The 144,179-nt window shown below is 42.6% G+C and overlaps 2 protein-coding genes and 1 pseudogene across 6 annotated transcripts in view; 1 reads left to right on the forward strand and 2 right to left on the reverse strand.

The window, feature by feature from the left end:
* Window positions 1–21,829: 21,829 nt before the first annotated feature.
* Window positions 21,830–88,506, reverse strand: CLIC4 (CLIC family member 4). The gene is made up of 6 exons (XM_087446553.1): window positions 88,302–88,506; window positions 53,905–54,014; window positions 44,150–44,275; window positions 36,477–36,583; window positions 26,136–26,317; window positions 21,830–25,388 (listed from the first exon to the last, which is right to left on the reverse strand). The coding sequence occupies exons 1-6, from the start codon at window positions 88,371–88,373 to the stop codon at window positions 25,224–25,226; spliced, it is 762 nt and encodes a 253-aa protein (XP_087302679.1). The 5' UTR covers window positions 88,374–88,506; the 3' UTR covers window positions 21,830–25,223.
* A 19,416-nt stretch (window positions 88,507–107,922) lies between these two features.
* On the forward strand, window positions 107,923–110,900 carry LOC147914126 (uncharacterized; annotated as a pseudogene).
* A 19,225-nt stretch (window positions 110,901–130,125) lies between these two features.
* SRRM1 (serine and arginine repetitive matrix 1) overlaps window positions 130,126–144,179 on the reverse strand; it is a 31,347-nt gene continuing 17,293 nt past the window's right edge. For 4 of the 5 annotated variants that reach the window (XM_004425742.3, XM_087446555.1, XM_087446554.1 and 1 more), the window contains 7 exons: window positions 142,285–142,429; window positions 141,860–141,901; window positions 136,909–137,019; window positions 134,347–134,808; window positions 133,641–133,836; window positions 131,574–131,783; window positions 130,126–131,185 (listed from right to left, as the gene is read on the reverse strand). In XM_004425742.3, coding sequence (XP_004425799.1) covers window positions 131,081–131,185; window positions 131,574–131,783; window positions 133,641–133,836; window positions 134,347–134,808; window positions 136,909–137,019; window positions 141,860–141,901; window positions 142,285–142,429 — 1,271 coding nt within the window. In that variant the 3' untranslated portion in view covers window positions 130,126–131,080. The remainder of the gene's footprint in view (window positions 131,186–131,573; window positions 131,784–133,640; window positions 133,837–134,346; window positions 134,809–136,908; window positions 137,020–141,859; window positions 141,902–142,284; window positions 142,430–144,179) is intronic. The other variant, XM_004425743.3, reaches the window with a different exon arrangement.

The following is a 144,179-nucleotide window of genomic DNA, read 5'->3' on the forward strand; positions in this document are numbered from 1 at the left end:
CCGCTGATCTCCCGTCCCACAGATGGAGAGAGCTCAGGGAGCCGGTCCTGTCCGACTCCATACTGCGGGGCACGAATGACCCTCCAGAGATGCGCCCCAGTCAGCAAGGGCCTGCTCTGACGCACCCACCCCACTCCCCTGCCTCTCCCTCCCCCACCCCAAGGGGACACTGCCAGTCTGTCTGTTCTGTCTGCATCCTTATAAAACGCATGTTGCCTTACATTTGCACAAGTTCATTGTGCTGAATTTTTTAGTATTCTATTTTACTTTAACTTTGAAAAAAATATTAAGCTCTCAAAAAAGTGACAAGAAAAACAATAACCCTCCATAACCCTCTCACCTAGATTCACCAGTTGTTAACACTTGGCGACATTTGCTCTGTCTCCACGTGTCTATATAGTTTTTTTTTGGCTGCGCCTTATGGAAGTCTCGGGCATCAGGACCCCTCACCCCCTGATGTTCCGGAGGCCTCTGAGGACAGGGACGTTCTCTTATAGGACCTGGAACAGTGACCGCATTCGGGAGAGGTCCCCTGACACAATACTGTTCCCTGAGGGATAGTCCACGTTCCACCCCCTCCAACTGCCCCAAAGCTGTCCTTCAGGTCACTTTCCCACGTGCATGTTCCTAGTATGTGGAAACGGCTTCGTACTGGGTTCTCATTCCCATTTCTCCTTCGTCCTCTCAGCCTTGCGATGTGGTCCCTGTGTGTCCCCGTGGCACACGGCTGCCTCGCCCCCCACTGCGGCACACCCTCCTCATTTCCCAGCCGGCTCCCCCAGTGAGGGACCCCCGCCACGGACAAGGCTGTGACGGACATCACCCCACCCCCACCCCCCGTCCCCTAGACCAGCGCTGCTCAGACTGTGCTCTGCGTACGATCACCTGGGGCTCTTGTGAAAATGCAAATTCCAACTCAGTAGCACAGCAGCGGGGCCTGGAAATCTGCACTTCTGACCCACTCCTGATGCTGCTGGTCCACCGACCGTCCCTGGAGCCCTGAGTGCCCTGGGCATGGACTTGTGTGTGCGTTTTGGGGGGTGGGAGGTGGGGGTTGGACCCAGGAGCACGATTGCTGTGTCTCTGAGATTGTGGAACCTAACGTCACAGAGCATGGCTCCGGTCTGAGGGCCACGGTGGCTGCCCTGCATGTCCACACTCCCATGAAGGCCTCAGCTCTTTGCTGCTTCCCTTGCACACCCCAGACGCCCCTTCCTCCCCCACATGGAGACGAAGGCTGGTGATTGAAGCAGCAGCTTCCGTGGTGGACACGGATCCCTCTGTCCTCCCAGCCTTGAGCAGCAACTGCAGGGCTGACCGGACCCGCAGCCCAGCCCCCTGGGTGAGTCCCACACACCACTCGGAGAAAGGGATCCCATGTGTGAACGACTGTTCCCGGAACTGAGCATCAGTCTTCACCATGGTCACAGACCTCATCCAGCTGCCCTGCCTTTAGCTCTCCTCTGCTTTACAGCTGAGAAACAGAGGTACAGAGAGGTGGAGCGACTGGCCCAGTGCTGCACAGCCAGAAAGACTAGAGCTGACTCCACCCAGGAATGGATAATAAGGACAAAGCCAACTATCTAGGGAGCTTAAGAAGTGAGAATTCCTCCAGTTGAACCAATTGCACTGGGAGAAAAAGACATTTCCAGAAAGACCCGTCTTGCTAAGGATCATGAATGGTGGATGGGCACCAGATGTTTGGGGTGTTTTGAGGGTGTGAGACCCCTAGGTCGACCAGTCTGAACCCCTGCCTCTGCTGAGGGTGCTCTCAAACCTGCCCTGGAAATGCGTTCCTGAGCGTCTGAGGAACCAGGTCCCTGGTCCTGCCATCTCAGCCCCTCTCTGGGCTTGCCCACATCTCCCCAAACTGTGAACATTGGGCTCCTCCTGCCCCCTTGCTTCCCAGGCCCCATTCCTGCCCTTTAATCCTGTCCCTCTGCCTGTGACACTTCCCCTGAAGAGCTTCACACACTGACCTCCCACCTCTCGGCCTCTGTCACCTCCCCGGAGGGCCTCAGCTGGCCACCCACTCAGCAGCCCAGCCTCCGAGGCGGGCTCCATCTCGCTGGACCACATCCGTCCTCACCCTCATCGCTGGTTTCCCAGTTGACTATCTGGCTCGGATCACTGGAAAGTCACCTCTGGGGACCAGGACCTCGTCTGTCCTGTCCTTCTGTATCTCCAGAGCCTAGAGAAGGGCCTGGCATAAAGCAGGTACGTTATATACGCTTGTTTCAGGAACAAACAAGCAGCATTTTACTGTTTACACGGTGTTTTCATGTCCTCAATCTCCACAAGCCTGTAAGGTATGTGGTTTCTCGCCCCTTTTGAAGATGAGCAAACTGAGGCCCAGAGAGGTGAAGGGACTTGCCTGAGGTCACAAAGCCAGGAAGTGGCAGAGCTGGGACACGAGCCCATGTCCTTCTGATGCCAATCTCCTTGTTCTTCGACACGAGGTCACACATTCTGTCCCTGGTAACACGTGCTTTGGGCTGTTTCTCCCCTTGTGCGAGGAGGCCGCCCTCAATCCCGGCCCTGCCCTGCCTGTCGCCCAGCGGCTGCTGTGATCAGTGTCCATTTAGGGATTAACCATCTCCCATCGGAGTCAGCCACACTTGAGTTCAGAATCCGCGCAGCCTTTCCAGGCCGCGTGAGCCTGGGCAGCCGCTCATCTCTCGGGCTTCCGTTTCCTCATCTGTAAAATGGGCACCATAATAATCTTCTCCCAAGCGGCCCCAAGCAAGTGGAGATATTATTAATGTTATTTATTTACATACATATACACTAAAATATTTCCAACACAAAAGTAGAACCTCAGTACATTCCTGTTACAAAAAAATTAAAACATTGCAAATAAAGCAAAAGAGCTTCTGGCAACCACTGTTGGTTTGGTGAGTAATTTCCAGAACTTTTGCTCCTCATCTAGAGAGATAAAGGGGGCTTTAAACTAATAAGCATCACCAGCCCGTGTGGCTCAGTCCTAACAAGATTTTCCCACTCAGAGATGTCCCCGTCTTCATTTTCCATGGACCGTTTTCCCTCCTGCCATCCACTCTGACCTTCACAGGTCTGTGACGGGAGCCGGGCAGGCAATATCCCCATTTTGCAGATGGAAAAACTGAAGTTCCAAACAGTAAATGGCACCGGCCCAAGGTCACACAGGAGGAGGGTGTGGGGCCGCGTCCCCAAGCAGGATCTTCTGTCTCCAGGTTGGCTGAGCACGTGGCTTCTGGGATCAACCAACCACTCTGGGACAGACTGCTTGGCACAGCTTCATTTTTTCATCCATTCATTCATTCAGCCTTTGCCAAGGGCCTGCCATAAGCCAGGCATGCTGCCTGGGGTAGAGATTCCAACAGCGGCCCCAAGCAATTTACATTCCAGAAAGAGGGATGAGAAATCTACAGCTGCTCCCAAGACAGTGCAGGTGGGGAGAGAGGTTCTGACAAGAAGAGGAGAGGATCTTGGTGTCTATACTGTTTATAGTTTTAGAGACAGACATCTATTTCTTTTGTCACTATAAAGAAATAAAAACACAAAGCCAGCGGAAGTCCGCAGACAGAGGTACAGCCGGGGAAAGCCAGCTGAGACAGTGGGCGACTGCGGGGAATCACGAGGGGCCCGAAACGCCCCAGATCTAAGACGCCCGGCTGGCAGACGAAGGATCGGATGGTCACCCCGTAAATCGGGGGAAGCAGGGGCCTGTCAGCAGCACTCAGGCCCCGTTAAAAAGGCCTCCAAACCCGAAGGTCATTTCCTCCCGCGCAGCGCATGTGTTTATTTTGTATATCTGGCCAAACGCAGGGAGAGACCCAGGCTGTGGAGCGGAGGGGCAAGAGAGAAAGGGAAAAAAGAAAACAAGGAGAAGTGTTGTCTTACGAGCGGCATTAAATCCCTCACAGGAGGAATCCTGCGGGCCCCTAATGAGGACAACTCCGGAACGTCTCGGGGATGGAGGCAGTGTGGATGCGGGAAATCAGGTAAAGGTGGATAGAAATGCACGTGTGCTTGCACACAGACACACACACACACACACGCAGAAGGAGAGCTGCGCCGAGAAAAAAAAAAAAAGGTGGCGGGAGAAGCAAGGTTAGAGCTCTGGAACCGTCCCTAGAGGAGTCCCTTTGGTAGAACCTTCCACCGTCGGGGGCTGTGGCCAGCGAGCGGGAGACGCCTCTGTCGGATGCTTGGCTCAGCTCTCCAAACTCCCCAGGGTCACGGTCACCTGCAGGGAGCACCGGGTCTCCCCTCCTTGTCCCCCACTGCCCCCTCCCATGGGCATAGGAGTCGGTGCAAGACGTCCCACACTCACGCACACTCATTCACGCACACACCACTTCCGTTTCTCTTCCTGTGGGAGAACGTCTCGACCACCATCAAAACCACCAAAAGGCCCTCCGTGTTTTCCAAAATTGCCAGCCCGCACCCGCTGGGCCGCAGGGGGAGCCGGTGCTTCCCACACGTGGGGACGTGGGGGGCCCGACGCCGCTTGCAAGCGCTGAGCGCAGCGCCTGGTCGGGAGTCCCGGTCCACGGGAGGTGTTACTGTTCTCGTCGTGTGGTTGTCATCAGCGGGGACCCGGGAGAGCCTGTGTCGGGGGGGGAGGGGAAAAAGGGCCGAGGAAGCCGAGCAGGAGTGGCCAGGGAGGGAGAGCGGAGCAGGGTCCCAGCAGAGACGCACGACTGTCCCCGCGGGCCTGGAGGGGGCGTCCGCTGTGGGGTCACGGCCTCACACCATTGAGGGAGCTGTGCGGGGCCTGAAGTCACTACAGGTCCCCCAGAGAGGCAGTCAGAAAGGAAAAGTGGACGTGGACGAGAACGAGGACAGCGGGGACGGCATGTCCACCTCCGAGCGTGGGGGAGGGGAATCCGGGTTCAGGAGGAGGGGCAGGTGGCCTGGAAAGATGCCCACTGTCCACTCAGTTGTGCATAGGAGCTTTGCCTCCAACTGTGTGACTCTGGGCTCACCACTGACCACTCCGAGCCTCAGTTTCCTCTCCTGGAGTCTGGGGGTCTCATCTCCCCTCAGATCTACGGCTCAATCTGACGCTACCCACTGTCCCTACCAACCGTGTCCCCTTCATCCAGGGCCACCCCCTCCTCCCCTCGGAGCTTTATAGCTAGGGGCAACAGCCAAGAATTTCTGCTAATTGCCTCTCCCTCCAAAACAAACCAACCAGAAAGAGTCACATCTAAGTGTCTTTTGGGTCTGCTGCCTGATCTGCTTTAAGCCCTGCCTGATTTCTTTTAGGCCCAGTTACACAAAACATCAGCTTATCTGACAGTCGAGAAACAGCCCTGAGTTCTGATGCAGGCCACAGTGAGGTGTTTGTTCTGGAGAACAGGTAACCTGGCGAATCCGAGACTGCTGAGTGCAGATTTGAAATTATCGAAGGCCACCCCCCAGCCTCTTAAGCGCCTCTCCGACCTGCAGGGCCTCTGTGGTGAATCTGTCAAAGTTGACACGGGGTTCCGTCAGAGGGAGGGCTGGTCCGAGCCATCGGCCCATGAGCCAGCGTCCGGGCAGAGATGCGGTAAATTGCCCATTGTCTGAAGGGCGGGCCGTGGGCTGGCATCAAGTGGCTCCTGACGGCCTCAGAATCTGCCACCAGTTCACACTCACGTGCTCCTTCAGGGAACATGAGCTGGAAGCTTCAGGACCCCCAACGTCGGCTGCGAACCCCCACAGCACCCCCAGGGCTTCCCAGGCCCAGGCTGACCGTCATGGTCAGGGCAGGGCGAGCCAGCCACATCACTCCGTTCTCTGGGGGAGCCCAGGGCAAGACGTGCTCCTCAGCCCGCCCAGAGCCATGCGGCTGGCAGGGTAGCCAGGATGGCTGCGTGCCCCCATGGGCCATACCCCACCTCGCCTCCCCCCTGCCGGCCCTACCTCATGTCTGATACCGCAGCAAGGAGGGTGACGAGACGGGCCCTGTGTGGCCCAAGTCACAGAATTCCTGATACTTTCTTGACCCCTCTGTCACCTCCAGGTGACTTGGCTTCCACCTTGGGGACTTACAGTCAGCGAACAGCCACTGACAGGGACAGTGGCTGAGAAAGGGCTGGGCCTGAATTCCCACGTGTCCTTGCCACCCCGTGGTTCTTACCTAGGGGGTGCATCAGGCCCCCCCGGCGTGGGGTGGAGGGCTTGTTGGAAATCGACTGCTGAGACCCCACCCCAGACCCACTAAACGGGATCCCTGATGCTCTGGCTCTGACTGGGCTCTGGGCCCCCTAACAAGCGAGATGGGGGGCGTGATTCTTCAGGCACGATCCCAAGAGCCAACAGACCAGGACAGAGCCCTGATTCAGCCCCTTATGGGCTGTGCAGCCTGAGCAAATAACTAAGCCTTTCTGAGCCTGAGTTCTCATCCCTAAAGTGAGGATAATCCTGGCACTGAGCCCACAGAGTCGTGAAGGGAACACAAGAGAATTCAGGACAGCAGTGAGCTGTAAACGCTCAGTAAACACCAACTGTTTTTGTTACTGTTGCTGTGGCAGCGCCCGCTGTTGATGACCACCTGGCTGCTTTCAGACCGGAATCTCTCTGCCCTGCCTTGCTGGCCAAATCACCCCTCCCAGTCAGGGTTGCCACGTGCGGTTGCATAGCTTGTGCACTGCACAAAGTGCTGTCACCGAGCTGGGGCTGAAATCCAGCCTGACTCCACTAAGCCAGGTCCACTGGCATGTGAGCTGTGCCCACAAGGAGCACATTTTCTAATCTGCCCAAAAGCACTGCACGGGCGGTAACTGGGGTGGTGGAGCCCCAGCCACTGCCAGTCACAGGACCGGATTCAGGGTTTGCCAAGTACTGTCCTCCAGCCCCAGCTCAGATACCCTGAGAAGGTGGCAGCCAACGTCTGGCTCCCGGTCCCTCCCTGACAGAAAATATCTGTCCCCAGCCCCACTCCACGCCTCCACCTCCACAGCTCATGAGGCTGCGGAGACTCTGGTGTCTCTACCTGCCGTAGCCACTGTCATCGAGGGATTGAGGTGCAGGCCCAGGTGGAGGAGAAGAGGACGGTGATCCACTGGGGCCTGGCTTGTGAAACTATCATATGTTTGGAGGACAACTTGAGAAATTTGGAAATCAGTTTATTGTTAGATGAGAGTAAGAAATGATCGTTAATTTTCTTTTGTAGTGAGTTATGTAGGAGAATGTCCATATTCTTAGGAGATGAATGTGGAATTACTTAGGGGGGAAGTGTCATGATGTTTACAACTTACTGTGAAATGTTTCAGCCAAAACATACAAACAGGGATCCCGAGAGAATTAATATAGGTAGGTAAAACCAACATGGCCAGTGTCAATAGCTATGACACCTGGGCAGTGGTATATAGACACGTGTTGAACTATGTTTGCATCTTTTCTGTATGTTTGAAATTTTTCATAATGAAAACATTTACATAATAATAATAATTTTAAAGAAAGAAATGGTGAGAAAGGGGCTCCAGGGTCATCTGAACGCTCTTTGTGCTTTCCCCAAGCTGCACTGCTGTCTTCGCCTTGGGAAGGGACCCTCCTGGGTGTCGGGGCTCCTCCCAGGGTGACACGTTAGAGCCACTGAGAACCCAGTGCCCTGAGAAGGGCGGACCATCACCATCTCTGACTAGGCCCCCCCAGAGTATTGACAACGCGCCGCTCACGTCCTCTCACCCCCACACCGTTGGGACACTCCTTTTGGAGTGAGAAACTCTAGAGAAGGATGTCCCCTGCTGTATTTTGCACCATCAAAAACAAAAATGGAAATAGTCTAACTGTCCATCGTAGGGGATTGGTGACAGTAACAGCTGTTTATCTGCACGTCGTGACATGAAAGTGTGTCCATGGTGTTCTAAGTGAAAAAGCAAGTTGCAGAATAATATGTATAGATGCTTTGAAAAGAAAACACTAGATATATATGATCCTTGTGTATGTCTAGAGAAAGATCTGGAAGGTGGCCCACAGAACTGTTCACAGTGGTTATTCTGGAGGGTGAGAGTAGGTAGAAGAGGAGAAACGTTCACTTTTCATGTCAGACACGTCTGCATTTTTGGAATCTGTTCACAATCGTAAACAGCACACGTCTCAGAGTGCTTACTACATTTCAGACAAGGTAATAACACTAACACTCACATAGCACTTACTATGGGCCAAGCCCTGTTCTAAGGGCTTCATGCATATTAACTCATTTAATTCACACATTATTACCATCATCTTTCCCAGTTAGAGATGAGTGAGGCACAGAGCAGTTAAGTAACTTGCCCAAGATCACACAGCCAGGAAGTGGCGGAGCTGGGATTTGAACCTGAGCGGCCCCTCTCTACAGATGGTGCCAGAACAATTCTACTATATCACCTCGGAGGCCTCTACACGCGTTGTTTCATTTAATCCTCACAAAACTCTCAGCGGGGCCCCTTGGCTGACTCAAGTACTCCCAGAGAAGCTAAGGAGGCTGATGAGAGATGGTCCAGGTACTGCCGTGATCTGAGGCTGGTGGGAGGTCCGTCCTCTTCTTTTCTGAGAAGGAGAAGGTCAGGGCACCAGAGAAATAAAGAAGATGGACACGTGTGCACTGACTCCTCTGGTCCACGCACTGTTAGTCCTGGAAGTAGAGGCCCAGCTGCTCACTCGACGTGAGGAAACTGAGGCCCAGAGAGAGGAAGTGCCCACGTCTGGATGTGTTTGCCCAGGGCCTTGCAGGGGAGGAGAAGAACAAACGCCAGCCCTGCCCTCCTCGGGTCCCTGGTCTGCTCTCTGCGGGAGGTGCCGACCGAACCTTGAAATCCTGCCTGCTTCACACGTGCAGCGAGAGGAGGGGACCCCTGTCCTGGCTGGGAGCCAATGGAGGCTCAGGCGCTCACCCCATCCCCAGCACCATGGGGGCCTGGACAGAAGTGTCACACTGCCCTGAGCCACACCTTAAAGTTCTGAGAATAAGAAGTGGCCCGACACCCCGAGGAGACACACCCAATGTACGCAGTGGCAGAGCCAGGGCGTGAAATTGCGGGTAATTTTTATTTCCTTCTTTGTACTTTCCCACAGTTTCCAAATTTTTATTCGGTGAACGTGTATCATTGTTATCATTAGAAAAAAACACTGTACTTCTTTTTTCTCCAGGAGAAACCAAGGATATATCACAGGAAGTATTTCAGCCAGTGAGTGCACAGTGTGTGACCCTTGTTAAACCAGGAAGAAGAAAGGGGAGATGGAGAGGGGCAGAGAACCAGCATTCATCCGGGGCCTACTGTGTTGCAACCGATTTGCTAGAAACACACCATCCATTGTCTCTTTAATCCTCACAACTTCCCTGGGAATTTGGTGTTATGACCCCATTTCAGAGATGGGGATACCGAGGCACGCAGAGGGAAAGCAGCTTGCTCTTCCCTCCTCACCGTGCTGCCTTTCCATGAGGCGGCAGAAAATGCAATTTCAAAACCAATTTGGTCTGAAAACATCCAGAGGACCTGTTATCTGGTGCCTGTTAGAGAAAAGTCACCAGTTCTTCATGATACGGGTGCCCTCCAGGCATCACTGTCTTGTAGCCCAAAACACTGACTGATGTCTATTATTTGTCATTTTCTTGATGACGGGATCATTTTATGTCCCGTGTACAGTGTTTTGTCTGGTGACATTGATGCCTAATGTAGATAGAGCTGAAGTGGACTCCATCTAGCATTTGGGTGCCAGTAGCCCTGAAGATTGGTACAATCCTTTTGGGAGCAGTAGGTGCCAGTGGAGCGAGAGCTATAAACAGATTAAGATCCTTTGACTCAGGAATCCCATTCCCAGGGATGTATTTCTAAGAACTACTTCAGCAGAAATAGAAAACTGCGTGCATACGGATGTTCATGTCGGTACTAACCGCAATAGCAAATAATGGGTAATACAACAATGATGGGCGATGCTATAAAGTGATCTTTTACAATGGAGAAATAGTTTATCCATATGTGGTAGCTGGCCTCCAAGGGGCCCCCCGATGATCCTTGCCTCCTTAGTCACAGGTTTGTGAAGTCCCCTCACGCACTGAATAGAGCCGACTTGGTGGTCAGTAGGATATTGTAGAAGTGACCACGTGTGACTTTCAAGGAGAAGTCATAAAAGATGTTGAGCTTCCGTCTTGGTCTCTGGATCACTCAGTCTGGGGGAAACCAGCCACCATGTCATGAAGAGACTCAAGCCACACCACAGAATGGCCCCCGTGGAGAGGCACTGAGGCCTCCTGCCAACAGCCATGTGAGTGTGCCATCTTGGGAACAGATATCCTCCAGCCCCAGTCAGGCCTTCAGATGATGGCAGCCCTCCCTGACAGCCCAAGTGCAAACTCACGACAGAGCTGAGCCGGAACCGCCCAGCTAAGCTGCTCCTGAAATTCTTAATCCATAGAAACTATGAGAGAGAATCAATGTTATTGTTTAAGTCACTAGGTTTTGGGGTAATTTATGCCACAGCAACAGATAACCAATGCCCCATACAACGGAATCCCATATAGCAATGAAAGTGTTGTGTTACACACAACAAATGGTGAATTTCACACATGTGATGTTAAGCAAAAGAATCCAGACACCAAAGAGGACGTTCTTTGTGACTTTATTGATACAAAGGCCAAAAACAGTCAAAATTCATCCATGCTGCCAGGGCAGTGGTTCCCTTTGGGAGCAGGAGGTTAGTGACTGGGACCATCGGGGGGCCTCCAGGTGCTGATAATTTCTCCTTCTTGATCTGGGGGCTGTTTAGTTCAGATCATGGTTGTGTTTAGTTGGCAAAAATTCATCAAGCTGTACATTCATGATGTGTGCGCTAGTCCATATGGACATTGTATTTCAATACGAACTGTTTTCAAATGATCATTTATAGGCACTGTATAAAATCCAGGCACCTATGATCAGGCTGTGGTCAGTGAAAAGGGCAGACCCTCAGGAGAGCCTGGACAACGATCTGCAGCCCTGTAAAATGCACACGCATCTGGAAAGCAGGATGGAAAAAAATGAAATGTTTGTGTTGGGAGGCAGGGATTCTGGGTAATTTAAAAATCTTTAAGTATTTTCATTTAAGAATGTATCATAGTGTCTTGTCAAAGAGAATGAAGAAAGGCCCAGGGTGTAATACATTTCCCCAGGCTGTCGAACCAGAAACTAAAATACAGTCCTTTAAGGAGTAAGCTTTTCATTCACCAAAAATTTGGCCACTCAGAATAACTCCTTCCCAGAGATTTTACAAGTTGTTCAAGTGCAGTTTCTCTAGCAGAATTGGTTATTGAAACTCTCGTTTTCATTAAGGCAGAGAAGTGGAGGCCTCCGCTCAAGGTTCGCGGTCCGGCTGGGGTTGGAGGGAAGCCACGCCAAGCAGAGAGTGAAGGTGTCGGCGACATGGTGGGCAAACGGCAGTAAGCATGAATTTGCTGTGAAGTAAGATGGAACTTTGTGGGCATGGAGGATCCTTCCTGGTGCTGATAGGAACAGAATCAGAGCAGAAACATCACCCTCAAACCCCAAACAGCTGCTGACTCAGAAGAAAGCAGGGAGAATTCTCAGGTTTCCCTGAGCTATGAACTTTGGACTTTGCATAATAGCTTTCCAGAATAGGTTCCACACTGTCCTCAGTAGAAATCAAATTCTCCAATATTCAGGTATCATCCGGAAGATGCGGAATCTGTTTTGCAGCCCCTCCCATATGCCATCTCCCAGCTCAAAAACCCTCAGTGGCTGCCCTGCCTGTAACCCTTAAAAGATGTCCCTAATCTGGCTCCAAACTACAAGTCCACTCCATGCTCCCCAGACTGTGTCGCCTCTGGCCTCCAGGCCAAAGCCCCATGGTCTCCCTCACCTGGGAACTCCCCTCACCAACTGATCTTTACACAGGGAAGGGCTTTCTAAGCTTCAAAGCCATGGAAGAAACCACAAAGGAAATGTTTGACAGATCCGTGCTACATAAAAATAAAAAATTCCAGTGTGATTAAAAAATACAAGCAAAATTAAATGACAAACAACTGGAAAAAACGTTTGCAGTAAATACCACAGACAGATGGTTAGAACCCTTAATTTATAAGGAACCCACATCAATCAATTAAAAAACACAAAGATGAGGCTGGCCCAGTGGCGTAGTGGTTAAGTTTGCCTGCTCAGCTTCGGCAGCCCAGTTTGCAGGTTCGGATCCCAGGTGTGGACCTACGCACAGCTCATCAAGCCATGCTGTGGTGGCATCCCACATACAAAATAGAGGAAGATGGGCACAGATGGTAGCTCAGGGCCAATCTTCCTCAGCAAAAAAAAAAAAAAAAACCCCACAAAGTTGCCCAAGGATAAAGGAGCAAAAGACATAATAAAAAAACGGGCCGGCCCTGTGGCTTGGTGGTTAAGTGCGCGCGCTGCGATGCTGGCGGCCCGGGTTTGGATCCCGGGTGCGCATCGAGGCACCGCTTCTCCGTTCATCCTGAGGCCGAGTCCCACATGCAGCAACTAGAAGGATGTGCAGCTACGACACACAACTATCCACTGGGGCTTTGGGGGGAAAAAATAAAATAAATAAAATCTTTAAAAAAAAAAAAAAAGACATAATAAAAAAACAAATGTAAGTGGCCAATAAACATTTGGGGGGTAAAAAGAATGTTCAGTCTCTCTAAAGGGCCAAAGCAATGCAAATAGCAATAAGATAACATTAAGTTAGCAGACTGCTCCCTGGAGCTGGAGCACAGAGCTGGCATCCACACACGCCCCAGGGGTGTGTACACTGGTGATATTTATCAACAGCCTCATGTTCCTGTGTTTTGTCTACTTATTTTTTTTAACCATTTCCTTAGAAACTTTCCAGCAAATAATTTGGTGATATTTATCAATCTTCTTAAGATGTTCATACTTCTGGGTCAAATTTCTGATGAAACCTAGAAGTGGAAATACGCTGAAGACGTGTGTACAGAGACAGCCACTGCAACGTACATGTGTAATGATGAAAAGCTGGAAACAACCTAAGCGCCTACACTCGGGGAAGGGGTGATTCAATTGTGAAGCGTCCATGTGACTGACAGCATCGGACACACAGCCTTGTAATCAGAGTTCCAGAGGACGTGGGAGAATGCTCACGATCTAACTGATTTGTAATGGAAAGTAAGCTCTAAAAGTCTTAAAGAAAAAAAAAATTCCTAGCAGATAGGCAGGAGAACACACACCATTGGGTTGCCTCCAGGTGGTGAATTTGGGGGAAATTTGTGTATGTGCTTCTTTACTCTTTTCTGTACTTTCCAAAATGTCTACAATGAGCAGAATTACTTTGATCATCATACCAACAGTGAAAAACCTTTCATGAGAGTATTCTCCTTGATGCACTGTTGATTTTCCTAGTGAAAAGCCATTGCTCCCTTTATGAATCGGCACCAGGTAGACTCAATAAATCTTTGTTAGTGAGTGAATGAATAGTGCTTTTAAGTCTCTTGAGAATCGTTTCACACTTTCTGCTTTTATTGCCTGGTTATTTGTGTTCGTCTTTTCTCCCTTGTGATCCCGGAAGCTCCTAGAAGGCAGAAATCACGTGTCTCCATTTATTCAGATCCAGCCAGTGCCTTGTACCCAGGAGGCACTCAATAGTGTTATTTTTTAATGAATGGAGCATCTCATATAGTTAAGTGTGTTTTAACACGAGATAAGGATTATTTTTAAACCCATTCCTTATAAAGTCAGGGAACTCCCTGAGAGCCAGGGAGAGGGGATCAAGATGTGGTTCCAGTGGCAACTCTGCCCCTACTTGGTTTGTGCCAAATCCGCTGTCTAGTCCTGAGAACACTGTCCTAGGAGTGCCCATTCTGCAACTGACTACCTACCAGGCCTTGGGCAAGTCACTCACCCTTAGTTCGTTCATTGATGAAAAGCGTCTGATAAGGAAAGTGGGTTTAGAATATCATGTTGAAAGGTATCTTTAAAACATTGCAAAATTTTTCTTTGAAAAAAAACTCTAAGGGCCGGCCCAGTGGCCTAGTGGTTAAGTTTGTGCACTCCGCTTCAGCCGGCCAGGGTTTGCCGGTTTGGATCCTGGGACCTACTCACCACTCATCAAGTCATGCGGCGGCGGCGTCACACATAGAAGAACTAGAAGGACCTACAACTACATGCTGGGGTTTGGGGGAGAAAAAAGAAAAAAGAGGAAGATGGGCAACAGATGTTAGCTCAGGGCCAATCTTCCTCAAAAAAAAAAACAACCCAAAACTCTATTGATAATCAAATCAATACTGCCCTCCAGTGAGTCGGACGCCACTTGACTTTATTTACGTTTTTGTCTTTATCTCTGATTTTAAAAATAATTACATTAAAAATAGGCAACCTTAAGATTGTGGCAAGGACCACAGGATTCGTGGAGCATCCGTAGAAATTAGGAACAATTCCTCTGCAGTAAACCATTCAAGAGAATGAGAGAACATCATTGAAATAACAGTGTTTCCAATGAAGGGAATGGAGAGGGACCTGGGCTTTTCTTCTCCTGCCCCTTCCTTGATCTGGAAACCTCCGGTGAGGCCACAGCAGGACGGTTTTGCTGGTTTACAGTGACCTCTGCAGACAGTAGGGAGTTGCTCAGCTCTCTGAGCCAAGGAGGTGGAGAGGTCCCTTCTGCTCTCCCTGGTCTCCCAGGGTCCCCTCTCACCAAACAGGACCCTCCCTTTCACACAGACAATGGAGCGCCAGTGCACTTGGTATGCCATATTGGAACCGTTGAGTCCCGCGTGCACTGCCCCGACTTGACTGCCGGCTGCAGAGGCCGGAGCTGGGCATTGTCCAGCCATGAACCTCCGGAACATCCCACCAGAAAAGTCCACGTGGGGAGCCAGGCTGCTCTGCTGCTGGGCCAAGAAATCAGCTTTCCTGAGTCCCCAGCTGAGGCCCTCCCAACACAGAGGAGAGGTGACAGCATGGAACCCAGTGCTGGTTAAGCTCTGGGGCCAAATGACCTCTATCAGTTCCTGAGTGTGACCTTGGGCAAATTACTCAATCTCTCTATGCTTAAGTTTCCTTATTTTTAAAAAATGGCGGTAATAGATTGTTGACAAAATCAAAAGACTCGAAACATTTTATTTATATACAAATAAATATATTTTATCTATATGTTATATATATAAACTTAGTATAGTAACTGGCACATAATGTCTAATGAAAATTATTTATTCTTATTTGACTGAGAGATCAGAGAAACAAGGAAGGCTCGAAGAAACTGAAGTGCATCCACGTCTTGTTGTATAAGCAGTGGAATCAGAAATGTGTCCCTGGCTTTCCCCATTTTTCCCCCGAAGGATGCCCCGAGCCAGCTCCGCTCATTGACGCCACGGCTCCTCCCAGGGGAGTATTTTCTGCGGGGTCTGCAGACGGGGGTCGGACCTGTGGACCCTTTTCCTAGAGACAACGTCGTCGCTCAGCTCAGCGCGGAGGCCTCCTCCGAGGGGCGTTCCCTGCCTGTCCTTCCCCGGGTGGCACGGATGTCGCTCGCGGGCCCCGCTCGGCGTCCGCGTGTCCACGTGCGCGGGCTCCGGGGCAGCCGCGTCCCACAGCCGGGGCAGTGGCGACACACAGGCCCTCGGCAAACAGCGTTTGGTCGCAGGGACGTTAAGGGGCCTCTGCGCCCGCTGGGCAGGGGAGGAGCGGGGAGGAGCCCCCGGGCTAACCGCAGCGAGCCCCTCGCCCTCCCTCGACCCAACTGCCGCCCAGCCCTGTTAGTTTTGCTCCCGAAGCGCTTCCTCCAGCCGCCTGGTTGGCCGGCCGAGAACGGAGCGTGTGCAGAGGCGCTCAAGGTCTGCAGGAGTCCGGCGCGCTCCTGGCTCTGGGTCTGATGGAAGCCCAAGCCTAGGGGCGTCCCGACCTCAAACAGGGCCCCGCCCCGCAAAAAGGGTGCGAGCGGGGCCCGGGCCCTGCCTCCGGCGGGCGGCGGGCGGCGGGCGCGGATGTGCAGATAGTGGCTGCGCCGCCGAGCGTCCGTTCGACACAGGAAGGAGGGCAGGAGGCCGGAGGTGCCTTCACAACGCGCAGCAGCCCTGACAGATCTGATAAAGAGGAAGGAAGCCCACGACGCTGCTGAACCGAGCTGACAGCTCCCCAAACCGACGAGGTCCTGCAGCTGTCACGGCGCTGTTTGCAGCCTCGGGGCCCAAAGGAGGGGAGCCCGCGCCCCCTGCTGGTCAAATGAAAGCGCGCAAGGGCGCGGCCAATACCTCCTCCGGCAGAAGGCGGTAAGCCGTCCTGGGGGAGAGTGGGCTAGACTGGGCCTGGGCCCTCTACCTTCTGCTCCTTGCAAGAGACCTGCCCCAGAGAACAAACACAAGAATAGAGTTGCTCCAGCCAGAGCTCTGCTTACCTGGCAACCCAATTACCTTGGCTGTCATGGGTCGGGGAACTAAGTCCAGCTTGAGAAATGCAGAAGCACTTCTAAAGATTGCAGAGCATGATCTGCATATTGCTGCATTCCTTGGGGCTCTAATTTTGGCTCTGTCACTTACCAGCTATGTGACCTTGAGCAAGTTTCTTAACCTCCCGGTACCTCAGTTTCCTCATCCATAGAATGGGAAACAGTCTCTTTCTCATAGGATGGTTAGGGAGACTAAGTGAGTTAATATATGGAAAGTGCTTAGAATAGTTCCTGGCTTATTGCACATGTTTGGTAAATTAAAATTTTTAAATTTCAGTGTAGGTTGTAGACTTGTCACAGTTGCTGTAACTGGTTCTTTATTCTGGGGGTTTTCTGGCTGTCTTTCCATCACTGATTTCTAGTGTAATTCCACTGTGGTCAGAAAACATGCTTTGTATGATTTCATTCCTTGAAAATTTGTTGAGGCTTGCTTAACGGGCCAGCATATGGTCTACTCTGCTAAAAGTTCCATGTGCACTTGAAAAGCATGCGCATTCTGCAGTTGTTGGTTATAGTATTCCAATGTCAATTAGGTCAGATTGGTTAATTGAGTTACTCAAATCTGCTATTCCTTACTAGGTTTGTGTGTGTGGTTTTTTTTTCCTGCTTGTTCTCTCAGTCACCAAGAGAGCTATGTTAAAAATCTCCAATTATGATGGTGTATCTGTCTATTTCTCCTTTTAGCTTAGTTAACTTTTGCTGTATGTATCAAGGATGTGTTATTAGATGCATATAAATTTAGGACTGTTGTATCTTCCCAGTGAATAAACCTCTCACCATTATAAAAGGACATTACCAATGTCTTGTATTATAAAATATCCTTCTTCATCTTTAGTAATACTTCTTGCCTGAAAGCCCACTTTGTATGATAAATGGTTACATCCGCTTTCTTTTGTTTACTGTGTCAATGGATTGACTATTCTATCTTTTAACTTCCACCTTTCTGTGTCCTTATAAAGTTTGTTTCTTATGAATGTCTTATACTGGGTTTTGATGTTTTTCAATCTAGTCTGACACTCTTTTAATTGGATTGTTTAGCCTGCTTACATTTAATATAATTACTAATGGTGTAGGGTTTGTAGCTAACCTTTTGCTGTTTTTCCAGTGTGTCCTTTGTTCCTTTAGACCTCTTGTCCTGCTTTCTTTTGGAGTCATTGGATTTTCTATTAATTCCGTTTTCCCCTTGAATCTTTGTTTTTTTTTTTTGCTGGGAAAGATTTGCCCTAACATCTGTTGCCAATCTTCCTCTTTTTTTTTTTTTTCCTCCTCAAAGCCCCAGTATATAGTTGTATATCCTAGTTGTAGTCCTTCTATTTCTTCCATGTGAGCCATGGTCACAGCATGGCTACTGACTTACTCGTGGTGTGCTTCTGTGCCTGGAAACCAAACCTGGGCTGCTGATGCAGAGCATGCCGAACTTTAACCACTAGGCCATCAGGGCTGGCTTGAATCTTAGATTTTTAAGTTATTTATTCTGTAATTATCTCACTAGTTACCCCAGAGATTACGATATTTAGCTATGATTTTATAGTTTTCTTAAATTAGTACTTTTACCACTTGCCAAATAATTTAAGGATCACAGAAGTACTATGCCACTTACGTTCCTTCCACCCTTCCACCACTATTATGTATTTATGATATACAACCATTTTATATATTCCACATTATATAATTCATAGCAGTTTATATATTCAAGAATTCTAGGTTGGCAGATTTGTTTTCAGCACTGTAAAGATTGCCCTGTCTTCTGGCTTCCAAAGAAGACTTTGAAAAGTCAGCCATTGGTTTTATTGTTGCTCCTTCAAGGGTTATGTGTCATTTCTATATGGCTGTCTTTAGGAATTTCTCTATCTCTGGTTTTCATAAGTTTGACTATGCTAGTCTTAGACGTGGTTTGTTTTAATTCCATATGGAGTTTGCTGAGTTTTATGAATCTGTGGGTTGATGTCTGTCAACAGTTTCAGAAAATTCTCAGCCATTATTGCATCAAATATTGCTTCTGCCCCATTCCCTTTCTGTCTGGGACATCAATTACATGTATTTTAGATTGTGTTCCATGTGTCTCTTATGCTCTTTTCTTGTTTTGTTTTTTGTTACTGTTTTATTTTTGCATTCTTTTTACTCTCTTTGCTTCAGTTTGGATTTTTTCTACCAACCTACCTTCAAGCGCTAATCCTATCTTCTGCTGTGTCTATTCTGCTGTTAAACTCATACAATGAATTCTTAATTTCAGATTTTGTGCTTTTTAGTTTCTTTAAAAAAAAAGCTTTATTGAGGTATAATTTACAAACTGTAGAATTCACTCATTTTAGGTGAACAAAATTGAATGCTTTTTAGTAAATTTATAGAGTTGAGCAAAAATTAGCACAATTCTTTTTTTCCTTTTTCCCTTTTAAGTATATATTTTGGATCACATTTAAATTGAACTTGAATTCAAACACAAAGGAAATCCACATCACTGACTTGGCCAATCAACCTGTCAATACATTGGTTATTCAGAACTTTAGCAAGGCAGAATTGCCTCCTTGCAATTTTTATATATTGAGATATAATTTACATACCATAAAGTTCACCTTTTTAAAATATACAATTCAGTAGTTTTTAGTATATTCACAAAGTTGTGCAATCATCACCATTATCCAATTCTATTTTCATCACTCCAAAAACAAACCCTGTACTCACTAGTAGTCACTCCCGATTCTCTCTTCCCCCAGCTCCTGGAAACCACTAATCTGCTGTCTCTATACATTTGCCTATTCTGGATATTGCCTATAAATAGTCATACAGTATGTGGCTTTTTGTGTCTGGCTTCTTTCCCTGAGCATGTTTTCAAGGTTCATTCATGTTGTAGCTTGTATTGGTACTGTTTTATGGCTGAATAGTACTCCATTACATGGATATATCATATTTTGTTGACCCATTCATCAGTTGGTGGACGTTTGGGTTGCTTCCATTTTTTCGCGACTATGAATAACGCCATGAGCATCCATGTACAAGATGTGTAAACTTAAGTTTTCGATTCTCCTGATTATAAACCTAGGAGTGGAATTCCTCTGTCATATGGTAGCTCTCTGTTTAACTTTTTGAGAAACTGCCAAACCGTTTTCCAAAGAGGCTGCACCATTTTGCATTCCCACCAGCAGCGTGAGTTCTAATTTCTCCACATCATTGCCAACACTTATCAACTGTCTGTCTTCTTGATTACAGCCATCCTAGAGGGTGTATTTTGTGGTTTTGACTTACATTTCCCTAATGACTAATAATGTTAAGCTTCTTTTATGTGTTTATTAGTCATTTGTATATCTTCTTTGGAGAAATGTCTATTCAAATCCTTGCTCATTTTTTAATTGGGTTGTCTTTTTATTATTGTTGTAAGAATTAATATATTCTGGATACTAGACCCTTAACTACAATCCATATTTAGTTCCATTATCCCAAAAAGATCCCTCATGTCTGTTTGCAGTCAATTCCCACTCCCACCCCTAGTTTCAGGCAACAACTAAGCTGCTTTCTGTGTGTTTCGGGTGAGCCCCTCCCTCTAGTGAAATTTTGGCTCCTAAAAACCGTGAGATTGTGGGAGATTTACTATGCCTTTTGGAGGCCCTGGGCTTAGCTTCTAGCATGCCACGTGCAGCTCTGGAGTCCAGCAAATGTCCTATGAGGAAACCAGCCATGTATTTGGGGTCTCAGGTTTCCAGTGTGCTCTATAACCACGAACCTTCTGATGTCCTTTTCTCTGGTAGAGGCCGTTCTGGCTGGGCCAAACCCAATCCTCAATTCCAGGCCCAGAACCAGGAAATGTCCCCAGGGGAGAAAATGGCCAGATCATCAGTTCACTTCAGAAAGGCTTCCTCCTCTGAAATCCCAATTCACTTAGTCCTTATTAATTCCAGTTTTCTGAGGTTTAAAAATATTATTTTGGTGGGTTTTTTTTTTTTTTGAGGAAGATTGGCCCTGAGCTAACATCTATTGCCAATCTTCCTCCTTTTTTCCTTTTTTCTTCGCAAAGCCCCAGCAGATGGTTGTATGTCATAGTTTTACGTCCTTGTAGTTGCTCTACATGGGATGCCGCCTCAGCATGGCTTGATGAGTGGCGCATAGCTCCACACCCAGGATCCGAACCAGCGAACCCCGGACGACCCAAGTGGAGCGCACAAACTTAACTGCTATGCCACCCGGCCAGCCCCTATTTTGATGTTTTAAACCAGTGTTTTCTGGTAGTTGCAGCAGGAGTGTTGTGCTGCTATTCCCTACTATCCTACCCATCAATTCCCATAAGCTTTTAAGTCTTTATATCTTATCGGGCAAGTTTCCTTTCTTTCTGTCCCCCCTCCTGATATGTGTTGGCTATTTGGGGGGCATAATTCTTCCTTAAATCCATTTATCTAGTTCCCAAAAGAACCTATTGGGATTTTGTTGGAAAATATATTGAATTTATAAACGACTTGAAACAATTGAAATTCTTATGCTTTTAATTTCTCCAACCATGAACATGGTATACCTATCCATTGAGCAGATTTCTATCAGGTCCTTTGATAATATTTTGTACTTTTCTCCATAAAGAAATTGCACTTTATTAGATTGATCCTAAATAGCTTGTAGTTTATCTTTTAAAGCACTGTTTATTTTCTAGGATAATATATTACAAATTTCAAAAAACTCAAAAAATATACATTGACCATTTTCCTCAGTTTTTCTCCAGAAGAAACCAATGTACCAGTTTATCTATTCATTTTTAATGTGGTTTTTTTTTTTTAAGATTTTATTTATTTTTCCCCCCAAAGCCCCAGTGGATAGCTGTGTGTCGTAGCTGCACATCCTTCTAGTTGCTGTATGTGGGACTCGGCCTCAGGATGAACGGAGAAGTGGTGCCTCGATGCGCACCTGGGATCCGAACCCGGGCCACCAGCATCGCAGCGCACGCACTTAACCACCAAGCCACAGGGCCGGCCCATTTAATGTGGTTAATATTAGTATATAGTAATTATATTGATTTTTGTTCCTCAATCTTGTATCTAGTAATCTGGTTGAATTTTCTTAACTATTTCTAATAGTAGGTTAGTTTGGATTTCTTCTAGGTATATGCATCATCTGCAAAGAGCAGTCATTTGATCACTTCTTTTCCATTCTTTATTCTTTTTACTGACTTTACTGCATTGGCTAGGATGCCTCTAATAAAGCAGCTATGGAAAGGAGCTGGATAATACCTGTGATAGAGGGCATTCCTGTCTTATTCCTGACTTTAATGAGAGGGGTTCTGGTTCATATTTATACATGAAATTTGCTGTTGGTTCATGGCAGATGTCTTATCAGGTTAAAAAAAAATTACCTCTGGTCCTATTTTGCTAAGAATGGGTATCATGAAAGTTTTTATAAATTATTTTATGTACCTATTGAGGTGATCATCGTTTTTCTCCTACTAAATGTGCTGAATCACCCACTCGTGGAAAAAAAGTAGTCTCAAATAAAACACTTTTACCCCAAGTTGTAATTTATTTTCATGAGAAGGGGAAAAAAGAACCTTTTATGATAGTGAAAATATACTTTATTTTTTTAATACAATAGCTGCCAGCAATATACTGGTTCCACAGAGAGAAAAGAAAATACAAGCATTCTATAATAAGCTTTCATTTGCCTTTTCAAGTAATTCTAAAGAAAATACTCCAATGCTGTTCAACGTTATGACTTAGGGAGTTGAAATTTTTTTCCACGATAAAAAATATAATTTTGATGGCCCCAACCTTGACAATTTGTAAAGGACGGAATAAAAAAGCCCACACAGTATATCAATAACGAATGCTTTTCTCTCTTTGAATCAAATACTGATTATAACCAGTGTAAGAAATGGGTTAATCAATAAACTTGATGAAATGTGTATCAAATGTTCATGAAAAAATACATTTCTATTTCTTCTCATTTTTACCTTATATTTTCTAAAGAATATTTTAAATGCACAGAAATAAAGGCTATCTACATGCAACTCTGGAGAAATTCAAAACTCAACAGAAGTAAAAATGCCTAAATTCTAGAGCTGTTCAACTTAGTGTAAGAATAAATGTTAGAAATCTCTTAATTGTATACAGATTTCTCAAGAGTTTAAAGATAAGTTGTGTAAGGCAAAGTTACCAAGAAATAAGATCTTACATGAATTTTATCACAAAAGTCAACAATCCTAGTAAAAGATAACAGAACTGTATAGAAAATCCCCATCTGCATTAAAAAAAAAAAAAAAAAGGAAGTTATATCAACTGAAATAGCAGAGAGCCTTCCAACTGTTGAACACAAAAATTTCTCAGAACCCCCTGGAAAATAGTGAGAGCTTCCATTCAGACTCTAATCTCCTTGTTGAAGTGGAACAGAAGGGGTTTAAACAAAGGCGGAAATGATTCAGTAGTTGTAGAAATAATATCAGATGATTTCCATTATGTCAACCCATACGCTACATGAATTGCCATGAAAACTTTTATGTCCCAAATCTCTCAAGGTTTTAAGCTATGATCTTTCCACAAATAGAAGATGGGGTAAAAAGCGTGTTCTAGAATCATCCTTTCTACTAGCTTTTGTCCATTTGCCAATCTCAATTTCATTTGACTAACTTCTCTGATAAAGTAATAAGATCTGTCTTTCTACTCAGAGAAAAATAATTCCGCCTTCATCAAAATTATAGCCGACAGATTTGCCTTCCTTGGACATCCAGAGAGACAGCAAAGTGTAATCAATAGGGTAAATTAAAAAAACAATAAAAGAGAATAAATATCCCAAGGGAAAACACCTCACAACTGAGCTTCAGAATGTTTTTCATGACTCTTTTTTGAGGAATGCAGCTCTTTCCTCATCAGCCCTCCACCCTGCACCACTTGGTCCGCCGCTCACTTGAAAGAACAGACACCCCTCCTCTTGAATCTTGCTCATACTTTACGCTATGAGGCAAGGTTCAATATCACCTGAATGCCGAATTACACTATTCGAAAAACAGGTGAAAAGTGATGATGGCTGCCTGTGTACTGGTGCAGACGTGACAGTTTCACCCACTGAAGCTACTGCTATAGGACTTCTCAACAGATAACCTGATAGTGCTTCTTCCTGGAACTAGATAAATCATCATCCAATATTTAATTATGAAAAGGTGGGTGCTTAAACTTTAGATCACCAATAAGGAGTTCAAAGAAAGGTAAAGCAAAGCAATCTCCCTGAGCCGAATGGATACAATTTGAAGCTTTTAAAAATCTTTCTATACTAAGCTAATTACTGATAGGTTAAAAATGCCGCATGCTTATAAAAATCGGTGCTTCCGTAAAGCCAGTGCTTACTACATGTTAGCGCATCAAAAGGGGAAAACATGGCCGTTTTAAAGCAATATACTTAAAATTTCCAAAAACAGCCTATGAGAAATAGCACTTCTTAAACAAGTTAGGTATAAAAAATTACCAAAAATGTATTATAATCACAACCACCGTCTTTGGAGTAGTACTTGCAAAGTCCATTTTTTAAAAAATAAATAAATACATAGCAAACTTTTGTTTTATTTTCACCAAGTTCCTCCTCTCTTGTTAGAGCACAAATAATTCCTGGTTTAAGACTCCAATTTACAAAACAAACATGCAGCGTGCTATTCCTCAGTGTGGCTGCAGAAAAATTTAATTGAAGGAAGTGCAATGATTGAGATTAGGCAAAACTGTGGTTAATACCTACTCACCATAACAACTATAATTTAGTCCAAACAGAGTGAACCTTCCTGTACCCAAGTCTAAGAGTAAATGGGTGTGGAATGGCAAAGCTGGTAACTGGTGTATTTTATCTTATTTTCAGTATAGGAAGGATAATGCGTTCTTTAGATTACCCACATTAAATATGCTTTAGAAACAAAATTCTACTTGATATTTTGACAAATCCACCCTACATTCCTTAGGTTAATTTCTGTGCTAATTTTTACATTACTAATCATTGCACTGCTATAGTTAAATTAATTAAATATCAGTTTATGTAGTGTTGGTTGAAAGATTAACAAATAGCAAAGTCTATTCTTACCTAAAAAGGAGCTTTTTAAAATAAAGGAAGAAAGCAATAATGTTCCAAATGAATGGCTCTGGGCAAAATATATATGAAAAACCCCACAAGCAGACAGTGTCAGGTGCCCACTGGTTTCTCTTACATGGGTAAAATGCTTGAGGAAGATCTGGAGAATATCACCCCTCCCTCTAAAACTTATAGCTTCTACATAGTGTGAGATGTTATAATTGGTATGAAGGATAAATGCTTTTAGGCAAAAGTAAAAATCCATGTACAAAGTAAAATCTGTAGTGACTTTCTGTAGAAGGCTCTCTTCTCTGGTGGTAACAGCCTTTAGCACATATCCAGGATAGACTAAATTGATACAGAATATTTTGATACAGTAGCAATCCTTTCATATACTCTAAGTATTATAAAATTCCAAAAATACATAAATATTCCTTGTACCATGCATTCTGCACTAGAGTTTGGGGCTGACTCTGATGAAGTCAGGGTTACTGATGAAGTCAAAAGTTGTGCCATCTATACACAGTGAATGGACACAACGGTGAGGGCTCTAGAGACATGGCCAACTACGTGTAAAGCGAAAAGTTTGTGCCAGAGTGTCTCCAAATTAGAGGAGACGAGGACATGGGGCAGGGGAGGTAGGCAGGGTAAAAGAATTTTAAAATAATACTGCTTAGGAGTGTATATTTAAAGATAGCTACTATACCTTGTCTATCCTTTATCCTAATCTTGAGTAACTGCATGTTCATGCAAAATAAAATTTCTACTTTATAGGAAGAAGAGCAGTCTGTTAGGAAAGCATATTCTTAGGGGAAGATGTGAAGACATCTCTCTCGTTAAGTGCTGTTTTACTTGGTAAGTCTTTTGGCTACGTCACTGTATGCTATTTCAACCTCCTTATCACTGGGACAGGTATTGGTGAACTCATCCCTGCTATAAGCATTAGTTAAGTATCTCCAGATGCCAGTCATTCCTTTCGGAATATCAAAGTTGCGATATTTTTTGGCCACCACCTGAAATACAAAGAGAACAAAAGTTAACATTTATTTTCCATGTCTTGGAAACCAGACATATCTCTGATTTTAGGGCAAATTAATTCTGTGACTCTCTGAGAACTGCTTCTATTTGAAAAGAAGTCTGTCACCTTATTCCAACTAGAGTTTTAAATAATGATAAGGACTATAAACTGCACCAGAGACTTGGGAGTGTGACAGCAACTACAAATGCCTGCCTTGGTCACCCAGAGAGACAGCCAAGTGTAATCACTGGATAACCACTTTAAAACACACAGACTATTTTAGATCTCTGTTTTTCTTGATCTTGATTTTTATTTTAATAAACACAACTAGTGTTTATTACTATTCTATTTAGCACAGTGTCTCACACAATAAATGCTCAATAAATATTTTTTGCCTTGAGTAGAAAAAGTCAGGTGATCACAGAATTTGATGACATAAGTTGGTGTAGCCAACTCCAATTCAGTCACCCATTACATCTTTGAATTTTTATGCAGTCTTAGAAAAAAATAAATAATATTCCTTTCTCATAAGCCTCAATTTTAAGACATAATTTTCCATTTAATTAACTATAAGGTGTTTCAACTATCACCTAAACAGCATTAAGTTACACTATCTGGGGGGGAGGTTCCTAGTCGTATGTCAGAAGATCAGGAAAGTTCTGTGCACCAAGCAAGTGCTATCTTAGTAAATGAAATATTAGGTCTCCCGGTGGCAATGAGACACCATGTCCAACAGGCCTACCTTGACGATGTGCAGTTTGGGCAGCAGGTTGCAATCAGCTAATGTCATTTCATTGCCATCCAGAAATTTACGTGTGGAAAACTTAATGTCCTCCATACTATTCTCGTCAATTTCATCAGGAAGGGGAGAATTCAGATATTCATCCAGTTTCTGCAGTGTTTTCAAGAGCCCCCTCTCCAGTGCTGCAAGAAAGATGGGAATTTTATAAGGAAAACCACCCACGCCCCAGAGTAGAAGCCTTGCTCTTTCAGTCCATCACTGTGTGTCAAACGCCCACTCGGACACTAAGCACCACAGAACAAATCAGACAAGCTTCCTGCCCTCCTGGAGCTTGTTTACACGGGGCAGGGGTGAGACAGACAACCTTGTTCAGATAAATATGAAGACAAGCATGACAGGTTCAGATAGTGCGATCTGTAAAAACTTATTAATACCTAAATGCCCCACGTACCAACACAGTAAGGCCCAACACAGTTTATGTTTAAACTGGAAAAATGAGGGCCCAACACAGTTTATGTTTAAACTGGAAAAATGAGTGAGAAAAGGCAAACCTATTATTTCAAATCTAGGGAAGAAAAACTTGCTGAGTCAGAGATTCTTGCTCTCAATTTTTAATCCTGCTCCCCTATAAATATGTGGATTTATCACCATGAAATGTGTTAAGAAACTCCAATACAAACAATCCAAGCAGAAAGCCTGGAGTTTTTGCACTGTCTTATAACACACAAGAAGCCAAGAACAGCACTATCTTATAATAACATGAAAAACACAGAGGTCATATTAGAGTTCAATTTACGATACTGAATTGGGGGCCTCTTCAGCCAAACACATTAAGATGCTATAATTGTTATGATGCAGAAAAGTGGGACAGAGCTACCCCTGTATATCCGGAAAGTCAAGGTTAGTGACCCTCAGCAGAGAAGGGGTGGGAACATCATTAAAAGGGAATATGAAATAACAATAGACAGATCTTCTATCATCCCTCTTATCTTTTACCTTCCCCATCCACCATCACCTCCCACTCTCAGAACAGAAGAGCTCACACCAATGATCATAGCACTTGGCCATAAAAGAAAGTTAAATATCACGAGGTGACAATCCATATAGTTATAAGTTTGAATAAAGCTGGATTTACAGAAAAAGGCAGTTTTATATGCTGCCTCTTAGATATTTCACCAGCAACATAAATATATCCTAACCCAATACCTCTTCTTCCAAATTGCTCCCACCCACACATCCGTTGGTCCCTTCATAGTAGTCCAGACAACAGATGGTAGTCTTAGCCAGGGAAGGGGCTGTAGGCATAAAAAAGGATGAATGGATTTTAGAGATGCTTAGGAGACAAAAACCAACAGAGCTTGGAAACCAAATGAATTTGAAAAGGAGGACAGATGTATTCAACAAAATATAAATTGAGCCCCTACTGTGGGCCAAGTCGTGTTCTAAGCATCGTTAAACTCACTGTTGAATAAAATACAGAAGGGTCCTACTCTGAGTTTACATTTTGAGGAATGAAGTACTACAGACAAGCTGGCCAACAAACAAACGATTGCCAGGGTGAAGGCTGGTGCATGAGACGCGCTTCATTACCTCTAGTGATGCTTCTTTCTTTCAAGTCTACTTGGTCCAATATCGGTACAGCTTTGTTAACTTTCTTTTGGTTAGCATTTACACTATCTTACTTTCAACTTTCCTACATCTATTTATATATATATGTATGTGTGTGTGTTTCATATATGGGCGGGCAGTGTGTACCCATTCTTGTACATAAGCAACATTTTTAATCCAGTTGGCAAACTTTGTCTTTGATTTGGAGTATTTAAATCATTTAAATTTAATGTAATTACTATAAACTTTGGTTTAAATCTGCCATCGTACATTCATTTTTTATTTGTCTAACCTGTTCTGTGTTCTTTTCTTCTTTCTTGCCTTCTTTTGGATTTTTTAAAAATTATTATTCATTTCCCCCTCTATTAGCATGTTATACATTCTTTTACTAGACTTTGTTTCCTTGACTTACTAAAGTTTAACTTTAACTTTTACCACTTCCAGGATAATGCAAGAATCTTAGAACACTCTAACTCCAATAACTAACTTCTCTCCTGTCCTGCATGCTACTATTGTCATGTGTATTAATTTGACATATATTTTAAATTCCACAAGGCATTACTGTTTTACACAGACAGTATTCATTTATATTTTACAATATATTTATACTACCTTTTGCTTTCCCTTCCTTCTTGTATTTCTGGGTGTTCATCTGAAATCATTTTCCTTCTGCCTAAAAAACTACTTTTAGTATTTCATTTAGCGTGGGTCTGCTGAGATGAATGCTGTTTTTGTTTGTTTGAAAATGCCTAGTTTGCCTTCACTTTTTTTTTTTTTTTTGGTGAGGAAGACTGTGCCTAAGCTAACACCTGTGCCACTCTTGCTCTATTTTTCTTGTATATGGGACACCGCCACAGTATGGCTTGACGAGCAGTGCATGTGTCCACGCCCAGGATCCAAACCCGTGAACCCCGGGGCTGCCAAAGTGGAGTACGCAAACTTAACTACTACAACACCGGGCTGGCCCCTGCCATCACTTTTTAAAGTTCATAAATAAAAAACTAATGTCTTAGTCATTACATTATTATGGTATTTTTTAGCTGAAAAACTTGGTGAACATATGTTAAGAGAATTCATTCTCAGAGCAGCCATGGGACTACGAAGAGCGCATATTCTCCTACTTGATAGATAAAGAATAAAGGAGCAGAGAATTTGCCTTATTCCCAACATCAAAAAGAGACCTGACAACTTGGAATCTGACTTGTTGTAACTACTTGGAATCAGAAATTGAATGGTGAATTTTATTTATTTATTTTTTTTGAGGAAGATCAGCCCTGAGCTAACATCCATGCCAATCCTCCTCTTTTTGCTGAGGAAGACTGGCCCTGGGCTAACACCCATGCCCATCTTCCTCCACTTTATATGGGACGCCACCACAGCGTGGCTCGACAAGCAGTGCATCAGTGCACGCCCAGGATCCGAACCTGTGAACCCCAGGCCACCGCAGCGGAGCGCGCGCACTTAACCGCTTGCACCACCGGGCCGGCTCCAGAATGGTGAGTTTTAGAGGTTCACAGAAAAGGCAATAAAAAAAACCTGACTGGTTTCACAAGTATATGGATCCAGAGCTGTAAATATAAATGTCACATCTTGAGGCAATAATAAAATATTTGGATGTGCTTGCTTTCACTTTTGGAGAATATTTCGCTGCTTATGGAATTCTAATTCACTTTCTTTTAGCTCTTTGAAGATCTCATAACATTGTCTTCTGGATTCTATTGTGTCTGTTAGAATCAATCCTCAGTCTTACTGCTTTTATCTTGAAGAGCTTTCTCTCTGCCACTTTTAAGATTCTATCTCTGGTTTTCAGCAATTTGACTATGATGTATACAGGTGTAGTTTTCTTTATTTTTGTCCTGCTTGGGTTTTGTAATGCTTGGCTCCAGGGCTCTTTATCTTCCATCGGTCTTGGAAAATTCTTGGCAATTATCTCTTTAACTAGAGCTTCGACTCCATTTTCTCCTCTCCTTCTGGGACTCCAGTTACACATATGTCAAACTTCTTCATTGTACTCCACGTCTTACACTCTTTTCTGTGTTTTTCTGTCCTTTTGTCTCTCTGTGCTTTCATTAGATATTCCCTTCTGACCTACCTTCCAGTTCACTAATTCTTTCTTCATCATTACCTAATCTGTTAAATTCATCTATTGAGTTCATAATTTCAGATATATTTTTAAATTCTAAAACTTCCATTTGATTCTTTTTTATATATCTAGTTCTTTACTGAAGTTGTCTGGTTTGTTCTTTTACTTTTGAATATATATGTTAAAGTTATTTAAAAGTCAGTATCTGATAACTGAATACCTTGCAGTGTTTAACAGGCTTTTAAAAATGTATTAGTTATGTTCAGTCCTTGATTTGGGTACTTTCTATTACTGTTAGATTTTTAAAGCTGTTAAATTTTTAAACTCAGGGCTGGTTTATCATAAACTAATAGTCTACTAAATCATAAATTTCTTCCTTCTAATTCTTGTTATTAAATTAATGCATCAGTCTTGCTTCCCCAATCATACTATATGTTCCTTGAAGGTGAAGTCTGTGTCTTGTGCTTCTTCTGTATATCCCCTAAAATTCATGGCACTCTACCTAAGCACATATTGGACACTTGGTCAACATCTGGCCCAGACTGAGAAAGGCCAATAATTAAGCATAAAAGCTTTGAGTTTCTTAAACATATGGAGAAAGTTCAAAAGGAAATTAGGTGAAACTGCAGAATAGACACTTTTAAAGTCAGATGAGTGAAGATATTTGTACTTGAAAATTATATCTTTGTGGGAAGCTAAGAATGAGGCAGGTACTGCATACTGTTATAGAACACAATAGCCATTTTAAAAAGTAAAGAACTGGTAATATTTTTTACTTAGGTAAATATCAAACAATTGGAATGTTTTATGTCAAGTGATAGACAACAACATCAAGACCAAAGAACTACCAATTTTACTAATAAAAGGTCACGCTAGCCATAGCCAGGATCAGCTTCGTTTATTCCTTAGAGAAAACAGTATAGCAGTAGGGCACTGGAAACCAGTAAAATAAAGTTGAGGAGTTAGGAGAGCTCAATTGCAACTGGAGAAGTGACAGGGAATCAAGCCATTTAAAAATAAAAAATATAAAAGCAAGAAATATAACCTTTTATTAATTACATACAAGCTATTGATAATACACATAGTCAGCTGAAATGTAAAGTTTAGAAATTAGCAAGAGCAATGTGAGAAACAGCTAGGTTAGTAAGGAGTCCAGGGCATGATGAAAAACTTTTCATGGTTGTATTAAAAAGGAAAAAAGGAGGTAGTGGAATCTCAGGACTGTCAAAGAACAAAGATTCAATATGCTTCCTATCAAAAGCAGTGAATACAGAATAAATACATATTAGTATAAAGACTTGTACCTTGATCAAATAACAATGTACAGCATCACAGTCTATAAAGAAGATAATATTGCCTGAATTCAAACACTGAAATAATGTCTCAAATGGCACTTGAGTTGTGGTATGGCAAGTTTGAGCAAGTTGATGATCTTCAATCTGCTCTAAATTAGTCCTTTTCCTGAATTAATTCTCACATGTATCCAATAGACAAATAAAATATCCTAAATTTACAAAGTTTATAACATACAACGCTTATAATCCTAGATGTAAGACACAGACTAAAATTAAGAAGCTAGCAAAACATTATAATTACTGTTCTTTCCATAATTTTGGACTTAGCAAAGCACCTGTAATGAAGTTGAATTGCTGTACCTGACTAGAATGTTAGTGTTTTTTCATAGTTAAGAATATCAGAATAAAGAGTATATTAACGAAAACAAAGAATGCTGCATTAGCTGGATACAATTTTTATGTATCAACATAAGGAAAAGCCAACAATAGAAAGAAAAACAAAGGTACCAAGAGGTACTAAAGAGCATCATTCAAGGGGCCGGCCCGTGGCGTAGCAGTTAAGTGCTCGTGCTCTGCTGCTGGCTGCCCGGGTTCGGATCCCAGGTGCACACCGATGCACCACTTGTCAGGCCATGCTGTGGCGGCATCCCATATAAAGTGGAGGAAGATGGGCACAGATGTTAGCCCAGGGCCAGTCTTCCTCAGCAAAAAGAGGAGGATTGGCATGGATGTTAGCTCAGAGCTGATCTTCCTCACAAAAGAAAAAAAAAAAAAAGAGCATCATTCAATAAACATAATAAAGTTTTGAAGACAAACCATCATAAAGGAATTTGAAGTTCTTTAAAATAAAGAAAATGTCAGGATTAACCACTAGAAGGCAGCAGCAGGCCATCAGAAAGTAGCTCCTCGTCTTTTGTAATTAACGAACAGCGCTATTATTCTCTAATGCCCCCGCTGTAGTAATGCTGGTATCTCCAAGAAAGTATTTCAAAAGATCTCAAACAAATTAGTAACTGCAATAGAGGTCATACAATCAGTTTTAAATTATGAAAATCAAAACACTCTTTTTTGCCTATGAGAACATAGCAAAATTAAAAACAGTAACACACACACAGCCTCCACGGTCAGAAGTGCGGGGAAGTGAATGCTTTCACGGTAGTGGGAATATAAACCGGTGCAGACATTGGAGACCAAAATTTTTTGACCTAATTGGAATCTAGCACAATGACATTCACTGGCAGCATTGTTTGTCATAATAAAAAAATTTGAGACAGTCTAGAAGTCTATCAACAGCGAAACAGTTAAATAAAAATCCATATTAAGGAATATTAAGCAGCATTTCTAAAAAATGAGGTAGATCTATAGTTTGATATAGAAGGATTTCTACCACATAATACATGAAAAAGACAAGCGTAGAATGTAAACATACATAAAGGCACATTTACGCACAATGTTTGCAAAATTACATAGAAAAAAGAAGGATACATACTAACTGTTGAGGAAGAGGTTCATGTATCATGTGCTTAAGAAGGGGCATTGAAATTGTATTATATTTATTTCTATACTATTTTAATTTTTTCAATAAGCATGCATTACTCTTTTTTTTAACACTTTATTATTTTTTTTAATTTTTTTTATTTATCTATTTTTCCCCCAAAGCCCCAGTAGATAGTTGTATGTCATAGCTGCACATCCTTCTAGTTGCTGTATGTGGGACTCGGCCTCAGCATGGCCGGAGAAGCAGTGCGTCGGTGCGCGCCCAGGATCCGAACCCAGGCCGCCAGCAGCGGAGTGTGCGCACTTAACCGCTAAGCCACAGGGCCGGCCCAAAGCATGCATTACTCATTAATTGTATAATCTAAATGAGTAAATGCAAGGCAGAAAGCATTCAATGTAACACGTATGTATCTGTTGTAGAAAAACAACACAATTCACAATGAAAAAAAATTATAAGAACTTACATGGATAAAGCTACATCTTAAAGCTACTGCTAGTTTTAATAAAGGGTAATCTTACATAAACAATTTTTTTTTTTTTTGAGGAAGATCAGCCCTGAGCTAACATCCTGCTAATCCTCCTCTTTTTGCTGAGGAAGACTGGCTCTGAGCTAACATCTATTGCCAAACCTCCTCCTTTTTTGTTTTTTTCCCCCAAAGCCCCAGTAGATAGTTGTATGTCATAGCTGCACATCCTTCTAGTTGCTGTATGTGGGATGCGGCCTCAGCATGACTGGAGAAGCGGTGCGGCGGTGCGTGCCCAGGATCCAAACCCGGGCCGCCAGTAGCGGAGCGCTCGCACTCAACCGCTAAGCCACAGGGCCAGCCCTAAACAATTTTTAAAGGCCAGTAACACATCAGTGGAAAACAAGGAGAGGTAATGAGTATTTAAAGATGATTAAATATACAATTCAATAATACAATAATGAACAATGATGAACAACCATCCTCTAATTCCAAATACTTTTCCAGGGAAAGAGATGGAGGGAAGGAGAGGTGGAGACAGGGAGAGAGGGAGAATGAATCTTGAATAAAAAGGAACTAGTCAGAACCTATAGATACCTTGCCTCCATTCAAAAATAACAATTTAGACATTATGGAATATGCCTTAGAGCATATAATGGCAGATTTCATCACTGCTAAATTCATGGATCTCTTAAGAATATTATAAATACCAGTAGACTAATAAATTATCTATTAGTTACATTTGGGAGCTTAATAAATTATGTAAATTAATGAAATCACAGAATTGGAAAAAACTTACAAGATCTGGGACAGGTCATACCTAACCCATCTCCATAAAAGGAATTACCCACTAATTTCTCTTTTAATGCTTCAAAAGAGTACACAAACTCTTACTCCCAATCAACTTAGACATGTTACCAAAAGAATTATATATTTATCTATCCATCTATCTCTCTATCATCAGTGTTTCCCTTTATTTTATTCTTTAAATCTTGTTTGTTTACTTTGTACCCCAATCTAAGCATTGGCCCTTCTGTTTCACTTTCACTAACCCAATACCATAGCATCTAGGCATCTACTCTCTTACTTAGAATTAGGTCTTAAAAAGTCTTAAAAGTGTCCAAACATATTGGTTTTGCAAAATATTTAATAGGCTGGTAAAAGTAATCAAAGACTTGCCCACTCTGATGTGTCATTATGTAAAATGACAAATCCATCTCCAGGTAAATTGTTTATTGTTTGGGTGAATGAGGTGGATCGCTAATTTCCTAGGCTTATTTAGGGCATTTAATTGCACTAAACAGACAGATAAGACACCTGCAACAAATGTACATAAGGGAGACCCATTAAGCCCCAACCTGATTTGGAATATAGTCATAAGTTGCTTAATGACAGGTATACATTCTCAAAAATGCTTCGTTAGGCGATTCTGTCATTGTGTGAACATCACAGAGTGCACTTATGCAAACCTAGATGGTGTAGCCTACTACACACCTGTGCCAGTCCGTGTCAACCTAACCAACTTTTAAGCACATGAGTGTATTGTTTTCTAAAGTCTCATGGCAGTGATGGAGGGAAGTTGCTTGGCAACTGGAATTCTTATTTACTAATAGGTAATTTAATATAAAGCCTTCTAAGTTATGCACTGTGTAATCCATTATGTTGTTTGTTCTTATTGGTTACAGCATTCTAAGAAGAGTAAGCGTAGGTGGCTACTTAAGACAGTACAAATTGATTGGAAAAAATAGAATACAAAGTTATACTTAAATGAGTCACTTTCTCCCCTATTCTCTCCCCGCTACCCCATCCCCCAAAGCAACTGTTTTTTTAAAGCAAAGGCATTTTATTCCCCTCTCCTCCCCACCATGTGTCAAAAGAAATTCAACCACCCTCCAGCTTCCAAAAGCCACAGGGAAAAATAAAAACATACTGTCTCTAACTAAGAGAGTTCAAAGAACTATGCAGCAAGGGCATCTGGGTATAAAAGGATAGTTTTATGAAAAGAATAGTCACCTGCGTGACGGAAGGGTAGAACAGAAAAGATACTGTCTGTGGACAGGAGGGGTTCCCATAGAACTGTTTACTTAATGCATAAAATGCTGAGACAGAAACATTAGTCAGAAAAAAAGCCAATGACTAAGGAAAACTGCTCCCAAACCAAGGCAGCTACTGGAACACATTTAATAGACGTAAGCCAGGCCTGGGCACTACAGCTTTTCCTTTCTTTCCCTTCACCGTAGAAAAACATTTCATGCAGTGAATATTATTCCAGAAACCATTGAAATTCAATACTAAATTATAAAGTGCTGCAATTTTAAAATTTAATAATCAAAATATAGTAGCCCGAATAGCTTGGAAATTTGCCTACTGAAATAACAGAAGGAAATCAGCAAGTGTTTCAATTTTTTAAAAGATGTTTCTTCTTGCTTAACCAGCACTGATATTTTTTCCCTTTGGTATTCTTGTTCATTTGCTGCCAATACACTTCTACCCAAAGGAACCCCACCCAAGCTACCAAACTGTCTAAAACTATGATGGATTAACGTGTCTTTAGGAACTGGCTTTTTGGTTATTGTTGTTATTTTTAATTAAACACTAATGCTCTCACTATACAGTTTTCCCTAGAGAGAACAAAGCTTAACACCCCAAAGAGAAGAAAAACGGAAATTACTGAATGGTACAGTTAAGACAAGGTTCACTAAATAGCATCTCTTTCCAAGAGGTTTCCTTTCACTATACATAAGTTTGGTAAATGCAATAATAAGATAGTGTCCTTTAAAAAGTAAAAGAAGGAAATTGCATCTGTACTACCTAAACAATTTTCACCATGAAAATATGACTTGAAATTAAAATCCTAGTTTTAGGATACAGAGATTCAGAAGGCTGGTGAGTCTAAATGCCCTCTTAGAGCAACTCCAAAACTTGCTCTTTAAGGGTAAGTAGCACATAATCCACCCAGGCTGATTTTAGGCTGCTGGCACCCAACAATAAACAAAAGACTTTGTAATAGTTTAAATTAAGCTATATCAATCTATTCCAAACCACCACAACCACCCAATCCATCCTTTTTGATGCACCGTTAATTCTTTGCCTAGCTCCCTTCAGAGTAATTTCTAAGAATATGAGAACAAATTCATTCAATAAACATTTTATCACAGACCTAATATATGCGAGGCACTGTTCCACTAGCTAGAAACATAGAAAAACAGCAACTTAAGGACTTACCCTGATTTATCATCAAATCCCTGATCAACTCTGACAGGCAGTTTTTAATACTTACGAAACGTCTGGCCTCCAAAGTATTCATTTATAATCACTGTCATAATAGGGTTTTTGGGGATTGTTTTTTGTTTGTTTGTTCTTTGCAATGGTAATTCAATCATTTGTGTTTTACCTTCATTAGCCTCTGGCCTTGAATTCTTGATATATGCAGAGAATTTGGCAAAGATGTCCATTCCAGCAGTATTTGATTCTGGGTGTTTTGGTGAAAGTTTTAAGTACCTAAATGGAAAAAGTGACAATAGATTATATATCCTCCAGAAATACATTAGCATAAGTTCTCTCAATCAACAAATCATTGTGCTAGCAGTTACTAGACATCTTTTAACAGTTACTACTCTAAGAAATGCCATCATCTGTTTTCTATGATATTTTTAAGATGTGTTTTTTCCTTAGGAAACAAAGCTCTGCACAGTGCTTTTGTTCACATATTAATATTCTTGGCAACCAAAGGCATCCGCAGTCCACCTCCATTTTATAAATTAGAATGTGGGGAAACAGTCTACTTGTTCAGAGACTTGTGCCAAACCCAGGGGCGTCTTTTAAAAAGAAGTCTAGGGCAGCACCATCCAAGAGAACCTTCTGTGATGATGGAAATATTCTCTATCTGAATTGTCCAATACAGTCACCACTAGTGACATGGTTATCTGACTATGAATTTAAATTAACCACAATTGAATAAAGTTAAAAATTCACTCCCTCTGGGGCCAGCCTGGTGGCGCAAGCGGTTAAGTGTGCGTGCTCCGCTGTGGCGGCCTGGGGTTCACCGGTTTGGATCCTGGGCGCGCACCGACGCACCGCTGTCAAGCCATGCTGTGGCGGCGTTCCATATAAAAAAAAATAAATAAATAAAGTGGAGGAAGATGGGCATGGATGTCAGCCCAGAGCCAGTCTTCCTCAGCAAAAAAAGAGGATTCGCAGATGTTAGCTCAGGGCCGATCTTAGACACACACACACACACACACACAAATAAATAAAAGAATTTCTTCAAAAAAAAAAAAATTCACTTCCTCAGTTGTACTAGTCACATTTCAGCTGTAGAGCTTTCTCAAATAGGAATGCCAACAAGATCCTTGGTATGCCATGCACTGAAGCAGCCCTGTGCAGCAACACCCAAGAACCTGACAGCAGAAAGAGCCTAGGCTGGTCAAGTTATCTTGATCATCCACAGTAACTGAAGGACGGAAACAGCAGGAGGCAGATCGCTCATTTCAGCCCAACACTCAGGATTTTCCAACATCGCCCTTAATAGTAAGGGTGGCACTGAGCAACAGATAAATAAGAGGTCAGGAATTTTGCTATCAAGTGCTCTGTTGTGTTGTTACAAAGTTTTTCTACTTTGAAAAGAGACATTCATGACACGACAGCTTTAAAAACACACACACACACAAATATGTATTTTACATATTTAAATTTCAAACACACGTACTCAGTGTATATCTTTTCCTCAAATTGGAAGATACACGTGAACAAGCTCGGCTCTTGACTTCTCCCTTCAGCAGAGCTTGCACCCGCTCCAGGGAGCCGGGCTGGAGCAGTTCACACTCTCAGCACCGTTTTAGGGAAGATTCTTCAGCTTAAAGGCCCTGCAAAATTTCACTGGACGATGGACTTAAGGGCAGTAAGACTTTGGAAAAAATTCTTACATTAGACTAGTTATTTAGATTTATTCAAATATTTTAAGATGCTGTCTTGCCATTTTTCTTTAAATCAAAAATGAAAGTGATGTATTTTTAGAAAGAAATATAGTTCAGTTGCAAGCTGTAGTTTCAGGTTAGTTTTTATATTCATATATTTTAAATTTACTATTTCAAATTCATGAGGAGATATATTTTCTAAATTGGACATAGTACTATTGGTAAGTAGAATATAAAATATCTATTGCGGGGGCCAGCCCAGTGGCCTAGTGGTTAAGTTTGGCTCGCTCCGCTTTGGTGGCCTGGGTTAGGTTCCCCGGCGCCGACCTACACCACTCATCAGCAGCCATGCTGTGGCCATAACCCACATACAAAATAGAGGAAGACTGGCAACAGATATTAGCTCAGGGCGAATCTTCCTCAAGCAAAAAGAGGAAGATTGGTGACAGATGTTAGCTCAGGGCAAATCTTCCTTTTTAACATCTCTCAATTTTTAAGCTTAAAGATTTCTCTTATAAACGAAATTATTTACATAACGAATTTTTCAGTGAACAATTATAGTAAACGAATTTTACCTGAGTTTATATATATGTAATATACAGGTATATATTTTTTCCTCTTAACTATAGAAAACTTTACCCTCTCTCTCTCTATCTTTTTCTGCCTGAGCTGAAACAGTTAATCCCAGGTTCAACATCCCTGGATTTCCCTTGACTATAAAAACAACCAGCCTCCAGTTTAAATGTTTTCACCGCTTGTAATACAGTACCTTCATTGACTCAACCCAAACAAAAAATAGTGCAAGGAACATAAGTGCCTCTTCAATACATCTATGTCTTCCTCTAGCCTAGTTTCCAAAATTATTATTCTTTCCGCAACCAATATTTAGCTGTACCAACTTTTCCTAATGAAGTAAACTTTGTAATTCTCAAAATAACTTACATTCCTGTATGCTTGAATTACAGATCATTTATATATTCATTAGTCATGCATATATTCATTTATCTAATTATTAACTACTATGTGTCAGGCATTGTACTAAGTGCTGGGGATATAATGACGAGCATATAGAAGCATACTTACTGGTGACCTATTTTAATGAACAGGTAAGAATGAAGCAAGATTTGCAATCAGCCTATCCTTATTCATATGGAAATAGATGCTATTAGAATTCTTAAAAAACACTGTTCTCTAAAGTAGATTAAACATGCCCTATTCTTCCCCTCCAAGACAAACCATTAAATTTGTACTATTAATTTAATGCATACAATACTATAGCTACAAGAGATCACTCACCTCAATCTCTCATTTTGCCTAAAAGGAAATGATATTACAGAAAGCTTATAGACTTGGTCCCAAAGTCACTGAACTATTTAAAAGTATCATCAAACTAAAACTCAGATTTCTGTCCCCAGGTCCAGTATTGTTTTTGTTCTATTACAGACCAGGTTCTCGCTAAAAGATAAATCAAATTCGAAACCAGTAGGTCCAAAATCAGCTGCCAGGTTTTTTTGCATTCCCCCCAAACACTGGATTTTAATAATTCATCCATTATTATTAGTTTTAGCAAATAGCTTGATAAAGCAATAATTTTCAATTGTTGTGAGCATTCATTTCAACATCTAACAAAAAGAAGGCAAATGATTAATAAAAGGCTGTGTGTCAACAAGAGAAGAGACATGAGCATCCAGGGTATTTAGACTTTCAAATCAGTGCTTTATTCTGTATTATATCACAGGCTATTAATGGTAGACTAGCTAAGAATATTTCCACCCTTTTTGGAAAGATCTCAGACATTTTCTCCTTTCTCGGGTTTATAAGTATAAAGGCTGGTTATACAGCCTACTAAATTATCCTCGTAAATGCAGCTTCATCTGTATTTCTCATTTTTTAAAAAAAGCTTAATAAAACTTTCTAGATCTCTCTTCCAAAATTACCCAGTTTCCTTCTATCCTTGTATCAGTAAAGTTAGCCAAGTATACAGGCCTGCTTCAGTTAAAAATCCAAGTTTCAAAGCTCTTTTGAAAAAAACTTTTTATTTATTTAAAGTAGTTCCTTCATTCAAGCAAGGGGAACTAAAAAAAAAATACACAAATACTTTCCCCAGAGGAGAAGAAACAGAAGGTTTCTTCTTTAAAACCTATTTCTTCTTCTTTGGGCCGGCCCTGTGGCTTAGCGGTTAAGTGCTCGCGCTCCGCTGCTGGCAGCCCGGGTTCGGATCCCGGGCGTGCACCGACGCACCGCTTGTCCGGCCATGCTGAGGCCGCGTCCCACATACAGCAACTAGAAGGATGTGCAACTACGACATACAACTATCTACTGGGGCTTTGAGGAAAAAATAAATAAATAAATAAAATTATTAAAAAATAAAAAAAATAAATAATAAAAAAATAAAACCTATTTCTTCTTTAAAACCTAGAGTTAGATAGGCCAGCAAAAGTTCCTTGATTTAAGCTTTTCATTAGTCTCTAAATTCTAAACAACTCCAGAGAACAGTTGCCTGTGTTTATATTTGTCATGATTAAATCAGGAAGTGCTCACATAAAAACACTTTGTTCTCAGTATCATCAAATGCCAAAAATATGTTATTAGAAATGCCAGGTTCTAGTCTACAGCTTGTACAACTCGCTGCCTTTTCTCCTCATCCTATCTGGAAACAAGAAGGCTTACACTCACTGTGAGGAGGAGCAACAACAGCTAAGGACCTGAAGACCTTCTTGTCCTAGAGGGGAAAGGCTGTGAGCCAGGATGGTCCCTGAATGCCCTAAAACAACAGAGGAAAGGAAAAGGAACGCATGTGGTGGTCCCAGAAACACTTCCTCCTCCCACTCATCCTCCAGGAACCATTCTGCACGACAGAGACTGTGCTGTGTGATCAGCATTTCACATTACGGGTTGCAGAGCCCACCAGGGGGAAGGCACTCCCAACACAAACATGCTGTTCCAATGCATATAAATAAAAATTCACCAGAAGTTAACCCCCACCTACTTTTTATAAAAGATTCATCGAATTAAGTTTGACAACCACATTCAGTCCCACTTGCTCATCACAGTCAAGTAAACTACCTTTGATTTCTCGCCTACCCTTCAATTTTGTTCTCATTAAAGGACAATCCCAATTAAAGACTTACAGTTTACCTCTTCTATAAAATCCAAATGCAATGAAATGAGAAAAACAAAGAAGAGAATAGAGGAAACAGGTTTTTTAAGTCATATAGACCTGGCTTTGAAAGTAAGTATGCCAGCTCTGCCACCATTAACTGTGAAACCCTGGACAATTATTTGGATTACCCATCTTCTATTTCTTCATAAAGTCTTTGAGAAGATTAACTGAGATAACCCATAAAATAATCCACAATGCACCGTGCATGGCACCTAACTGGCACTTGAATGTTAGTTAATAACGGCAGAGGTATTAGCAACATTAAAAACACGCCCTTCTGTATAAAGTGAAATTTTAAAACTGTATTTAGAAACTCTCTTCAAAATATAAATTACAAAATAAAAACAAGGAAAATACCCCTAGAGAGAATTTAGCACACTGTAAACCCTTTATAACAGAAAGATCTCCAGGTTTTAAATTATTTAAAGTGAAACAAAAGACCATCTCTGATTAGACTATCTCTGTGAATACACCCAAACAAAATGGGGCTGAAATTTCTCTATATAAGAAGCAAAGTGAAAATGTATATTTTGAAGGTCCAATTCAAAAAGCTATGTCCTACAGAGCACTGGATGCCAAGAAACCAGAATATTTTGATATTAGCTCTATTTCTCTTAATGTCTATTCCCTCTGAAAAATATAACAAGGAGGAATAATGAAAATTCTTTATTTTTGTTGTTGTTGCTCCTTGTCATTGAAGAAGGCTAGAAGAGAATACGAAAAAAATGTCCATTAGACTAAAATGGTATATATGTTATCAGCACACTGATTTCAAAAACTTAAATATCCTTGGAAGGATTTACCCAATAAACACTTCAGACAATGCTTTAAAACAAGATACAGTTTTCTTCATAGAGAATGAAAGTCATTCAGACTGCTTCTCAATTTATAATTTAATGTTGATACAATGATCTACAGTTACACGAGAGGAAGATCACTTTCATCAGTGTCTGAGGACAAGTTGGCACATATTGAACTTTCCTCAGAGCTGATGTACTTTTAAGAATAAAAAGGGATTGGGCCGGCCCTGTGGCTTAGTGGTTAAGTGCGTGCTCCGCTATTGGCAGCCCGGGTTCGGATCCCGGGCGCGCACCGACAGCACCCCTTCTCCGGCCATGCTGAGGCCGCGTCCCACATACAGCAACTAGAAGGATGTGCAACTATGACATACAGCTATCTACTGGGGCTTTGGGGGGGAAAAAAAAAAGGAGGAGGATTGGCAATAGATGTTAGCTCAGAGCCAGCCTTTCTCAGCAAAAAAGAGGAGGACTCAGCATGGATGTTAGCTCAGGGCTGATGTTCCTCACAAAAAAAAAAAAAAAAAAAAGAATAAAAAAGGATCTAGTTGGTTCTATGGTGCAACAATCTTTCAAAAGTTATTTCCACTAAGTTGAATGCATGTTCATAATAGTTCCTTACGGATGTGTATAAAGCTTCAATTTATATTTTACAAAGATCCCAGTTTTGGTTCACTGATAATCTAATTATATATCTGGTCTGGAGGAAAAGTCAAGATATAGTTTATTAATGTTTATTTTATATATATATTTATTATATTTTATTAATGTTGGTCTGCAGAAACTTTACTAGGGATAGGAGGAAGGTTTGGACTCCTGGAAAGCAGAGATAAAAAAATTTGAGACTCTTAGAACAGGAAAGAAAGCAGAGGAGAAGTTTTTAGAATAAAGGATTAAGAAAACAAAATTTTAGGCTTAGTACAAGATTGCTAAGGAAAAGGCAATAACAGACGGGCTAGCTGTAGACAGAGGCATCATTATTCATACTTCTAGCAGCCTTCCTGCTACCAACCCCAATCCTGCATGCTAAGCTCCAGCCATACCTCAGGCCCCCAAAAGGAACACTACTTATTCAAAATTATCCTTCGGCCTGGAATCCCTGTCACTCTTCGTTCACTTGCCGAACGCCATTTTTCTTTTTTAATTAAAGCTTAATTCAAGTGTCATCTCTTCTCTAAAGCCTTTCCTGATCCCACTCACTTCCCCACACCACCACCACCTCTCCCTCCATGTGTGACTGTGCTTCTTGAAGGCAGGAACTGTTTTTCACTATTGTATCCACAGGGCTTTGTTGCACAGGAACGGTTTGCAGAATGAATGAATGAATATTGAGTAACTAATTATTTTAGAAGCCTCGGACCCAAAATCCCATTCTTGGGAAATTTATCTGGATATGGAGGGTAAAAGTCAAGTTAACTAGCAAGAAAGCCTTGGGCCAGAGGAAAAGAAATACTTCAGGACAATGAAACTGGAAAAGCCTAAAAGAAACCAATAATGCTTTGAACCTATTCCAAAATTACAGTATGATGCAAAACTGCATATTTGCAATTTAGGTAACTCTCATTACAGTACATCTATTCCTCAGTTGTATCCCACATTATAGGAAATAGTTGAGTACTTTAAAGTCATTAACCATGTGGGTTAATATGCAGAACCTGGGACACTAAAACAACTCAAAGAAATACATAAATAAAAACTGAATTCCAGGACACAGTTTAAAGCGTCAACTCCCTTGAGTGGTAGCTTCAGAAAGTTACCTTTAAAATGGTCTGGCAGGAAATCCCCCAGAAACTTGCATCACACTCCTGCTTGGACATTCTGGCTAGGTTCAGTTTGAATCTTTCTTTCCCTACCTCTTCTCCTCCCTAATCTTCTCTCTCGGTTTGGGACCATATCCCTGAAATAACCAGTCTTTCCTAACCTATCTCATATGTCCCAAACTACTTTTACCATGTACTCTATAGCTTAATCAGATTCCTACCTTTCTTAGTATGGCTTATTGGCCTAATCGGAAGCCAATTCTGACATCTGCGTAGCATTATTATAATGAATGAAGAGAAGTCCTAGTCATTCCAACTTCATGCTGTGAGAATTTAACTCGTGTACCATCAAGAGAAAGATCTCTAAGGACAGTAAGACAAAGCTTTAAAGAGATGGCGATATTTCCATGCATATTTTCTTTGATACTCACTTGGGAGGGCATAAGACTTCTTCAAGAAATTCTTCAATCTTATTTACATCCGTTTTGACTTCATTGTTGAACGTTATAAATGGTGGATGAGTTCCGGGAGCCAAGTTCTGCAGGTCTGCAGGCTTCCTGTTAGGCAAAATAGTGATCAAAACGGGATCATTTTTTATTCTCACTGAGAAAACAATACTTTAAATTCTCAGAGTGGTTCTAAATTTTAAAGTATGTAAAAATGAATAAGAAATAGTATTTTTTCCACTAAGTATAACAGCAGCAATAGCACTCTAATAAGCAGCAAACCTCCACAAAGCACATAACTTATGGCGAGAAAATTGGGAGTCTTTGACTTTAACCAAAAGAGAAAGTCCTTCATTCTCATTCCAAATTTAACTCAGGTGCTTATTAGAAATGATGGTAGAATGAGGGGAAAAAAGATCTGGAAAGTCAGTCTCTAGTCTCAACTCTGGCACCAGCTCATTGTGTAAAGTTGGGTAAATCATAACTAAGCTAGGCCTTCCTTTTTTTTTTTTGTAAAATAAGGGAGAAGAGAGAAGCTGATCCCTACAGTCCTTTTCGACTGTAAGACTCCAAATTCAGGTGCTACTCCTTTTCCATTTCCTAGAAGTCCAGACTTAACAAGAAAAAAGATCACCAGATTTGACTATCTCACATCAAAATTACTTCAATATATAAAAGATAGCATAATCAAAGGCAAGAGGCAACACAGAATGGACAAAACATTATAGTGAATAAGAAAGGCTAAAAATAGGGGCCGGCCCCACGGCATAGTGGTTAAGTGCTCCCACTCCACTTCTGGTGGCCCAGGTTCGGATCCCGGGCAGGCACCAATGCACCGCTTGTCAGGCCATGCTGTGGCGGCGTCCCATATAAAGTGGAGGAAGATAAGCACAGATGTTAGCCCAGGGCCAGTCTTCCTCAGCAAAAAGAGGAGGATTGGCATGGACGTCAGCTCAGGGCTGATCTTCCTCACAAAAAAAAAAAAGAGAAAAAGAAAGGCTAAAAATATATATTAAGAATTTTGTCCAAATTCATTTAAAAAGTCATCAAAAAATCAAATAAGTCAAAAGAAATTGATAAGCAATAGATAAAATAAGTGACCACACAGAAAAATGTCAAAGAAAAGAATTATCAAAGAAATTCAAAACTAAACAATGAAGACATTTTCCTCCTATTAATTAGGAAAAACTGAAAATACACAACACTGATAAATATGCTCAAACTGGTATGCTTACAACTACAAATAGCAAGGAATGTTGGTACTGCCCTAATAAAAAGCAAAATGGCTCACCTAGGCCCACCAATGAATCCTAGAATCAATAATATGACCAGATATAGTGTGCTGCCTAATGATAAAATATGAAGCATAAATCACCACAAAGTATTCTTACCAAAAATGCTGAACCTGAATCTCGAATCAAGCCTCTTAAGGCAGCTGTCTCTCCAAGTGTGATCCAGGGGACCCTTTCCCCAGGTGGTCCATGAGGTCAAAACCATTCTCAGAATACTAAGACATCATTTACCTTTCTCACTCTCATTCTTTCATGCCCATATAGTGGAGTTTTCCGTAGGCTACTTGGTGTGTGATATCAAAGGCAATGTATACAGAAGTAAACAGGAGCATCTGTCTTCTATTAAGGCAGACATTAGAGATGTGCAAAAATGTAAAACAACAACACTCTTCTCATTAATTTTGTTTTGGAAAATATAGTTATCTTTAATTAAAAATGTTTTTTGTGAGGCCGGCCCAGTGGCGTAACAGTTACGTTCGCGTGTTCTACTTTGGCGGCCTGGGGTTCGCCAGTTTGGATCCCAGGCACGGACCTACTCACTGCTCATCAAGCCATGCTGAGGCGGCATCCCACACAGAACTACAACTCTACAACTATGTACTGAGGCTTTGGGGAGAAAAAAGAAAAAGAGGAAGATTGGCAACAGATGTTAGCACAGGGCCAATACTCCTCACACACACAAAAAAGAATTTTTAAAATAAAGTGTACCCCAAAATCTATACTCAGCCCAGCTTATCAATGGCTCCTGGTCTTATTCATATTCATTCTCTCTCTCTCTCTCTCCCCCTTTCTCTCTCTCTGGCTCTCTCAATTTACGTTTGGAGAGTGCCTCATCTTTCTGTGACTATACTCCAATCAAAGATACAAAGACTTATTAATTCATTATCCAATTAGTAGAAATTTTCTAACTCAGAGCCTCGCTCTACTGAAGTTCTAGAGCCTAGCTCCCTCCCAATCCAAAGAAAAATTAACACATGTTTTCTATCAACTTTTGTAAGGACCTAAACTCCAAAAGAGGACTTTTAAAAGTCAAATCTGATTTGATTTTCAACTCTGATTCTTTTACTGAGCACTCTTTGGTCTGATAAGGTAAAGCTGAGCACAAAACAACTGGAATCCATCTTACTGAAACCTCAGTAAGTCTTCTGGATCCACATTTATCTAAATAGTGAGGTACGCTTATAAGATTCCAGTAACTTTTACAAGAACTCAACTCCAAATTAGAACTAATTCTTTTCTACTTTTCATTTCATTGGTTTCTTTTGGTTATTCCTTTTGACTCATCATCCTGACCACCTGTTCTTCTTTGATCACTAAAGGATCCAGCATGTCCAAGATCAGTCATCTTTAGTCTTCAAGTCACCCACTCACATTCTCATTCACAAATTCACATTTGTTCCCACTTATAATTTATTTCCTCCTCAACTCAGGAAGACCTTGAACATAATCACGAGTCCAGAAACACTAAGAGTTTAGGGTTTATGTATTTATTTTCAAATCTTAACATTTTAAAGTAAAAAAAAAAAAAAAAAAGGCAGCAGAGGTAAGAAAGAACAACAGTATCTCATCAAAGCAAGTAGGGCTAATAAAATTTGCATAAAATACACAAGAGAAAGGGAACATACACATCTCCCACAAATGATGCCAGTGATGGGTAAGAATGTTCTTTAATCTTGTTAGATACAAACTGTCATCACCTGGAAAACATTTTTCTCATTCTTTGTGTGTGTGTGTGTGTGTGTGTGTGTGTGTGGAAGATCAGCCCTGAGCTAACATCTGTTGCCAATCCTCCTCTTTTTTGCTGAGGAAGACTGGCCCTGGGCTAACATCCGTGTCCATCTTTCTGTACTTTATATGGGACGCTGCCACAGCATGGCTTAACAAGCAGTGCGTCAGTGTGCACCCGGGATTGGAACCCGCGAACCCTGAGCCACCGAAGTGCAGCGCGCGCACTTAACCACTGCGCCACCGGGCCGGCCCCCATTCTTCTCATTCTAAAGTTATAAAACATATCCATCAACATTTTTGTGACTAACAAACAGTCCACTAAATGCCTAAGTGTAAGGTAATAACCTATGTCTGTGTTTTTTACAAATAATTTTTTCATGATTAGGGTGGAGTTAGGTAAAGGGGAATAAAGGGACTAATGCTTAAAAATAACCAATGGCGGGGAGGGGGCAGCAAAATAAATAACTGCTATTACTTCTCTAATAAATTATGACAGCTTTTAAGCTCTCCTAACAAAAATATTTATTAGAAGAGGGATAAAGTTAGCATAGCAGAGAAGAAAGAACCAGAGACTGAATAAAAAGGACCTGGTTCAAGTCCCAGATTGAATGGTTCTGCCGTTTACCAGCTATGCGACTAAGTAAATCACAACCTCTTTGGGTCTGGATTTTCTCATCTGTACTATGGATATAAGACCTGCTTTGCCTATAAAAATCAAATCAAATGATGCACGTGAAAGTGAACTAAACCAAAGTATGCAAATGCAAGTCCTTACTGCTTTCAGTATCATATTAACAAAGCCTTATGCAGGAGATGAGATTGGCAGTTTTAAATTCTAATTGAGACTGATGGTTCAAAACTGGTTATCTAGCATTAACTAATTGGTAATAAGAAATCTGTTGAAAGGCTATATAGATTTTAAAAAAACAAAGGTGATAAAACTATTTTCTGGGATTAACTGTTGAGATGAAGGACAACCATGTTAGGTCCTTACTCCAAGTGAAAGTAGACTTGAGAAGAAACTTCAATGCCGCTCAACAGATTAGCAGACTTCAAATAAATGGACAAGTTGTTAAGCAGTGAGTTGACTCACTTAGAAGCTATATCAAGTCATCGACCAAACAGAATCTAAGATTCTTCAACTTCTAGTCCTTACCTGGCACTCGGTGGCCTCAGGTGCTTTGTTTGACCCACAATGGCTCATTTTACAGATGCTTCAAAGAAACTTAACATTTCAGGGACTGCAGTGTGAAATAAATGAAACTGAACCAACAGGCAATGGCTAAAAGTTTCAGGACATTTTTGGTTTGTTAAAAAGCCTTCCATAAATATTCAACAATTCATTCAAACTCATTCAAATGTTTCCCTTAAGTGCTATCTACAAAAAGCAAATTGCATAGAATTCATGCCTTGAGATAACAGCACAAATATTCTTCAATGTTTGGAGTATTTTTTAATTTTTAACATTACTTATCAAAGTAGTCCTTTTTTTATAGTAGTCTTTTAAATGAAAAAGATTATGTTCTCTCTTATTTTGTTTCTAGGTGAAGAAAAGGAAATAAAAAGAAACAAAGTAAAACAAGAATAGAAAGAGAGGGAAAGAAAGGAATAAAAATGAGGAACCTTATAGGAGCTAATACTTTAAGCAACTTAAGCGGCTTAACTTCAATTAAAATTTAATTCAGTACACTTGCAACAATTGGAGGACGTCCAGCTTGTGGCTCAGTTCCAGATTCTTGGTATAAAATGAGTACAGCACAGCATATAAATGACTGTATAATAAAACGTACTCATATAAAATGAGTACAGTCATAGCATACTGGAGCTAGTTCTTAAAAATGACCTATCTGTAACTAGTTGACTCACTAGAGATAAAAAATACTAAGTATGTAGATCTTTTAAATTGAGTTCCCTTTTGAAGGCGTTCATTTTCAAGGCATAAAATTAATTCACAAATCAAGAAAATACTGGACACTATATAGCAAATAAGCAAAAAATAAGTTAACACCACAAATCCTTGTTTCAGGATTCACTTTACTCCTATTAATTATTCTTCACCACTAAGTGAATGAATGAATCGTGGACTCACCAAAACACACACACCAAGATTCCAGTTACTAAGCATTTGTCTACTTGTCCTAATTCAACCAGTTAAAGGATTTTATTTATTTTGATTAAATGTGGTATACTGCTAATCTTTGTCTACTTTAATGTCAATTTGTGGAGCAATCATTTTAAAACAAAATAGCATCCATGAAAAGGTTTCACATACAGCTTCTATAATTCTTAACAGATTTTATTAACACAGCTTATAAGTAGAGTTTATACTGATGGGTTTAGAAAAACATTCACTAACAATCCATTTTTCTAATTCAGCTCTTTGTGGCCTAACAGGATTTATCATCTTTGAAATCATCTCGAAAAAGAACAGAAAGACACGTGGCAGCGAAGCTCTCCCTGTCCGTCTCTCTCTCACACACACATGGATGTCCATGTGATTCAGAACACATTCGTGAGACACATATCTTGAATTGCAGGACTGTTCTAACAAGGGCTTCACGTAGCTCAACTTTACAAAGAGGAATAACGGAGCCTATACCGTCCTGACTGGCCAGCAGCAGGAAACAGATGATTTCTCTAACAGACTGGCCTGTCCCACTCCACTTAGTCTCTCTGTTTCATTCACACTGCTGTTACTGAGGATCCACCTGGAAATCACACTGATCTCTCAACCTGCTGAAGACTGTTTTCAGAAGGGTGGAACCACAGAAACATGATAATGAAAGCAAACTATCCAAAGAATCTATTTTCTTCTGAGTTTATAATTGCCTTTTAAAACATGCAGAACTATCAGTTTTATAGTTCCATTGCAACATTTTAAACTATTACAAAAATTTTAAAGTTTAAACTATCATAATAACCTTCCAAAGCTTCATGCCATTATTATGGCAACTTACAGTGGCTCTGACTCACACAATACATTACAAATGGGATGCTGACATTAGAAAGAAATCATTAGTGACAATACAAAGGATGAGACAGTTTCGGTGTTTAAGGTGGGAATGGAAAAATAGAAACATATTTTCCAGACTTTTTATTTTTTTATTTTTTTAATTTTATTTATTTATTTTTTCCCCCAAAGCCCCAGTAGATAGTTGTATGTCATAGCTGCACATCCCTCTAGTTGCGGTATGTGGGAGGTGGCCTCAGCATGGCCAGAGAAGCGGTGTGTCGGTGCGCGCCTGGGATCCGAACCCGGGCTGCCAGCTGCGGAGCGCGTGCACTCAACCGCCAAGCCACGGGGCCGGCCCTTTCCAGACTTTTTAAAAGTGGTCTTCTCCAATTTATTTCCTCAGAGAATACCATGGAGGAGAGATTTTATTCACTGGTAATACAGCAGATATCACTGCTTTTACAATAAAAAAGCTAATTTCTTAAAGTTATCATTTCTACTCTCATTTCTCAAAACCAGAAAAGTGTACCCCAACAAGTTTGTGGCAAAATATGGCCATACTCAGTTATATGCCAGTCAGCATTTCAGTGTGTGTGCATGTGTGCGTGTCTGTCCCCCACTCCCCACCACCTCCCCCAGACACTACTGTTCTCATCCTTTCTCCGTCCTCTTGCCCTGGCCTACCTCTCAGGCTTATCTATGCTCTAAGGATGCTGATCTTCGATTTAGGAACTTCTGGGCATAATGAAGATAGTGGAAGTCTTCAAATAAAGATCTTGATCACTGCCACGAACCTGTCAGCCAGAAAGGCCCTATCATACCAGTGTGATAAAACAATGAATTCTATTCAATAACAGGTCTGAAAATGGTTTGATAAGAGTAGTAGAAAGTACGCTGAACAAGATTTAGCATGCAGCAGACAGTGAAGAAATGTTAGTTTATTTTTTCCTTCCTCTTTCCTGAATTAAACATGAGGTAACTGACCTCCAAGAAGATGAGGCGGCTTGCCCAAGGTTCCAGGAAACCGGTGCCAGGGGTCTCTCCACACAGAACCTGGTCTCTGCCCCCAACACTTTCTACTATGCCATGGTTGCAACCCATTTGATGACATGTGATAACATCTTTGAATATACCAATTTTAATATTTTCACTAATATTTATCTGAAGCTTTTGTTCAAATGGCAGTTGACACAAACCTAAATTCCTTCTGCGGCCTGGGCACATTTTTTATCTAAAAGTTCTGTAATACCATTGCAGCATGGGGAGAAAATTAGGTTTAGAAATGACTCCCACTAAAGCATTAAGGCAGCACTGGCAGGCAAGCAACAGGAGACTGTTCCAAGCCTCACAGGGGCACATGAATACCACCAGCATAGTCATTAATGCCAACTGAGATTCAAAAAGAATGTGTCGCACAATGCCAGAACTAGAAACTGGCTCGTTCTTATGGATGAAATGTCATATAACAGTAATTTTTTCAGAGCACAGAGTGGGCTTCTAAACAGCTCTCAGGAGAGTTCTATCGCTCGTCACCGGTTTGTTCTGGGATCAGTACTTTTCACTGAGGAACTAGGCAATTATCAGGAAAATAAGCACTATAGGCATTTTCTCCCCCACAGCTTTCTAAAAACCGTCATATTTAAAGGTTTAAAGAATATATTATGAAAGGTACTTTTTACTACAGATGTTTTATTCCTCTGTGACTTTATTTTACACTGGTTTTTTAAGCCAATGTTCACTCTCTTGGGGTATCTTCTCTTTGAAATCGTACTCAAGACTATAAGTGTGTAAACTCATAGAAAAGGTCTGGAAGGATAAAAACCAAACCTAAATGCACTGACATCTGTGAAGAGGAAGTGATGACCAGAAACTAGGGGTGGAGAGGACTCATTATCATGCACTACTGATATACTTTTAACTGCCCTTAAAAATCATTTCTTAGATGTACTGTAGACCTAAGATTTCTAAAGAAAACCAAAAAATATAGGCTCCAATTTTAAGTGCTTTCTACTGTTGATTTTATACAAAGCCCTAGGAAATAAACATACATGTTCTCCAAATGGTAATATTTTCTAATTAGGAAGCCCTGAAGCCTTCCTCCTACTTCCCATGTGTCACTTTTTACATGTAGGGTACATTACTCTTAAATATATACAAATCTTCAAATATCAACTTACAGGAATAATGGCTTACAGGAAATGAAAAGTGAAACAGATGACTCTGAAATAGCCATCATGCGTTCCCTTTCTTGTCTGAACCAGTCACCCATCGTTTATGGCACTATTACTGCTATACACCACAACCAAGCACTGTATAGAGCTGTTCAAAGAAGGCTTTTTCAAAGCATGGCAGTCAACTTACTTGCTCCAAGCCAAAAATGGAATAGGAGAAATCCATGTATTTTAAGACACAGTAAGGGTGTGTGCCTGGCGGCATGGTTTATTTTTAGGAGTTATATTGGGAAACTTCCTTTGTGAACGCATGTAGGAAAAAAACAGTAATAGAAGAGTAATAACTATATGAATTATTTCATTCTTATAATAGCTCTGTCCAATATGAGGTACGTACATCTTCGAAAGAGCCTGTAGTTTTAACTCTTACTATCCCCAAGGCTTCTCTCTACATTCAAATACGTAACTAAAGGGGTTCCTGGAAAACTTCATGGCTTGTTTTCAATAAATAAGTTTTAAGTCTGCAAAATCTCAAGTAACTGCACTAGCAGCAAGGAAAGAATAAATCTGAAGGAACTGACAGAGATCCCAGAGTATGCTAACTTAGAACTGGGGATGGGATTACAGCTCTCAGATAACTCGCACTTTGTGACGTCCAGAGGGATAACATACATGAATTCTGCTACCCATCAAGTGATAGCCTGTCACTATTTTTTCTTGGACACTGTTCATGGCTGATACGCTTTAAAAAATAAGCAGCAAACCATGTTGTGGCATTTCTGTCAATAGGAATACATTTCCACTGCCGAACCCTAAACTTTCTATTGGTATAACTGTTCTTAACCCTTGATTTAAAACTTTTTTTTTTTTAAAGTATAAATGTTCTTTACCTCAGACCCGTTTGCTAAGGAAGAATAGAAGTTCCTGAGTAAAAAGAGCTTACTACTTCTCAGCCCTCCCTATTTTGGTCTACGGAGAGAAAGTTAGAAATGATCCTTCAGCTAGCAAGAAAAATCACAGGGCCGTGAACAACTGCTCTTATTTTACAATTATTTTTATATGATTTAACATAATTACAACTATTATAGTACAATTATATTGAAAATTGTATTATAGAAAATTCCTATTATTCCCTGAAAAGTAGATTAAATGAAATAGACCACAGCAGTGTTCAGCCTCCTAAAATCCCATTCGTGTCTCTAAGGATCCAGATAAGACAGGCCATGTGTTTCACACATTTGAGACCAAGAAGTTTTCTGCTTAGAAAGTTCTTCATAGCTCCACGTTCACACTGGTAAGTCAAAGATTTCACTGCATCCACACTAAAACTTAGCGCCTGGTGCTGCTCTTGAAATCTAAGGTAAACAAACCATAAGTTCCCAACAAGACAGAGCGGCCACATGCAATTTACTGACATTGTGAGTTATCCACAATACTTACACAAGTCAAATTTGTCCATAAATCAGCTAACTTGAATACAATCTACTGCCTCTGGAGAATACATGCAAACAAAGTGAGGGATGGGGAGAAAAATCAAACTGAAAACAGTGATGTATATACTCAACTTAAGTCATCCCAACTGCAACCAAGTCTTACCTTTTCAGGTCAACGGTTGTGACACTAAAGACAACTCCTTTGAGCCAAAGAATCATGAAGAGCCTCTGGGAAAAGGGGCAGTTTCCTATGCTTTCACCATCACTGCCAGCCTGGGAAACAGAAAGAAACATTAAAAAACAAGGTTAAAGTGATGATACTCAAAATGATAGACCTTTTTCTGAATTTTAATCAAGGGTACAAGAAGACAGGAAAAGCTGGATTGTGGAAAGAAGGGTGGAGATTCAGGTCTTTATTATTTTGCTCTTTCATTTGCCTCTTCCTCTTCTTAAAAATGGCCAGTCTAGGGCTGGCCCTGTGGCCTAGCAGTTAAGTTAAGTGCAGTCCACTTTGGCAGCCCAGGTTTGGCTCCTGGGCATGGACCTATACCACTTGCCAGTGGCCACGCTGTGGCAGCGACCCACATACAAAATAGAGGAAGATTGGCAGAGATGTTAGCTCAGGGCAAATCTACCTTAAGCAAAAAGAGGAAGACTGGCAACAGATGTTAGCTCAGGGTGAATATTCCTCAGCAAAACAAAAAAGGCCAGTCTAGTACAGCACTGTCCAAGAGAACTGCAATGATAGAAATTATCTATGTTACCACTGTCCAATACGGCAGTCAATTGTGACAAGTAGCTAATGAATACTTAAAACGTAGCTAGTTCAACGGAACTGGATTTTTTATTTACTTTTAATTAATTTAAATTTAAATAGCCACACATGGCTAATGGCTACCATACAAGACAGCACAGGTCTACTCAGTCTCCAGGGGGTACATACAGCCTTGTCTCAGGGCAAAGGCAAAGTAGGTTTCATGAAATGTAAGCCATTTCTTGTTCTGTGAGACAGTATTTTTTATAAGGTAAGATAAAAAGGGAAACTTATAGGTGTGCCTGTCTCCAAAGAGTTAAATAATTGCCAACTTCTCCACTATTTTAAAAAATAGTCACTATAAAATCTTATCTCTTGTTTTACACATTCCTTCAGGGAGCAAGAAAATAACAAAAGATATCTTGGTTATAAGCTATTTGTAATCCTACTTAATGAATGGAGCAGTTGACTTCCCCAAGCTCAAGGATGAGATAGAATTTTCCTAAAATCACAGTGGGACAAATCTTGAATTCCATCGTGTATGCCCCAAGTTTAAAAAGTGGGAGGGGTAAGCGGAAAACAGGACGGGGAAAGAGAAAGAGCCAGCACACTGGAAGAGAACATTCTGACACTTGCTAGGAATCCACACAGCCCTCTTCACCACAAAGTCTGTGGAGAGAGCCAGAAATAACTTTCAACAAGTTACTCAAAGATGTTGCTACAAGTACCATTTATTATCCTAAAGTAACCCAAAAAATTCAGAAGCCATTTCAGCAAAATGCTACATTAGTAAAGTCATTAATTCCTAAACTAAGGGTTCGAAATGGGGGGGGGGGGTAAAAAAATAAAAGCAGTTACCTGGTTAAACATAATACAACCAACAAAAAACATGGGCATATAAGGAGGATCCCAGAGCCCCACCCTAATCAGACAAGATGGGATAGTTACAACTGAGCTTGGTAAAAAAAAAATTGATCGTTCTTTATCAGTAATAAAAACATACACATAATTGTAGCCAGAGTGAATCATATTAATTTCCAATACTCCAACTTGTACAAAATTTTACTTTCTAAAGAAGGTGTAATAAGAATAACCTAAAGAAAACATTTAAAATGAGGACTTCTGGGCCTTACATTCAGAGATTCTGATTCAGAAGGATTGCTGGGTAGGGCCCAGGAATAATCATTTTGTTATAAGCACCCAAGGAGATCACAAGTAAGGCACCTGCTGGACACCCTGAGAAACACTGGTGCAGGAAGGTTAGGACAGCAGTCCTTGCTCAGAGCACAAGCCAGGTTACAGTACTAAGTCATCTACTATATAACATAACAACCTGGGACCCAAAGTTGCTTTTCGGAAGATGCTGACCATCCAAATACGTATGAAACACTGAAAACATACAAGTGAGTTTATTACAAATAAAAAAGTTAACACATTACCTTTCTATATAGCTTGATGATTAATATTTTCACACAAGGTTGTGGCCTTAGATATTCAAATTTTATCAGTTTCACTTTTTTCCCCTCCCGGTTTTATCATATTTAACAGCAGAGGTATAAATACAAGAAAAAGCATACCAAATTTGGGACCTACTGAAAAAGGAGTCAAGTTGGGTAGACAAAGAGTAAGTCTGACTCAAGGTCGTCTTCCTATTCCATTTATTTAATCTATAAAATTAACTATAATTTCCCAAGATGCCTGTCATAGCAGTGTTAAAATAATTGAACTGCTAAAGAAGATGTAATAAAGATGTTACATGCAGGCACTTGAAAACACATTCAACTAAAGCCAAGTGGCAGATAAACATCGATTGGCTACAGATCAAAAACACCACCCCACAATTTCCTACAATAGTCTGCAGAGCATACTGTAGTCTGGACAGAAGAATCTCGATCCATGGACTGCTTCAAGAAGACCTGGTCAGGACGCAAATGCCCCTTTGCTTTCACCTCCTTTGTCTATAATTTTCTAGCAAATTTTACCAATTCACTTCTCTTTCAGGAATATCAGGAGCTTGTTACACATCTCACACTCCTTATAAAACTACTTTCCTTTATGCACACACAAATAAAAGCATGCATACTTTCCAAGACAGATCTAACAAACTGCTTTTTATTAACTACTCCCAAAATTCAGGACAATTCAAATAAGAAATATTGCCATGTACAAGTTTTTCCAAAGTTTTAATAGCATGAGAAAATTGGGAGCTACTAGCCAGATGATATTTTCATAAAGTATAATGAAACTGTAGAAAAATTTGGATTTCCAGAAGTCACAAGTCAAAAACTTCCTCCTTTAATCCACGATGTACTAATAAAATTCCATTTCAACATTTCAATAAAATTCCATACAAGTTAAAGGATCAAAATTATTCTCTTCAATATGAACTACACTGAATATAACCTATTGGTACAATTGACTGAAGAGGATATTATGGCATAGTGGAAAGCATTATATGTGAGAAATCAAGATACCTTTCTTCTATACCCAGTTTTTTATTAATAACAATAATAAACATTAACATATAGGTATATCTAACAATAGCATCTAAGAATAAAGTATGTCTTTAAAAAAACTGCTTTTTACTGCTTCTAACAGTAATATAATCACTCATTATTTTAAAAATAAATAAAAACTGAAACTACAGAAAGTCAGAGTTCCTCTACCCCTGAACCATTCACTAGTTTGTTAGTCTTCCAGATTTTTATTTTCTATGTACATACTATTTTTTTCCTTTAAAAATGTGATCACACTATATATAACTTTTTAATCATTTACATATTTTATTCCCAATTTAATGTAATCAACCCTCTGGAGGCTATAATGCCTCCACCAGGATGGTATCAGAGAAGGTCAAGGAGGAAGCCAGGTCTTTCAACCCTGCCAGCCACTAACGAGAAGCCCTTCCTCGTCCCTGCTGGGGTGGGGGTCAGAGGAGGCCTCGTAGTGAGTAATCAGGACTTTCACCATCAACCAGAGGTAATGAGACCACCTCGACCAGAGTGTCACTGGAGACCACACGGGGAGCTGGAACCCACACCCTCACCCAGCAATGAGGAGCCTCGCTGCCTTGGGTATCAATGGAGGCTGGGTCGGCACCTGGACTTCTATCTCCACCTGACTGTAACAAGGCAGTGTTGTCACCCTTCTCCCCTCCCAACTCCCTTCAGAGCAGTGTCAGGGAAGTCTTATTTGAGTGTCAGAGAAGTTTTTAAACAGGATCCAGAGTCTCATAACATAATATGAAAATGTCCAGGTTTCAACTGAAAATCACTTGTCATACCAAGAACCATATCAAACTGAATGAAAAAGGCAATCAACAGATGTCGACATCAAGACAACAGAGATGTTAGAATTATCCAACAGACTTTAAAGCAGCCATAAGAAAAATGCTTCAATGAGCAATTATGAACAGCTTGAAACAAATGAAAAAATAGAAAGCCTCAGCAAAGAAATAGAAGACATAAAGAAGAACCAGATGGAAATTTTAGAACTGAAAAACACAATAACTGAAATAAAAAGCTCAGAGAACGGGCTCAACGGCCAACCTAAGGGAACAAAGGAAAGAATGACTGACCTGGAAGAAAGAATGACAGAAATTACCCAATCTGAACCACAGAAAAAACCTAGACTGAAAATGTGATACTTCTTATATATTTCCATATTTTGATGTTATCCATCTAACGGTCATTTTTGAAGGCTTCATTGTATGCTATTAACCCAACAATTTCACATCTAGAAGTTTATTCTGTAGAAACACTTATACAGATGTTCAAAGATACAAGTAAGAGGGAGAAACACTGAAGCATTGTTTGTAAAAGCAAAACACCAGAGACCACTCAAAGCCTATCAGTACAGGATTTGTTAAGTTATTATAGACCACCTCCAGAGGGTGGAAGTCTGGGCTAACCATTTGGCCTCTGCTGGCAAGGGTAAGGGTAGGGCCACAGTTTTTTTCTGTGGCATTTAGAGTACTGCAACTATTGTCTAAAAGTTTTCTGTCTTGCTTAGGCTGCCCTTTTCCTGGTTCTTTGGCTAGAGAGAGCAGACTTTTGTTGGAGCTTTTTATGTCGGTGCCTGTTGGTGTTTCCACATTGCCAGCTTCCATAGTTCCAAATCTTAAGATGTATGAAGCAAAAAACCAAGAAACTCACCACCATCTACTCCACCTTCCCAGAAGGAGAAGTCTCTCAGAAGTATTAAATTTAAAAAGCAAAATAGAGGCTGGCCCCATAGTGAGTTGTTAAGTTCCTGCGCTCCGCTTCAGCGGCCTATGGTTCGCAGGTTCAGATTCCTGGTGTGGACCTATGTACCACTCATCAAGCCATGCTGTGGCAGCATCCCACATACAAAATAGAGGAAGACTGCCATAGATGTTAGCTCATCAACAACATTCCTCAAGCAAAAAGAGGAAGAGTGGCAACAGATCTTAGCTCAGAGCCAGTCTTCCTCACCAAAAAAAAAAAAAAAAAAAAAAAGCAAAATAAAAAATGTGGGGGCTGGCCCCACGGTGTAGTGGTTAAATTTAGCATGCTCCACTTCAGCGGCCTGGGTTCTCGGGTTGGGTTCCTGGGCCCAGACCTACACCACTCGTCAGCCATGCCGTGGCAGTGACCCACATATAAAGTAGAGGAAGACTGGCTCAGGGCTAATCTTCCTCAAGCAAAAAAAAAAAACAAAAAACAAAAAAATGTGTAAAATATTTTACATCTATACAATGGAATATTATTTGACAATAAAATCTATGATGTATTGACATATGCTATAACTTGGATGAACTTTGAAAAATTATGCTAAAGGAAAAGAGCCTGTCACAAAAGATCACATAGTATATGATTCCATTTATATGAAATGTCCAAAATAGGCAAATTCATAGAGACTGAAAGTAGATTAGTGGTTGCCTAGGGCTTGTCCGGGGGGGAGTGTACAGGATGAGTTGGGAGTGACTGCTAAGAGTTTCTTTCTGGAATGATAAAAATGTTCTAAAATTAGACTGATGATGGTTGCACAACTTTGTGAATATACTAAAAACCACTCAATTGTACACTTTAAGTGGGTGCATTGTATGGTACATAAATTATATTTCAATAAAGCTGTTTTAAAATATATAGACACAGATTACAAGTTTAAATATACATACACTGGACAAGATTTTAATTTGAAACATATAGTTTTAAAATTATGATTTCATATTACAAAAAAATACATGTTTATAATGTTTTATTAAAAATTAGAAAGCCCAAACAATCAAAGCAAAAACTTGAATTATCCTACTGACAGAAAAAACCACCAATTTTCCAGACAAAGGATGAGTCTTAGCACTCATTTAGGTTTTGTTCTCATAAAAGGGGCAGTTTTGTGTAACTTTGCTATCTGGAGTTCCTCTCACACACTCACTATTCCTCACCCTCCTCCCTCTGGACCTCTTTTGTAATTCTTGAATTGCATAATACCAGTATTTAATCAGAAACTGCTGGATTAACTCCTACATTGCAGAATAGGGGTCAGTGGTAGATGTCATAAATATTTTAATATTTTACTAATTCAAGGTTAAGGAACTGCTCACTTAGAAAACCTAGTTTAATCAGTTTTTAGAATAGTCAGATTTTAAAATGCCCAAGGAGAGCTTTAACTTCATTGCTCTTTATTTCTTTGTGTTTACGGGACTGGGGGTGACGGGTAATGATGACTAACAAGAGAGAGAAGCTGGGGCCTGAAAGTAAGAATGGGTTCGTGATCACTAAATTATTTTCCTTGACACGTTTTCTAGGGAATGTATAGAACGTGCTGCCAAAAGAATGAACCTAAAAACGTTAAGACCTCATTTACCTTTAGTGTGGATTCTATCTAAACTAGCTGTCTGAATACAGAGAATGGCATGCTTTTGCCTTAGATTAACTTAAAAGTCACAAAACAACATGATAAATGGCCAAAGTCTATATATTTCTTCAGAGTCTTAGCTAGACACATGCTGGAACCAAGGTTTAGAGTCTAAAGGTTTAATAAGCTGTTATCCTTCTACAGGGTGTGCAGAGTATGCGGGAAATAACAAGGTTTAGAATCAGACACATGTGACTTTGAATCCTGACTTCACTACTTATTAGCTGTGTAATCTTCAGTAAACTACTTAACTGATCTGTGAAACTTGACTTCCTACACCTTGTTATTATGGGAATCAGGCCCCGTGGCTTGGTGGTTAAGTGAGCGCGCTCCACTGCTGGCGACCCGGGTTCGGATCCCGGGCTCGCACCGACGCGCTGCTTCTCCGGCCATGCTGAGGCCGCGTCCCACATACAGCAGCTGGAAGGATGTGCAGCTATGACACACAACTATCTACTGGGGCTTTGGGGGGAAAAAATAAATAAATAAAATCTTTATTATGGGAATCAAATCAGTTAGGGTACACACAATTCCTGGCACATGGCAAGAGTTTAGTAAATGTTACCTGACTTTAAAGAAACCTCATGCACAACACTCAAGGCCTGACAATAGGTTCTTCACTTCAAGCACTTAGTCATTAGAATCCCTAGACTACTTTATTCTTTCAGAAAATAAGAGAAAGAATCTAAGTATCTTCCATATGACATATATTATAGGACATATACTTTAAGAAATATACTCTATATAAAGTTTAAATAGTCCACTAAATGGAGTGAAGCAAAAATATCCTTTGTTTAAGAAGATGTCAAAAATCTCTGGCCATGGGCCGGCCCCGTGGTTTAGCGGTTAAGTGCGCGCACTCCACTACTGGCGGCCCGGGTTCGGATCCCGGGCATGCACTGACGCACCGCTTCTCCGGCCATGCTGAGGCCGCATCCCACATACAGCAACTAGAAGGATGTGCAACTATGACATAAAACTATCTACTGGGGCTTTGGGGAAAAAAAGGAGGAGGATTGGCAATAGATGTTAGCTCAGAGCTGGCCTTCCTTAGCAAAAAAAGAGGAGGATTAGCATGGATGTTAGCTCAGGGCTGATCTTCCTCACACACACAAAAAATCTCTGGCCATGCAAAAAATATATCATTGTTTCCTAGCCATAACCATATCATACAATTAATTCTATGAATAAAGTAAAAGGATGTATAATTGAAGAATTACTATACCCCAAGCTCTGCCCACGTAAATAAAACAGCCAATGGCAGGACATTGGAAAGACCTCAGTTGCTACCCTTTTCTTGTTCATTATCACCAATTCATGAAGCCTACTCTCCAGATGAGAGCCTGTGCAATTTAAAGAGCAACCGATTGGTTTGAAATTACACGAGTATATCCAACTACAGGGTTAGACGAAACTCCAGGCTAGGCTGTTGGAGTTCACACGAAACATTTATCTGATTGAAGATGAACTCCCTTCTCTTCCCAAATAAGCCCTTCGCATGTATTAATCTAGTTAATCCTTATATCCTCTCATCCAGCAGAAGATGGTGGTTAAGAGCTAGACTCTCAGACAACTCCACCACTTCCTAGCTGTGTGACTATGAAAAAGTGATTAACCTCTCTGGGCCTGTCTTCCTCTTCTATAAAATGGGGACAATAACATGGATTGTCCTCATTGGACACCTCATTGGATTCTTGGGGGGATCTGAGAGTTAATACATTAAAGGGCTTAGAACACCACAATGCTTTAAAACCAGGGAATGAGGAGGGAGCTGTTCATTGTATACCCTTTCATACTTTTTGATATTTGTACTATGCACATGAATCTTTCATTTAAAAAACAAAATGCAAGCAATCAAAAATCTTCCCTCCCTAAACATGAAAATGAAGTAAAACACTGGTTACAGAATGAATGTAGAAATCTCAGAATACACAAAATACACAAGGAAGCAGGTTTAAGACACACATTACCAGGTCTCACCTCCAGACACTCTGATTCACCATGTCTGTGGTGGGGTCCAGGAATCTGCAATTTTTAAAAAGTACTTCAAGCAAATCTAACTCTGATGCATTTGGTGGGCAGACCATATTTTGGTAAACACTGACATACAGGAAAATACGCCAAAAAATAGAATAAAATAAAGACTGGAAAGAAGTTCACTTTGTGGTTAAACTTTGAATTCCTCACGATGCCTTTTGGACACTACTCTTTGTAGGCCAGCAACCTGATCACCGTTTGTTAGGGTCAGATTTAGTAAATAACAGCCTCCTCCCACACTTGAATGGAATGCCACACTATTTTGCCTCAAACTTGGCATATCAAAACTTAAGCCAAGGGCCAGCCCCGTGGCTTGGCAGTTAGGTGCGCGCGCTCCGCTGCTGGCAGCCTGGGTTCGGATCCCGGGCGCGCACCGACGCACCGCTTCTCCGGCCATGCTGAGGCTGCGTCCCACGTACAGCAACTAGAAGGATGTGCAGCTATGACATACAACTATCTACTGGGGCTTTGGGGGGAAAAAAATAAATAAATAAAAATTAAAAAAAAAAAACTTAAACCAAGCCAGCCGGAAGCCCCTTAAAACCTAGAGACTCAAATTCAAGAACATTCTTATTCCATACAAATGAAGAAGCAGAGGCAAGGACCTTTTAGTGCAAAACAGTACAACATTAATGTTTCTAAGAGCTTGTCTTAAGACCAAATATAATGTCAAGGACAATTATGGTGACCCACAGTCCTTTACAGATCAAGTCCTTTATGCTGTGGGGTGGTTACATCTGGTTTAGAAGAACAATTGCAAATTTTAATTACTATATTGTACTACTAAATGGTTTGACTTATGAGGAGAAAAAAGAAGAAATGATTCTGCTGTGATGTTAGGAACAAGGACCAATACCTGACTTGCAAAATAGGCTGGATTTTCCACTTAGAAGCTATAAAACCATGGGTAAGTCACTCAACCTCTCTGGGTCTTAGTTTTCTATTCTGGGAAGGGGAGGTTTGGGGAGAGGGGTGAGATTGATTTACCGAAGTTGATAACTGTAATGCTGTCACACACGCTATATCTCTGCTCTTAGGGAAGACACACCGAAGTATTTAGGGGTAAAGAGCTAACTGCCTGCAACATACTAGAGAAAGAGCAAGTAATAGAACCAAGGGGGTAAAATGTTAATAGGTAAACCCAGGTAAAGGGTGTTCTTTGTACTGTTCTTATTCTTGCAACTTGTCCAAAAAAAGTTTTTGTAAATTATTAATCTAGTTTCACTTCCATCTTAATAGTTTCTAACTATATTACAGCTCACTTTTATTGTACTATTTATGTATTATCTCCAAGGGCAGATAAAAATCAATCTTTTTAAATTAAAAAAACGTATTTTTTAATCATTCATCAGTCATGTGAAGACCTACACTAAACACTGGAGATCCAGTGACGGATAAGTGAAGACATGGTTCCTGCCTTTGTATTACCTATGGTCTACAAAGTTTAATCTGAATAATTTAAGAATTTGTGAACACACTAAAAGTGAAAATTTCAATATGGAATACAATGAAACTCAAAATATATCCCCCTCAACCTTATCACAATTGAAATAACACCTGTTTAACATTTTCTCAAAAGTGTCATAAACATTCTCCAATATCATGATTTTGTGAGTTTCAGGTTCATGGGCTTGCCCTGGCTCCTCCTCTGAGTTGGTGATTCAGCTTATAACAGGAGACTCCATGTTCTCTTGCATTGAAGAACCATTCAAACCTACACATTCATGTGTCTTTTCACTTTATTTTATTTTTAAATTTAAAAAGGGAGGAAAGAACTAAAAGTATAGTAATAGTTTATCTATGTGAAATAATCTACTAAAATCTAAAGTTATTACTCAAGTCATCAAGATTCAAAGTTACTTGGATGTTGTTGGAGGAAAGAGCTAAAATACACAATTTAACCAATCGTTTTAGCTAAATGTCGTGGTTTAGTGAACTAGCTCTCTTTTCTAAGCACCTTATTCCACCCACAACTATTCATAGTTAGACCTGTTCAATGGGAGAGATATTTCATCGTGCAGTAGTTTCAAAGGTTGTCTGTTTCCTTTTAGTAAATGACCAAATTATGATTCAATTACCTAATGTAGCTAATAGTCTGATTTTTTTTTTTCAAAGCCTGTAAACATGTACAGTAGTCTTTAAAAATGAGGTCCTCCAAAAGTTCTCTCTCCTTCTTTCCTGGAATGACTCCCCCCCAGTGTTCTTGAGGACCCACACCACTATTCCATTACCCCTCCATTCACCCTGTATAGGAAGGCCACATAAATCTGGAGAATTTCATGACTAAAATCATATTGTCCTCCACCCGAAATGCCGACTGCCACACCTGTCCTTCAGGTCAAGCTCAAGCCTCACCGCCAAGAAACCCGTCTAAGACCACTCGAGCCCAAACCAATTACCTTGTCTTCTCAACGTCTATTCCAGCTTCTCAAACTCCAATGTCAATAAAAATCATCAGAGGATCTTCTTAAAATGCTGATTCTGATTCAGTAGACCCGGAGTGGGGCCCAAGGTTCTGCGTCTCTTACCAACACAGGGAACAGCAAGCCTATGCTCCTTATTTAACAATTAATCATGACTTGCCTTGTGATTTCTTAAATTGTTACTGTTTATTATTACCTTATTATCCATATCTCTGCACTGTATCTCCTGAGCTAGGCCATAAACTCATTGGGATGTCACACTTTTTTTTATCTTTCCATAGGATTTCATCTGCTGCAGATGCCTTACTATTTAGTAGCTTTCTATTGATTGCTAACAATGACAGCCTCTGGGTTATAAAGAATGTGTTCCTGGTTATCAGCATAGAAAAAACTTATTAAGTTAAATCTTCCTGATTAATAATTTTTCTCAAAAATCTAAATTAGGTCTCCAAATCACCTTAGGACAGAGCTAACAAACCACGGAAGCCACTACAGCAAACTCGGATAACTGCCTGCCCAACATCCATTCTCCCACTTTTTTTTTTTCTGCTGATAGAACTCCTATTTCTGACCAGGCATCCATTCCTCCCTCCCCCAAGGGACACAGGGGATATGACCCAATCCCCAATTCCAGGAGTAAATCCTAGCAGATTCTAAGCCAGTCTTGATAGTTCCATCCGTCGTGCCAGTGACTGACTGGCGTAATCGTGTGACCCAGTTCTAGTCGACAAGACAGAGGCTCCTGAGAAGTTTCTCGCCCTTAAGACAAAGACACCAGGAGAGGAAACCCTTGGAGGTGAAACCTATGGCTGCTGTGGCCAACTTGACAGCAGCCTGAGGCTGCAGGCAACACTAAAAGGCCAGAGCCAAGAGAATCACAAAAAAGGGAGCAGACCTGACACTCCACACAGAGCAGTCCTCCTAGACGTCCTGTCGTTAAATACATTTCCCTAGTGTTCAAGACAACGTGAGGCAGTTTTCTGTTATTCACAGTCCTAAGTACCCAAGCCAATAACGCCACTTATCTCCAATTAAGATTAGCAGGAAAAACAAAAATATTTAAGTGTGGTAAGGAATGAAAAAAGTAAACTCCCAATAGAAGTTAAAGGAGATATAACAGCCATCCCAGGCCTCTGGTTTACAATTAATTCTGTTTTCCACAGGCTGCCATTTCCACGTTTGCTCTAGGATTTCAGTGGTCCGAGAGCATCTGCCCCTGAAGTTCAAGCTATGGGCTCTCTTTCCTCATTCACAGAACATCTTACAGGACGCCTCCTTGCCTAGGACCCAGATACATTTACTCAACATGCAACACATATCCACTGAGGACCTACTGTATCCCAAGCGCCTGGGGTTGGCACTGCGGAAACAGCTGTGGATGAGACAGTTAGGACCTGACCTTGTGCAACTCAGACTTTTGTGGAAGAAACAGATAATAAACATACCAAGTTAAAAACTGCAAACTGCAATAAGTGCCTAAAGGGAAACAAAGTACTAAGAGAGGATGAGGAGCACCCACTTTAGATAAGATGGTCACAAAAGATCTCTAAGACCTAAAGAATGAGAAGGAGCCAGTCATGCACAGAGCCAGTGTGACTAGACTGCTGTGAGCACGAGAAAAAAAGGTATTGGCAGGGGCCAGATCATGAAATACTTTCTAGGCCAAATTAAGGAGTTTGAATTTTATGCCTACAGAGGGAACAATTTATTCATTCATTTAACAAATGTTTACCAAGTGTCTACTGTGTAGAAAGCAATCATTGAACACAATGATTAACAGCAAGGACACTAGAAGCAGAATGGCTGGTTTGATATATGAGTTCTTCTACTTAACCACCTGTGTGATACTGGGCACGTTACTTAACCTCTTTGGGACTCAGTTTCCTTCTATGTAAAGTGGAGAATAATACCCACTTCATAGAGTTATTATGAGATCAAATGAATTAATATTCGAAAATCTCTTAAAATATTGCCCAGCATCTCGTAAATACTCAGTAACAAAGTATGTGCCAAGTAGAGAACATACTCCTGACTTCATGGAGCTTGGGGGGGCAGGGTAATACCAGAGTATGAGGTAGTGGGATACCACTGAAAGGTTTTGGTGGGTGGGGCCATACAAGGGCAAAATCCAATTTCCATTTTAAAACAATCAACAACACTTGCTACCACATGAAAACGGTTTGGGGCAGGGGCATGGAGCTGATGAAGAATGGAAGCTGGGAAACCTACCTCCAGTAGTCCCACTGAAATGTGGCTTGGATTAGGTAGAGGAAATGAAGATAGAAAGAAATGCATGCATTACATTGAATTAGGAAGGCACAATCCTAAAGACTTGTGGATGGTTTGGATGTGGGAAGCGAGGGAAAGAAAGAAATCAAACTAACTCCTAGATTTCTGGTTTGAGCAACTGGGTAGAGGAAAGCCTTAAGACGGGGGTGAGGATGTGCCTATACCTTGCTGGAGGATAGAAAGGGACATCTCTTCAAGAGATAACAGCCATAGAGCTGTAACCTTGGCTTGAAAATATTTCTCAGGTATGGAAGACTAAAAACCAAAATGAACATTGTTTACCTCAGGGCAGACTTGGGGAGAAGTAGGGACAGGGGTATTAACTTTATACTCCTCTGTACTGTTTCATTTTTCTTTCTTTTCAGATTTAAGAAAATTATAAAAGAAAATGTCCCAAATATTTACACATGATAATCTTATTCCTGTCTCTAATCATTGCCAAAATATTAAACTACTTTAATACGACAGAACTTTTGAATTCTTCATATTGCTTGAAAAAATGCTGAATGAAAAGTAACCACTCAAAAACTACTAGCTGAAATAATGTAGGGAATTAATAACAGTTGAGAAAGATTCTATTGAGTACCACTGTTCTCTGTTACATATTTGAAGCATATGCTGAAAATGAAAACAAAGGCTCTAATCTGTACTAAAATCAAATCTGAAATGTCTCAGCCAGAATCATTTGTTAAAACAAAGTGTCACATATACAATGACCAGACTTGCCATCTAAGCACAACAAGAAGGGTAATGAAAACAAGTTCTGCTGGAATGTTTACATTCACGCATCAAAAGCCTAAAATAGGATGAACTGAGTCTATTATCTCTTCAGAACAAATTACAAGCCATATAATTAGAAATACTGAATGACAAGAAAGAGGAAAAAAAAAAAAAAACAAACAAATATGGCCAAAAGTGTAACCCTTTTCCCTGTCTGGATCAACCTTGATTCTACTCCCTGTAAGAATCAACTACAGGGCCAGCCCAGTGGCGTAGTGGTTAAGTTCAGCGCGCTCCACCTCAGTGGCCCAGGTTCACGGGTTCAGATACCAGGCTCGGACGTACATTACTCATCAAGCCATGCTGTAGCAGTGACCCACATACAAAATAGAGGAAGACGGGCACAGGTGTTAGCTCAGAGCCACTCTTCCTCAAGCAAAAAGAGGGAGATTGGCAACAGGTGTTGGCTCAGGGCCACTCTTCCTCACCAAAGAAAAAAGAAAAAAGAAAAAAAAAGAATCAACTACAATAAATGAAAATGTCACCAAAACTGCCTGGAAACAAGTTATAGCAATCATTTAATTTATCAGTTTATTTCTCACTCCTTATACATTATATGAAAGTGTTTTATATATATATATTAATCCTCACATAGGTATTGTTTGTCTCATGTTTCAGATAGGGAAACTAAGATTTAGAGAGATTTAGAGAAACTAAGCCACTTGCCATACATAGGTCACACAATTGAGGACTGGCAAAGCTGAAGTCTGAACTCCAAGGTCCATGCCACTAACCACTTTTACAGTTTCTTACATCAAGGTAAGAAGGAGATTCTGGAATCTCACCTGCTCAGTCTCATGATTCTTATGGTACAACTGTCATCGCACTCATGTGGCCGTTACTATCAAGTAAGATAAATTACCTGAACTGCAACCAATACAATACGATCCACAAATGTTATTTCAAATTTTCTAGTAGCCATATTAAAAAAAGTAAAAAGAAACAGGTGAAATTAATGTAAATAATGTTTTATTTAATCCAATATATCTAAAATATTATCATTTCAACATTAAGTCAACATAAAAAATTATTACATTTTTTTCTTTGTACTAAATCTTTGAAATCAGATGTATATTTTATATTTATAGTACACCTCAATTCAAACTAGACACACTTCAAGCACTCAGTAGCCACATATGGCTGGTGGCTATCATACTGGACGGCACATGTCCAGAGAAAGGCCTCTGAACAACCAACACCAATGTCACCAAGACCATGCACTAAAGTCATGTACCTGACTCACCAACTCAACATTCAAGCTCTCAGAAATTTATTATTTCAAACAAATTTTAACAAGTTTATCTGGCTTACCAAACAACAACAGATTACAATAGAAAATTAAAGGAAATGGGCTGCATCAAAAGACCTAGGTTGGCAAAGAAGAAACAGAAAACACACACATGCACCCATGCATGCACACACACAAAGGAGAGCTAGGTTCAAAAAGCATAACAGCAGAGGCCGTTCAGCAGAAAGGCAAAAAAAAATAGTCTTACAACCTCAATAGTTCCGGAGGCCATTGCTGCATTACTGAATTTGTATTCAGAATGCTGACATTAACTGGCAGCTAAATTCGGGATTTTAGGAAGTCAAGGCAGCATTAATATATTTTAGAAATATTTTCATTTAAAACCAATTTGAGTACTCTTACTATTTTTGCAATTCTTCTATAAATCTAAAACTTTTCTAAAATTATAAAGTTTATTTTAAAAAATCAATTTGAGGCTTCTGGTATGGCCAAGTACTTCGGATAGGATCAAACCTCCGCTCCCATAACAACGATAACTTCTAGACAAAAACAACCACCTGAAGGCACTGGAGAGTGAACAAAAGCAGGCAGATGGTGGAGGGGAGTTGACACGCAGAAGAAGGGAAAGACACTGGACAAGTTTCCCCAATTTTTATCTTTTAGCCTTGTGCCATGTAGGGCAGCTAAAACTCCAATGGAAAATTCACAGTTCTGCTGGCTTCAAGAGCCAAAGCAGAAAGTTCAGAGCAACCATCACCACTGGAAAATAAGGTAGAACACCAGAAAAAAGAGAGCCAGAGAGGGGGAGTCCTAAAATCTGTATAAAACTCTGTCCAGATCTCTGACGGATCCCTGACACACACACGCACAGGGCAGACTCCAAGTAGCTCAGCTAAAAGAACTGAACTGAAATTTGAGCTGCCACCCACCACTGGGGAAGCAGAGTTCTGCGATTTGAGTTTAGCCAAGTTAACTACCTGCTTTAAAAAAGAAAAGAAATAAAATCAATACTCTTCAGGGGAACATAACAAAATCCAAAGTTTCTACAACTTCTCATTCACAATATCCAAAAGCAGAGAGCGTGCACTCCGGGCCGGCCCCACAACCCATTCTTAAGAGAAAAAATAATCAAGGAGACACATCCTAAAATGACCCAGATGCTACAATTTGCTACAAAGATTTTAAAGTAGTCATTATAACTATGCTCAAGGACATAAAGGAAAATATGCTCACGATAAAGGAAGCTAGGAAATCTCAGTAGACAGAGATCACAAAAAAGAACAAAATGTAAATTCTAGAACTAAAAAATACAATATCCAAAAATTTTTAAAAATCACTAGATGGGCTTAACAGTAGAATAAAGAAAAGTGACAAAAGGGTCTATGAATGTGAAGACAGATGCAAAAAATTAATCAATCTGAAGAACAGAGAAAAACCAGTGAAAAAATCAGAGCCTCAAAGACCTATGGGAAAATATCAAAAGGTTTATATTTTTAATTAGAGTCTCAGAAGGAGAGAATGAAGCAAAAAAATTTGAGAAATAATGGCCAAGCTTTTCCCAAATAAAGAAAAATTTACAGATTTAAGAAGTTTCATGAACACCAAGTTGGATTAATGTAAAGCAAGTCACATCTAGGTATATCATAATTAAAATGTTAAAAAGCAAAGAAAAGAGAAAATTTTTAAAGTAACTAGGGAAAAAAAACACACTGCAGACAAAGGAATAACAATTTGAATGACAGTTGAATTCTCATCAGAAATAATGGATGTCAGAAAACATGGAACATTTTTAAAGTGGTGAAATAAAAACAACAAAAATAAAAACAACAAAAATCACTCCAAAATCTTATACCCAGCAAAAACATCTTTAAAGAATGGAAGTGAAATCAAGACATTTTCAGATAAATCAAGACATTTTCAGATAAAACTATGTAGAATTTGAATGTTTGACATTTAAATAAATGATTTAATTTCAGGAATATAGAAAACTAATTTGTATTTATTATATTAAGGCATGATTATATTATTTAAAAAATACACATGTGCCTTTACAATTAGTTATTCTCACTTTGGTCACATCTAAAATATGTACCTCAAACTTTTTCACTGTCTGAGGCTCATTCTTTTACCTTCTAATCAAAGATAAATTCACTAACTGGCAGAGTCTTCCCTTGTTTATCAGCTGAAGACAAATATGTTAGGGGGATGGGTGAAATTCTTACGCAAGTCAAAATCCAGCAGCCCACTTTCCCTAAGGGCAGTTTAAAGATACACATATTGTAGTATACACTAGATTCAGAAAGAGTACTGGGAGAAAAAGAAAGCAATTAAGTGTTCAAAAAATATTCCTCCTTCCCCATCTGTACTTAGGGCAGCTACCTAACTTTAGTGGGTGAGAGCTATTTCTCTTTATCAACAAGTTCCCAGACCAATTTTAACTAGAAATTCTATCAAGAGTTCAACAGTAGAGTCACAAATCCAATTTGCCCCTTGGTAAAAAATCTAAATTCTCCAGAAAGTTTTTTTTAAGAGATTACACTTTAGGTAAACCAAAGGAAAACAAAAAATTCAGAGCATAAATGAGATATGTGAGGGGCTTTAAAAACTGAATTACATAACACGGTTATGCACAGAACATTGGCTATAAAGATATACATCATAGTATTGTTTAACAGCTAAATTTTGGACCTCTCTATGACTAAGAACAGTGGATTAATGATGACAATGAACTACGAAAAACTGCAGTCATAAAAATACTACAGAATATTTTAAAAGAAAATATTAGCACTCAATAAACATATGAATGAATGAATCTTTCTCTGGTATTTTATTTTGGATTATCAATGTTTAAAATTTCCATTAAAGTATATTACAAAATAACTATTTTAAAATTATATACTCAACAATGGATCGCAGCTGTGAAAAGTTAACATTCAGAATTCTTGTCTATCTTCTTGGCTCACCTAAAATAAACTGCAAATATCTGAATAGTACAAAATAGCATGTTTATTATTGAAACTTTTTATTTGCCATGTCAATGCACAGATGCCTTAAATACGATAAAGGAAAATTCTAACTTAGAATAGTTCTGTATCTGTTTTATTTTAGACAGAACAAACAAAATCTTCCCTTCATCCTTCAGGTAGTTCATTTGGAAAACACAATATATTCTTTCTGGTCGAAGAATTCACCCTTGAAATATTTTTCATTTCTTTGGCAAACTGCCCCCATTATCACTGAGCATTTTAATTAGCTCCATTTATATTTGTTTTCTAATAAACTGCTTCTAATTATGAGAATTTAATTATCTGGATCTGACTTTGAAATCTCAGGTTTCAACTTTCTGTCTGGGCCTAAACACCCAAGACTAAGGCTACTCTGGTACAGAAAATAAATCTAGACTAGATTGGACTTCACTTCCAAGAAACACACCCACTTTACAAATGAGAACAACAACTTGAACCTGGTCTTCCAGTTATATAATTTGAAGATTTTAGACCTCTAAACCCATCTGTTATTAAGTTTAGATCAATGGCTATCTATCTAGTGAGCAGCTAGTCATAAAACCCCAATTACATGTCTCAAGTTCAGTAATTGAATACTATTTTTATCTTTGGTATTTCACTATGAGGTAATATAGAATACAACACCAGAAACAGACTTAATACTCTCTTACATGCTTCCATCCCCACACTACGAATACCAATTTCCCCAAAAGCACTAACAGATGTTTACTGAATTAATGAGCTGTCTCCTATATAACAAGATTTGTGTTGTGTGGGAGATAAAAAAGATGAAGGAAATAGTCCCTGATCTCTGATCTCATGGAATTCACATTCTAGCCTGGAACAAAGATATGATGGAAAATGATTCTAATGAGTGGCAGAATATGCAAACAAACAAAATGCTCCAGACAGATAGCCGGAGGGAGTAGCTCTGCTGAGGGAGCAGCAAGGTCCGAGTATTCAGAAGATATGTGAACTAAATCCTGGAGGGCATTTGGTTTCATGAACTAAAACTCTTGAAATGATACGTTAAGCTAAACTTTTTACAGGGTTAGTTGTATTCCAAAATATTTCTAACAAGATATGCCATAAAAGTAAATCATTCTCCTCAGAAGCATAGCAAATTCATAAGTGCCTGAATGTTCTGGTATGCTTGCTTGCAAAGGACTCTGAGAAGGAACACAAAAGTGAAAACAGTTATTGTGAGTAAGAATGTTTTGGGGGGGCTTTTAAAAATCCTTATTTGATGTGAACCTATGACATACAACTATCTACTGGGGCTTTGGGGGGAAAAAATGAATAAATAAAATCTTTAAAAAAAAAAAAAAAAAATCCTTATTTGAGAACAACATGTGCTTTGGCCGGAAACAACAGATTTATTCCTTCATTCTGTTCTACTACAATATCTATAACCAACCAATCAGAAGAATCCTATTACCACTTGGCCACACTGAGATCTGATTTAATAGTTAAAAACTGAATAAGCCAAGAAAATATGAAGTAAAACAGATGCTTCTTACACAAGACAACAAGAGTCAAGCCTCACAGTAAAAATATGTGTGAAAAAGACTTAAGGATAAAACCAACTTAAAAAAAAAATAATCCATGATAGGAAAATGACAACAGGGTCAAGAAACTAACATATTTACAACCTCCCCTCAAAAAGAGGCATATGCAACTACTCTTTATACACAAAGTAGAATCATTTTTATTTCTGTGTTTGTTTTAAAGAAAGATTCCTTGTAAATGGTTTGGTTTTTCTTTTTTAAGGGACAAAGGAAGGCGGACCATAGAACTAATCAGTTTGGTAACCTTTTAAGTGAGCCAGAAGTTAGAAAAATAAAAAACAAAACAAAATGGAACAAAAAAACCCAGATCCAAAAGCACTGGCTGATCTCTTAGCTCTGCTTAAGAAAGTTTATAGATGTGACTTCACTCCTGGATTACACGTCTATATTTAGTTTATACCTAATATGGATAAAGTCCTGAACTAACAGCCGTTTCCTCTCTCCACAAAAAGAAACTTCCTTGCTTTTTTTCTATCAACAATGCAAAGATTAGTGTAGGCTCCTCTGAAGTTAAAAAAAAAAAAAAAAAGGAAAAAAAGAACACAGAGAAAAATATTAACAATTTAGCATGTGATTTTTGTTAAACTTGGACTGCTTTGACATTTCTGAATTGGAAAACAATCCTAAAATCAAATATGTGATGTTCAAGTCAAGTTCCTTAACAAGTTTATAAATAAACCCTTTAAGGTATTTTACAAAATACTAATTAACCAGGCCCCCAAAATGCACAGAGATGAGGTAACGGAAATTTTACAGTTTCCTTTCAAATTTAACCAAGAGAACTGAAAGCAACCAAACTCATTTAACGAACCATCTAGGCTCACTGGTTGTTACTATGTTTTAGAATTATCCTTACACATTCTCAGAATTTTTTTTTTTATTTTTCAGGGTGACTGAAAACAGCAAATAGTGAAAACAAAACTCTGTTAGGTAAAAATTCAAGTTTCAAATAGAGAAAAAGAATATAAACAAATAAAAGAGCTCTTAGTGGTTAAGAGTCAAGTACTAGATCACAAAGACCTGGGTACAAATCCCAGTCCTGCTACTTACCAGTTCTGCAACCACACACAAGCAAGGACCTCTCTAAACCTCAGGTGTACAATAGGATTGATAGGACCTATTTCAGAGTTTATATGAGGATTAAATTAGCTAATGTATGTAAAGGGCTTGGCTCACTGTGCCTGGACCACAGTAAGCACTCAATGCTATCTATTATCTTATGACTGTTATTCTGACTTTAACAGGAAAACAAAAACCTACCGTTCATTTTTCTGCATCAGTGTACTACTTACTATACCTTATATAGGAATAAATCAAGCAGTCTCAAGAAGCTTATAACACTATTATAAAATTAAGGATTTTAAAGTCACTTTATGATCCTTACATCATCTATCAACTACAGTCATGCTAAAGTTTTAACGTTTTATCATTATCCCATTATGGTATAAGGTGAAAATTTTAAAGAACAACAACAATCTCAGGGTCTAGAAATAAATTAAGAATTAGGAGACTTCAACTCTTTCTACCCTTACCCCTTAACAATTGTATGCTTAACAAACTAAGCATAAAACCTGTAAATCTACACTAGCTCAATTTCTGCTACTACAAATTAAATAGAAAGAACTTAATCTCTCCTAAACATGGCTGCATTTCCCCTAAAGAAAGCATTAGATGAATGCCAGTTAACATATGCCCAGTTCACCTTTATAAGTGGTATCATAAAAATGAAGGAATAGTGAAATGCAGTAGCACAGGGAGCTAAGTGAAATGCCAAAATCCATAATGCAAAAGTACTTCTACAGAACCACTAGATCCTGTATGTCAGAGATTATTCCTCTTTAATTCTTTTGTCCTCTAAGGAAAAAAAAAAAAAAAAAAAAGACAAACGAAAAACACTCTTTAGCTGCAAGTCCAGAAAGAGCTGCTGAGGCAGATGGTTTAAGACCGCAGAGTCCAATCCAACTGTCCTTTAGTTACCTAGTGTCAACAAGATCACGGTTCACTGAAGTTAATTCAGGAATAAATTCAAGTCTAATCTTGGACTTTTTTTGTACTAGACCTGCTCTTCTGATCAAGAATGGAAGGTTCTCCACCTATTTGTAGTGGCAGCCTGGCAGATGCTTCTCTTACTACCATCCTGAAGATTGAAACCACATTTATTGAACATATAAACTAACCATAGGTCAACACAGTCTTAACTCAGCATTCCCAAAGGCCCATGGAACAATAATAAGCAAACAAAGCTTACTATGTGTCAGATGCTAAAGTGTTTTTCTTATATTAACTCTTTTAATCTTTACAAAAGCCCAAGATGTAGATACTATTACCTCAGTGGAGACATTAGGGCAGCTAGTAAACGGTAGAACCAGGATTGAAACATAGTATATACATGGCTTCAGAGTCCATGCTCTTAACCACTACACTACACAGCAACACAACACAAAGATCCAGTCTTCCAAATGACAACTCAAATGCCCACCAGAAATATTAATTCTAACAATCTGCAACTCCAAAATTGATTATTTCAGTGCCTACATAGGGAATACAAATGATACGTCAAGTCAACAATCATCCTCTGGCTCTGACTTGGGGATCTCCGATCTCAAACATTACAAAGGACAGAACTTTTACAGGCAATACCAAGGCAACACTATAATCTAGCACAGGGGTCCCAGCTGAGTCATCAGGACAATGACTTCAACTCCTCATCTCAGCAGCTGTCAAATCGCACACCCAGGGCCAGAACACTCATGGACTGTCCCCTCAATCTTCTTATTTTGCAAGCAAAAAAAGTAAATCTGTTCATTTCTATCTAAAATAAGAGTCATTTTGAGGCACTAAATCAAAACAGCAAATATGAACTAAGCCCAGTGATTTGCATCATACTCTCAGCCTATATCTCTGGATTCTTATACAAAGCTTTCTGTGAATTTAATAGGCATTTGCTTTTCCCCAGTCGTATGCTCTTTTGTTTCTCCTTTTCCCACCAGCCTCCTCTGAAATCAACCCTGTGCAAGGAAAAAAAAAAAGCTTCTGTATATTCCCTCAGCAAACATTTTATTGAAGAACAATCAGATGAATTAACACAAGTCATGCAGTTAACACAGTGCCTGGCACATACAAAAGACCCCATAAATGTTTATATTAGTTCAATTAAGTATGAAACACTCTTCCATATATTTCTTCTATCTCATGCATTTCAGAAATACAACAGAAAAATAAATAAATCATTTTTGTGGAATAATTACGCATCCATTCTAAATATGCACAAACCAGATCTTCCTAGCAGTGAAAAAGGCCTCCCAGTCAGTGAATTATGACAACTCTCAGGGGAAATATTTTCCCCTCTAAGATGACAGTGTATAGGGCTCCTTCCTACATTATAGCTCTTATGGCTCACACTTCTTAAAAATGCCTTCCCTTGACATGTATCCCCTTCCAGCTACCAGCCTGTCTCTTCTACACAGCCAAGTTTCCTGTTCGAGTTGGCTTTACACACTGACTCCACTCTCTTCCTATTCACCCTTCTACCCACTCTATTACAGCTTCCCCATCACCACGCCACCAAAGCTGTTACTACTAAGGTTGCCAATGACTTTCAGGTTGATAAGTCAAATAGATACTCATCTTACTGGACACAATTGGTCACTCCCTCCTTTTTTTTTTTTTCTTTTTTGTGAGGAAGATCAGCCCTGTGCTAACATCTGCCAATTCTCCTCTTTTTTTTGCTGAGGAAGACTGGCCCTGGGCTAACATCCGTGCCCATCTTCCTCCACTTTATATGGGACGCCGCCACAGCATGGCCTGACAAATGGTGCTCGGCCAGGATCCGAACTCCGGCTGCCAGCAGCGGAGCACGCAAAATTAAGTGCTACGCCACGGGCCCGGCCCACTCCCTCCTTCTTAAAAGCCTCTCCTAGCTTCTTTGGTACCTTGCTCTCATAGTTTTCCTCCTCTCACTAAAGCTCTTTTGCAACTCCTCCTTGTTCTCCTTTTCCAGCTTCTCCTGTATTACACAACCTCTATGTGTTGAGAGTTCCTCAGAACTTGGTCCTGGGCATTCTTCCTACTCTTCACTCATTCATTCACAGAATGATCTCACACACTCTAAATACCACATAGATAGATTAGATAGACAGATAGATAGATAGATGGACGGAGTCCCAAATTTCTCCACCCTGCCTAGACTTCCTTCTGAGCATCAGATCTGTATATGCAACTTTCTAGTAAACATCTCCACTTGATATTTCAGTCATCTCAAACACAACAAGTCAGAAATTGAACACTGTCGGCTCCTCCTCCATCTCAATTAAAGGCATCTCTATCAACCAGTGATTCTAATTAGAAATTCAAGTCATTTCTTACACTTCTCTTTCTCACACAACTCCTTCTTCAATATCTTCCTATTGACTCCACTTCCAAAATTTATTTCAAATCCATTCTCTTCTCTCCATCATCACCCTAATCCAAGCCACTATCATCTTTCTTGACTGCAATGGCCTCCAAATAGTTTTCCTTGTTTCCACTCCTGCCTCTCTTCAACTCATTTTCCAGAGTGGCCAGACTATTTATCTTAAAATGCAAATCGAACCATGACACTCGCTTGCTTAAACCCTTTTAGAGACCTGTTCTTTTTACTAAGGATAAAATTCACACGCCATACAAGGACCTCCATGACGTAGCCCATCTATTCCTCACTCTCACCTCACCTCTGTTCCATTTCAGTCACTCTCACTTTGCTGAATACTTCCAGCCATTACATATGCCGATTCCTCCAGCCTGGAATGCTATTCCTCTCATTCTTCTCCTAATTACTATTCCTCCTACATTTCTCAGAGAAGCATCCACCAAGCTTCCATCTAAACTGAGTGTCCCATCATTCTTTCTCAAGACACCCTGATCTTGTCCTTAGTAATTATATACTGTCTTTATTTGTGTATTTCTTTAACATAAACCTCTCCGCTAGACACAGGTTCCTTGAGGTCTTATCATATTCAAATTAACATGTTAAAATTAAACTGATCTCCTCCCCATCAGAACTAGCTCGTCCCACGGTTCTCCCATCTCAGTTAATGGCAACTCCATCATTCTAGCTGTTTAGAACAAAAATCTCAGAATCTTCTTTGACTCCTCTTTCTCTCACATTCCACATCCTATCCATCAGGAAATCCTGTTATCTTCGCCTCAGAAATATATCCAGAATCAGACTACTTCTCATCTTAGTCCAAGCCACCATCATCTCTCGCCTAAATTACTGAATAGCCTGCTAGTCTCCCTGCTTCTGCTCTTGCCTCCCTATGTGCTGTGCTCCACAAGGCTACCAGAACATCCTGTTAAATAGAAAATAGCACTCGCTATCATTCTCTATACTCCTTACCCTACTTCATTTTTCTTCATAGCACTTATCACTAGCAGACATACATTTATTGTCTGCCTCCCCAAACTGAATATGAATGCCATAATGTTCACTGATGTATCCAAGCCACTAGACGAGTAACCCAATATTTGTTAAATGATTGCACAAAAGAAGAACAAATATTATTCTGGCAGGCAGAAGTTGGAGGTCGGGGGAGAGGCTGGAGAAGCTAAAGAAATTTCAAATGAAGGAAACATCAGCAAAAATCTTCTGGAGCCAGCCCGGTGGCATAATAGTTAAGTTTGGCAAGCTCTGCTTCGGTGGCCCAGGTTCAGGTTCAGATCCCAGGCACAGACATACACCACTCATCAAGCCATGCTGTGGAGGTGACCCACATATTAAAAAAAATGGAGGAAGACTGGCATGGATATTAGCTCAGAGCCAATCTTCCTCAAGGAAAAAGAGGACAACTGGCAACAGATGTTAGCTTAGGGCCAATCTTCCTCACCCAAAAAAAAAAAAAAAAATCTTCCATCAAGGCAGAGAAGTACAGGGCATGGTCAGGACCAATCTAGCTAGAATATGAGGTAAATTTGCAGCTGGAGTGGGGGATAAGACTCGAAACACAAATTGGGATGATGATCTGAAAGACTCTGAATGCCAGATCAAGGAGTTTGTATCTAATTCAATGAATAACTACAGAAAGTAGGATGTGCTTAAGATTTGAGGCAAGAAGTATCAGTTTTATTTTAGATAGATTAAAATTACAGAATATAACATGCAACTCATGATTGAGGGCAAAAAGTTTCTTTAAACAACTGATAATACACCATACTTAGATTCAGTAATACTAACTACCTTTCATCTGATAGCATACAACATAAACATTTCACTCATCTCCAAGTCAATTATCTCATTTAGGCTGCCACATAAATCATTTCTTAAGGTCTTAATTCAATTGAATTTTAAAATGCACATGAGACAAAAAGTCATTATATATTATATAAGAAAAAGCCATCATATATCATGGCTTATTTACTCACCTTCTGACAGTCTATTAGGCTATACTGCGAGTTCCTTGAAGACAAGGGACGTATTCTTATTCCTTTCTCTCTCCAGCACTTAGTGCATGGAAAGTATTCAATTAATGTTTGCTTCTATTATGATCCCTATACTGTGCTCCACTGCTCCTAGGCAAAGATTGTATCTTATATTGTCCAACTATAAAATGGGCATACCTTACCTACCACATAGATATTGAAGGGGAAAATACTAAAAAATAATTTGGATTTTCAGAACAGATTTCTCTTAAAGGCACAAAAAGAGGGCCTACCGTCAAAGCATTTAATCAATATCTATACCATGAGCAATTTTAGGTATTGGCAGATTTCACAACATAAAAGCTCGGTTTCTTCCAGCAAAGATGAAACAGGTGAATGCTCTTTTAGTGCCGTTAGGAAGATAAATCCAGATCCAATCTGAACTTCTTTGACAAAACCTAAATAAATTTTCTTTAAACCAACTCACTTAACTCAATACACATTACATATTAGATTGGGCTTCGTTTTTCATTCATCCGAGTAATCTGCTATCATGAAGAACATACAAATATTATACATACATAATATGTATAAAATATTATACATAAACTCATCAATAATTCACACAAGTTTATGAAAAAAACTAGGACATATAACAAAATAGCAACAGCAGCATTTCCAGAAGGAGGTGTTATAAGTAATTTTTATTTTATTTGTGCTTTTCTGTGTTTTCTAAGTTGTCTACAGAAAACACATGGAGCTTTTATAATTGAAAAAAAACATTAAAAAAAAGCATAATACAAATGAATATACTAGGAAGCAGAAAAGAAATGACATAACTTTTAAAATTTAGGGCCAATATTTAAACTAAAACAAACTAAGAGATACTACTTGTCTAAGTCATTTTTTTAAAAAGTATATTTGCAATCAAGGGTCCTGTTGACAGTAACAAAATGTAAATAGTCTACACTATTGATAACTAGCAACAGTTTTTACACGATTTAATGCAGAATCAACAAGCCCTAAACATTTGTAAAATTTTAGATTCCTGTGTTAACTAAAATATGCTATAACCTAGAACATCAAGTAATATAAACTTCACACTCTTCCTAAGTTTATGTCTTCGAGAAATTTTCAATTCACTCTAGGGTATATGTGTGTTCAAGGCCAAAATTTCATTTCTTAAGCCTAATCCCCTTCTTTTTCTCTCAATTAGTCTATGCAGTCTGGTCTCACAGCTACTGCTCCACCATTTTCCTAGGCAGCACAACAGCCTGATCTGGCTGTCTTGAGGTTGTAACGACCTTTCCCTCTAGGAATCTGCCACCTGGGCTCCACCTCCAAAACAAAGTAACCGGTTGTTAGCGGAGGAAAGCACGCCCAGAACTCACAGATCCTTAAACGTTCTTAACCACCTCAGCTTTCACCTCCTGGTTTGGTCTTGTATTCTCCAACGTTCGTTCAGTTCTCTTTTTTTCTTCTCTCACACATACAAACAAATAGCTATGCTGCGTGGCAGTAAATTCAATACTTAAATTATTACAGATGATTGACATTTTTACAACTCTATTAGAATGAAAACTAAATCCTTTTCATAAGAATGAATTATTTCGCATGTAAAGTTGGAAGTAATAATTTTATTACCAAAAAAAAAGGAAAAAAAGCCTGTTATACTTCTTGCTTAGAGTCACACTGTATTTCAGCTTCAAGAAAAGCAAAAAAAATCTATGAAACAAAATATACGCGTGGTGAACTCTCTAGTCAATACCTGGTCCTGGCTTGAATATTGTTACTTCAAAATATTAACATTAAAATTTAAGATACTCCTTGTCCATCTTTGGCACAACTTGCAAATAAGTCTTATTTATCTAAATTAAGTTGTTATTTTCATAAATTTAGACTAATAGAGTCTCTTGGTTTTCTATTTTAAATAAAGGAAAATAACAGAAACCAAATAAGGCTAATTGATATTCCTTATACCAATTCTTGGTACTGAGCACTGAGGGAAAAAAGCCAAGTCTCCAAAGACAACAGGATGAAAAGTTCCAAGAGAATTCACAAACTGATGCCCTGAATTAAATTTAGATTTCTGTTAAATCATACTTGGATGGTTTGTAATCATGACCTAAATGTTATTTTCCTTCAGAAACTCCCTTTCCATTCTCTATAAGAGCCTCTAAAATGGGCAAACCCATCCTAACTTACTCCCCTACTTGACTGAAATCTTAATTCATGCCTTAATCACACTTCCCATCCTACCTACCACATTTCCCTTTTATGGACTAATTCCCTATTTAGGAGACACCAGAACACTGAGGCTCCACAGCTCTAATGAAACAGGAAGCGGGAAAGTCTTGCTCATCATCCTTTTACTGGCTTCTAAGCATCTCTGTAAGCATCTTCCCAAATTGCGGCTTTTCGTGACAGCCAGGTCCTCGCCATTGCCTCTCTCCTATTATTATTCATAGTGTGTTAGGCTTCTCAAGTGTTCAGTCCCCTTGGCTCAGAAGCCTCTTGTCTCTTTCCCATTTTGGGTCCTTTTCTCTCAGAATTCTACATTTAACCAAAATTATCACCTTGGCCTTTGCCGAGAATAGCATTGTTAGGTCTTCAGGAACAGCTCAAACAAAACATAACAAGAATAGAGTTACCATTAACTTCACATTTTTACATTCATTTCTATCTCCTGAATTTTCCCCTCTAGAAACCTCAAATGAATGGCAAACCAATTACATCCAAGGTAATACTATCTTGATGCCGAGTTAGTTTTTGTTCAATTATTAGAACAAAGTTTTCAGCATCATTTCCTATAGAAATTTATTTCATTTGTCTGTTTTTTGTTTTGTTTTTTAAAAAAAAAAAAAAAAAAGAGGTTCAAGTCTGCCCGTGAAACAAAATGAACTCCCACTTTATACTGGCAAAACAGCTGAGAGTTTGCCCATCCATACGATCCATTTGCACCTTCTCAAATGCCACTGAGAAGTTAGTTGTTGAAGAGACGGCAATTCAAAAAGTAGGGAAGTGCTGGGAGAACAAACAGGCTAGGAAAATTGTACGTAGTATTAGCAAACACCTAAATTAGGTTTTCAGTCTCATCTTCAACTTCCAAATACCTTGTCTCCCTGGCACTATGGATTTGAATCATTCCTGATTCTTCCTTCTTTCAAAAGTATCACTCTATTGTTTCCTGCATGAGGAGTTTACAAATGATGTCAAAACTAACATTCCCATTCTTGGCTATTCCCAATCCATCTATTCCACCCACTTTTTCAAGGTCAAGTTCAAGCCTACTTCCATTTTTCCCCATCGCTCCTAGCCCAACTTAATGTGAAACACACCTGACTCCTTAAGCATGTACCACCTTGTATTGTTTTCTTTCCAATAAAACTTATAAACCTAAAGATAGGAAATGTTTAATAATTTCTTATACCTCCCATAGCAGCACCTAACTCAGTATTAGGCACTAGTTCATGCCAATAAATGCTTTAAGTCACAGATAATCAGATGGAATTGACTTAAATGATCAGCCCAAACTTTTCTTCTATATCTTGCTTATATGAGTTATGCTTGACAATCAGAATGCCACCATTTACTTTTTTAGAGCAATGGTTCTTAACCATTTGGTTGCTATTATCAGAAAAAAGGGCTGACATAGAATACTTTACGTAATTTCAAGGATTTACAGAATCCCCTGAATCCTATTAATGAAGCCCACGTTTAAGAATAATATAGTTTCATCAACAACAAAAATAGGTGTTTACTGTGTGCCAAGCACTATTCCTAATGCTTTACATAGGGTGGTATATGGCTAGACCTCATTTCCCAGCACTCCTTGCAGTTAGACGAAACCATGTGATTAAGTTCCCTCCAGGGGAATATGAAAGGAAGTGACAGGTAGAACTTCCAGGCTGAGGCCCTTAAGAGAGATGTGCCTCTTCCATATTCTCCACCTCCCCACTGGCTGCAAGCAGGACTTCTCACCCACCAGATTTGACTACTCAGAGGAGGCCAATGCTCTGGTGGCTGGTGGAAAAACAAGCTGGAAAGAGCCTTGGTCCCTAAATGACTCTAAGGAGGAAAGCCACATCAACAACTAGAACACCCTCCCCTAGACTGCTAGGTGAGAAAAGAAATAAACTTCCATCTTATTTGCACCATTGTTTGGGGTGGAATATTTATTATGGCAGCTTAGGCTACCCTAATTAATACACAAAGATTACCAGTTAATCTCCTCAGCAACGCTATAAAGTTATTATTATCATCATCCTGATATGAGAGGTCAGGAAACCGAGGTACTGAGAATTTAAGAAACTTGCCTGACACACCACTAGAAGCCAGATTCAAGCTGAGCGGTCTGGCTCCAGGGTCCAAGCACATTAGAAACCCTGCCAAGTATCTGAAAAGAAACAGTTATTCTTATGTGTTAAGCCATCCCGCACCAGATTAATTTTTTACAACCACCACCCCAATCCCAGCAGCTTAGTGACTACTACCAACAGTGACTGTCCCAATTTAAAATGGCACACCAGCAAGTTTAAATTCCAGCCAATAAAACTAAACTCTGCAAAGAGACTCTTCCTAAACCTAGATCAGAAATATCATCTCATCATACCAAACTTACTAGTGGGGGCTGGGGAAGGCAGCAGTGTCAAAGGAGTTGGGTTCATACAAGCAAAAGAAAAATTCAAAAATCCAGTCTCGGGCCGGCCCGTGGCTTAGTGGTTAAGTGCACGCGCTCCGCTGCTGGCGGCCCAGGTTCGGATCCCGGGCGCGCACCAACGCACCGCTTGTCCGGCCACGCTGAGGCTGCGTCCCACATACAGCAACTAGAAGGATGTGCAGCTATGACATACAACTATCTACTGGGGCTTTGGGGGGAAAAAATAAATAAATAAAAATTATTAAAAAAAAAAAAATCCAGTCTCTTCAATTTCTCTCATTTTGTGGCTCAACGGTTAATATTTACTTTTACCCAAGACAAAATCTTGGTTTTCAAATTCTGAACGTAACCAAGAAGAAATATTGGTGGAAAATAAGGTAGATACATGAAAAGACCAGAGGTACTAAATAGTGGAGCATGGAAAAAAAGGTGGGTAGATAAAACCACATGGGGTTTTGGAGGCCAGAGGCTAGGCAAAGTCGAACCAAGGACCAAGGTTTGAGACTCAGACCACCAGGATCTAAGTGAGTAGTTCCCAATTCCAAAGCAGGGCAGACATATATTGACAGCAAAATGCTCAGAAAGAAGGAAACAACCTCATTTAAACCATTTGGTACCCTCTATGTTCCAGGCTCTCAGAACAATATACAGACTTTACCCTCAAGGAACTTATTGTCTATCTAGTAGGGAAATCTGCATATTAATATGTACACACAAAATGACACACAACTAGCATTTATTCACTTCCGTGTACTACACACTGTTCTAAGCTTATTACATGCTACATATATTAATTAATTTAATCCCATGAGGTTGGTCTATTAATACCCTAACTGTGCAGATGAGGCACAGAGAGGTTTAAGTAATGTGTCTTGGGTGACACAATTAGTAAGTGGACAAACTGGATTAGAAACCCAGGCAGCAAGCAGTCAGATAAGAGACCTTATGCCCTCGCTAAAGGGTTTGAACTTCACCCTACCGGTCGGTGGTTCCCAACTAGGGCTGGTATATCAAAAAATGCACACCTACCAGGTTCTGCAGGGTAGGGGAAGAGGGCATCCTCACTGTTGAAGACGACTGCCTTTGTAAGCCTCTTTACTATTGTGAAGGTGTCCTATCCTCTGGGTGTTGGTAAACAAACAAACAAAAATGGAGAACTGCTGTTACACAGGTGAGGGGGAGTCACTGGGCCCATGGGCAGACAACTCTGAAAACAAGACTCACAAGGAAATGTCGCTTGAGTCTAGTCACACTAGCTGGGAAGATCCTAGCCTATTTCTCTTAAATTTCAAGCTACCTAAACAGGTGGGCTCAATATCCTTTTCCACCCATGTGCTTTAAGTGTACATAATAGTTTTCTCCTACAAACAGATACCTCTTGTCAGAATAATTAACAGTTTAACACACCACACTGGACAACCACGGCCTCTGCCCCCTCACTGCTTTCAAAATAACTATATTTACAAGGGTATTTTCCCCCATTTGCATTTTCCACACATAGGTTTTTGAGAAAAAAATCAAGAATAGTCTTTACCGCAATTAACCTGGCCCTTGTTTCCCCTTTGAAACAACTATTCTCCTTATATCAGTAAAAAGCTTTGCCTATATTGAATCACAGGCCAGAAGAAAAATTTTCACCTCATTTCACAAACGACGCAAACAAGTCCCAGAAAGGGAAAACAACTTGCCCAGGGTAACTCACCCAGTGAGCAAAAACTGTGACTTGAACCCTGGTTCTCTGCTACTAAGCCCCGTGAGAAAGGCTTACAACTAGAAGTAGGCAGGATGCTTTTAGGTGGTTCACAAACATTTTTTACCTTAATAGTTATACACATAAGAAATATAATCACCATACCTAATCCATAGTTCCACAGGTGTTATTGCTTAGGGCTAAGCTATGTTTTTAGAAAAGCAAGTTGCACTTCATAAATAATAATACTGATCCAACACAAACATGGAAACTGGGAAAGGGTACGCAAGTGACTCTAATTTGGGAAACAATGCGCCACACTCCTCTCCTTCTAATTGAAGGGTTAAGTTAACAGTAAGCAGAGCATTAAGCATTGACCTCTTCCTCTCTAATTCATATACTTCATTTCTTTTTCTTGTCTTGTTGTATTGGCTAGGAGCTCCAGTACAATGCTGAAAAGAAACCATTACTGACAGTATCCTTATCAGATTCTAAATTTAATGCTACTTCTGAAGTTTCACCATTAAGTATCATGTTCTTTTAGATTTTTAGTAGATACACCGTTTTTGAGTTTATGGAAATCCCTTCCTATTCCTAGCTCAGTAAAATTTTTGAACACTGATCTCTGACCCACCCTTCTCCCCTCTCCTCGCTGCCTCCCACTCCTTTCTCTTACTTCAGGTTCCTTCCTACATTCCCTGCACCCCAAAGTACTATATCTGCCACCCAAAGTAACTGAGACTCTCTGAAGATATTCCGGGGGTTCTAGACCTGTCTGCTGTTTCAGTTCCCTGGACCAAAACGTTTCCAAAACTGATAACTGAAAGAAAATCCTAAAACAGGCATTGTTTCAGTCACTTGCAGATCGTTTCTTCTCTCCATCTCTCAGACACACCCTTCAACGTCTTCCCTTCTTGAAAACAAAAACTGAGGAAAAGCGGAACACAATTGTTCTAGATTACTGTTAACTTTCCAATTCAGATAAGCCTGCTTGAGTAAGTGATGAAGAGAATCTCAAGGATTTTAAAGTTTTGAGGGAGGCAGCTGGATCCAGATGTTCATAACTTCCACTCTCTCCTTCGCTAAAATGAAAAATATTAAAGAAAAAAGGAAAGGAATGGGGTAGTATCTGAAAGCAAATAAGGTAGTGCCTGGATATAAAAACCGAAGAGAGCAGAGGGGAAAATCAACCCTTTATAGCCCAAGCGAGTTATGAATTCTTTCCCTCGTCAGTTTTTCTTTCTAAACAAAAAGGCACAATCTTCCCGAGGCAGCCACACCGAGGGGAGCAGCCAAAACGTTGCATCATACAAAACGCTCGGCGTCTGAGAAACAAGAAAACCAGATGGTGGTAAAATACCTACGACAGGAAAACCCAAGTTGGGAATCTCGGTCTTTCCCGGAGGCCCAGGAATGTCTGCTCTTTTTTTTCAATTTTTTTAAGATTGCATCGAAGATTAAAGTTGCAGTTTCATACCAGCGGGGAGCAAAACGTTCTTGCGGAAAGCGTTCAAAGCAGTTGAGTCCCCCGTCTCCCGACGGGCCCGGGGCTGCGGCTCCCGGGTGGGGTGGACTGGGAGGACTGGGGTGGGGTCGGGGCCGCGCGCCCGGGCGGGGAGGGGGTGACAGGACCCACCCGTCCCCCCGGGGCAGGACCGTCTGGCGTCCGCGCCCGCCGCCCCGGGCACTGGCCTGCTGGGGTCCCGTCCCACCCGGCTCCCTCGACGGGCCCGGCGGCGGGAAGGCGCGGGCGGGCCGGAGACAATGGGCCGGGCGCGGGGCCGAGGGGGCGCGGGGGCTCGGCGGGGCGGGCGGCGGCGAGCGCTCACCTTGACGAAGAGCTCGATGATGGGCTCTTTGTCCTCCTCCTTCAGCCCGTTCAGCGGCGTCGACAACGCCATGGCCGGCTCGGCGGGCTCCGCGGACGGCGGCGGCTGCTTCTGCTCCGGGGCTGCTCTGGCTGCGGGCTCCCGCCGCGCGGCGCCTCGCTGGACGGTCCCGGCGTCGAGCTCGCCTCCGCCGCGGCTCCTCAGCGCCGACCCACGCCCCGCGCGCGACTCGGAGGCGGCCGCAGCCCGGGCCGCTTGAAGCCGCGGGGCGGGGCCGGGGGCGGGGCCTCGGGCGGGGGAGGAGGACGGGCCGCTCGGGCGCCTCAAGGCGGCTCAGGGGGCGTGACCCACGGTTGGGGCGTGGCCTCGATGGGGCGGTACGAGGCTCGGGCTCGGGCGGGCGTGGGGCGGGACTCCGAGCCACGCCCCCTGGGGGCAGGAGGGAAATTCCCCGGGGTCTGAGCCTGACACCGCGTCCCGCCGCCGCGCGGGCGCGTCCTCGCAGCTGTTGCTGGCGCTGTGCCTGGTGACCTCATGCCTTCCGCCGGCCTAGGGAGGCGGGAAGGCGTCTCCTGCCCTCTCCCCAGGCTCATCGCCCTTTCCCGTAGCGGCCACCTCCCCAACTCCCTCTGTCAGGCAGAGCTGCCTTTTCCAGGACAACTTTTCGGAAAGTTTTCATCGCCTTAGAAACACCTTTTTTTTTCCTCCTCTGACTCCATTTTTCCCTTTGACTCTCCGGTCACTTCTATGTTGGGAGCCAGCGTATTAACAAGTATTTATGAGGCCCTACTGTGTTCCAGGCCCCCGGTGATGCACAGGACGGACAGGAGCCCTCTCCTCCCAGAGCCTACAGTCTTGAACTGCAACCCCGGTGCCTGAAGGCTACGAAGGACTCCCCGGCTGTTGTCCATGCTGTTCTTACTGCTTGGACCCATTTCTTTCCCCTATTCACCTGGCGAACTTGAGTGCGCATCAAAATCACCTGAGTGCTACACCCCGACCTGCTTTATCCAATTCTCTGATTCTTCTGGGGAAGGGAGAAATTCACATTGTAACAAGCACCAGGACAATTTTGATGTAGGTGGTCCTCAAACCGGAAAATCTGCACTGGGTTTTAAGCCCCTGAGGACAGACGGCTGTGATACTTTGAGCCAGGCACCTGGTGAGCACCTGGTCCAGGTTTGCCACTGTGGAATGCCTGGGCAATTGTCACCGCCTCTGGAAACAGATATTTGTTCCCTCTACTGACTTTCTGTAACACTTGACACGGCTACTCCTCCCCACTTCTTGGGACAGGTTGAATGGTGAGTCCCAGGAAAGCCAAAAATAGGAGGTTTGTCCCCACATCCTTAGTGCATTGCATCTATCAAAATGTTTGAACAAATTAAAAGTATACATGAAAATACAGTGAGACTTGCAGCCTCTGCCTCTCCCAGACCATAGCAAGTTGCTCAAATATTCTTGTAGGGACACTGTTAAAGAGGCAGTGTACCCCAGAGCTTAGGAGCACATGCTCTAAGTTGTGAAACTGCCAGGTCCCTAAACCCCTAAGCCTAGTTTCATTACCTAGAAGTTGGGGGAAGGGGCTATTACAGGTCCCTGCCTTACCACGTGTCCTGCTCAGTGATGGCTGTTATCACTGCGTTGGGCCTTGTACTGTCCCCTTCACCCCTGCAGGCTACGATGGCATCATAATCAACCGTCTCCCTGACCACTTTGTTGAAAAGAAATAAACACCAGGAGGCTGCCCCCTAGATGGGGACTTGAACCAAAAACGAATTGAGGTGCCTGGCTGGACTCTGAGCTGAACCCAGTGTTAGTTTTTCACAGAATCGCGAGCTGTACCAAAGTTCCCTTCCAGCTCCCACCTCCACCCTCCCTGAAAAGGAACCAAAATGGTGAACCGGTTCAAAGCAGATCCAAGCCTAAAACGATCAAGTGGATCCTCAAAGCAGGCTCCAGACTGGCCCTGAGGCAAAGGAATATTTCAAGGTGGTCCTGTTTTCCAAGGTGTGCCTGAGGGTTTATCAAATTCAGTTTGAATCAAGGAATATTCCCTGTGGTGAGTGTCTGTAGCAGGCCCCATAGTGGCCTCACAACACCAGGATATGGAGATGGCCAAGGCTGGAAAGAGGAGCAGACCAGGGTTCTTGAGGCCTCATTGACCAAACTCAGATCTTAACTGGGAGGACGCGGTGGCACTCTCCTCCACAGAGCCCTGAGGTAGTGATGATCTCGGAGGCTCAGACCCAGAGCCTGTGCTTGAAACCTGGTCACAGTCACTCACACCTGTTTTTCCCAACTTGCACCCCCATGTGGCTCACCTGGATGGGCAGAGCTGGTCTGCAGTCTGCGGAGGGGGAGAGAGGGAAAGTAGCAGATGGAAAGTAGCGGGATGTTTATGCAAGGGAGGCTCCATTAACACATTGCATTCAAGTCTCGTCCTCCAACTTGGAAATGCATGCATATTTTGCATTCTATACTCATGTTTGTTTCCATAACACATAAATCTTGAAGATTGGAGGAGATGTGTTCTTCTCCCTCCCCGCCAACACCCTTCTGACCATTTCTTACCACTCTCCCCTTTGGCCTCCTTGCTATTCCTTGTATGTGCCAAACACACTCTTGCCTCAGGGCCTTTGCACTTGCTCTTGTCCCTCTGTGGAACATTCTTCCCCCAGAATACCTGGAACTCCCACTGCCTTGCCTCCTGTTCTTTGCTCAAATGCCACCTTCTCAGAGAGATCTCCCCAAATACCATCCTATTCAACAATGCAAGATGTTCTGTCTCATTCCACCCTCCACTTTACTTCTCTCCATAACACTTATCACCCTCTGCCATATATTTTACGTATTTATTTGCATATTGTCTGTCTCCCCCCACTAGAACATAAACTCCCAGAGGGTGGGGATTTTGTTCATGGCTAATATTCCCAGCTCATAGCCCAGCTCATGGTTCACAGTGAAAACTTACGGGATGAGGGAGTGGGCCACGTTTACACCGGGATTTCCTGACATACCCTGTGGACGGTCCTGCTCACCCAGTCTGAGAAGCCAGGTGGTTTGTGTTTGTTACATGATTGCCACTTCACAAGAAGTCAGGTGTTCCAAAGGACAAGATGGTGCCTCCAGAAAGCCTCCCCTGATGACACACTTTCCTCCTCCCGCTCCTGATTCTGTGGTGCTGCTGGCTGACTGTCTCAACTCACTTTGTGCAATTTAGGCAGTCGAGTGAAATGCTATGTTCATGGACGCTGGGGCCAGACTGCCTGGGTTCCAGTCCCCTGCCTCTGTCGTTTGCTAGCTCAGGATAACTTACTTAACCTCTCTGTGCTGCAGTTTCTCCTCTGTAAAATGGGTCTAAAAATAGTACCTATTTAATAGGATCGTTGAGAAGTAAATCTGTGTTAAGTGCTTGGAATTGTGTCTGGCACGTGGTAAGTGCTCTGTGGGGACTAGCTGTTTGTATTCTACCCTTGTGTCCATAATCACAACCACTGAGCTCCCACGCTGCATGCCAGACATCCAGCTGGGTATTTTCATATCCAATTACATTTATTCCCCTTGGCATTTCAGAGGAATAGTTGTCATTGTCCCCATTTAACAATTAAGGAAACTGAGGGTCAGAGAAAATAAACACAAGTCATTCAGCTGGGAAGATGGTGGATTCGAACCCGCAGCTGTCTCTTCACTACACTGTATACTAAGTGAGTGTGGGAAAAGGTAGGCTCCTACCCATCCTTCAAGGCCCAATGCAAATATCCCCTTGCTTCAGGGAGCTTCCTTGCGCCAGTGCATTGGTCCGGATTCTACATCACCCATCAAGGAGATCAGGATGCTGTTGCAGTTACCAATGTGGGCTTCCCTAGCAACTGCCTGATTTTGCATCCCAGTTGGGCAAGTTACTTAACTCAAGCAAGTTTCCTCATTGCTATGACGGAATATAACAGAACCTAAACTCATAAAGTCACTCTGAGGATTAAATGAGATAACCCACGTAAAGCATTTAATAAATGTTAACTATTATTACTATTCATATCAGTGTTTTCTTCTCCCTTGGTACCCTGGGAGACTCTTGGAGCACAAGGAACCTTGTCATATCCATCTTTACTGGAGCAAAATATTTAACTTCCCAGCTGTGTGATTTTGAGCAAGTTACCCTCCCTCCATCTTGGTTTCCTCATATAAAATGATGATCATTACAATACCTACCTCATAGGGTCATTGTGGAGATTAAACAGGTTAACAAATATAAAGCACTTACACTGCCTTGCATACAATAAGTGCTCAATAAACATTAGTTCTTATTTATGCTCTCCTATGCCTGACTCAGTGCCTGGCACATAATAAGATAGTAATAATTCAATAATTCACTCGATAAAGATTGAGTGAAAGAATGAATAAATTTCAAATGTTGCCTTTTAATCTCCCTTCTCCTATGTTTCATATCGTTGTTTCTCTCACTGCACCTATAATAGGTGCTCACTTATCTTTGTGATGTCATTTGACCTAGCTACAGAAAATCCCAACACAGCTTTGAATCCAGTCCTATAAAATCCTGCTAATTGTGCCTTAGCCATAATTTTGGCTAAAGTTTAACCTGAATGCTGCGTCCACAGATGCACCAACCTTTCCAGCCTCCCTGTAGATCCAGGCTCCCCTGGAGGAAGCAAAGCCACTCAGCAAACACCGGAGCTAGAGACGCATTTCAGTTCAGCTTTTCTAGGCCCTAGGAACAGAGTTCTAGTGTGTGGGTTCAAGGACTGAGATGTTCTTCCTGGCCAAAGGCCCCAGCAGATGGGCCTTCATTGAGAGGAGGACCATCCAGATACCATTTGTAACAAAGATACAGCAGAGAAAACTGAGACTCAGAGAAGTTAAGCAGTTTGCCTAGGGTCACGCAGCTGGTAAGAGGCAGAACCAATAATCAAACCCAGTTCTCTTTGCCCTTGGTGCCCCTGCCCTGGCCAGCCCTCTGCTCATTATGCTGGCCTTGAAGAGTTCTTATAAGGGTTAAAAAAGATGGTACAAAAAATTTTTGGCACAGTGTAGGCATTCGAAGAATGTCACCTTCTGCTTCTTCTGCACAAACCCCTCCCCAACTCATTCTCTCCTTTGCCTGAGGGTCCTGATGTCAAAAGATTTTGCATAACAGGCCTCAGTTCAAATTCTAACTCTGCCACTCACTAGGCAAATCATTTCACTTTACTGAGCCTCAGTTTCTTCTTCCGTCAAGTGTGGGAATAATGTCTATATTAGAGGCTTATGCTGAGTCAGGGAGAGAAGGGAAAGTTTGCACAGATGTGAGAAGTCATTATTCCCATCAAAAAGAGTTTATTAACATAGCATCTGTGGGCACAGGATCTACTGGGTTGGCTGTCTTCAACATTAGTTCCAAAGAAAAACAACTGGAAATCTATTACCAACAATAAGAAACTTCATGAAAATGACTAGATATAAAGTCAATATTTTTTCAGAAAGCAGTGCCTTCCCATATTCAAAGCCCCACCAGTTAGAAATTGTAATGGAAGAAAATATCTCATTTATTAAAAGCAACCAAAAATATAAAAATATCTGAGAAATGGGAAAGCATCTTAATCATATGTGCGAGTTACATTTGAAAAAACGTTAATGCTTCTGAGAAACATATATGTGTGAGAGAATATATATATTCACAAAAACTTTGAAAATGCTTGGATAAATGGAGAGGCATAATCTATTCTTGGATAAGGAGACTCAAAATCATTATGATATTAGATGTTTCTATATTAATCTAAAATTTAATGTGATACTTGTGTACCATCTCTGCATGCCTGTAATCATCTTTTCATAACCGTATATCACATATGCATTTCTCTCTGGAAGGATTCACAAGAAACTGGTAACAGTGTTTACCCCTAGAGAGGGGAACCGGGTGACCGGGGACAAAGGTGTGCATTTGTTTACTATATACTGGTTTCTTCGAAACTTTAAAATTTTATCCTATGGGTATGTGTTACCTATCCAAAAATTGGCTTAAAAAAGAAAAAACAATTGAAAGGTCATTCTGAGCGCAATTAAACCTAAACTTGTGGACAGTTGCCTTTCCATTTCTGCAGTAGGAAGCCGTGTGACCCCGAGCAGGGCTCACTTTCCCTGCCATCTTGGTGTCCTGCCCTGTCACACAGCTGGGTGGGAGCAGAAGTAGGAATTCACGTCTTCTTGCTTTGCATCTGACTCCCTTCCATGGCATCCAGCTGTTTCCCTGCAAGGACTGGTCTTGACAATGGTGACCCGGCCTCTGCCTGGCTTCTCTCTCTCTCTGACACACACACACACACACACACTCTGTATTAAAACCATTTGGGTGCTATGCAGATCTGTTCCCCTGGGAGCAGAAACCCTACCCTCAGCTCCTTTGTGCCCGCTCGCCTGGAGACCGTCTTGTCTTGGGAAAGTTACAGGTTTCATTTTGTCACTTGGAAGCTGCTGCAGCCAGGAAGGGAACCCGAGTTGACTTGGAGCCAGGGCCATAATTGGATTGGATCCCCATGGAGGCCATTAGCCTCTTGCTGCAGCTTGGCAGGGAGGAAATAATTCCTCCTCCACCCTGATCCCCACTCAAAACACCCCAGCCAAGATCTGCAATGTCCTACCACCCAAATAAGGTACTACATTAAGTTTTCAATTATTATTATTCTCCCTTCCATTTGAACAGCTTCTTACTGTTCCAGACACTAGCAAATACCTTAAGTATTGCGAGCAGTCTCATTTGATCTCTTTATTCACTCATACCACAAATCTTTATTGAGGGCCTACTATGTGCTAAGCACTGTGCCAGGCCCAGGACAGACAGCACCTTGGCTTTCACAAAGCTTACATTCTATTTGGGAAGACAGACAGTTAACCAATACCCAGGCCAATATGCCTATGTCAGGAGGTAACAAGAGCTATGAAGAAGAATAAAGCAGAGAGAGGGAATGGAGAGGGTTGTTGGGAGCAGGCAGTAGGAACAGCCTCTCTGATAAGATGACATTTGAGTAAAGACCTGAAGAAGTGAGGAGGATATCTGAGCAAACGGTGCTCTAAGCAGAGAGGACAGCAAGTGCAAAGGCACTGAGGCAGTGTTGGTGAGGTGGAGGAACAGTAGAGGCAGATAAGAAACCTTATCTAGACAAAGGTCTGGCGACGTGTTTGCTGAGACCTCCTGCCACCAATTCAGTGGCTCCTGTCCACTTGTCTGCCTAGTGGACATAGAAGCATAGCAGAGGGTTTAGAAAACCTTAGCTGGATAACAGAAATCATTCCATGATGATAAATAACCCATTCCCAAAAGAAAAACATGACATTTAGGAGGATATCCATAGCTATATTATCCACTAAGGCAAAAGAATAAAAAATATAGATATTTAAAAGTACTAATCATTAGAAGAGAGAACCAATGTTTGTTGGCTGAATGCTGTGCTTGTAACACTCCACATTGAGCTTCCATATACGAGGAAACTACGGCTCGGGGAAGTGACTTGTTTAAGATCACACAGCCCGGGGGTTAAACTCAGGTCCAGCTATGTGCCTGTCTCCCCCTCTAGACCATGAGCATCGTGGGGCAGGTCCACATCTATCTTCTTTACCCTCGTATGACTGGCACATGGCACAGGGCCTGGCTGAAAGTTGACGCTCAAGAAATGCTGACTAAATGATTGAAGATCTCTGTCTTCAAAGTCAGTTCTGATTCTAACACACCACTTTGCTTACCTATCAAAACATGATCCATCCAATCACTGGAATATTCTGCAGCTGTTAATCACGATTGTTTGCGGGGCCGGCTCCGTGGCTTAGCGGTTAAGTGCGCTCGCTCTGATGCTGGCGGCCCGGGTTCGGATCCCGGGCGCGCCCCGAGGCACCACTTCTCCGTCCAACGCGAGGCCGAGTCCCACGTACAGCAACTAGAAGGATGTGAACCTATGGCATACAACTCTCTACTGGGGCTTTGGGGGGAAAAAAATGAATAAATAAAATCTTTAAAAAAAAAAAAACGATTGTTTGCTTAACCAAGACATAAGTCATCTATATAATGAAATAATACACAATCATTAAAAATGCTGTTGAAGTTTTCTGAGAATGGAGCTACTGACGGGAGTAGGAAATAGTGGAGTTGGCCACCAGGACGATGGCATTCTGTGCCTGGTGGCCTCAGCTCAGTGCCACTCACTGCTCCCTTGGCCCACATCCCTCCTTCCACCTCTACCCCAGCTCCAACTGCACAGCCAAGCCTAACAGAGCAGCCTGGAGGCTCAGAAATAATAATAATGACCATCAGCCTCATCACTACTATTATCATTATTGCTTACACTATTATTAGAGATGCATTGAGCACTTAATATGTACCTGACTGAGTACATTGTATATACACTCTCGTTTAATACCTATAACTCAAGTTGAGTATTATTATTGTTCCCCATTTGGCAGGGGTGGAAATTGCGGCTTAGAGAGATTAAATCACTTGCCCGAGTCAGACAGCTGGTAAGTAAGCGGCAGAGCTGGGATTTGAACCCAAGTCTATTCTGACTCCAGATAGTGCACTTTACTGTAGTGTCCTGCTCCCGTCCCATCGCCCGTAACCACCCTCTGGGCAGTGCCCTCCTTCAGCAGTCCTCCCCCAGATGCCCGCTCTGCCTTTTGCCCCTTGACCTAAGACTATGGATATGACCTTCAACATAGAGAGACCCCACCAGAGCTGGTGGCCCTAGTTCAGATGAGGTGCCCATTTCCTACTGCCTAAAGGTGCAGGGACAGCCAGCCGTTGCCCCAGGACAATCCCGGGGGTGGGTAGTCCACCTCCCAGCTGCTTCCTTGCAACATCAGAGCAAAAATCGACAATCCTTTCCAGCCATAAAGTTTAATTTGAGTAAAGACATTTCTTCTTCATCCTTGGGCTTTCACAGTTCATTTATTTGGTACTTGGAGGCCTGAACAATCCGTCCTTTAGAACACAGCTAGGTAGCGGAGGGGTCGTTAAACTATTTGCAATTCAAGCAAGCAACTGTATTTTTTCAGAGCTGAGAAGTGTCCCTCAGGCTTCAAAAGAATGAACGAGTTCCCAGCTCCGAGCTGTGCCAAGTCTGAGCAGCCAGAGGAGACCCTGCAAGCAGGGGAGAGGGAAAAGAGCAGGTCGATGTTTTCCCAGCTGCATCCCCCGCCCTGGCGGTCCACCTCCCTCACTTGTTGGTGGCTTGGTGATACTCAGGGGTGTGGGCTTGCTTTGTTTGTCTGTTTGTTTCCTGTATGAAACAGTCACTAATTCCTCACATTGAGCTACGCTTCCTAGTGCAATGTCCATATTTGGAACAGGACCGCCAGTCTTTGTATGGACACTGTGTGCACATGGGGCACAGTCCCTGACAGAAGAAAAACAGCCTTGCCTGAGCTGATCACAGACATGGCCAGACAACCCACACGGCCCATGAGGGTTGAGCCCAACACTCGCTTTCTTTTTCCATCTGGTTCACCTCTTAGTTTTCAGGTGAGGCTCTGGAAGGAGTCCTTTCTTCCCCTGAACTTGCCCATACCCTTCAACAGCTGGATCCACCCTGTCAAGGCAGGCACCAGAGTCCCTGGATTCACCCAGCAGGGCTCCCAAGGTGGGTGAGCACGTCCAAGCCTCACATAAAGCTGATATAGGACGCTAGGAGAGGCCCCATCCCAGTCCCTGGGGGTGGGGGAGGATGACAAGGACAAAGGAGGCGAAAGGGGGCCGGGCACCTCTTCCTGCTGATCAGAAACAAACACTACAAGAATCAGCAGGAACAGGATATTTACATGACCTTGAAGTGTCCCCAGAGATGGCTTATTACTTGCAGGGGGGAAAATTGTAACTTATACAGTGGAGAAACCAGACCACCTCTTAACCGGGTGATGAAAATGAACATCACCCGCTCCAGGCAGACAGACCTCGGGGGCTTCGGGAAGTGATTCCCTGAGAAGCAAACAACATCAGTTTTGTAATATTCCAGCTGAGAATGTGCAACCTGAACCTAATTATTAGGCGACATCAGACACGCCCAAATGGAGCAAGATTCTATCAAATAACTGGTCTATATTCTTCAAAATGTCAGTGTCATGAAAGGCAAAGAAAGGCAGGTGGCTGTTCCAGATTAGAGGAGAGTAAAAGGAATGATCTTGGACTGAATCTGGTACTAAAGGGAAAAGAATGCTGTAAAGAACATCACTGGGTCAATTGACAGCATTGGACTATGGATAGTAGATTAAGGTATTGGATCAATGTTAGATTTCCTGAATGTCATAGCTGTACTGTGGTTATGGAAAATGACATCCTCGTTCTTCGGAAATACATTCTGAAGTGTGAAAGGGTAAAGGGGTCTGATGTCTGCAATCTTCTCTCAAAAGGTCCAGAAACCGTAATCTATATTCCATAATTATATGTGGATATAGATTTATCTATTTATTCATCTATCTATCTATTGATCAATTTCTAATATCTATCTATCTAAGACAGAAAATAAACGTGGCAAAATGCAAAAAATTGGTGAATCTAGGTAAAGTGTATTTAAGAACTCTTTGTATTATTCTTGCAACTTTTCTATTAGTTTGAAATTATTTTAAATGAAAATAAACGTGACAGGGGTCCAGAGGGAGGAAAAGCTGGATCCCTAACTGAAATCCAGGGACTTTTTTTTGTCCCCTCATTGAGTGACTGAGATGGCACAACTTATTCTCTGACTTCTCTCTTTTGAGAGACTTTCTGTGTGTTGGTTGGTTTCCCTTTTGCTAAGAGCCAGGAGGACACTCAGCCATCTTAGGTTGTCATCACTGGGGCTGCAAGTCTGGCCGTCAGGGCTGGGCCTCCCAGGCAGGCCAGCTCGGAAACATGGAGGGTACTGGCTCACCCACTGGTCTTTCCAAAGTGCCAAGGCAAGGGACTCTGAGCCGCTGGGCCTCACATTGGAGAGTGAGGAGGAAGAAGCTCTGTAGGCTCTTTCCAAAAAGTCCCGCATGGTTCTTCCCTCCGCAGAGACTTTGGTCCACCCCCATTGTGTCTGGGAATCAGTGGAACCGGCAGCCACCTTTTTTGTTTCCTGCTTGTCAGGGGCGTTCAGAAGACACTTGTCAAGTGCTCCTCAGTCAGTTTGTGGTTCAAATGACTGTGGTCTTTTCTGAAGAGACAACGTGTGCAGTGGTTAAGGACCCCAATGCTAAATTCAGACTGCCTGGGTCAGGCACTGCCAGCAAGTGACTTGCCAGTCACCCCACCTGGAGCAAGCCTCTTCCCCTCCACGAGCCTCAGTTTCCTCCTCTGGAAAGTGGGGACAACATGCTACTTCATAGGCTCCTCGACACTACTGAATGGGGTACCACAGGTAAAGAGCTGGCGCATGCTAAATACTCAACAAATGTTCGTTGTTATTCTCATTATTAACCACAGGCCCTGCCCTCCCAGAGTTCGCCGACTGGCCAAGAAAACCACAAATTTAAGAAGCCATATCAACGAAGCCTGATGACTGCTGGGTTAGGGGAAGTACATATAATTCCCACGGGCTATGAAAACAGAGAAGGGGCGTCTTAGCCTGGGGTGGAGGAGAGGCGAGGGTGTTTAACACAGATATACACAGTGCCAGACACTATTCTAGGCCCTGCGAACACCACAAATAGAACGCCAAGTAGAATCTCTGCTCTCACAGAATTGCTGTTCTAGTGGGGAGTCAGACACATAAATGCATAACACGTCAGGAGGCGAAGTGCTACAATGAAGAAATAAAACAGGGTAAGGGGATAGAAAGTTGACCCATCTGTGAAATGGGGGATACCACAAGTACCTAGCTCAAACTCTCGTCACAAGGATTAGACGAAATACTGTGTAGAAAGTACTCAGCAGCTCAGTGTCTGACACGGAGTGTTAGATACTACACATGCTTTGCAAATGCTCAAGACATGGTCATTGATTTGAATAGACTATTTCATTTATTTAACAAGAATTTTTAAATATGTGCCAGGCCGTGAGTGAGCATCAGGATGACACGACCCAGCCGCAGTGTTTAAGAAGCTCACAACAGTCTAGTGGGGGAGACGGATACACATGCAATTCCAAATATTGCGTGATAAGAACAAGAATTATCAAATGTTTACGAGGTACCAGGCACTGTTTTGAGCATTTTGTCTGTATTAAGTCACGTAATCTTTACAACAACTCTGAGCTAAGCACTGTTTTACAAATGAGGAAACTGAGGTACAGAGAGGTTAGGTAATTAACCCAGAGTTACATAGTCAGTGTAAAAGTGACACAGCTAGAATTCTGCACTAAGGAGTTGTAGTGTGTTACGAGAGCCTAGAGGAGGGCCCCTGCCAGGACTGATCAAAGAGGGCTTCCTGGAGGAGGGCCCATCTAAGATGAGGTTTGCATGATAAGTAGATATTAGCTGGGCAGATGGAGGAGAAGGACTGTTAAGGTAAAGGGAACAGCTTGTACATGGGCCTGATGTAAGAAAAAGTAGGCCTTTTTGGCGCCCAGCCATCAGTCTGAGATCGGGGAGCGGAGAGGCTGCAGCTGGACTGGAGGGCAGGGGTCAGTCAGGGAGGACCTCGTCCTGCCCTGAGAAATGTGGCCTTTCTCCTTGGTGTGGAGGTACAGTGAGGAGCCAGTGCAGAGCAGCTGCCTGCCTCCCCCCGGGCTCCTCCAAGTTGAGTGGGAAGAAATCTTATTCATGTGAAGACTTTGGGGGGAGGGGGTGCCAAGTGGGGCAGGCAGAGGGGCATCTTTGCAGTTTTGCTCCCTGAGCTGCCCGGCGCCCACATCGTTGGTGGAAACAGCCACTTGGCTGGGAGGCTCCCTGGGCAAGTCAGCCTTCCAGTCGCACCAGGGTCTCTCCAAAAGGGTGTCTCTTAGAGAGCCAGAACAGAGAATGGAAGCGGGGAGCCCAGATATGGATCCTGAGGATGGCAACCGTGGGACGAGTGGGGATTTGGGGCTTGGGTCTGGTTGTTCTTCTTGACTCACAAAAAACAAAAAACAAAACTTTTTTGCGAGGTTGTGCAAGCATAGGGCAAGATAAACAAATATAATTCAAGCAGTCCCATGGAGCCTACAGCACAAAAACATCCCCTCCCCCCCACCTCAGTGTCTCATTTTCCCTCCCCCAGGCTGTGCATTTAATCCTTTTCCTGGGTTGCCTTCCAAAGACATTCTATGCATATATGCATAGGTTTATGTAGCTATATCCCAAGAAAGAATTTTAATAATGAATTTTAATATTCTTCTCTTCTGAGGGGGGAGTCCATTAAAAAGTAAACTATGTTCGTTGTAGAGAACATTGGGAAAAAAACTGAAAAGCAGAACAAACAGCTAGGCTGCAAAGGCAATCACTGCTAACATTTTCAACCCAGGATTTCTGCTTTAATAAGGAAAACAAATAACCTTTGAATGACATGGCAAAAAGCAGCTTCGCTTTCTTTACCCCGTTCCATCTGCCCCCTCCTAACGGCACGATATTTGAAATAATGAGAATTGTTATCACTTCAGATGAGGAACCGGAGCTGTGGAGAACTCAAGTCCTCTGAAGCAAGGTCTCCTGGTTTAGATCCTCTTTATGCATCAGTTCCCCCACCTTCTCCCTGTCTCTCAGGCCTGAGGAGGGGGGCCCCTCTCTCTGACCACCAGAGACAAAACCCGGCTTCCCGCCTTTGTCTGCTACCGCAGGTCCCCTGCTGCGGCCACCACCAGCTGCGGTGACTCATGGAATGATGCTCTGACCTGATGGGGCTTCTCTCTGTCCTCCCTGCTGCCCTCCCTCTGCTGGGATGGGGGCTTGGTGAGGGGGGCACAGGGCTTGTTGAAAGCACTGGCTTTGGGGTCACACTGCCTGGACTTGTAGCCCCGCTCTGCCCTTGCCAGCTGTGTGACCTTAGGCAAATTCCTTAATCTCTCTGTGTCTCACTTTCCCTGTCTGTGAAATGGGATAGTAGCAGGACTTCCTAATAGAGCGGTCATGAGGATTCAATGCCTGTGAAGCACACGCACACAGGAAGTGCTCAGTAATGTTAGCCATTATTATTCTGGTCCTCTCAGCCCAGAGGTGAGGTGGGGAGGGGCGAGTTCTGTGTTCCGAGGGCCCTGTTTCCACACTCCCTCCTCCTCCCAGACTACTCTGCACATGAGCCCCAGCTTCCCCAAAGCCCTCAGGTCTTTGCTCATGCGGTGCCCTCTGACCCTCTTCCCAGGCTTTCCCGGCTGAGGAAATCTTTCTCATATTTCAGGATTCAGAGGCGAAGCCTCCAGGGATCTTCCCACGAACACACCTCCACCCTCAATCCAAATAAACCTCTTCCTCCTCTGGTCCAGCACCACCAGACATTGGATGAGCACATTGTGTTGAAATTGTTTGTATAGCCCAGGGGTCCCCCCAAGCCCTCCAGCTGACAAGGGTCACTGGTTCTTTAAAGATGCATCCACAAACCACTTCCAACTTCCCAACAGAATCCTCCTCCTGCCAGCCCTCTATTCTGGGAAAGCTTGCCCCATCTCAGCTCCAGGGGTAGAGCCAGAGAAGGCGAGGCCAATCAGCTCCTGGCATTGTCTTGCTGCCAGGGATGGCCACATGACACAGCTTGCCCAATCAGACCAAAGGGAAGGCCTTAAATGTCTGGTTTAGGGTCACAGCCTCCGTTTCTTGCTAGGGAACAGTAAGGATGCATGATGCTCCGGGTGTTGCTGACAGCCATCTTGCCACCATGAGGGCAGCTACCCTTGGACTGAAACCAAAGTGCAGAGCAGGAAACAGAAAGCTCTTGGGTCCTTATGCCATCATTGAACCACTGAATCAATCAATCCTAGGGCCAGGAATGCCCTGGAACTTCCTGTTGGTGAAATAATAAATTCCCTTAATGTTTAAGCCAATTGAGTCAGGTTTTCACATCTTCACTGATGACAGCATAAGAGCTCACATTTAATTTATTGAGCACTTACTACGTGCCAGGCGCTGTTCTGAGGGCCTTACATGCATAAATTCATTTAACACTCACAGCTGCCTTCATAGGTAGGTGTGATCTGTGTCATGGTTAATCGCACATTTTCCGGAGTGAGACCTCCTGGGTTTTCACATCTCTGCTACTTATTGTGTAAATTTGTGTAAACTTTCTATGCCTCAGTTTCCTGATCTGAAAATAGCACCTCCTTCCTAGGGTTGCAGTAAGGATTAAAATAGGATAATCCACGGAGAGTACTTAGTGCCTAGCACATAGTAGGTGCTGAAAAAATGTATTAGTCTTTATGTTATTAGTCCTACTTTACAGATGAAACCGAGGCCCAGAGAGTCTATGACAGGACCTAAGGTTACACTTGCAGCAAGTGTGTCAGACCCGCATAACCTGGCTCTGAAGTCTGCAGTCTCAACCCCAGGACTCAAGCCCCCAGGGCCCACCTGGTGAGAAGCGCAGGTTATGGGCAGCCCGTCTCATTCCAGGGCTGCATCCACTGAATTCTCCAGATGCCTCCAGTCTCCCATGTGTGCTGTCCACACCCCTACCCCCACTCCCGGAACATCGTCCCATCCTTCCCACCCTCACCATTTAGCACTGCCGCAAGGCTGGGGCGTGGCAGATGGTCTGGAAGGTTAGTGGTGACAGTGGGGGGAAGCCACAGCTGAACAATGGAAATGTGAATCTTAAATATCCTTCTTCTTAAATGTCCAGCCAACATTTCCACCCTAGGAACCTCTGGACTCTAGACAGCTTGCTTCTTTCTTCAGGTTCCCTTTCTCTGCTCTCATCCCCTCCTCCTGTTTTCAGGTCTCAAGTCTCCTCTTATTTCCTTATCCAAGGCCTCCCTGCGGCCCTCCAGGCCTCCAGGCTGTGGCAGGGAGAGGGCCGTGCCTTTTACACTCAAGGTGGCCATCAGGGTATTTGGCCGTGTGAAGACGCTCATCTTCCTGGAGGAATGTGAGGACCAGGTTTTAATCTAACACATTGTCCTCCCTCACTAGCCTCTGAGCATCTTGAGGCTCTGGGTCGGGTGGATTCAGGCCTCTGGCTCCAGGGCCCAGCGCTCTTGCAGTGAGTGTCCAAGAAAAGAAGGATGAATTGAATGCACTCCTTGCCCTTCTTGACCCGGCTGCTCGCCCCACCTCCCAGTGAGTCAGCACTGAAGCCAGACTTCTCGGCCTTTCCTGTTCTCCTCTCGGGATCCGGAAGAACAGCAGGATGTGAGCTGCGCCCAGGCTGTTCTAGGACTTGGCGGAATGGCAGGTGTTGGCAGGCTGTCCCCTGGAGGCTGGGCCCGTTTCTCAGCTCCCCGCATCCCACAGACAGCCCCGCTTCTCACCCCAAGGATGGGAGAATCCATCCCAGGAGATGAGTAATGGATGCCCATGGATGGATGGGCACCCAGTGCACCCTGAACAGAGCGGGCAGAGTCAGAGAAGGTGGGGAAATGAAGCTGAATCTGGAAAGCCTGGGCTTGGATCTCAGAGCTCCTAACTTGAACTCTGCCTCCTTTGTAAAAAAAACTGGGGGTAATAATAGTCCCTCCTTCCAGGATTGCAAGGAGTAAATGCCTTTATATCTAAAGCCCTCAGAAAAGCGCCTGGCACATAAGAAGCACTAAGTCAGTGTTTGCTTCATGAAAAACATAAATTCAGTAAACATTAAGTGAGGGCCCAACGTGTGCCAGATCCAGGCCAGGTTCTGGGGACACAGTAGTGAAAAAGAACAAGAAGGGCACAGTGGCTGCCCTTGAAGAAAGGCCATCTGGCCTCTCTCCCAGAGGGACTGATTCAGTAGGGTGGCGCGGAGCCTAGAAATCTGTTAGCAAATGGCACCTACAGTCAAATCCCCAATTTACAAGTGAGAAACTGAGCACAGAGAGGTTAAGCAACTTGCTCAAGGTCACACTGCCAGGAAATGGTAGAGCCAGGGCTGAACCCCAGGCAGCTTGGCTGAGCAAACAGCAGAATGAGACTAATAATTAACTGTCGTCCATTAAGTGCTCGCAACACATACTGCAAAATACATCATTTCCTTTCATCCTCACACCACCAGATAAAGTAGGTACCATTACTGTCCCCATTTCACAGATGAAGGATGGGAAAGGTTCTCACAACTAGGCATTGGCCGAGCTGGGGTTTCTAGAAACTAGATTATCCTGCCACCCCAGACCACTTAATTCCCAGCAGCTTTCCCTGGCCTGGCTGGAGCCGTTGTCTTCCATCGCTTCTGGGCCCAGGAGAGTGCATGTAGAGAATGCAGAAGTCATCGAACCACAATCTGAACAAATGAGCATTATGAGCAGAGTCCTTCTGCCAAGCAGAGAGAGCCCAATCAGGCAGCCAGAGCCAAGTGGACGCCGTCCTGGACCAGTGGACTCCTCCAGCTGAGAACACACCAGTGGTAACAGCCGTGCTCAGAGCTCTGGGGGATCCTCCACGCACATTATGTGAAGGTTGAACACCACAACAACCTTATGAAGAAGGTTCTAGTATATCCCCATTTTGCAAGGGGCAGGACAGTCGGGGGTTGAGAACATTGACTCTGGAGCCAGGCTGTCTGAGCTCCACCCCAGCTCCGCCTCTTCCTAGTCGTGGCCTCAGGCAACACTCCTCCTCCCCGGGCCTCAGTTTCCTCATCCCTGGAATGAGGATAACAGCGGGACCTCCAGCTCCAAGGGGAGATAAAAGAGCTAGACTGCTATGACATGTACAGTACTCAGAACAATGCCCAGCACATAGTAAGCACCATGTGCTTGCTATGTTAAGGAAACTGAGGCTCAAGGAAGGTCTATGACTTGCTCCATATCACTCGAGTGCCACAAGGAAGAGCCAGGACTTCCACTCGAGTCTCTCCAACTCCAAAGCAGCCCTCTTGTCACATGGGAAGGGCAGCGAGCTCCTTGACCGCTGAGCAGGATTTTTAGAGTGAAGGGAGACAGATGTTTCAGATTGAGGACAGGTGTTTAGGGGAATGGCAAGGCAGAGCAAGGCAGATGGGACTGCAGAGGTGGTTTACAGTTTACAGGGAGGACCTCTGTACTGGTCAGACCTTCTGGGTTGCAAGAGACAGAAAACACAATCTCAAGAGGCTTAAATGAGGGCCGGCCCTGTGGCTTGGTGGTTAAGTGTGCGCGCTGCAATGCTGGTGGCCCGGGTTCGGATCCCGGGTGCGCATTGAGGCACCACTTCTCCGTCCATCCTGAGGCCGAGTCCCACATACAGCAACTAGAAGGATGTGCAGCTATGACATACAACTATCTACTGGGACTTTGGGGGGAAAAAATTAAATAAATAAAATCTTTAAAAAAAAAAAAAAGAGGCTTAAATGAAAAGAAAATTTATTGACTTAAGACACTGAAAAATTCAATTTATCTGCTTCAGGTACAGCTGGATCTAGGGGTTCAAATGATGTGAAAAGAAAATTTATTGACTTAAGACACTGAAAAATTCAATTTATCTGCTTCCGGTACAGCTGGATCTAGGGGTTCAAATGATGCCACCAGGACTTCATCTCACATCTCTCTGCTTTTCCCTGTGTTGGCTTCACTCTGGAGCAGGGCCTTTCCAAATGGAGGCAGCTCCAGGCTGACGCTCTCCCAGTTCCAAGCCCAGTGGAAGGAAATATTCATTTCTCCAAATGTTTAAACACAAGTTCTGGAATTGAATCTCCCTGGACTGGGTTGGGTCACAAGACCATGCCTGAACCAATCACCATGAGGAGGTGGGGTAGAATACTCTGATTGGCTAGGTTGGGGTCACATGCCCTAGACATGAGCCCCATACAAACCACATGGACTGAGAGTGGGAGAGGGATGGCTTCCCAGGAATAAAGGGACTTAGAGATCAGAAGGAAAAGGAATGGGTGCTAGCGGAGCAAAGATGACAGTTGGACCTTGAGGTCATTGTCCTTTGGACAGTGGGGAGGCAGTGAGGGTCTTTTGGGCTTTAGGAGTCGAGAAGGGGTTGCTGATGAGGACAGAAATACTTGTAGGAAGATGCAAGCCCCTTTACGAGATCCTAGAAGCTCGAGGCAGAAGGCATGGAGAGGAAGGGGAGATGCTAAAGATGCCTGGCTGGGATGCCCCAGTTGTTACTGGAAGTGCTGTTTCGAGGACCACGACCACGTCACCCTCTTGCTATGGGCCTGCAGATGCCAAGGAGAGCGTGGGCTGATGGCCCAGCCTCCCTTCCCCCCAGAACCCCATGACTAACTCTTTCTGTCCATCTGCTCCCACACTTACTTGCCCCCTGCTCCTGGGTCCCACGGAATCTGGTCTCCCGTGGCCCCGGTTGTGGGGTGGTCACCTTGACATCAGGAGGCGGGGAGGGGGGCTGAGCACCTTCACCTCTCCCAGCCCTAGCAGCCCCTTCCTTAGTTTCCAGCCTCCCACTCCATGCCCCTGGGGCCTGGGGCATCACCCCGCGGGCTCCAGGCAGGTCAGCTCCTCTCCCTGGTGAAAGGAGCCATTGTGAGATCAGCCTGAGAGCTGGCAGGCGCTGCGCTGGCACACGTGGCTCTCCCAGAGGCCCTGGATCCAGCCATTCCTGTCTCTGGCTGCTTGGACCTGCCCAGAGAGGAGGGAGGAGGTCTGAGGGGCTCGGGCTGTTGTAGGCGGCTTCTGGGCCTGCTGCAGCTGGACCCTGATGATATGCAGCATTCTGATTTCCATCTGCCTTGGGTCTAAGGGAGGAGGAGGGCAGGGCTGGCCACTGGAACCTTCAGAACCTTGGGGCAGGAAGGACCTCCCAGCTGGGCCCTGACATATCTTCCCCAAACTGAAAGCCGTGGTGTGATAGACCAGGCCAGAACCCTGTTCCCTGGTTGCCCAGCCAAACCTGCAGAGCCCTGGAGGGAGCAGCAGGGCACTGAGGCCATCAGGAAAGGTTATAAGGTCTGGGGATGGGTGGTGAGAAAGGCAGGAGCCTAGGACTTGCAGTTTCACCACAGACTGCCAGAGACCTTCCAGACTGAGTCAAAAATACTTAACTACTATTTATTGAGCACTTACTAAGTGTTGGGCACAGTGTCAAGAATTTTACATCCATTATCTCATTTAGTCCTCATAACAACCATGTAAGGCAGGTATTATCTACCCATTGGGCTGTCAGGTGTAGTTGTCCAGGTTGTTCATTGCACAAGGGACCCAGCCAAGGGAGGTGTGTGAAGGCTAAAACCCACCTGGTGCTCTGCTTGCCAACTGTATTTCTGCAGATCTGAGTCTATAAAAAGGTCCTATTCTCCTTATGTTACAGCTGAGGGAAGGCAGGCTCTGAGGAGATGAAATGACTTGTCCGAGGCTCCATAACTAGTAAGTGACAGAGTTGGGATTCACACTCAGGTCCATCTGATTCCAGAACCTCTCAGTTAACGGCTTTGCTCTCTCTGTTCGGGCCTGTTCACTCACTCCTCTCTACCCTCCTCTTTCCTCAGGACCCAGCTGCTCAGGCCAGCAGTGTGGTGAGGCAAAGCCTGGGCTGGGGGCAGGAGACTGGGTTGCAGTCCTGCCCCTATGTCTTATTATTCACATCTCCTCTCCACATCTCAGTCTCATCATCTGTGAAGTGGGTATGTCAATTAGAGTTCTTTAGAAGCAAGCAACGGAAACCTACTTTGGTTTACTTAAACCAAAAAAAAAAAGGGACTGCATTGGAAGGATCTGGGCTGCCCGTAGAATGGAAGGAGCTAAACCGGGTCTCAGAAAGGCCGGAAACCACGGCCACCCCAGGGATCCAGCAGCAGACACCAGTGAGCAGTCCCTGAAGGTACCTGAAGGCTAGTTCCCTAAATAATAACCCAGGCACTGTTATCAGAAGAAGAGAGCATGGTGGTGGCAGCCCCAGACAACTCACGTCCACATCGGGGAGGAGGCTGGCCTGCGCGCTGGGGCGGACTGAATCAGGGGAGCTCTAGGGGGAAGCTCTCTGCAGGCTGCAAAGCAGCACGAGACACACGGGAGCATCGTGTGTCCCTCTGTCCCTCCTATCCAGGGCAGGGAAGCGGGGTGAGCGTGCCAGCTTCTCACCTTGGCTCTGCCACTGACTGGTTATGTGTCCCTGGGCAAGTCACTTTTCCTTCTGGACCAGAGCTTTGTCATCTCTAGAAGAGAGGTGATCATCTTTAAGGCCAGTCCTCAGCTCACTACGGTTTTAGCAACCCATCCCAGAGGAATTTTAAGTATTAAAAGATATTCCTGGAAGCAATTGCTCAACCTGAAGGAACGAATCATAAATAGTGGAATTTCAGGCATCCATGAAGGAGATATTGGGCGGGGTTAAGTGTGGTCGCACCAAGTGGAAAAACACCACTTTTCCTGGGAACCCGAGCAGGGAGAGGGGCAACATGAGCACAGCGCCCTGACCCGATGCCTCCAGAACCTCTGCCATGAGGGGGCACGGAGAGTCCCTGCTCAGGGGCGAGAGGTGGGTCACAGCTGAGATTTCATTCTCTGGAGGGGTTCCAGGCAGAGGAAACACAGCTAGCAGACAGGAGACATGGCCTCTGGACCACTCGTGTCACAGTGCCTTTGTTGAAGGGACACACCGATTTGTGACAGCAGACTGAGGCACTGTGCAAAGAGCACATCGATTCTCTCCTGGCCTCGGTGTCTACATCTGTCAAATGGGGATAAGGTCATTGTTGTGCCAACCTCCTGGGGCCTGTCTGAGGATCCCATGGGACAATATATATATATGAAAGAAAACCTGAGGACACACAGGGCCCAGGTGCTGAAGGGCTAGAACATCAGCTTCATGGGGCAGGGCCTGTGTCTGTCTGCTCACTGCTGTATCCTCAGGGTAACGTGGGGTCCAGCACATAGCGGATGCTCAAAAATTATTTGTTGACTATTAATAGCTAACATGAATATGTACTCATGTTCCAAGCACCGTTCTAAGAGTTTTCCATGTATGCTCTCTTTCAATCTCTACAATAATACAGGTACGGTATTATCATCTCCATTTAGAGATAAGGAAACTGAGATACAGAGAGATTAAGTCACCCGCCCAAGGCCACGCAGCTGGTGAGAGGTGGGGCTGGGCTTTGAACCCCCGCAGTCTGGCTCTGCGGTCTGTGCAGTTAAGCAGAACTGTACCTGTCTGAATGGGTTACTAAATGAGGGAACGAATGAATGAATGAATGTGGGTATTTATGAAGGAGATTTGGGGCTCAGATTCCTCATATCTTTCCTTTGAAAACATGAGCTGAAGCTTCCAGCAAGCATTCCTCTTTTTTATGAATCTATCAGCAGGTTCTGGTATTTACAGAAAACACTTTGCAAATGCAACAATGTGTCCAAAACTGGTCTCATCATCTTTCTCCAAACCTGCTCGTCCTCTTCTCCTCCTCCCAATTCCAGCTCACGCTGTCACCGAGGACAGTTGCCCAAGATAGGAACTTTGGAGTCACTGTTGACACTTTTCCCTCTCTCACCTGGACAGTCTCTGGGCCAATTCCTCAAGGTCACAGCAGACACTTTATCTCACAGCAGGTCATCCAGCTGTCACCCTTGTCATCCTCCAAGTATAACAGCTTGCTGAGGCCCCCTGTGCTTTAAGATTCCATGAGAAATTGGCTGTCATATCCCATCCCACTGTGATGAGATTCATGGCTTGTCTCCTGTTCCAGTGAAACCGTTGCTGCAAAACGAATCAACCAAAACTCAGTAGCTTAAAACAGTATCATGTTATTATTGTTTCTCACGGTTCTGTGGGTTGACTGGGCTCAACTAGGGGGCTCTCTCTCATGTGGTTTTCTTACGTGGTTGCAAACAGATGGCGAATGGCGTTGGAGTGGTCCGCAGGCTTCCTCACTTGCATGTCTGGCAGTTGACAGTGGCTGTCAACTGGGATGTCAGCTGGGAGTGTCAGCCAGAACACCCACACGTGGCCTCGTAATGTACTCTGGGCACAGCATGGCAGCTTGATTTCAAGAATAAGTGTCCCTAGAAATAGGAAGTGAACCTACCAGACTCTTAAGATTCCGGTCACTTCCATCGTGTTCTATTGGTCAAGAGTCACAGAGCTCATATTCAAGGGGAGGGCATACAAAACACCACATCTCCATGGGAGGAGTGTCAAAGAATTTGGGGGCCATGTTTTAGAACCAACACACCTCCCAATCTCTCTGGGGACTCTTGGGGAGGGGTCCATTTCTCCCAGTCAGCCTCTTCAATTCCTCCTTCCGTATAACCTGCTTCTGCTGAATTCTTGAAATCCTTCAGCTCTCAACTCCCTCAAAGGCCCTTTCCACTCCACTAGCAGCCTGAAGGTGGAACATAGCCCTTTGTTCTTGATTTTCCCCAAGGTCACGTGTGAAGATATGGGAGACATTTGCTGACTCATGGGTGAGGGACGAGGGGATTTGCATTGCAACACAGCTGTGTACAGACAGCTTAACACTGAGCATCGGTGCTCTCTGTTCTCAAGAGTCCTTCGGCCACCCTGGCCCCAGTCCTCTCTCCTGCCTCAGCTGCATCTTCCCACCAGATTGCCAGACCCTCTTCCGTCTTCAACACACTCTCATCTGCTCTTTCACTTCCGCCTCCAAATTCCACTTCCTTTAGTACCCTGACCAATTAAGTTCTCTGCCCCTCTCCTTCCCAGTGCATCCCAGTGCATCGAGGGGCTCTCTGCCCACAATTATAATGTCTTTTGAGCCAAGAGAACTGCTGAACACAGCCAGTTCCCTTCCCTAAGAGGAATTTGGTTGCCAGCACATTCCCCCTCCTCCACTCTTGGAGTTGGAAGGGCTCAACATCTTCCAGACTATGTTCCTCAGAGAGGCATTATTTCTTACATTGGTCATAGGTGTTCTGTAGAGGTAGTGTGGTCGAATGTGTGAAGCAGGCTCCCTCCATGCCCCCTCCGTCTACAGCACCACCAAACAGCACTTTCTGCCATCAAGGGAATGATCTGGTCCCTTCTGTGCAATATGATGCCACTAGCCACCATGTCTATTGAGCACTCAAAATGTGCCTGCTGAGACCGAGGAACTGAATTTAAGATTTTGTTTTAATTAATTAATTAATTTTTTTTTGTGTGACAAAGATCAGCCCTGAGCTAACATCTGCCAATCCTCCTCTTTTTGCTGAGGAAGACTGGCCCTGAGCTAACATCCGTGCCCATCTTCCTCCACTTTATATGGGACGCCGCCACAGCATGGACTGACAAGCGATACGTCGGTACACGCCCAGGATCCGAACCCGGGCTGCCAGCAGTGGAGCGCGGGCACTTAACCGCTACGCCACGGGGCCGGCCCTGTTTTAGTTAATTTTAATTTAAATAATCACATGTAGCTAGTGGCTACCATACTGGATAGCACAGCCTCAGAGCCTTTAATGTTCTAATAGGTATTAGGTGGCTTTTCCAACATGTTTGGTCAAAGATTCAATCTCTCTCTCTTTTTGCTTATGGTGTGCTATTAACCCCTGTTTTGCAGTTCGGGAAATGCTCCTTTGGTCCAATCCTTATTCGACAGATGAAGAAACTGATCCCAGAGAGGGCAAGGGACTTCCCCAAGGCCATGCAGCAGGTTAAACGCCCAGCTGAGGCTTGAACTCAGGCCTCTTCTCTCTCCTAGTCCAGCTCTGCCTCTGTCCTTACTTTGACAGCTTTAAGGGCTGAAGCCAAAAGGAAGGACAGAGACTGAGTTTGTTTGGTGTTAGGCTCTATGGCAGGAGCTCGCAAATACATGGACTCCTTTCATCCTCGCAATAACCCTGAGGTGTGAATTAACAGCCCCTGTATACACATGGGGAAACTGAGGCTCAAAGAGGGGAAGGGACTTGCCCAACGGATATACGTAGCCATCACTTGAAATTAGCAGAGCCGTGTCCTAACGTGCAATCAGCAGGAAAAAGGTGGGGAAACGCCAGGAAGGAGAAGAATAAGAATCTGTAAACAATGAACAAAGAATTGAGGCAGGGGTAGGAGCGCAGGGAACTAGCCCAGGCCCACAGGAAAATCAGGACAAGCAGAGAAAACGTTTGCAAAAACCAAAGCTAGAAATGACCCCAAACATCCCTGTCCGGGGATGGGCGGGCCTCTGTCCTCAGGCAGCCATTCTAAGGTTGGCTGGCCACCAGTGGGGGAGGGGAGCTGGTGCGAACGCTCTGGCCAATAGGGGCAGCCCTGACAAGTTGGCGAGTGGGACAACCAATCAGATCCTCTCTTACATGGGGTTTGGACTTCTAGGGTGTAAGAATTGTTTATAGCAACCAAGGAGGCAGAATGAAGGAACAGTCAAATGGCCTTGACTTAATTTTGAGTAAATACTCAACCACAGACGTGAGCAAATGAGCAATGGCTAGTTCGAAAGAAGGGATGACTTAAGAGCCTCAACCAATGATGAGTAATAAGGGACAATGGGTGACATTGTGCTGTGTGGGTAGGAAGAGCTCCATCATGGGGGGTATTCAAGGCTTCTTGTCTGCAGGATGGGGGCTGGGAAGGGATTCCAGCTAACTGGACTGGGAAGGCATCACTTCCTCCACCCTCCACATTCCTTTTAAAGAAGCCATCACATCCTCGTTCTCAGCGTCTGCTCTCCCAGCCTTGAGTCGTGGGCGGTGGCCCCTGGACTGGGGGCGGCTCCCAACCCCAGCTGGCTAGTCAGGTTCATTCTCCTAGAATTTGAGATGGAGACCTTGACATCTGGTCTCTGCCAGGTGTTTGAACTGAGCGGACCCAGAAAGCTGGGCCTGAGGCAGCCAGGAGTCCTGCAAAAGCTAGTGATCAGGGGAGGGAAGAAAAAAGTGGTGGGCAGACCAGATGGGCAGGGGTGGTGGCCCGTAATGTCATTTTTTATTTTCTGGTTTTGTTTCTGGCTTGGAGCTCTGGCCGCCTTTCCTTCCCTTGCGTTGCACAAGGATCCTGCCAGTCACTCTTCTCCTGGTTTATGCCTCAGCAGGCTGAGTGGGTTCTGTCCTTGTAACTAAAGTGAGGCTTGTGTGTGTTTGTGTGTCTGGGTGTTTGGGGAAATGTATCACGCATGCCCGTGAGTGCCTGTGTGCCTGTTAGGGTGTATCCTTGACTGTGGACACGCCACTTTTCTCTGACCCCCAGTCTTCCCTCTTGGAGAAGAGGCTTTGTTCTGACAGGCAGCTTGCAATGCTTGTGTTGCAATGCTAAGTGCCTCGGAAAATCCACGTTCATTCAGTGAGTCAGTCATTCATTCTACCAACGTTTATTGAATGCCTACTGTGTGCCAAGCGTTGTTCCAGGCAACGGGGATGAGGCAGTGAATTAAACAGACAAAACCCTTTATGCAAGATTGGCCTGCTTTTCCCTGCCTGGAACGTGGGGCATTGGACCAAAAACTCCTTGAGGTTCCTCTGGGCTGCAAGCGTCTGTGGTTGGCTGGGTTGTCCTGTGAGCACTTGTTGCCCATAAAACCTGAATCCATACTTCAGGCTCCTGCAGGGGGCTGGGTGGGAGACCTGGAACCTGAGAGGGGAGGTAGGTAGGCGTTAATGGTTCCTGGGATCATGTTGCAGGCTCAGCTGGGCCTGCCAGCTGGCCTGGTCCCAGCCCCATTCCCAGCCACTGGGCTTCCCAGATAGCCAGCTCTCCCTGTTTGGCCTGGGGGCTGCCCCACCTGCCCTCTGACTCACCCACCTGGGCCTCCCCGACAGTCTACCCTTAGTCTTTTGGTGTGTGGGATCCTGGAATACCAGGCAGGGTTCAAATAGTATCAGCGCTACCACTTTCTGGCTATGTGACCTTAGGCAAATTTCTTATTCTCTCTGTGCCTCTGTGTTTCCTTGGGGAAAATAATAGCATCTTACCTTGTAGATGACAAGATAATATATGGCTAACACATAAAGTATTAGTGTTATTATTACGCACAGGCTCCTAAGGGAGCAATGGGGCCAGCATAAGGAGGCTCCTGGGTTCCACCAATAGGAGCCTCGATTGTCTCCTCTGTGGAATGAGGACAATGAAGATATCAGAAGGATAACAGGCAAGGCAAAGCACCTCTGTGTGTTTTAGGGCTATGCTCCGCCTCTGACCAGCTGGATGACCTTGAGCAAGTCTCTTCTCCTCTGAGGCAGACCCCTTCTTCCTCACAAGCCAAACCCCGATATTGTTTGCCCTCCTCTCAGCACCCCTGACCTCCAGGAGAACCCTGACCTAGAAGGTGGCTCCTAATGGGTCTGGGCCACATGGGGAGGTCTCATTCTCCTACCCAGAATTAGGCAATTCTGGCCAATGAGAAGTATGGAGAAGTCTGCTGGGAGCTGTGGGGAGGGTCTCCTCCCTCTTAAAAGGGGTGACAGGGAGGAGAGAGTTCTCTCTTTGCCTCTGGATGTCATTGTTGGCTTGTGGCCCCTGAAACCGTTGGGGCCATATTGGGGCTGTGAGGGAGGGATGAGCCAAGACGTGAAGGATGGAGCCCATGATGAGGGAAATAGCCTGGGTCCTGAAGGCCTGTGAGGCCCCTGGATTCACAAGCTGGAACTTGCCAAACCTAGAACTTGAGGTTTTCTGTCAGATAAATGTCTTAATTATTTCAGCCACTTTCGGTTGGCTTTTCTGTTACCCAAGGCTGACAGAATCCTAACTGACAGACTCTCCTGAGCCTCGGTTTTCTCATCTATAAAATGGAGATGGTAATGCGTACCTCACAGAGTCACCGTGAACATTATAGGAGAGAACATGTGTGAAAAGTCCAGTGGCCTCTCCATAACAAGGGTCTCCCTCTTGTCTTCCTCTGCCTGCCCAGGATTGGGGGCCCCTCAGTGACATGGCTGACTCACTTCCTGCCTGTGCTCTGGCCCCAGCTCCCCACCGTGCCTCCCAGGCCTGACTGGGTGTCTCCAGTGGGCCCCGCACGGTGAGAGCCAACGCAAATATCAGCCCCAACCACACGGTGAGTCAAAGGGAGCCGGGGAACCAGCGCTGGTTCTCTCCACAGGCGTGCAGTGGCTATGAGCCTGGGCGCAGAGGCAGCCAGACCTGTGGTCTGAGTCACCGTGCTGCCACGCCCTAACTGTGTGTCATGCTACAGCCACGTTCACGTCTCTATGCCGTTTTATCTGTAAACTGGGAATAACACTGGCACCTGCTTACAGACGCGCTGTGATTAAATGAGCGAGTGCGGTCAGGTGCTTGGCACCAGGAGGAGCTCGAAAAGGCAGCTGCCCTAGTCTTTGACTCTGCAGCGTGGCCCATCTGCAGGTCTTTAAAAGCCTGTGGCTTTGGGGATCATCTTGCCTAGGCTTTTTTTTGAGTAGGGCAATTCTTCTTCTTCTGATAAAATTCTGTGTGAAGGAACGTTCATGGCAGCTTTATTTGTAATAGCTCAAAACTGGAAAACACCTAAACACCCACCAAGAGGTCAATGGATAAACAAATCGTGTTATATCCATACAACAGAATACTGCTTGCCATTAAAACGGAATGAACTATCGATACATGTGCCAACATAGACGAATCTCAAAATAATTATGCTGAGTGAAAGAAGGTAGACAAAAAGCAGTACATATCGAATGATCCATTCACATAAAATTCTAGAAAATTCAAACTGGTATATAGTGACAGAAAGCAGATCAGTATTTCCTGGGTAATGGGGGGAGTTAAAAAGGGACACAAGGAAACTTTTGAAAGTGATGGGTATGTTCACCATCTTGACTGTGTTGATGGTTTCATGAGTGTATAAATATGTCAAAACTCATCAAATTGTACACCTTAAATATGTCAATTTGTTCTGTCAATTTTCCCTCAGTTAAGGCTGTAAAGGCAGAATAAAACAAAACATCTCATGTGAAAGCCCAATGTGTAAAAATTAAAAGTGAAACATGGAGGGGCCGGCCCCGTGGCTTAGTGGTTAAGTGAACTCGTTCTGCTACTGGCGGCCCGGGTTCGGATCCTGGGCGCGCACCGACGCACCACTTCTCCTGCCATGCTGAGGGGGCGTCCCACATACAGCAACTAGAAGGATGTGCAACTATGATGTACAACTATCTACTGGGGCTTTGGGGGAAAAAAAGGAGGCGGATTGGCAATAGACGTTAGCTCAGAGCCGGTCTTCCTCAGCAAAAAAGGGGAGGGTTAGCACGGATGTTAGCTCAGGGCTGATCTTCCTCACAAAAAAAAAAAAAAAAGTGAAGCATGGAGCAGCGCTGGGTGGTGGCGGTAAGGACTGGAGTACCAGCTCGTGCCCTTGGCTTCTCCCCACCACCGAGGAATAGCCGCTGCAGGCTCCACTTGGAGCTCAATATCCGCTTGGTCTCCACTGAGCACATATTGAAAACCCACAGGTGCTTCTGAGAGAGGGGAAGGGCCTTGCCTAAAGTCATGTGGTCTGAATGGAACGGAGCCAGGGCAGAAGCCAGGTTTCCTCCCTGTGTGGCCAGAACTCTTTCCAAAAGGCATGAGGATCGAGTGGTTGTTCATCAAGGGCCTCAAGAATGGCCCAACAGAACCACTGGTAAACAGGTCTGAGGTCTAGTCTGTGCTCAGCCCTATACTAGGCTCTGAGCGGAGCACAGAAGCAAGCAGGCCCCAGTCTCTTGTCCTCGAGGGGCTCTCAGTCTAATTGGGAGCAAGAAAGACCTGGAATTTAGGAAGAATCAGAGACACAAAAGTTATAAAGATGGCTTGAGTGTGAAATCCCTGGGCTTGAGTACTGTTGACCACCAACCGAGAGGGCTACACATGTAGAGGAAGCTGTTCCTCCAGCAGCCCAGGAGGAAGGAATGAGGAGCAGCCCTTTGGGAGGTGTAGCATGTGGCTATTCCTTAAACCCAGGACAAGAGATAAGCACCAGAACCACAGTATGCCAGTCCCCTCGAGCTAATGTTCCTTATTTCACAGTGGAGACACTGAGGCCCAGAGAGGGGAAGGGGCTAACCCAGAGCCTGGGCCTCCTGACTTCAAATTCCAGTTGCCCTCAGTAGAGTTGGGCAGTTGGTCACCACTGCTGGAGACGGGTGCTCTTCTTGGTAGGGCAGGCCAGGGGCTGGGCGTCTGGCCGGGTCCTGGACAATTGGACCAGGGCAGGGCAGGGCCAGGGGCTGAAAGGGGAGGAGTACAGCCAGCCCATCCAGGCCTGCCTATGGCTGATGCTGGGTCAGGCGATGACAGAGTCTCTCCCCACTGAGCCCTCTGGAATGCTTGGAACTCAGTGGTGACAGTCCAGAAGTTTCTGTTCCCCTGGAGGGCCCTGGAATGGAGGAAAAGTTCTAGATAAGAACTCAGGGCTTTGGCCTTTCCTCCTGCCCTGCCTCCTCCTTTCCTGGGGATTTCATGTGCGCCAAGGGTGGAAACAGCCACTCCGGGTCGCTTCACCCACTCTGGTCAGCCTGCCCCTTCCTGCCTCAGCTCCTGCTCTGGGATTAAGAAAAACAACCATCTCTAACATTTAGACAGCTCTTTGCAGAACACAAGGAAGGCTCACATACATGCCCTCACTAAAAGTGTTTCTCCCCGGTCCTCACAATTCAGGTGAGAATCATCATCCCCATTTTACAGAGAAGGAAACTGAAGCTCGGAGAGACGCATGATTCACCCTGGCCACAGAATAAGTAAGTGTTCTGAGTTTGTCCAAGAAGCCAAGTCTCTGGCATCCTAGGTTTTCCCCACCCGATTCCCACCCTTGTGCTCCTGTTAATACCAAGAGGGGGTGTTGTGTGATGGAAAACATGGACAGGCTCTGAAATACTCAGGCTGGGTTGGAATCTCAGCTCCACTTTTACTTTTGCTGCATTTTCCATGGACTAACTACTCCACTCCCCTGGGTTTCAGTTTCCTTATCAGTGAAAGAGGGTAATAATAGCAACCACTCATCGTGAGAATAAGCAAGATGACTACACATAAAGAACTTGGCAAACAGTGAACAGAAATCACTCAGTAAATGACAGTGGCTTTTTTGTGACAGGTCCTGGAGGTGAGATCATGTCTGTTCTGTAGCTCTGCCTTGTCCTGTCTCCTCATTGGCTGCTGGGAGGATCAAATGAGATGGTTGATGCAAAGGGCATGAAGTGTATGGTTTTATCTCTGCTAAGATGTGGATGACCACACAAGATCCAGCTTGTCTGAAGTGAGGCTATTCCTTAGATTTCATGTCTACTCTGGACAGAAGTGAACTAAGAAAATCCTAAAGCATCCTCAGACATGTTAGTCCAAACTTCTACTTTCATAAGGGAGGACACTGAGGCCCAGAGAGGAGCAGGGGCTTGCTCAAGGTGACACAGCAAGGCAGGGTGGAGACCTAGAACTCTTCCCACTTGGCCATGTGATTCCTCTGCCCCCTCCCCACAAAGGGCACTGACCCAGAGAGACCTAGAAATTGTTACTAAATGTTTAAGGTCAAGTCCAGGATGGAAAAGTCATGTCAACAGGAGCAGTCAGTGGAAAAATGAATATGATGGGTCATGAGTCAACAAAAGAGTGTGGTTTTCCAACAGCCATCTTCACCAGTGCTCATGGAATCACGGAATATACTTTGCTGTAGGATACAGGACCAAAGGCTGTGAAGGGCCCGTCCTTCCTGTCCTGGAGCCTAGGCCCAGCTCTCACCATTGCACTTACGAGGGACATGGTCAGACAAGGCAAGTCTGGAGAACGAGATGAGGGAGATGAAAGTACTTCTCATGAGGCACTAGGGGTATTAACTAGGGTGCTTTGATTTGAATGGATCAAAAAACCCAGCTCAAAGTGGCTTAAACAATAAGGGGAATTAACTAACTCATGTATCTAAAAGTTCAGAGATGGATCCTCAGGTGTGAGCTTGATCAAGAAGCTCAAGTAATGTCACCACAGTGATGGTTTATAACTAGTCCACAGGGCCGGCCCTGTGGCTTGGTGGTTAAGTGCGCGCGCTGCGATGCTGGTGGCCCGGGTTCGGATCCCGGGTGCGCATCGAGGCACCACTTCTCCGTTCATCCTGAGGCTGAGTCCCGCATACAGCAACTAGAAGGATGTGCAGCTGCGACATGCAACTATCCACTGGGGCTTTGGGGGAAGAAATAAAAAAAAAAAAAAAAAAAAATCTTATAACTAGTCCACAAGTTCTTTGACCCTCCCTTCAAAGGAAGCTGAATTATCCTCCCCTTGAGTGTGAGGTGGACTTAGTGACTTGCTTCTAGAGAATAGAAAAAACGTGGAAATGACAATGTGCAATTTCAGAGACTAGGTCATAAAAGGCACTGTGGCTTCCTTCTCTCTCTCTCTCTCATCACTCAATCTCGGGGAGGCCATCTGCCACGGAGAAGCCCACTCGTGGGGAAATGAGGCCTCCTGCCAATGACCATGTGAGTGCGCCATCTTGGAAGTGGACCCTCCAGCCCCAGTCAAGCCTTCAAATGAATGCAGCCCTAACCAACATCTTCCTATAAACTCCTGAGAGACCCTGAGCCAGAACCTCCATCTAGGTTCCTTCCAATTCCCGAACCTCAACTGTGTGAGATAATAAATTGTTGTTTTAAGCTGTTCAATTCTGGGTGCTTTGTTACACAGCAATAGATAGGAAAACCACAGACTGGGTTCTATTTCTCTATGAAGTCTCTGGGTTCTGCCTTCCTCTGTATGCCGGCTTCATCCTCAAAAGGAATCCCCTTTTGCCAATAAGAGCGGCTACACTTCCAGCTCTCACAGCCCCTCAACACACAGTCCAGGGAACAGTACCTCTCCAGTACTCCTGCTGAAGCAAGGAGCAGCTTCTCTCCCCTGAAAACCCTGCTGGCTGGCTTCTCTTGACAAATCACTGGCTCTGACTGAAGAAATGTCCATTTTTGTGACTGGGGAGATGGAATGATGCATGGCTTGGCCTGAGCCATGGGAGCTCACCCTGGAGCTGAAGGTGCGACCACCCCCATGCAATCTAAATGCGTGGGACTCCAACAGAGCCAGATATGCTCCAATGGTGGGAGAGATGGGGAACAGATGCTGGGAAGCCACATAAAGGCCACGACATCAAGGTAGTGGTGAAAGAATGCTCAGGATCAGAGAATTTCCCACTGGCCCCAGAGCATGCTCCAGAGTGTAGTGATAACATGGCTTAGAGGTTAAGGTGTGGGCGCTGGGGTCAGACAGGATCCAAATCCTGGTTCTATGACTCACCAGTGTATGTGACCTTTCTCTGCTTTGTTTCCCTCACCTACAAAAGGGGGTCAGGATGCCCAGGAAGAGTGAAATGAGGTGCAGTAAAGGCCCAGTAAATAAGTCCTATTATTCACTCAAAATATTCTCTGAGCACCCACTCCTGCTCGACTCTCTCTTTCCCTCGCGAGACCAAGAGGACCCAAAGGAAGACACTACCGTCATTCTCTGTCTTGGTAGCCACAGTGCTTGGCACACAGGCAACTCATGTATGCTGAGCTGAGCTGAGCATTTGGAAAAGGGAGTAAACGTTCTTTGTGGGTCCAAGAGACAGTGCTAGGACCAAGATCAGGGTGTGGAAGCATTAGGAATGGAAATTCAATTTGCTCTAAAGGAGGACTTTCAAATAATAAGAGCTATCCACAGGTAGAAAAGAAAAGAAAGTGGAAGAAATATTTATTGAAGACTCACTACTGTTTAGAGGTCCTGTCTCGTTTAATCCTCACAACCTTATGAGGTAAATACTATTATTAAGCCCATTTCACAGGTGAGGAAACTGGTGCACAGAACAATTGACTTTATTCATTTACTCACTCATTTACTCATTCACCAAGTGAGTGTCTCTCCTGCGCCAGGCCCTGGGGATTCGCTCATAAACAAAGTAGACAAAGGTTTGAAGCACCTGCTGAGCAAGGAGCAAAGCTGGGACATTAGAACCCAGCTGGGTTTGTCTTCAGAGCCCAAGTGCATGACCATTACATGAATTCCTTCCAGAACAGGATCCTCATAAAGTGGTGAGTTTCTGTTACCGAAGGTCTGCGAGTGAGCGCTGGGCGCCAGCTGTGAAAGAATTCCAACTCAGGCCGGACTGGGGCCAGTAGACTGCAAGGGCCCTGTGGCTGTTCTTCAAGATCTGGAACCCTCCAGAGAGCCTCTGAGCACTGAATCAGGGCCTCTGGCTGCCAGGAAAAGGACAGGGATGGAGGGGAAGGGAAAGAGGAAGAAAGAGACAGTGGGAGAGGGCGAGTAGGGGTGACATCCAGGGCATCAGCTCCCACTCCAGGCACCCAGGGCCTGGGCGCCACCTAGTGGGAGAATCTGAGAAAACTGCTGAAGCAGGAAGGAGAGTGTGCGAGACAAAATGGAGCTAGAAGCAGAGAGATGGAGAGAAATTGAGGGTGACAGATGAGTGTGTCACTGGGATGGGTCAAGACCTCTTCCTCAGCGTTCCAGATCCTTCTGCGCAAAATAACACTGTATATAACGAAATCTAAGACATATTTTTTTTTCACATTTTGACCTCTCAAATCACAAAGTGTCTACAATGAACAGGATGACAAGATTAATAGATGGCAGTGCATTTTCCAATTGCCAGCATCCAAGATTTGATAAAACATGGTCATAACTCCCATTGATGGAGCCCTCATGATGTGGCAGGCACGGGCTAAGCCCTTTACATACATTACCTTATTGAATCCATGCCCATTTTCCAGAAGGGGAAACTGAGGCTGAGGGAGGTGAACTCTGCCTAGTCTCACAGCATGTATGTAGCTGAGAAGCTGGCTGCAGAACCTTGTTCTTGCCCATTGCTGTACTGCACTGCTCCCCTCCCTTATGTCCCCAGTCATGTGGTTTTATCACTACCTGATTGCCCCTCTGCTCCCAGCCCCCTTCCCTGCCATATGCCATGAGCTCCACTGAGGCATTTTGGTCATCTCATTTAATCCTCTCCAAAAGCCTATGAGGTGAGTACCATTATTACCATTTTACCTATAGAGGTAAGAGTTTAAATAAATAGAGGCATCTAAAAATTTTTTTAAATGACTAGGAAGAAATATACAAAAGGGAGAACTGTAGCTGTGTTTTGATGTTGGCATGGGGTAATTTACTTTTTTTAAATCTATTTTCCAAATTTCCTGGTTATAGAAAACATTTAAAATGTATTCTGCAACTTTAGTTCATGACATGCCCAATGAAAAAAAGAACATTAAATGTTATGCACATGTGGCATGATTCTGATATTTGTAGCTACATATGTACTTATAACTATATAGGGAAAAAACCTGATTTGTTCCATATGTTAGAGGAGGGGAGCTCAGTGTGGGCCGGGTGTAGTCAGGAAGAGTACTTGACCTGAGACAGGTGTCCCTGGTTATATTTGGATGATGGGATCGCCAATTTTTTTCCTCTATATTTTTGTTTTCCAAATTCTCTGAAAGTGAGTATGTATTTTCTTTTATAATTAGAAAACATCATCTTAAATACATTTATAAGTCCAAAAAGGATTTGGACACTAGGAGACAAGAAAGGACATTCCAGGCAGAGAACAGCAAGAGAAAGAGCCAAGGAATGGAAGTGGAAAATCACAGGCCTCGAGCACCTGGCAGATGCTCAGCAAATCCTGGCTGCTGGGGTAGGTCCCACTGGTCTGGGTGGGCTTCTCCCTCCAGGCGGGGCTGAGACCAATCAGGCTTACCACCTCCCACTGGTCACGTTGGCTGTGTAAGCCAAAGCCTCCATGCTTAAAATGCCAGGAGGGTCCCTGCCTGGTAGTGCACTAGGGAGGTTCTTGAAACAGATTTCAGATTTTTGGATTCACAAAGGCCATTCTTGCACATCCTTTTCCTGGATGGGGTTCTTCCTTCCACAATGCTGATATCCACTGAAAGCTACTTCTATCCCTGCTTCAGGGGCACCCGGCTCATCTCCCTCAGTTTCCTTCCACTACAACAGAATTAAAGTTGGGTGACTTTACCAGCACCCTGGCTGAGGCAGTGTGGAGTGGGCAAGTACCACAGCTCTCCCAGTAGTAGGTGTCGGTGCGTGGCGCCCCAGGGCAGTCAGTTCGCCTCTTTAGACTTCATCTGTAGAAGACAAGGATGAGGCCTAGATCAGTGGTTTTCACATAGTTTTTGGTTGTGGATCCCTTTATTCAAACAGAATTCAACGTGGAAGCTCAAAGTTAAAAAAAAAAAAAAAAATCAAAGCAGAGCCAAGCATTTGCAAGGCTTGCCTGTATCATCTCTCAGTCCTTCAACAAAGATGGGTACTAGTAGTGGCCCCATCTTACAGGAAAATCTGAACTGTAACTCGCCCCACTTAGGGCTCTGCAGGGCAGTTTAAAAACTGGTGGACTAGATAATCTGTAAGGTAGTGGCTTTCCATTTTGTTGACTATGAATCACATCAGAATAAATTTTACATTGCAACCCAGTACACACACACACATATGCATGCCTGCACAGACATGCACACTTCATGAAACAATATTTAACCTACATATGCAGGGCTGGCTTGGTGGGGTAGCGGTTAAATGTGCGCGCTCTGCTTGGGCGGCCCAGGTTCGCAGGTTCGGATCCCGGGCGCGCGCTGATGCACCGCTTGTCAGGCCATGCTGTGGCAGCATCACATATAAAGTAGAGGAAGGGCCGGCTCCGTGGCTTAGCGGTTAAGTGCGCGCGCTCTGATGCTGGCGGCCCGGGTTCGGATCCCGGGCGCGCCCCGAGGCACCACTTCTCCGTCCAACGCGAGGCCGAGTCCCACGTACAGCAACTAGAAGGATGTGAACCTATGACATGCAACTATCTACTGGGGCTTTGGGGGGAAAAAAATGAATAAATAAAATCTTTAAAGTAGAGGAAGAAGATGGGCATAGATGTTAGCCCAGGGCCAATATTCCTTGGCAAAAAGAGGATTGGCATTAGATGTTAGCTCAGGGCTGATCTTCCTCACACACACACAAAAATTTTCTAAAAAAAAAAAAAGAAAACCTACATATGCTATTCATACTCAACTATTTCAATTTTTTCTTTTAACGCTGGTTGTGACCTACTGAATTTTACAATTCACTACTGGGTCTCAAACTGCATTCTGCAAAACACTTCCTTAAGGTAGTTTCCAGCTGAAGAGTTTATGACTACCCCGTCTGGTGAGGTATCCATAGCCCTCTGCACATATGGCGCCTCTCCTGGGAATCAGCACGGCAGCTCCTCCTTCCCTCTGATACACCTGAAATAAATGGGCATCTTGGCAAAAACCCCTTATGAGAACCTGCCAACTTACTACATATTGACGAATGTGGAAGGTTTTTGCAAAGAACTTTGGGAAAACCTGTATGTCAGATCCTATCAATTCATCTTTCCTTTGAAAATAGATTGTCATGGAAGACCAATTAGGAACACAGCAATAATTGAGTTCCTAAGAGTCAAAAGGCAATGTTTGGTATGAGCTAAGATGGGTCTTTCAAAGGAAAACACTGCAAATTAGTTTCCAAAGGGCAAAAGTCTTATGGATTCTTGGAGCTGGTCTTTCAGGATTGAACCGAGTTGGGTCCTCAAAATATTAATGCCATGCAATTTTCAATTTCTAAACTTGGATTTCTTAGGGTAATAAGCTACACCCTAAATCCTAATGCTCTTCTAATAACCACACATATTTGGGCAGTGTTTCTACATTCATTATCTTACGTGATTATTACACTAGACAGGTATATTGAGAAAAATAGAGTTATCAGATGGTGGGAGGGACAATATTAACTAGACCTGCATCTACCCATTACCTTAAGTAAGTCACACTCTCCCTGAGCCTCCTGGATCCTCTTTACAAATGGAAACCAATTTTTCTTTGGCCATAGTCCCCCAGCCCCAACCTCCACAATAGGTATGAGAGCACTACAAAGCCCTTTACAAATGTATTATCAGCTCGCTCGAGACTCTGAGAAACCTACAGCCATAATCTCATAAATATTTTCATGCTGAGACCAATCAGCTTAAAACGGCATTGTGGTATATTAGCACATGTGAAGATGCTCAACATCATTAGTCATCAGGGAAATGCAAATCAAACCCCAATGAGATACTACTTCACACCCACTAGGATGGTTAGAATCAAAATGACAAGTAACAAGTGTTGGCAAGGATGTGGAGAAACTGGAAGCCTCATATACTGCTGGTGGAAATTTGAGATGGTGCAACTGCTTTGGAAAATAGTCTAGCAGTTTCTAAAATAGTTGAGTTACCATGTGACCCAGCCATTCCACTCCCAGGTATATATATATACCTAAGAGAAAACATGTCCACACAAAACTTGTATGCAAATGTTCACAGCAGCTTTATTCATAATAGTGGGAAAGTGGAAACAGCCCAAATGTCCAACAGATGAATGGATAAACAAAATGTGGTATATCCATACAAGGGAATACTATTTAGCAATAAAAAGAAATGAAGTACCGTGGCTGAACCTTGAACACATTATGCTATAATGAAAGCAGACAGACACAAAAGGCTACATATTGTATGATTCCAATGAAATGTCCAGAATAGACAAATCTAAAGAAACAAAGTAGTTGCCAGGGGCTGGGGCTGGGGGGACTGTTGGGAGAATGAGAAGTGACTGCTGATGGGCCCAGTTTCTTTTTGAGGTGATGAAAATGTTCTGGAATGGAGAGTGGTGATGGTTGCATAACCTTGTGAATATATTAAATACCACTGAATTACACACTTTAAAATGGTGAATTTTAGGGGCTGGCCCAGTGGCATAGCGGTTAAGTGCGCGCACTCTGCTGCGGTGGCCTGGGGTTCACAGGTTTGGGTCCTGGGCACGCACCGATGCACCTCTTGTCAAGCCATGCTGTGGTGGCGTCCCATATAAAGTAGAGGAAGATGGCATGGATGTTAGCTCAGGGCCAATCTTCCTCAGCAAAAAGAGGATTGGTGACAGATGTTAGCTCAGGGCTAATCTTCCTCACCAAAAAAAAAAGGTGAATTTTATGCTATGTGAATGATATCTAAAAAAGAAAAAGAATAAAATTGAATTGAAGACGGCTATGATCTAAAATCCTTCTTGGACATCTAAACTCAAATTTGCCATAATTACTAGAATATCATGTTAATTAAGAAAATGGAAATCTCTCTTTGTGCTATCATTGCTTTGTATGTATTAACTGACATTTAAATCTTCAAAAACAACTCTGAGGTAGATTCCACCATTATTTCCATCATATAAAAGAGGAAATGACAGCATTTAGAGGTCAAGTAACTTGACCAACGTTACACAGTAGAAAGCTATGGTAGAAATCCTGGTCTACCAGACTCTAAACTGTGTTCTCTCCACTCCCAATTGTTGTTTGCATGTCTATGGCCCCAGTAGGCAAATACTCCTTGAGGGCAGCAATTATCATGTCTTTTCATTTTCTTTACCTCAAACTCCAGCAGCTTCTGGCAAGTATGGAGGCAATAACGGTCAATTAAACTTATTTTATTTTTTTTTTAATTTATTTTTTCCCCCCAAAGCCCCAGTAGATAGTTGTATGTCATAGCTGCACATTCTTCTAGTTGCTGTATGTGGGACTCGGCCTCAGGATGGACGGAGAAGTGGTGCCTCGGTGCGCGCCCGGGATCCGAACCCGGGCCACCAGCATCGGAGCGCGCGCACTTAACCACCAAGCCACGGGGCCGGCCCAATTAAACTTATTTATTCATCTGTTCATCATCACAGAAGCACAATTATTTGTGCTTCTACTATGTACCAGGCACTGGGGACACAGTTAACAAGACCAAGTTCCTAAGGACCAAAAACTATCATTTCAGGCAGTAATTGCCATATATGAAAACAAAGGAGGAGAGGCAGTTAGGGAAGCCTGTCTCAGGAAAACCAAGTAAGGAAACAAGTCAGAAGATTGGGAGGCCGTGCCTTCCAAGGTGAGGGAACAGTGGAAATGAAGGCATGAAAGAGAAATCAACTTTGAAGGGTTAAAGAGGAAGGCAGCAGATATGGCTTAAGCAGATTGAGGAGTGGGGATGAAGTGGCTAACACAGATTCAACCCAGTGCTATTGGGTCTTGCAGGCCAGTTAGAAATCTGGATTTTACTCTGAGGCAGAAAGGCATCCGCGAGTTTTGAGTAGTACTGTGATCTGACTTAGGCTGTTGGGAATGGAATAGCCTTTGTGTGCATGAGTGTGAGAGGGTGGACAATACTGCCACTGACAGTATTGATTCAATTTTGAGTAAATGAGGGTGACAAGTTAAAATGAGACAGGTATAAGATCAGAGGATGGTATTAAAAAAAACCTCTATTTTAGACACGTTCAATTCGGTACGCCTTTTAGACATCCAAATGGAGTTATCAAGTAGGTATGTACCTAGATAGGGGTCTTGCTCAGGAGGACGTTTAGACTGGAAAGAAACTTGACACATCAACAAAAAGATGACATCTGAAGTCAAGGGATTAGGGATTAAATGTAGGGAAGGCCACCGAGGACAAAAAAGACAAACTCCATCACTTCATGATTGAAAAGATCCACTAGAGATAAACAGCAACAGCTAGTGAGGTAGGAAGAAAACTAGTGTCCCATCTAGAAAATAAACCAGTGTTGCCTCCTAGCACCCAAGAAAGTGTTTCATCAACGAGGTGAACAACTGAGCCAAAACCTGCTGAGAGGGCTAGTGAAGTAAGGATCGAAAACTGAACATTCACTTTGGCAAAATAGAGGTTACTGCTAACCCTAACCAGAGCAGTTTAGTCAAGTGGAGGAATGAAGGCCTAGTGAATAAACGGACTGAATGAATGAATGATTGGCTAGATAGATGAAGTACCCCAGTGATGTTCACAGGTTTGTCCACATTGGAAGGGATAAATCCGCAACAACCATCTTAGAAACTAGATATTTTGTGCTTTTCCTACATCACAGAATTATAAAGTCCAACGGAAGTCGTGTGGAAGATCCTTAGGCACATGTGAGGCTCTCTTACCAGTCATGGAGTCACTCCATGGAGATTAGTATGGAGGTAATCATGGAGACTCCCTTAGTTCAGGCCCTAAAGCAGCAGCTTCACTAAGCTTTTTTTTTTTTTTTTAAAGATTTTTTATTTATTTATTTTTCCCCCAAAGCCCCAGCAGATAGTTGTCTGTCATAGCTGCACATCCTTCTAGTTGCCGTATGTGGGACGCGGCCCCAGCATGGCCAGAGGAGCGGTGCGTCAGTGCGCACCCGGGATCCGAACCCGGGCCGCCGGCAGCACAGTGCGCGCACTTAACCGCCAAGCCACCGGGCCGGCCCTTCACTAAGCTTTTGCCTTGCTACAAATCACTTTTAAAACCCACCTGTAAAAACAGCTCCTCTATGTCCATGTCCTTTAGGTAAAAAAATTCTAGCTAAGTTTTCCTGAAATTCAGACTTGGAGGCATTTTCTTTCTCTTTTTGCATCAACTGCTAGAAATATAATCAAATTAACTGTCCACATGTTAACCTGATCAGCTTAGATTCATGGTGTCAAAAATTTCCTTTTACTTTTTTCATATGAATGTTGCTGTTTTACCTTATACAATGTTATCAACTCCAAGTTTCCTCAAATTATTCTGCTCTGCTAAATCTTAAATGCAAAATGACTTGACTGTGGAGAGCCAAAATTAAACACATCTGCACACTCATGACGGATAGGAGGAGACTGCTCCAGTCATTCCTTAGCCTTCATTCCCTTGCTGGAACATGCCAGGCTCCTTCTGCCTCAGGGCATACACAGATACTGTTTGCTCCACGTGAAATGCTCTTCTCTTCACCTACGTCTGCTTGACTTGCCCTGCCCATTGTGTATGTTCCAACTGCACTGTGCACTTTGCTTCATAGCACTTATCACATTAATTACTAAAACAAAGATGGTAAAACCTTAATTTCATCACCGTTTATTTCCCTTGCCCAACCCTCACTCTGCCAAAGGTGCCTAGGGGGTAAAAATGTAGGCACTATAAGATTTCTAAGAAAGGTAGGCTTCCTACAGTATTGACTGAGACGGGTAAGTGAAAGTGAGTGGCCAAACACTTTTAAATTTAGAAATTTATTCTGTTTAATCCACAGCTTTATATAGCTTTAGTTAAAAAAAAAACAAAAACAAAAACAAAAAACAAAAACAGTGAAAACAAGACACTATTTCCAAGTCTGGGCCCTTCCAGCCTTCCAAATACAAGAGCTCTGCAAGTTGTATACACCAATCGGAAGAACAAGACAAAATTATGAGTGGAGCCATGACATTTCATACGACACAATTTTATATAACTGAAGGATCCTTCCTGGGACTGCTAATTGCCTTTACAAAAAAAAAAAAAAAAAAAAAGAAAGAAAGAAAAACACAACAGAATAGAATGAAATTCCAGTGTTCCAAATCGACTTGTTACACATCAATATAAACCCACAGTGCCCTGGCAACAACATGCTTTCATTTTCTGTCTCACTCTAGAGCTCAAATCCTGATTCATTTCAGCAGAGACTCCACAGGCAACAGGAAAGATTGTGGCATTAAAATACTCATTTATGCTTTTGTGGTAGTTCAACAGTGGTCTTATTTTTGGGCAAGTTTGCAAACCATACAAGGTTGGAAGCATCATAACTTAAATGGGTGGCTAAGACTCAAATGAGAAAAAGTAAAGAAAAGGAAAAAAAAAAGAAAGAAAAATCTCAGAATAGCCAGGGGCATTTAAACAAACCATAAGAATGCCAACAATATTTAAACCCCCTTTTTTAAAAAAGGGATTTTTTTTGGCTTAAAATATTTCACTCTAAATGAATTTATGTCAGCTCTCAATGAAAGAATGTCACTAACACACTGTGGACATCTTTTGCAATGTAAATCCATGCCCTTTTTTTACATGGTGAACTTCAACCTAGCAATTATTACAACAAATGTTATAGTCTAAAGCTCAAACACATTTTAGCAATTTTGAAATTGAATTGCGTACAAACCAAATAAAATTTACATCATAACAAACATTTCCACCTAAGACTGTGGGGACACTTGAGCCTTCCGCATTGACCTCAGGGCCTTTTCACGCAGGTGCTTTTCTAAGTCATCAAGGTTATCTTCGGCTTCGCTTTCAGTCTCCTAAAAAACCAGAATAGTCACATCATTAAGTCTTGAGACACTCGTGGGAGGTGCTGAGTACAGAGCAGAAGCCAACTGTGGCCATGGCTGCACAACTCTACCAATACACTAAAAACCAGTGAATCGTATACTTTAAATGGGTGAATTACATGATACGTTAATTATATCTCAAAAAAGTTATTTTAAAAAATATACATTAAGCTTTTTGACAGCCACTCGTATCCTTATCCTTAGTCTAAGCAAATTCCTATTCTTGGTAGGTCACTGAGAAACAGATCAGAAGAGAGTTAACAACCAAGTAGCCAATTATTAGAAAAAATTGTTTCGCTACTTCTCAAAAGCAATGATTTGGCTACTTGTAGAAACCACAAGACAGGTCCATACTTACCTTCTGAGGCTCGGGCTCTGCCTCCGGTTCTTCCTGTGCTGAAGTGGTGGTGGGGGCAGCAATGGCTGCAGGGGTTACAGCGGCTGCAGCAGCCGCAGCCACAGCCTTTTCCTTCTTGTGTTTTTTGTGCTTCTTGTGCTTCTTATCCTTTTTGTGTTTCTTGTCCTTTTTTTTCTTCTTCTTCTTTCCACCTCCTTCTTGGTCCGAATTCTAGAAATCCAGAAAAATAACAGCAATAAAAATCAATCTTGGGGCCAGCCCTGTGGCGTAGTGGTTAAGTGCACGCGCTCTGCTGCTGGCGGCCCAGGGTTTGGATGCCAGGTGCCCACTGATGCACCACTCGTCAGGCCATGCTGTGGCGGCGTCCCACATAAAGTGGAGGAAGATGGGCATGGATGTTAGCCCAGGGCCGGTCTTCCTCAGCAAAAAGAGGAGGCATGGATGTTAGCTCAGGGCTGATCTTCCTCACCAAAAAAAAAAAAAAAAAAAAAAAAAAAATCAATTTGATTAAAATTCTGTCCAACTCAACATTTTATTACCTCATGGGAATAGTTAAATGGACAAATCTCAGGATTCATAAGGCTTCAGGGAAAAAAAGGCCCAAGGCCAATTACCACCAAGAAAAGTATTCCTAGAGATAAGAACCACATTGAAAGCCGATATTCTTCACAGATTTACGAGGCAGAATGGACCTTGAAGATAACTGACTTTTACAACCATCCCCAACTAATTTCACAGTAAACTAGGTTTCCCAACCACAAACTGCGAGTCAGGGTCTATCTCCAACTCTAAGGAAAAGCAGCATGTGAGACAGAAAGAGAAGTCTCTGAACTCAACTAGGCTTCAGTTGAATTCTGGTTTCTGAACCTATAACTATTTGACCTCAGACAAACTGCTTGACTTTTTCTGAACCCTTTTTGTTGTCCTAGAAAGGGTATAAAAATCCTCGATAAAGCTGTTTTGAGGATTAAATGGGTATATCTGTAAATCACCCACAATAATAGCCTAACACAGAGCAGTATTTTAATAAATACAGCTATTATTCTAAATACATGCTTGTATGAATGCCATGTCTCTAGTCACCATCTGACCTCTCCTATCTTTTGAATGGAGGTGGTCTGTTCTTCACTACATATATACCAAATTTATGCAAAGGGCAGGCTCTGCTATTATTGAATCTAGTCTGTAATTCTTAAATTTCACATTTCTAAGCAATTACTTAAAATTCCTCAATCCATTTGGTTAATTTGCACAATAATTCAGTCAAACCTATTAAGATGGACACCTAACCACTGATTTCATAAAATACAGAAACCTGTCCAAGACTCACAAAGGGGAAAAAACATTTGAACTCCAATATTTTAATACTCCAGTGATATTTAAACTCGACAATGTAAAAACAAGACTGTTATTCTTATGTAGCTTGCCAAAGGCATGACTACATGGGACAATAAAATACTTTACATTCCATCTAGTATTTCACAGGTTGCCAGGTTCATTTATTTGTTATAGAAATAACGTATTTCCATTGTAGGGAAAATAAGAGCATTAAAAGTGTAAAAAAGAAAAATTTAAATCACATATGATTCCCCTTCTAACATATAACCATTGTCCGCATTTTGTGATACATATTTTTTCCTTTATAAAATTTAAATCATACTAAAAGAGATGATCTAAGACTGAAAGTTCTATTGATTTGTGTGATCTTAACTAGGTATCTCAAAATGTGTCAAACACTAGAGAAAACATCAGAAATACTAAGCTATTTTTCCCCTAGATAACAGAATCCTGGGTAATTTTTTCTTTGTTTTTCTCGATTTCCTATATAGTCCAATCTCAACCACCAAGGTTCTAGAATTTAACAGTATTAGATATATCACACATTAGTGGGTGGCTAGAGTATTAAGCATGGACTGCTGATGCAACCACCACTACTTCATGTGTGCCTTCCTGAAGTCCATGTGAACCAGGATACTCTTCTGAACTACAAAACACAAAAAAATTTTCTCTGCTTCCAAGTGACCACAAACAATTATAAAAAATGTCCAAAACACAACAGACACATACCCTTGCCGGTGACGGGCTTGGTGTTGGGCTTTTAGCCTTTTTGACCGGTACCGCTGGTGACCAGTTGGTAGAGGGTGACTGAGACTGGACAGGGGATGGAGGTGCTGGGGGCTTTTTAGTTGCTAGCTCAGGAGATCCTGAGACAGATCGGGAGGATGAGACCCTCCTTACAGACTGAGGGCTTGGAGAGGCAGCCCTAGAAAAGGAGAAAAACCAGAACATTTAGTATCCAAGAACAGATCTTTCCTAAGAGAAGACAACAAACTACCATTACACAAACAAGTCACAAACTTTAAACCTTTTACAGCATTGAGTCTGTTAGTTGATTCTACTAACAAATATCAAATTTATATCATCTAAATCTCCTGGAGAGTAGTTCAAGCCCCACAATTCTATACATTCTGTCAATGATTTTTCTGTATGAAATTAGTAATGCCAGTTCCTTTTCTTTAAGACTACTTTTATCAGCCTTACGAGAGATGTTCTATGCGTCATCTGAGTTTAGCTTTGGAAGCACACCCCTCAATAAACCCGATACTCCTAAAAACCAAGTAAAAGCCTATGGCATTTAGTTTATGCCATAAGGAACTATCCTGAAAACATAAAATGATCTGTGAACAGTACCTAGAATTTGCCTTAAAAGTTTGTATTCACAGAGAACTATGCAAGTTAGTTTTCCTAACCAAAAAGCATAGAATATTTTTACTTTTTTGTCTTTTTGGGTTCCGGAGTCCTGGAGACTCTCCTAATTGGCCTTGTACTTGGAGATGGGGACTGCCTTCTTTGGGGTGATGATGATGCTCCTCTTCGAACAGGTGGAGGACTTGAGGTCTGAGGAGCTCGAGGCCGTGGTGAGGGCGAATGCCGTTTGTTTGGTTGTGGTGACCGGGCCTCCCTGGTAGACCGGCTTGGGGAAGACCCTTTCCTATGCTTTGATGACAATGAAGGCGAACGTCTCTTGGTGACTGGGGAGCTTCTTTGTTTGGGAGGTGGAGAATGGGAGACTCGACGCTTTGGTGGTGGAGATGGTGATGCCCTTCGTTTAGGAGGGGGAGGAGGAGAAGCCGTTCTTCTCTTTGGAGGTGGAGAAGGGGAGTATCTCCTCTGTATTGGAGGAGAGTATCTTCTTGGGGAAGGTGAGCGCCGACGTGGGGGAGGAGAAGGAGTCCTAGGAAAAATATATCATTAAGTTGAAATATCCAAGAGAATAAGGAAATAGAATACAAAGAAAACTAACCAGCAGTTGTGGCTATACTGTAGTTAGCACCAGGTAGAGAGAGTATATGTCTAAGTGGAAATACTATGTCTTTATCCTTATTTATAATTTTATTTATTTTTTTCCCCAAAGCCCCAGTAGATAGTTGTATATCATAGCTGCACATCCTTCTAGTTGCTGTATGTGGGATGCGGCCTCAGCATGGCCAGAGAAGTGGTGTGTCGGTGTGCGCCCGGGGTCCGAACCCGGGCCAACAACAGCAGAGTGCGAGCGCTTAACCGCTAAGCCACGAGGCCTGCCCTTTATCCTTATTTAAATTAAAAAATTCACTTAGCAAATTCCTGTTTATTCTGGATGACTACAAAATAGGATATTCTGGTTAATGGAGAAATTTGCAGTTTTCAGAATGAATTCAAATCTATCAAGTCATTTAACATAATCCACATGGAATCAATTTAATGTTTTTTTTTGAGAAGAGAATCTTGCATTGCTCTGAGGAAACTGTGAACATCCTTTATCATTACATAACAACTAGCTAACTACATTAGCAGGACTCTACTGACTGTGGTCAACTTACTCAGGAAGTCTGTGCTTTAAAGAGCTCTATGTGGCACCCTCTCTAAATTGTCATTTGGACTCTACATTAATAATTAGAGTTTACTGCACAAGCTTTAACAGATCTCTCTAACCTCCTCAAAGAGACTTGCATTTTCTGTCTCATAAGACCACTTTTTTCAATCGAAGTCTACTGCTAAGCAGAATGCATCCCTCTGAAAATCCAGGCTGGCCTTCCTCTTAATGTCTAATTCCTACCTAACCCTCACCTGCCTCTTACGAATTAGACCTGAACATAACCTTTAGTTCAACTGCCTAATTTGTTCCTGAAACGTTCAGGCCTCGAACTCAAAATATTTTCCTGCCTAGAATCAGCTTTACAGCAAGCCATCTTTTGGGCAATGTGGTAGAGTGCAGTTCCATTTTTGCCCTTGGGCAGTTATTTAGTAACTCTGAACCTCTATTTCCTCACCTGAAAAATGGGAACACCACCACCTACCAAGCAAGATCATCTTGAGGACTAGAGATGAAATTATATAAAGCACCCAGCACTTTACCTGGCACATAATAGGCATTCAAGAGTGCTAGTAGCCATTATACCACTTGGTAATATATTTGAGCAATGTCATTAGATATTCTTCCCCTAACTTTCATTTTGAAATCATTTTAGATTTACAGAAGAGCTGCAATAAAGGTGGAAATTTGCCACTTAACATCTTATACAAGCATAGAAAAATTATCAAAATTATGAAATTAACCTCACTACTAACTTGGTATTAACTAAAATACCAATACCACCCCAGTTTTCCACAAATGTCCTCCTTCTGTCCCAGGTTCCAAAAATCAGGATCCTACATTGCATTCAGTTGTCATGTGTCCTTAAGTTTCTGCCTATTTGTCACTGTTCTTCAGTCTGTCTTTCATGATCACCATTTTTGAAAAGTACTAGTCAATTACTTTGTAGACTGACCTTCAATTTGGGTTTGTCTGATATTTCCTAATAATTAGACTGAGGTTCTGCATAACTGATAAGGATACTACCAAGGTATCCAGAAATTATGTGATGCCAATATGTATTACTGGGGATGTTAACTTTAATTCCTTAGTTAAGGAGGTATCTGCCAGGAAGATAACTTCACTGCTAACTTTTCCCCTCTGTAATCACTAGAGTGATTCCACCTTTTAATTTATTTAACATCTTCACCGATATGTGATTGACATACCATAAAACTCACTCATTTAAAGTGTACATTTCCATGGTTTTAGTACGTTCAGTTGTGCAACCATTACCATTCCCCATTCCCACCTCACCCTAGGCACCACTAATCTACTTTCTATCTCTGTAGATTTGTGTGTTCTGGACTTTTCATATAAATGGAATCATATAATATGTGGCATTTTGTGAATGGCTGAGCAATGCCACTCTAATAAGATATTTCAATCATAAAGATTCAATGTTGCTCCAATTAGCTCCATCTAGCATATCTGATGAAGTACCTTCGTCGCGGTGGTGGTGTGGGAGACCTGCGCCGTCGAGGAGGAGGAGCAGGAGAAGGAGAACGTCGTCTTCTGGCGGGTGCTGGGGAGGGACTTCTCCTCCGTCTACCACTAAACCAAAAAACAATTACAGTTGATTCTGAGCCAGAGCATTTATAATTAAGTGATCCAGAAAACACAGTTTCAATAATTGTTAACCCCAAGTGCACCACCTGTTACTCTATCCCTCAGAGCAGTGTTTTTCAAGCTACAGGTCAAGACCATTAGTCAAAACCCTGCGTTAAGCATCGGCATTTTTTTTTTCTTTCTTTCTTTTTTTTTTGTGAGGAAGATCAGCCCTGGGCTAACATCTGTGCCTATCTTCCTCCACTTTATATGGGACGCTGCCACAGCATGGCCTGACAAGCTGTGCCTTGGTGCGTGCCTGGGATCTGAACCCGGGCCGCCAACAGCGGAGCACGCGCACTTAACCACTGCGCCACAGGACTGGCCCCCAGCATTTTTTTTTTTTTTAAATAGAAAGTAAGAGTGATTTACTTGTAGTAAGGGTAAATATTGTTTTGTGAAATTTCTGTTTCAGTATATAAATATGTAGTCTGGGTCATGATATAAAACATTCTTAACATGATGCAGGAAAAAAGTTTGAAAACTCTGCCTCAGAACATTACTTTTTAATTGGAATACACATTGGAATCACCTGGGAAGCTTATCTGAGCTTGGTGTTCAGCAGGTCAGGGCTATGATCTAGCCGCTGTATGTTGAAAAGGCTCTTTAGGCTATTCCAACTCCTTATTAGAAACAACTGCTTTAAAGCCTAGAAAAATTTTCAATGTTCTAACAGAGAAATTCTAAATTTTAATAGTCACCAGGGGCTTATGGCCCCAAATCTAGGTGTCACTGCTCCAGGCTCTCGATTTTTTTGATGGATTTCGACCGATAAAGAGTTGCAAACTATTAACTAAAAACACTATCCTAAAGACAAATGACCAAAGTTGTCCGAGCACTAACGCTATCACTGGGAGCAATGTGGTTAAAATATAGATAAGAATCATATCAACTTTAATTCTGAGCTCAACAACACACTTAACCAACACAAAAAGCACACCTGAAAAATATGATTAGTTATGCATCACTTGATGGGGATACGTTAGGCCATTTTGTTGTTGTGCAAACATCACAGGGTGTACTTACACAAACCTAGATGGCATGGCGTACTACACACTAGGCTACAGGGTACTAATCTTATGGGAACCCTGTTGTGTATGCAGTCCACCAATGACTGAAACATCATTATGTGGAACATGAGTGTATACCGACTGGACTAACTCATGCCAGTCTCCCGACAGATACATTAAAATATACACCAAGCCACTTTTGGGTAAGTTTGCAAATACAAAGTAGTCAAATAATGTAATTAGTTCTTAATTTCTTGCCCAGTGAAGGATTGATGCTTCCTATGAATCTAGAAATATTTTTTAAAGTTTACTGGTCTTGGTTCCCCTTTAAAACTAAGGAGAGCTCTGTCAACAGAACAGAAAATTCTGAAACTCATTATTACATTTAATTTTCAATTTAAATTTGTTTATGCCTTATAGAGACTAAGACTTCACTTTGAACAGATTTAAAATATAAAGTACAAGAGGCAATATATCAAGATAAGCTTTGAATGAAGGAAATATAGACACCAAACTATCAGTGACAAGAAAGGACAGTAAAGGAGAAGCCACTTTACTAGTAAGGTTAATCTTAGAATTATGGGACCTGGAAAAACAGGATGACTACAGTATTGTTTCAACAGGTGATGAAGATTTCAAATGGGAAAAGATATTTGAGTTTTGACTTACAAAGAAGAAAAACAAAGATTTATACTCAAACTTTGAGGATCAGGTGATAAACAGAACTCCCAACATGTTCAGTAGGTATCACAGTATAAGAGGCTATTACTGATGATTATATGGCTTCTCTTTAAAAAATGTTCTCCCAATTTCAGTTTGCAAAACTTTAATCAGAAATTCTCATTAGGGGGCCAGCCCTGTGGCTTGGTGGTTAAGTGCGCGCGCTGCAACGCTGGTGGCCCGGGTTCGGATCCCGGGTGTGCATCGAGGCACCACTTCTCCGTCCATCCTGAGGCCAAGTCCCACATACAGCAACTAGAAGGACGTGCAGCTATGACATACAACTATCTACTGGGGCTTTGGGGGGAAAAAATAAAATAAATAAAATCTTTAAAAAAAAAAAAAAGAAATTCTCATTAGGGGCCAGCCCGGTTGCTTAGCAGTTAAGTGCGCGCGCTCTGCTACTGGCGGCCCGGGTTCAGATTCCTGGGCGTGCACCGACGCACTGCTTCTCCGGCCATGCTGAGGCCACGTCCCACATACAGCAACTAGAAGGATGTACAACCATGACCTACAACTATCTACTGGGGCTTTGGGGAGAAAAAGGGGAAAAAAGGAGGAGGATTGGCAATAGATGTTAGCTCAGGGCCAGTCTTCCTCAGCAAAAAGAGGATGAGTGCCATGGATGTTAGCTCAGGGCTGATCTTCCTCACCAAAAAAAAAAAAAAAAATCTCATTAAAGAATTGGACTCAGATTAGAATTTATTATGATACACTAATGACCTGAGATATTTCTTTTGTGCCTCAGTTTCACTTGTAAAATGAAAGGCTTAGAGTAACTAAAAGGGTCCTTTCAGTGATGATCTTCAAAGTCCTGTGTTTCTCCGTGAGAAAATAACCAAAAAGAGAATAAGAAAACAATAACCAAACTATGACCTGAAGGCTACAGAGTTTCTTACCTGAGGTGATAAGGCACACATTTTAGGGGTTAAAAAAAAAAAAAAAAAAAAAACACCACTAAGCATTTTTTAGTTACTCTATAATTTTATTTATTTATTCCCCCAAAGCCCCAGCAGATAGTTGTACGTCATAGCTGCACATCCTTCTAGTTGCTGTATGTGGGACGCGGCCTCAGCATGGCCGGAGAAGCGGTGTGTTGGTGCGCGCCTGGGATCCGAACCCGGGTCGCCAGCAGCGGAGTGCAAGCACTTAACCGCTAAGCCACGGGGCCCTTTAGTTACTAATGCCAAGCCAAGCCTTCAAATGTGTAGAAATTGTTGAATAGGGAAGTTTTCCCTGTAAATTGTGTGAGAACCATGGTTTCAATAAGCCTCAATGGAGCTCTTAGCCCTCAAGTATGTGAGAAGAGACAAGTCTTCTCAGGAGGAGCCAGCCTGCTATCTCTGCAGTGACCTCTTCAGAACAATCTCACTTCACTAGCCACCCTGGTAAGTGAAGATAAGAAGTTACAGATACCACAACTATCTTTTTACACTAAATGTGATCAATATACCTCATATGCTTTAAGTTAAAAAGGAGTGTTCACTATCCAAATACAAGTGTTTAAGAACATGGAAAATGTTATGTTTTTCAGTGTTTAAACTTTACATATAAAATATTCAAAACCAGGCTGTATTTCCCTTCTTCAAATACAATAAATACTGAAACATGATTCCAAATAATTCTTTCTCTAGCGCTAAACTCTAAACACCTGATGGCAATTTTAACATCATTAAACTTGAGGCTACTAGTATGACTTAAGTACCTTTTTAATGAGGGGAAACAGAACAAAAACACCCTGGAGCAGGGTAATGAACATTAGTGCTGATTTCACTGTTGTGAGAAATCTCTTTCCAATATAGAATGTAGTTTCAAGATGGGGGAAGAAATCTTACCACAAACCTGATTTTGTAAAGCAATTTTTTAGCTGCTGTACTAGCAGTTTTACAGAAGACAGGGGTAATTATAGCTGCGAATAGAATACTTAAGCATCTAAATTTATATAGGTTTTTATTTTTTACCCTCAAGTAATAGTTACTACCACAGCGCAAATACACTGCTTTGCTCCACCACAAACACTGCTGACTGGTTACAAAAAGCCTTTCCAAGAAAACACTCTTATTAATGAGACTACCTAAAACAACACAGCTTCAAAAAGTGAGCTATAAAGAGGACAGTGTGATAGTTTCAGGAAGCATAAATACTTAGAAATTTAGTGGCAGCTAAATTAAAAAGCAGGAGACTAGTGAAGATGGTATAATCTCAACGGCACAGGTTTAAGATCTGGCTTTGTCACTTCGCAACGTAAGAAACTCACTTTACTACTTTTGGGCCTCTGTTTTCTCTCACTTTTGAGCGAGGCCTGAATTAAGAGATTTCTACGTATGATCCGGCTCTAAAACATTACGGTTTTATGGTCACACAGACACTGATGATCAAAAAGGTTCAATAAAGATATGCAACCTACCTTCCTACTATAGGAAACACTCAACAGGGCCAAAGCCTTACATTCATTTTTTAATCTTTTTAAAGTCTCTTCGCCATTTTTCTTTCCTTCCCTAAAGTCACCACAAAGTCCTGTTCCTAAATCTAAGGAGCTATCATTATCCTATCTCTTGGAAAATATCCAGATACTATAACTGCACAAAAATCTAAGTTCAAACGACACTCTAAAATCAACACTGCCGGGGCCGGTCCCGTGGCATAGTAGTTAAGTGCACGAGCTCCGCTGCTGGCGGCCCTGGGTTCGGATCCCGGGCGTGCACTGAGGCACTGCTTGTCAGGCCATGCTGTGGTGGCGTCCCATATAAAGTGGAGGAAGGTAGGCATGGATGTTAGCTCAGGGCCAGTCTTTTTCTCTCTCTCTCTCACACACACACACACACAAACACACTAAATAAATTAAAAATAAATAAATAAAATAAAATCAACACTGCATACAACTCTATCATTAATTTGATGTGTCAATACATATAATTCAACCAAAACAACTGAGGAACTTCTCCACAACCATACCCATTGTACACCTAGGAATGAGATAAGGTTACCTAAACAGTAAATTAAGTCACTAAAACTTTGACATGTAACCCTAATTTACAAAGCAGTGTCTAACCAACCTTTTATTCATTGGCGATTGCCATCGCTTTCCCATCTGCATCCTGAGAGCAGTGGAGAAAAACAAATGTCAAGAATTCCATTCACCAAATTATTTACTTCAATGGAGTCAAGTATCACGAATGGAGATATTTATTTTTAAAGGTTCAAAGATGTTCAGTAGTTAATGCTATGATTTAAATGGTCTATTCTTCTAGTCACGCACATGTGACATGGTGGTACAAAACTTACTAAGTTCTCATTAAACAGTAATAACCACCAAACAAAGCAAAGCAAACTCCCCCAAAACAAAATCTGACCACCTCCTTCTGTATGAAGTGAAGGAGTTTACCAAATTCTAAAATAAGCTCATCGCCCATCCCTTAAGTTATAAAGTTTCATCACAACTACAGAACATCAGTGAAGACTATTGAAGAAAAAACATTACCGAGGGGAGGTCTCTTTCTGGCGCTTTCGAGGTGATGGAGAGGCACTCCGGGAAGGGGAATGTCTCCGCCGCCTGCCTACCTCACCGTTCTTCACATGGGACCTCTTGGGTCGCTCATCTTCTGAGGAAGAGGAGGAGCCAGAATCTATATTTACACAATAAACAAAAAATTACATTAGGTCTGTGCTTAAAAGAGTCTGTCCACATCTTGATTCTAAGCAGATGGAGTATCCAAATTAGCAAGTCAAATTCACTAATGTAAGCAAGCACGTATACAAGCCAACTGTTCTAACAAAGGCAATATCAATATACGCTCAGTGACTTGAAATCCAAGCATAACTATACAATAATAATGATGATGCTGTGTATTTATTTAAGTTTTACAAATCATTTCCACAGTACAATCCAACAAGACACAAGTGTTTCTTAAGAATCTAGTGATTTTCCAAATAAGTAACTAAAGGTTAAAAAGCATCTCAAGTAATTACTTGATTCTTGCTACTCTAATCACTGTTAAAGCTACTGAAAGTCTTATCAGGATTTGAGTAACTTACTTCCATATCCCCCACATTTATCAAACAAACAAAAAAAAATGTGTGTGACATTTCCTACAGGCCCAGTAGCAATATCCAGGACTGCAAAGAGAAAAACTCCAATTGTTTGAACATGGTTTCCTTAACTTAAAATACTAACCACTATTCCCAAATATCAAAACTTAAATTTAAAACAAAGTTCCAAGTACCAAAAAATGCCCAAGACCTATAAGTATTTTTAAACCTTTCCATGATTAACCTCGTCTTCAATGCACTGTAAAAGCTGTACAGCTTTTAATTGACTTAGTGCCACTGTGGAACGCTTTGGTTTCCATTTTATAAATGAACAGCAAAGGCAGTGCCTAGACTAAGTCACAAATATCAACTGAGCTAATAAAATCAGAACATCTGGGTTTAAGAACCAGGTTTCTATGCACATACTCTTTAATTCAGAAATTCTACCTCTAATTATTATTTTACAGATATACTTACATAAATACACACAAAAAAACTAGAAACAACCTAAATGTCCAAATAGGCGACTGGCTCGATAAATTATAGTGTATTATTACAATAAAAAAAATGCTGCAGGGGCCAGTCCCGTGGCATAGTGGTTAAGTGCGTGCGCTCTGCTGCTGGCGGCCTGGGTTTGGATCCCGGGCGCGCACCGATGCACCACTTGTCAGGCCATGCTGTGGCGGCGTCCCATATAAAGTGGAGGAAGATGGGCATGGATGTTAGCCCAGGGCCAGTCTTCCTCAGCAAAAAGAGGAGGATTGGCAGATGTTAGCTCAGGGCCAATCTTCCTCACAAAAAAAAAAAAAAAATCAAATAATATTAAAAAAAATGCTGCAGTTAGTAAAAAAAAAAAAAAAAAAAAAGAGGTAGATCGTCTCATAAGAACCGCCGGGAAAAATGTCTAGGTAAGTTAAAAAGCCAGGCAACATAATCTACAGTTTGAGCTTGTCCACGTGGTTTTATTTTACTACTTCTTTTTTGTGAGGAAGATCAGCCCTGAGCTAACATCCACGCCAATCCTCCTCTTTTTGCTGAGGAAGACCAGCTCTGAGCTAACATCTATTGCCAATCCTCCTCCTTTTTTTCCCCAAAGCCCCCGTAGATAGTTGTATGTCGTAGTTGTACATCCTTCTAGTTGCTGTATGTGGGATGCAGCCTCAGCATGGCCGGAGAAGCAGTGTGTCGGTGCACGCTGGGATCTGAACCTGGGCCCCCCGCAGCGGAGCGCGCACACTTAACCAGTAAGCCACGGGGCCGGCCCTATTTTACTTCTTAAACCACAGATGCTTATACATGCACAGAAAATTTCTGAATAAAAGCTTTCAGGAGTTAAGACTGGGGCTG

This window comes from Ceratotherium simum, chromosome 22 (genome assembly GCF_057802395.1).
Source record: "Ceratotherium simum simum isolate JZ-2026a chromosome 22, ASM5780239v1, whole genome shotgun sequence".
Taxonomy (NCBI): Eukaryota; Metazoa; Chordata; class Mammalia; order Perissodactyla; family Rhinocerotidae; genus Ceratotherium; species Ceratotherium simum.

Excerpts from the sequence above, each read along its gene's own strand:
- CLIC4 (XM_087446553.1), bottom strand. The coding sequence starts at position 88,373 with ATGGCGTTGTCGACGCCGCTGAACGGGCTGAAGGAGGAGGACAAAGAG. Across the intron at positions 36,584-44,149 it reads GAAGTCTTATGCCCTCCCAA|GTACTTAAAACTTTCACCAA; the intron begins GTGAGTATCAAA and ends TTTTCCATTTAG. Across the intron at positions 25,389-26,135 it reads CCAAACTGCACATCGTCAAG|GTGGTGGCCAAAAAATATCG; the intron begins GTAGGCCTGTTG and ends TTTGTATTTCAG.